We start from the raw sequence: 131286 nt of genomic DNA on the forward strand, positions 1-131286 counted from the left end.
TAAAATATTTCAACACTTCAATGTGATGACTTAAAGCATGTGGAAAGATAATCATTGTGTATAGTGTAATTTATGCCTGAGGCATACAGTATTTCCCACAAAAGTATATAAAAAAAAACTACACTCTATGTGGAACGACTAAAAAAGGTGCCCTTTTAGCAGCGAAATCAGCATATGTGCAAATGTTTTTCATTTCACAAGTTTAACAGCTCAACAAGATAAATATATTAAATCTTGAAACCAGAGAGAGCCCTGATACTTTTATGAATACTGCATGCACATGGTGCTAAAAATCACTGTGTGAGCTGCAGAAAGAATACTTTTTGTTTTTTCTATAGGATTGCTTTGTTTCTGGAAAAAGCATCTTCATTATTTTAGAATCTATTTTGTCTGACAGGCATTAGTAAAGCGCGAACGGTGCACACAGTTCCATAGATTGACTGAGGGTCAAACCAAATGTGATAAAATGGCTGATACATGCTGTACTGTTTCATTATTAGACTTCCAGGAAAAGAGTTCCCAGTAAAACCACAAATAGCTGTTCTTACGCTTTGATGAGAAATTGCTCAACTCAATAAATAATCTAAAATGCGCTGTTTGGCCCATTTTATTCCATTGAGCAGTGCGTGATCTGCTTGTCGTTCCGTAGCTTGGTAATTACTGCGCAATTTAAATCACATCAGATTTGCGGAATGAATTAAAATGGACACCGCCGTGAACACGAAACGTGTTCGCCAAGGATTAGTACAGCAGGTAATCTCGACTCGCGCAGCCCAGATTTGCCTTCATATGAGGCTGCGTCGCCAGGGGTGGTCACACTTTGACCCCGACTCGTCTCTGCTGACAGGTTCCTCTGCTATGCGGCCCTGTCACTCAACCCTGTGCTCCGACAATGGCAGAAATTCCAGTATGTTTGTTTGGTTAAGGATGCCTCTCCGAAACCCCTGAACCTCTTCGGGATCCACAGCAGCCTCCGTCACCCAGTGTCAGTCCAAATCCAGACAGCGGGAGTAAAGTTCACCTTGTGTCTCAAGAACAAGCAAGCCATTTAGCATTCGGATCGCTTATGTTCCTCTACAATGGCGCAAACAGGCTAAATCCACCTTAAAACGCACTTAGTAGAACATGTCAACATGTCAGTCTCTGTTGGGTACTACGTTCCGTCTTAATCCGGCCCATTGAATGCTGACAGTTGCCTGTGAGTCAGACATTCACGAGGCCTTTGTCACTTCAGCTTTTCAGTCGGAGCAGCTCCAGTGAAGAGCGGAATCCTCAGACGCACGTACAAACACACATGCGGGGTATTAAGCTCCACGACGACGCAAAAGACGGACGGGGAGGAGAATGCGATACATACCTTATGTAAACATCACCAAAATGACGCAAAAAAGTAGAAAAGGCTCAACTGGATTATCCTTGAGCAATGAATAGGGGCCAATTATGGGTGCTCTGTCGTGCTGCCAGTATCTGGCTCTAGGCTTGTCACTCGGGGATCCCTTCAGGGCCCTGACGGGGTGTAGTGCACGAGAATGGGGTCCTTGGGCTGCTTGATAGAAATGGAGCTCTTAAGGAGTCCAATCTTCAAGAAAAGCATCTGAAAAAAAAAAAAAAAAAAAAACGAACTCTAATGGTGAGTTCACCAAAAAATGAAAGATAAAAAAACAAGCTCTGGTAACAAGTGTGTTGATCAGAATTCGCTGTCCACGGTCTCCTGAGTCCAAGGACACCTTTTTATTTTTTATATCAGGACTGTTACTCTCTGTACAACAGGGTACTCCCCTCCAAACCATTTGAAGGTTGTCTTGTTTGTGTTTCTCTGATCTCAGGGATGCATATTCGAATGTGCTACAATGGTTGCCTCGAGAAAGCTTCAGTCGACAAGTAACATCCCTTCGCCACTCTCCTTCCACCGCAAACGCTGGAGAAAAAAGGTCAGCTCTTGTCAGCACAAGGGTCCTGTTGGTAGCCTAGTGGAGGTGGTGGAGGCCTTGTGAAATGAGCTTATCTGTCCCCTGATAAGGACAGGATACCCTCAGGAATGGTCTAAATTCAATACACATGGCCGCCACTGTGGCTTTTATCAGAAGGGATGTGAGTGTTTGAAAAGGAGTTTGCTGTCGCACTGCGGTTGGATTCAAACGATTGAGAAGGGTCTAACACAACATGGTCTTATGCAGAACACAAACGCCTGTGGCCACTGGCCAACAACAAGGAAAGAGTTTGGGATGTCATACAGTGCGGGTTTGATTTTCAGACATCTCTGAACGAGTAATTATGCCGCCGGCCTCAAATAACCACTAAGGTGTTTTCCCACTAGGGGAGTTGTTTTATTATTTCCGAACACTGAGGGCCCTATTTTTGTTCCGGGCACAAGTCTAGCAGCAAGCACAGCCTAACTGTGCGCATGGGTGGAGCTTTTGGTATTTTGCTTGACTTTGCACCAGTAAAAATGGGTGTAATGGGCCGTTTGCACCTTTGTGCACCACTGTGGGATGGAACGTAGTGTTTTGCCGGCCATCCTCGCGGCATCCCTCATTCGCATCAAAACCGAGTACGCCATCCTTGAACATTGTGTAAACAGAAATTAGACTCGCTGGAGTTCGTAGCTACATGACATTAGCATGGAAACACTCATATTTCCCCTTTCGGATAATGCGTTTGTGACGTGCAATTGAATCGTGCGTATAGTTTTTTTTTAATTTTCAAATGCAATACATTTTTTGTTGAATCCGTTATATTAAGGTGAATTGTTAGTGTTCAAACCAAATAATGTTGCAGTATCTCACAGTACAATAATGAATACATTTTTTATTTCTTAATGAACACTTTTACGCATCTGCATTTTAAAGTCGGTCATATTGGCGGTACTTAGCGAGCTATGTATATTTTTCAGGTGGTATTTAGTGTAGAATGTTTGAGAAGCACTGCTTGAGGGATTTTGTTATCATGTGTCAAGCCTTTTTTTAATGACCAAGGCCTTATTCGAGAGCTAAGATTTGATGTCACTACAATGTTTTGAAATAAAAATCACACAAGCTGCACTAATACTATTGTGGAATTTATTGAACCACTCTCTGGATCCGCTGTCTAATTTTTTGTCGCGCAGAGGACAAAGATGTCAACATGAATCTTCATACAAGGGCGCAGTTTTGTATTTTTGTTGGGTGCCAGAAATTCTGGTATAGTATGGCAGGGTTTCTCATGGTAGCTTTCCATGGAATGCTTCAACAACTGTGTGATAGATGACATTATAGGAGCATGCATTGTTGGGGATCTCCTAACTTGTCATCCATCAATGTCATCAGTAGGGAGAACTATGCATGGCCCTTCCAGCCTCCTTAAGACGTATATGATACAGTACACTTATACTCAGTTGTGCTTCTTAATGAACAATTGAAGAGAAAATATTCACAGCATTTAGAGTACATGATTGGAAAAATGTATGGTAAGTAGAGACAACAACAGACGTCACTTGTGACTGATTCGTTAACTATTGAGGAAAATTCACAAAAACAGCAGAGGCTGATAAAAGATGATTGATTTTGATATAAAATCAATGACCATTCAGTTTCCCATGTTTTGGCACTGAACTTCATACTGGCTGCCAAACTTTGTAGGTTTGTGTGCTCAGGCCTGTTATGACGAGGGTTAAGTGCAAATTCTCCCTCAACTGTCTCGGAGAGGGATAATTATTACACTTACTGTTTTGGTTTCTATGAAAAGAATAAATGTCACGGGATTGATGCTCTCCAGTCGCACGTGCTAGCTATTGCTATTCCTGCTTGTGTGTTTGTCAACATGCACATTGTAGAATGCATACACGGGCTTAGCTGCAGAGTGGCGTTGTTATGTAATGCAGTCGATCGACTGCACGGAAGATTTGCCCCCTGGCTGCTGTCGATGCCTCCGTGATTGATTCCGCCTCCCCTGTTTAGGCAATACAATCTATGTGGTGGGACAAGTGGCTTGTAAATAAATCACACTCACACACTCTGCAGTGAGGATCGATGTCTGCGGCTCACAGCTAGGCGTGCCTGTGTTTGTCACTTCTTTGTTGAGAGACCGCTTGCGTGGTATTTGTTGTGATTGTGTGTGCGAGACATGGCATGAGAGTGTGAAAGTGGAGCATACACAGAATCTGGCAGATTTTGCCCATTCTCCCTTTTAGACTAGAGTCAGCCTGATGGAAATGTACCAGAACAAGCTGCTAAATATGATCAAATATTCTTTTTTTTTCTTTCTTTTTTTTAATGTGAGCAAACAGTTAAATACATATACATATATATACTATACTTACTGGTATGTACTTCTTCCTACTCTTTTTCGACCATGTAATGCATGTCTGTCATTTTTATGCACTTTAAATTACAATTGTTTTTGGGTTTTTTTGTTATTTATTATTTTGTTACATGTTTGAAATAAAGCAAGAGAAATGTTTAGTACAAGTGAGTTATCAGGTCGTGTTCAGAAGGACCTGCTGTATATACTGCATTCTATGCATCTGTTCTGTGCAACTTCTTTCTTGCTAGATATAAATGATGAAGCAACACTTGGGGCTTTAGTGAACGTTTGCACGTGCAAAAACATGTAAAAACTTGATTGCTTACGCAAGCAGAGGTGGGAGCTGATCTGCTAACTGGCCATCTCCAAGGTTGCATCTGCCAAATGGGCAAAATTGCACCCAACTTCAGACCGACACTGCTGTACTTATGATTACATTACTTTGGTGACACGGAGAACAGATCTTTTATTCTCATATAAACATTGAATTGCAATTAGAAGATTTTAAAATGTAGTAGTTTTTCTGTCCGGGCCGCCACACACTGATTCGTGCGGCGGAACGCCAATCAACAGTCAGGCAGAGCGTGGGGCTCTGACACAAGATTTCACCACTGTCTGGTTTTGCGGCGATTCAAAATTTGAATCGCATTTGCACTATCTGGCAATGTCGCAAATTATAGCCAATCAAAATGCACAAAAGGATGGAGGCTAAAAATCAATTTCTCAGCGAGCAAGACACTGACGCTCACCATGCACCGCAAAGCAATACTAATTCAGTATATGCAGTACATTTCTGGTGTTTTACAGCAATACTTAAAGTGGAAGTATACCCAAAATATTTTTTTCAAGAATATGTTCCATACAGGCTCACTGGTTGAAAGAAGGTATTCTGATTAATATTGCTTTTGTGGAATATAAGTTAAGCAGCAATATATCAGGGGGTGGCCACTTTGCCACTTTCTGTCGACTGAAAATGACATCATAGTTGCTCGGGTAACAACCAGTCTTGGCCCAGCTTCAGAATACAGGTGAGCTGTGTTAGGTTGTTCCCTGAGCCATGAACAACAGTGGCTGTGATGTCATTTTCAGCCGACAAAACGGCCGGAGATGGCCAAAAACGGGTGAATTTTTCTTCTTAACTCATATTCCACAAACGCAATATTAATCAAAATGCAGTGTTTAGACTAGTGGGGGCGCATACAACATATTGTCAAGAAATGTTTGGGGTTGACGCCCTCTTATCTCATATTGCAATAGTAATCAAAATGCTGTGTTTAAACTAGTGGGGCTGCATAGAACATTTTCTTATGAAGGACTTTTTGGGGTCGACTTCCCTTTAAACATATTTATAATTTTGTCTGTGCCTGTCCATGAAATAGCAAAGCTATTGGTAAAAAAATAAGCAAGCGGCCTAGTACCGTGCTGCTTTTGCTCAAATGAATGGGAGTGAGCCTCAGCTTTCAATATATCCCGATTTTTCATCTTTATTCTCGCCCACATCCTCTTTCTGTAGCAATCTGCATCTTTCTTGTCCGACATGCCATCTTTTTATGGATTGAAAAAAGTGATACATTATGCAGCCACAGATTGCGATACAGGCTCGCACTGTTTACATAAGCAAGGAGCCTTATGCTATATTGCCCAATGTGACGGCATGAGTGGCCAACTGTCACTTGTTTGTGAAGCATCATACCATACCATGTCTTGTCATGCCATAACATGCCTTTTTTTATACATAACACATTTAAACAATTAAGTTGACCCAAAGTGCCGTACAAGTCAAAAGACAACAAATAAAACATAAAAACTAAATCAAACTTCGTGTCACGTTAGCAGTCACTCGGGCTATGTTTCAAAAGCTAAGGAATGTGTCTTTAGGCATGATTTAAACACCCGCAGAGTGGGGTCTTGCCTAATATTCAGAGGCAGCTCATTCGACAGGTTTGGAGCTGCCACTTTAAAAGCCTTGTCTCCCATGAGCTTCAACCTGGATTTTGGGATGGCGAGCAGCAGCTGATCGGAGGACCCGATAGACCTTCAAGGAACAGAGGGTTCCAACAGGTCGGAGAGGTAGCCAGGTGCCAAGCCATTCGAGCAACATTTTCAAATGAATCCTAAAAAGCACAGGAAGCCAGTGGAGGGAGGCCATCACAGGGGTGATGTGCTCATGCAAATTAGCAAATGAGCAGCGGTGTTCTGGACTAACTGTAAGCGGGGGATGGAGGCCCGACTAATGCCGACATACATGGCATTACAATAGTGAAGGCGGGATGTCAAACGCATGCATGAACTGTTTCAAAAACGGAACGCAATAAAAAAAAAAAAAGTTTCACCTTGGACGGCCTTTTAAGATGAAGAAAGCTCTTTTCCACCTCAGCACAGCAATTATAATGAAAATGTCCTTAGTTTTCATCTTTGTGAGTTAATATCATTCATGGACTCTCGTGGTTCATCATGTATTTCTGTCAGAGCTGAACACTTGACCCTTTTTTGCCCGTCCGGCCGCAACCCTCCACCCTTGACCTGGGTACCCCCCGCCCTTATTCAGAAACATTATCCACCCCCAAACTATTATAACTCTGCTCCAGCCCTCCCTGGGAAAAAAAGGATGGACTCACTGCATGCGATGTGGACAAAACTTTGACTCTTTTGTAGAGCAGCTGGGCAGCCCATGTAAAGCGTACCTACCCGAGAGCACCCCACCCACCCACGCAACCCCCTGAGAGACATGATTGAATGCTTTCTCCAAGTCCAAATCCCAGATGTCCACGCAATATAGCAGAGGCCTGTCAACCAAGACAGTTCCACAACATCCAACGCCTCAAGGAACTCCAGGCGTACCTTGTCCACCCCTGGAGCAAATGTCACCGAGGACCTTTTTCACCACCTGTGCGACCTCAACTCCAGAGATAGAAAAGCCCACCTCAGGTGCTCGCGTTTTGCATCCCATCCCAGGCCTCCAAAAGAGGATGGGATGTTTTTTCTTTGACCAACCAATTGGTTGAAATGTTGTACTCCAATTGACATCAATTGCTCTGCACCGCATCTACTGGTGTGGAATTTCATAAAACATATTGGATCATGCAATGTGGAGCAAAATGTATAATGACAGAAAACACTGTCCTCATTGCTGAGAAATGCTCAGAGCAGTCTAAGGCAATTTCACAGGAATAGCATCAAATCATCTGACCATGAAAAAATGCTTCATCTTCAGAGGGGAGGGTTGAAAAAAAAAAAAAAGATGATAAGAATATTAACTTAAGTCTCTAGGTTGCCTCCCTCATTAGAATTCCAAGGGAGGATGGTTGAATCTAGCTGATAGTGAGGCATATAAACCGTCTCCTTAGTTCATTGCATGATGTGTATTTATTAAAGTTGTGTGATTATCTCCTCCTCCTCAATGCGATGGGCAGGCCAGTCACTCCTCACTCTTCTCAGTCTCTTCATTCACACCTGAAAAGTTCCCCAAGGAAAACAGGAAAGGGAGTGTTTGAAAATCATGAGATGATACAATGCTCATCCAACACACACTCCAACGCACGCTTTCCTCTCTCCCTGTTCCGATAGCACAACGCGGTGTTTTTCTGCTCACGCGTGACGTACAGTACTCCAAATGATTTACAGAAGGAGGCGAGAGGAAGGTCTATACAATGTATTTGAGCGTGTTTATCCGTGTCATTTAAAGTTCCCATTACTAAGATAAATGTGACCTCACGTTACTTTCTCATTCATTTGTTCTCACGAGATTTCCATTCATAGGAAAAGTCAAGCCCTATTATCTTTACCCCTTGGAGAAATTCGCCTGCACAAGTCCTGTGCATGTGAGCAAACAATGAGTGAAATGCACCGTAATACTCACCACAAAAATATTCAATTTTCATCGGTTCTTTTCGACTCAGAACAAATGAGTCAAGCCGTGCTCCTGGAAAGCTGCTCATTACTCTGGTGTGTCACTTATGGGTAAGCAGAGGAAAACATGTAACCATTTCACATTGCAGTCAATAGGTTTTCAATTTCGGGATTGTGCATTTTTTAAAATTTATTTTATATATTGTTTTTAAGAGGAATAACCAAGATTATGCACATTTGTTTTCTACCACTCTTAGGGCAAGTTATTGTCAAGAACATCTCAAGCACACCTGAAAACGACATGAACACATCAAAATTGCTTTAATATTTGTTTCCCAAAACATCCATGACAGGTTCATTAAAGACTCTAAATTGTCTGTAGGTGAAACTGGGAGTGTAAATGCTTGTTTATATGTCACCTGTGATTGGCTGGCAACCAGTCAACGGTGACCCCCACTCATGCCCAAAATCAGATGGGATATAGACTACCTGGGACAAGCGGTATATGAAATGGATGGATGGATAACTACTGTACAAAAAACAAATAATACGTCGACACTGCTGATTTACAAAACGCGTATGACCTATTTATAAGCAATGTAGGAAGGATTATTGAAAAATTGCACGCAATAGAGTATTTAATTTTAATTTCAATCGATCTAATTACCAAAGAATTGTCCTAACCCTCATCTGCCTCACATCCACCATCTAAAACCCCCCAAAAAAGAAAAATCCCCAATTAGAAGATGTCTGAAATCGACAAGCACGGTCTGGTATTCTTCCTTGGACTTGTTACCCCACTGGCGTTTCATGCTTTCATGCCAAATTGCCAATGCCAGTGGTTGAAATGTCGCTTGGCCATCTACTGGTATCTCACAGCGGCCCGGCTGTTACTCAACCTTCTAATTCGGTGATGAGCTGTAAAGTGACCTGCGTGTCAGACTGTGTGACTTTGTGAGGGAGAGTGCCATTCCAGGGATTTCCTTACACACATTCCCTTGGGTGACTATTTATACACACCCCAATCCCTAAACCTCAACGTCACTGGCTCCTCAAGGCCTTTAAGGGGGGCTCTGTCTCTCAAACGCACTCCGACATTGTCCCAAGTATCATCTTTGGCCTCGAGTAAACTGAGATGCCAGAAATAATTGATGATGATCTCGGCTAGGCTATCTGTCCTCATGCCGAGGTTGCGACACTTCCTCCGACCTCCTGCTAAGGAGTTATGGTCTTGATAACTCCATTTGCACTAATTGACTCGTGCTCCAAATCAGCATCTCAATTTATGTGGCGTGTTGTGTTGCATACATTACGCTGGCAACCATTGAATCCCCAAATACTCAACGTCTTGGAAATTATGAACCTGGTGTTCAATATTTTAGGCTGTTATGATGGACCAAATTATGCCCCATTTAATTGCTTGTTAATGCTTCTTGGCATAATACCTTCAGGTTTCAAGCTGTCCATGCCTTGCATCATCTCCCACTGATCCACCCCTAGCCTTTATTGTTTCATTTTGGAGTACAGAGACTGACTGACTCTAATCCATGGCCACAGAGGAGGTTTAAAACACTCTGGTTTCATCTAATCTTCCAGCTAAAACCAATCCAAGCTTGAAACCCTCCTTTCACTGTAATTGGAATGGACAAATAAAGGTCTCTCCCAGAACCTTTGTGAAAGGGGTCTGTGTGCTCTGTGGATTAGGGCTGTGCGTGTTTTCTCTGTCTCTCTTTCTCAATTAGACTGAAAAGAATGCAAAATGACTCACCTGTTCATGGAGTGTGACTCTTACCACTCAGCTCATTTAAAGAGCTTCTGTAGTATTAACGAATGTCTGGTTATATTGCACCAAAATGGTCTTATGAGGCAGCGGTCATGTAATGAGACAATGAAAAACTGGCAATAAACAGAAAATGCAAGTCAGGCTGATATTAAACATTTGATGCTTATATTTCAATCCATCTTCTATCCAGCTTATATTCGCAGGTCTGCTGGAGCCTAGCTAGTTTCGGCATGCAGAGAAGTGGGTGATTGCAGGTCACCAGCCAAGCACACAAATTCACACTTCCCATTGACACAATTAAGATTTAATATATTTCACATGAATCAATCAGTCAATCAACACGATTTATACATCACATTTCAAATATGACAATGCAACTCAAAATGCTCCACATATGCTCCATGTTGTGGTTTCACTCTCCCTCTCCCTCTCCCTCTCCCTCTCCCTCTCCCTCTCTCTCTCTCTCTCTCTCTCTCTCTCTCTCTCTCTCTCTAACAAATACTGTATACACAAATATACACGCACGCTTGCGCGCGCACGCACACAGTGAAGCGCGCGAGAGATTTTGTACAGGCATCGCGAGGACAGCTCACGTGATGTAAACAAGGGTCCTTTGAAAACCGGCGCATGTTTTGTATCAGAGCCTAGCTGCGCTAACCCGGTCCCGACAACAGCATTGCCGTCCAAAAATGGTAGTGTGCTAAGTTTCTTTGCTACCGTCATATATTTATTTCATGTAAAGGCTGTGCCTTGCCATCTGGTCGTTGTTATTGTTTGCTTGTTCTGTTGTCTTGCAAGCTCTTTCGGTGTTTTCTATGTACAGAATAATATGTGACGTCTATGGCTCACTTTTTAACATAACTTCTATTCTGCTAACAGAGTGTGAGTAATATGGAACAGTAAAACCCGAAAATTAATAGCTTGAAAACGCACACGTTTGCTATCAAGTTTTACACTTCCAAATACACTCATCGAATCTTGTCTTTGCTTTTGACTTTACCAATGCTTATATACATTATACAGTCTGTATTTTATTTGCTTTTCTTAGTCACTTGTGAATATGATGCGCTGTAAAAAAAAAACTTCAGCATGGGTACATATAAATACAGTACAATACTCTAATTTAAGTATTCTGCTGCTGTTCATTTGCGTGCACACACGCAGGATGCAACATGAGAGCGTAAGGTGCGCACAAACAGTGCTAACCTCCAACTGCACCTCGATCGTAGCCAAGAAGCAGACGAGCATCTCTCAACAACTAGTTAAATTGATTCAGTAATAAGATTCAGTATGTTTGTAACATGCACGATAAAATCACAACGGTAGCAGTGAGCAATGAAATTCTTACTCAGCTTGTCCCTCTCCACTTACAGTATGTAGAGAATTTAAAAGATGAAAAAAAGCTATTTTAAGTAATGAAAATTACTGTACGTACTCGGGCGAGGGGAGGTATAGCAAATGTACATAAGACCAAACAAAAAAAAAAAAATTTTTTTAGTTAGGCAGTAGTAATAGTACAGTAATAGTACAAAATCACAAATCTGTATACAATTGCAAAGATGCAGTCATTTGATTATCCAAGAATTGCACCTTTGCAGAAGTACCAAATTTCTTGGTGTAAATATTCACATGATAATTCAATATCAATATGTATAGCGATTGACACGTGATTGATCAATAGATAATGCCTGATAAAACGTTAGATAGAAAAAAATTAGAAAACAAAGCCGATCACGGCATGGTGCGTGATGTAGGCAGCGCACATCTGCCTCCAAACATGAAAAAGTTAAAGCAACAAAGAAGAAGAAGTTAAACCAACAAAAAAGAAACCACTAAACCAATGAAGAAGAAGAAGCTAACTCAACGGAGCATGCGTGCGGGTCCGAGCATATGAGATGCCGCGACGATTGGCCGGTAAAACACTACGTTCCATCTCACAAAGGCGCAAACCCAAATTAAACCCAATTAAAAACCTAATTCGTTAAACCCAATTCTACCAGTGCTAAGTCTAAGAAAATACCAAAAGAAAGAAAACTCCACACATATGCACAGTTCGACTGCGCTTTGCACTAGACCTGCGCCCGGATCAACAGACTCGCTACCAGCCACCACCTCTTTCTGCCAAGTGCCCACGTGTAAACAATCAAGTGATTGGCGAAGAATGGATTTAAAGCAACATTGGTGTGCCAATATAAAATACACTAGTCAAATAGTTGACTACTTGGTTCAACCCGTCTAGCGCAATGGATGGCTTTTTTTTACACGCACATCCCTGCTGATCTTCAGGCCATCACACTGAAATAAGTGTTGATGTATGACACCTATTGACCCTCTTGTGTTCCTCTACCCCATAGTGTCCAGGTAAATGACTTTATGGAGGAAATGGGTGATACTGCAAACAGATAAGCACTCTGGTACCTGTTGACCACAGACGGGACCTGCTAAATCAGGACCCTATGACATGGTGCTCCATCAATGCTTGCCTCAATGACACCCACAAGGCATTGAGGCCTTATCTGCTATGGCCCCTGCTTAGCATTCACGCTATTCACGCAAACAATGCCACCTCTTCCCGTTCAGTGCATCTGTGACTGACACTGGGTGTTGGTGCACTTGTGTCTGACTTCAGCATCTATCTGACGCTGGGCTGTTTATCCAGTCCAGATCTCCCCACCAAGACACAATAATGGGTGTGTGGCTTCCTAACCACTTCCCATGTTGTTTGTCTAACTGGACTTAATAATGGACCTGCCTCTCCTTTCTGCAAGTTGGTTTCCTCTTCAGAACTATCTATGGTGGAGGTCAGGGCAGAAAAGCTGTCCAACAACAGAACAACCAATGCAGAAGTTCACCCTGCTCGAGACAATCTGAGCATTTACTTGCACGGAAAAAAAAACGTTCAATCAGACTTTTAAAATGTATGTATGTAAACATCCGAATCTGACAGCGTTCAACTTTTTAATAGTTGTATTAACAACACACACAAACATAAACCACATTCCTCTCATGTTTACACCGGATGGAAGAAAACATGTTAAAAACATTTTCTACTGTAAAAATATGTGCATTACAATTTAAAAAAAAATTAAACCGGTAAACACAATATGTTGAACTGTGCCCCTCATTACCCAAATGAAAAGTAGCATTAATAATATTCTAAGTGAGCATTGTCCAATGTCCACAACATTTACAATACTGTATTTCCTGAATCAAATGACTACACTGGGGGGGAAAATCCTTTGATTCCATTGAATTTACTTAATACGGACATGCACATCGGTTGTGCATGTTTAAAATGTGTTAAAATAACATTGAATATTTTTGAAGAGTAGAAAATTACATCGGTTGACCGCAGTCGAATCATTTGCAACCAAAAGTCCCTGTAAGAATGTGCATGCGCAGCAATTAGACAATGTTATGGACATCGTAACCAATGACACATTTCAAGTAATGGCCTGTTTGTTTTCAAACACTAAATGGAAGCAAACAATAAGAACACATATCTTCAGTGTTTGTTGATTGGCATCCAGTAATTACGAGGACCTCTGTCGCATTGTTGAAAAGTTGACACACTCCTGGAATATTGGGCTTTTTTTCCCCCTTTGCTTTCTAGTGTTATCGGAACCAAAATAGCCCATGTAGATCTTTGCGCAAAAAGAAAACAATCGCACACATGTAGTACTTGTACAGTATAGAGCTGTAAAGTTATACCTTAAACCACTTGACTTGTACCAGTTAGCAAGTAAGCAATACGCCACTCTCACTCATTGAAGTCTTTGTGGCTAAATGGGCGAAGATCTCACTGCACCCAGTGTATGTATTGTAAACGAGGACATTTCAGAGTTGTGTGAAAATGTGAATAGAATGAACTATTTCAGTATCCCAATTAATATGTGTGTCAACATACACGTTGAGGAGCAGGAAAATGACATGACACAAGTCACATAAGACCGCTGATTAATTAAAGAACGACTACTGTATTTGTATGTGATACGACACCGAACTGTCAATTGCTCCTGCGTTGGGTTCAGTGTGTGAATAAGCTTTGATTTCCTTTCTCGTACTGTATATTCCATTCAGCATTATCCGAATGATTCAATGAAGGTACATTGTAAAGTACTAAACGTGAAAAAGGTGAAAGCACACTAGACAGCTGCGGCTCACTTATGAGTTAGGAGCAATGGATGAATTAAGTGATATTAGGTGATTTTCCTTTTTTTTTCCCTGTATTTCAATTCAAAGGCCTATAATGCGTTTTTTCAATTTATGTACAATCCCCTTTCATTTGTTCATCATGTAGCTCAGATCTATGAGATTGAACTGATATCAGAGTAGAAGATCTAGGAATCCAATGCCTTCATAATGGTGCCTGTTGAAGCAGGGCCATAATGAAGCTTCTCTCTTAAGCCTCTGTGATCAGCATACCCCTCCTGCCTGCAGTTATTTATGAATGGCAGATTTGGACGAGGCAGCAGCTCAGGTGGGGAGCTGCTGATTATGGCGATACCAGTACCAGAGTCAATGTGAGGAATGTGGTCAGGACTCCCCCATCACTTATGCCTCCAAAACCCCAAAACAGGAGTGCCTGGCATCATAACGCTAGCTCCTTATGTGGTGAAGAGAAGAAAGGGTGGGGCAGGCGCACAGATAGTGGCAATGTTTGATCTGAAGGTCGCCAGCCCCTTACTGGCGATGAGAGATTCTTGGCAGATGAGGCAGGCTCTTATTTAATAACATGAAGGGGAAGCAGACCTTTTTCTCATAATTAGGCCTAATTACACAGTAGGTGTGGACAGACAGCCCAAGAAGAGACAAACTGCCTTTATCCACCGACTTAGACTCAGATTACCCAGAGCTGTCTTATCTGTTAGAGGCAGCAGAAGCTTCAAACCTCCTCAACTGGCTTTTGCCCTTCTCTGACATGTTAATATTTGGCCATCTTTAATGAGATTAGTAGACAGACACTATGACTTACACATTTATTATATTAGTAAATTACTAGTCAGCTGCAAAAAATGGGTATCAATAAAGTAATTACTCAGCCTCTGCTTACATTTCTAGCTGCAAAGTTGCTTCATTATGTATATATATATATATAAAAGAAAAATCTGGCTGAGGTCTTGCAAATAGATGTGAGTGGCATCCTGTTGCCTTTTTGTTTACCTTTGTTCAGCTCCCTGCCAGAGCTGTTTGTATTTGGGTTTGTGGGTGACTGGAGCTGGCACCACAAGAGGCTCATTGTTCAGCGATGCTCAGCAAATGGAAATGCTGACGCCTGGTTAAACAGAAGGAGCAGTCCACCGGGAAGTCATGGCCGGGGAAAGTGGCCATTGTACTCATCTTATGAACATAGTTTAGTTTGGCAGCTCACGGCCCCTGAACAGTGACACCTCCATCGCTGTCCCCTGCTGTTGTGTTTATGGAAAGGGAGCAGGAATTGCCAGTGGAAAGTTGAACAGTAACACCCACCCACCCAATGTCTTTAGACAGTGAAAACAAGCTACTCTGTCCGTCCATGAGTCACAGTTACACACGGCCGTTCTGCAAGGGGGACAATGAATAAAGGCTAATCCACCTGTTATCAGAATGAGCCTCCCCCTGTCACACAGTCACACAGACACAAGACTCTGGCTCGGAATGCAGATTTAACCACCCAATGGCTTAGGCGATAGACCCTCACAAAAACACTGTTGTTGGGTTTTGCCATTTTCTTCATACCACAGTAAAACAGGTTTGTACAGTTGTTGACCGAATCGTTTCGTGTCAGGTTTGCTCAGAAGATTTAGTCAGTGTCCACTCATTTCTGCATTGGAGGAAAAACTATATCTGTAATATATTTCTTTGCATCTGTTTGCCACACCTTAGCTGCTCTATGTGCTGACTGAAGACTTCACGTCACCTTTCGTGGCTTTCAGAATTGGATTGTGGTGAAAAGTTATTTGGAGTAAAACACACTTTATTAAGAAATACTTAATGTTAGAAATCTCATGTTTTATTACTAGTAATTGTTGGCATTTGATAAATTCAGTGAGTTTTGACGTAGTGCTGAGATGTCTCACACTGAGCAGACATTGAACGCTTTTCGAGCGCTAAGCGTTGATAGTGAGTGACTTTTTTTTTCCTCTTTCCTCCTTCGACACAGCTCGTAGTTTGTTCGTGCCAGCAAACTCAGTAGTTGCAGATTGCCCATGTTTCACCACGTTTGTTGTTGTGTGTAAATGTTAAAAAGTGAGTTTAATAATTTAAGTTCGTGTCAGGTAACTGCTGTACATAATAGCCTAGATATGTTCTTGTGAGTGATGTCACGTTGATGAACACTAGTTAGTTATTTTGGCTCGTATGCTAACTATTCTAGTGATGAAACGTGTGAATGTTTATTGTATGTATTGGTTGGCTGATTAATTTCTTAATACAGTGAATTCTAATGTTTAGGAATATTGTTAACAAATGGATATGCATTGGATGATGTTGCTAGGTTATTCTTTGTGTTGTTGCAGACCACAATAAATAGACGTGTCAAGTGGAATATAGGCCTGTGTTTTCTGACAGGATCACCCACATTCATACCTTGCCACTCTAAAATAGGGTCAGCTGGAGACATCATACCAATCATATGATTCTCTCCGTTTTACTTCACATTATGTACAGTTCATACAATCTTGCAGCCCGAGTCAACCAGAAAATTTCTTCCAGTTTGGCAGGAGAAACACAAACGGAAGTGACGTACGAGCTACCTCGCAAAAGTAGCAGTAATGTACTTTATTTGATTTTTTATTCAGTAACTCTGAAGATAAAAACACAACAGCCAGGGGGGTGACAAACATAGACGCAAAGAAATATATTACACATATATCAAGCGTGACATCATCAGCAGGCACAAAGGACCCAATCCAATCTGGACCTTTTAAAAAATTTCAATGAACATTTTATCAGTCCGGCCCTCGGCTTGTCGCACATTTTTTTATTTGGCCCTCCGTCCATTTGACTTTGACACCCCTGACTTAAAGGGACACTTGGATGAGCTTAACATTGGCACTTATATAATAGGTTTGCATGTAAAAATGACATCAGTACTATGATGTACCATACAGTACTATACAGTAAATGCCCACCTCAAAAGACTCTGTAGTGATTTAAGGGCTTTTTTTGTGATTAGGTTTACGACAAATTTCCCCGCCCCTTTTTGGGTCGCGGCTTATGTTTTCGGTCTTAGCTGTCCACGTCACGGGAGGGAGCCAAGTGTGGTAATATTGTTCGCTTTGTCAGTTCTGTTGTCTAAAACGGCGACCGATCGCCACCAAAATGCAAATGCACATTACTACTCTTGTCTACTTCTACTTGTGAAAGTATAAATGTATTCTGCACAATAGTTTGGATTTTATTGATATAAAGCGTAATCTCATCGTGATCATCTCCACAAAATCAAAAATGCTGTGGCGATCACTTCTCCACTTACATAGGCTGAAGCGGACAAGAGCATGAATGCGCACACGAACCCCGACTGGTTTATATTTTGGAAATTTAGCGACCCTAAATTCGTGTCAACTCCCAGGAGGGAGACGGCGGCTTGCAGCGAGCAGCAGGGCATGCAGATTGGAGCAATACACCCCCACCCTCTTCCCTCCCCAGTTAAAGGTAGGGTAACGGGACTTTTAATAGCAACAACTAGCTTCAGGTCGTTAAAACAAAAGGCGTTAGCACAACAACATTAGCTCCTTACTGTCCGTGCAGCGTGTGGAGGTGATCATGAGCCTGTGTCTTCATGTCGCGGGGTTGCCTCCCAAGCAGTCGCGTGCGATGTCCGACACTGCTTGCAGCCGCCAGCAAGCGTCAATGTTCAGCAAACAAAAAGTTCCAGCGAGGAGGCTGACTGCACAGCCAAGTGTGGCCGCATTGGAACGTACCGTTTCGGCTGTTACGTTCCACGGCGTGTTGTCGGTCAAAAAACTGAGGCCATTTCTCATCCAAATAAATGTGCACGTCCACTCATTCGCACTTCAGTCTCTGTAAATATCCTGACTGGTGTTAAATGCCTCGCTCGTCCTAACCGTGATCAGCAAAGAAGCAGTAATTTATTTATTTATTTATTTATTTATTTATTTATTTATTTTTTAAGCAAAGAAGCAGTGTGCGCTCGTCCCAGCATAAATCTATGTATCTCATGCTCTCTTCCACATTTCCTCATTCTCATAAATCAGCCACGGAGAGGTTAATCCTTTTGATATGTTGAAGTGGTCATTAGTAAGGATGTCCACATAAATTTAGGTGCCAATTGATCACCGTTTGTGGACGTTATAAGCAATGAAAGTACATTGATTTCCAATGGAGAGTTTGGAATCGTTCCCTCCAGTGACTCTGACCGAACAAGGATAGAACGGTAGGGGGCGCGGCAATTCTCCTCATTAACGAGGCGCTATTCATGGAGTCACTCATTTCCTAATTTCTCCCAAATTTATTGATAAAATAGAAAAAGACAACTCTTTCCATTTTCCTGATCAAAAAATATCCAAAATGAACTTGTTCGTGAAAACATAGTCATCCCGGCCCCACTATCCCTTTAATGCCTGGATAAAGTGCTTGTGTTGAGGAAAAAAAGCCATTTAAAACTTTGACTAATATGTATATATTTATGATTTGAAGCTTTCTGAATATTGCCAACTCAAATCGTGTCTCAAAATCACATTCCCATGGTATCACTTTGTCCAGTTTATGACTCTCAAAGTGAAATACTGTGTAGGCACTTCTAAATCTTAGTTGCGGAATTTCCATGTTTTTGTCTCTGGTGGGTTGGTCCCCTAGGGTGTGGTTACATGGGGCTTGTTGTTGTTGACAGGTGTGAGTGGTGAATTACTGTCGTGCGTTAACAACCGGTCATTTACTGTGTTGCTAACAACTGACTTGTTTGTGGGCACCTTAAACAGGGACAATCCTTTGGGGAGAGATGTTGGGATGTTTTTGTAAGTAGATGGCAGGTGATGGCACTAACCTCCTCCTCTGTTTTGAGAAGGCCTTTTTTGTTTGACATCGGTGGCTTCCGTCACTCCTCTCTCAAACCATCGGGCCTCCCTGTCCATGATTTTAACATTGTTTTGTGGTGGAGACACACCCACTAGATAGATTGTTACCCTCCCTATTGAGTTGTTTTGTTGTGATTGTTAATATTTATACAGTTTTTATATAGCTATTGTTCAACATATGTCAATATGGCAACTCTACACCAGAAATATAGTTAATTTTTATTCAAGTGTGTCATGTTCACATAAATCTTTTCTTTGACAAAAATGTGAAATTTTAAATGTTTCTGTCAAATATTTACATTTAATTATTAAAAAATAATTACAAAGCCTCTAATTAATAAGATCAGTTTTACTATAGTCCCACCTCTCTTAAATATATCACTGTCATATTAGTCATTTTTAAGTATGGTGTTTTTTGGACTGTAAGTCACTTTTTACATAGTTTGGCTGGTCCTGCGATTTATAATCAGGTGCGACTTCTATATACTGTATTTTCCGGACTATACGTCCCTCCGGAGTACAAGTCGCACCAGCCATAAAATGCATAATAAAGAAGAAAAAAACATACATACAGACGATATCGATGGCTTTGTAACGGAATAGAGGATGGTCATTACCGCTCTATTTTTTTTAATTTTAATTAAAAATAGTGCTTCTCTTCCACTGACACTTTATTTGTACATTTTTGATTGAAACCGTATATAATAATAAACTCGGGCTTGTGTGAAAACCACATGTCTAAACTCTCAAATTTTGGGGAAATTATGTTTCTATCTGCTACAGGGCCTGAGAAACTTCAGGTTTTAGAGTGTGATTCCAGAGACGATCTTAGGCTTTAAAAATATGTTTAGCCAGGCGCTTAAGGCCTTAATGGGTTAACCCTAACTGTTTCTGTGAGCAGCTCATTGTGATTGTTGTGTTGTTGTTTTTTTCAATTTGTAAATGACCCCCAAAACCAACATAAAACTCAATGTCTGCTCAACGGCAGCAGATAAAAAGCTGATGTTTATGTGGCTGGAAGTTCCACTTACACACACGCTTCTTCCAATCACAATTCTAACTGCAGCCGCCTAGATTTCTGATAAACGTGGGAAAAAATATGACAGTATGTACAGTATTTATTGTACTGTTGCACTTACTGGAGCATCTCTTAAATAGAAAAGAAAAAAATGAACAGGAAGAAGCGGAGGTTTTGTCCAACTGGAACTTGTTTGCTGCCATCATAATTTCCAACGTTTAGAAAAACGTCCCAACACAACTAACACACTCTGAGAGTCCATTAATTTTTCTCACACAGCCTGTTACAAAGAGACCCGTGCAGCTTATGCTTGAACTGTTTACATCTGTAATGTCTGATGCACTGGGCTACGGCACTCTTTTTCTTGGTGCACTCTGAATAACACTCGAAAACTGCTACCAGGGCTAATGTCATTTCATAGGACCGTCATTCAGTTTTGTGCACTTTTCTGTGCAAGATGTTCATAAGGCCTTGAAAAAATCTAGATCCTAGAAAATCTACAGGGACAGACTTGCCAGATCCTTACTTCTTAAAGCTAGCTGCTAATTTTATAGCAGAGCCATTTGCATATTTTTAACATTACAGTACTCACTAAAGAAATTCCCCAAATTTGGAAGTCTGCTTTTGTTCTGCCATTACTAAAAGGGGGTCACCCTAGTATTTTAAACAATTATAGACCAATATTGAATTAGGCAAAACCGGCTAAAATCCTTGAATCTCTTGTAAGTGTTGACATTTTTATACACCAATGATATTTTATCATCTCGGCAATCAGGTTTCAGAAAAGGGCATAGCACTGTCACAGCTGTGCTGAAAGTGGTAAGTGATCTTTCTGCAGCACTTGACAAGAAACAACATTGTGCTGCTCTTTTTATTGATTTGTCCAAAGCCTTTGATACAGTCGATCCTGTTGTTTTAACACATAGACTTCTCTGCTATGGGCTCTCAGAAGAAGCTGCCGCTTGGTTTTCAAATTATCTTAGCAGTCGGTCGCAATGCATTAGATATGATGGCGTATGCTCTTGACATTATCTCTTTTCGCAAGGGTGTGCCGCAGGGTTCAGAGCTAGGTCCACTTTTATTTACTATTTATGTGAACAATCGTGATAAATATGTGGCAAATGCAGAACTCCACCTTTATGCGGTTGACACCATTGTGTACTGCTGTGCTACATTACATCTTTTGCACAAGTGGTTAAATATCTGCTAAATATTTTTTTGGTCATCACTGCATCAGCTGAAACTTGTTTTAATGTAGATAAGACCAAACGTATGTTTTTTTTTAAGTAGATCTAGGACCTGGCCACATTTTCATGTTTTCACGACTCTTAAAGGAAAGGAGTTTGAGGTTGTACACTGTTACAAAAATCTACATATCCCTGAGGTTCATTACAAATTGTAAAGCTCTGACTCACCATTGCGAGTTGTACTCTCGGGCTGGCTTTGGCAACCCGCAGGCTCATTCACTGGCGCACCTTAATATATAAGGCAATTCTGCAACCCCCTCCTCCCTATCTTTGTGTTTTTATCAGGAAGAAAAGTACACGGCAGTATTCATTGCCTTCTCAGGGCCTCTTTTTGCTCTCTGTCCCAAATGCCCGAACAGAAATTGGGAGAAAGGCCTTACGGTACTCTGCACCTGCAACTTGGAATCTCCGAGAGAAAGACTTGAAACTCAAGAAACTGGTGTCCTTAAATGTTTTTTTTTTTATATTTAAATAGAAAAACCTGAAAACAGCTTCCATGGACTGTCACTGTTTTAGCTTGGCTGTTAAAACAATTTATTGATGGCTTACTCAAAAATGTTGTGCTCTGTGAATTGTACGTTTTCTCTCTTTTTACGTCTGTAACTTTGTGTATTTTGCTGCTGCCTGTCTTTTCCAGGTCTCTCCTGAAAAAGAGGTTCTTAACCTCAGTGGGACCAGCCTGGTTAAATACATTTCAAATGAAAGAAAAATAACTAACTAACTAACTGAACGGCACATTTGAACAATGCTCTGAGTTTCCGAATCATCCGAGTGAAGCAGTGCATGCTCAGAGAGTATTTCTGAATGCACCCTCGTTTAGGGAACGGGGATTTTGATTGCAAGTCTGAGCTCCTCTGTGCTTGTCTCAGGTTTTGTACAATAAAATAAATGTCCCACAAAAAATGTGATTTATACTCCGAGCGACATATTCATTTTTTCTTCTTCATGATGCATTCTTTTGACTGGTACGACTTACAGTATACTCCAGACTGAAAAATACGGTCAATTTTGTGGCGTCTTATGTGCATGATTTGTAGATTCTCTTTAATTGTTGCTATTAATGTTTTCCAATGTCAACAAGTGCATAAAGTTGTTCATTTTATATTTTTTCTTGTTTGAATGAACTGTATTGTACTGATTTCGGTACAGGCATTTATTTTAGTAATATGGAGATAATACTTGATCCTTCATTTATTTGCATTCTTGTATTTCAGTTTCTGCCACTAGTTAAGCCAAGGCCACAAAAAATACAAAAAAATCATGTTCCCTCCCGTCTGATGAAGTCCCGTATTTTCAGGACTATAAGCCGCTCCGAGTACAAGTCGCACCAGCCATAAAATGCATAATAAAGAAGAAAAAAACATATAAGTCACACTCGAGTATAAGTCGCATTTCTGGAGGAAATTAATTGTGCGCTCAGTACACATAATTCCCACCGAGCTACGATGGTAACATTAAGCTAACATTCACACATGTAGCATACAAGAAAGTTACGGTAAGATAACTTTAAACTCACCAAAACTGTTGTAGATCGATTAAATAAGTCTTTTATTTATCCCCCGTGTAGAATGTTTCCAAGTCTCCAAAAGTATTTATGTATTTGGTCGTAGTTATCTCTTTGTTCTCTTCCCCGCTCTCTGCTCCGTACGTGTGGCTAATGCAAGACCCCAGCCAGTGTCTTAAAGCAACAGTACACTATTTTGTATAGATGTATATTGACAGTCAAATTGTCTTTATCATACTATTTTAATTACTTATTTATCAAAATGTTAGATTTTAACTGTTTAAATTATTCATGAATTTTAATAGCTTTTAGGATTTACTTTATGTTTTTTTATGTGAGTTACAATAAGATGTGAAATGATATACACTATACATGTTTTCTGCCCGTTGTAAAGTCAAGATGTAATGCAGGTTTATATGCAGCCTAAGAATGCTCTCCTGTGTTTGTTTGGTGTATTGTTTGCTGACGTTGAAAAGGAAAGCGATGCAATATAATGTGTTAATAATTTCACACATAAATCCAGAGTATAAGTCGCACCCCCGGCCAAACTATGAAAAAAAACTGTGATTTATAGTCCGGAAATTACGGTAGTGTAATAAGACAGGCTAGTCAATGATCTTTATTTGCTTGACAGACTGGCATGGGAAATTTTAAACTCCACTCTTTTTTTTTCCCCCCTATTTTTCAATGCTGCTCATCTCCTCCCACTTCTTATTGTACCGTAACAACAGGGAGTTCCATTGTAACATTGACAAATCCATATTGTCGAGCTGCAACCTACTTTACATCAAAAACCAGCAGCAAAAGGGAACGCCCTCCCTCATTTTCTGTGGCTTAGCAACAAGCGGCATATAAGGCTTGTGCCGGGCCTCCGCATGGCGGGGCCGCAAAAAACAAGTGTCAGTGTGTAAACACTTTTAGGCCCCAAAGGGTATTTCTAATAAAAATCAATTGTAAACAGAACATTCCTGTCCACTTCTTACATGACAGGGTCACAGTGCTTAAAGGTACTCACGGAGATGCAATGACACATACTTGTACGTGAGACAGTGACTATCTGTTTTTGTATTGACACTGTACCATTAGAGATTCATTTATTGCATTTGAAAATTATGTTTTAATCACATGCCGTTACAATGAATATTAGCGCTCGTTCCTAATTATTGATGTGATTTCACAGCAACGTATAGTTTTCGGGCAGTTTATCTGTGGTGTGATGGATTTCCTCAGATGCCCATCTGACAGAGGACATAAAAGCCTCAGCTCTTACATGTGCCTCTAGGACCGAGAAGCCAGAATCTGTTTACTGTAATTAAACTGTCACAAGTTGTGATTTATGGCGTATTGAGTAAAAGAGGTGTTATCCTATAGACTGGAAGGAGGAAGTCAACAAGATCGAGAGCCTCTGCAGCAAATAGCTGTAGGGTTTGTAACCACTCAAAATAGGGAAAATACAGACTGTGCATGAAAATGTCTGGTGTGACAAATAGTTGTTAAAATGTTGTTTGTAGCACTCGTTTCTGAAAATGCTAGCGAGTGACCTGTTTCCACCTAGTTGTACAGGTAGCTTCAGTTTGGTACTGTATCATACCAAATGTTTTGAATGCTACTAACATAACTGATCCAACATATTCCGCACACCTTTGTATGGATACTCCTTTCACTGGTAGAGTACCTCACGTGTGCGGCTTGATTGGCTGCACACATCTGATTAGCAGAGTTGTTAGTCAAGAGATAAAGCACCTATCCCACTGAGCGGTGAACATTTCTGACTGTTGCCAAAGGTAGAAAAATACATGTTCACATCAGTATTGTTTTTGGCAGGCATTTTACATTTAGCCTTAGTCTTAGTCTTTTGGGCTAAAATGCTTATTAGTAGGGATGTTCCGATCAGGTTTTATGACACCGATACCGATCTTGCATGAGTGAGATCGGCCGATACCGATTCCGATCACATGGAATATCTGTATATTTTTCCATTTATTTATGGTGACAGCAATTTTATTGCCGTAATTTTGACAAAAATGTATATATATTTTCAAAAGCATGAAGAAATACAAAACCGTTGCTGGCACAATACAACAATTACTCAGTCACAAAGACACCTGAAAAACTTACATTTACCAGCTTTTAGTAACACAGTTTTTAACAAATCAAAATAATCAGCAAAAGACTTAATTATGCAAAAAGTCGAATAAATAACATGCCACCTAAACATTGCATAGTTCAGAATATAATCAAAGTACAAAAAATAGTCACATGCAGGCTTCACTTGAATAAACTATTCAATGAGTTCCTAAATTGAAACGACTCAGGAACTTTATTGTCTTGTGCATAGGCAAACTATCTTGTGCATTTGTCAACGAGAAAAAAGTCACTGTTAATCTTTTTGTGAATTATAAAATGATATACAGTAGTGGGTCTGTTGCCCACAAGTGACCTACAATGCGTCTCCCTGCATGTGGCAATAATGCCACTTATACTGCGCTGTGACCACCTTGACTTTATTCAATGCAGTGAGCCTCGTAAACTCACCGTAGTCTCCCAATTGCTTGTTCTTCAAATGTCAGATTAAGTTGCTTGTGTTGAAAATTTTGGCCATGCTCCACTCCGCGTGGTGCCTTTTCATGCCATGTACAGTATTACAAGACGCAAACTGCACACAGCAGACAATGCTACGTTCACACCAACTCCGGTGGGAGCGTTTCTGGCGGCGCGTTTCAATTGGAGTCGACGTAGCTCGGCGCGCGCGGTTGCTGCGGCGCAGCATGAATGATGTTTTTGCCGCGGTGGGACGTCGTCGCGTATTAAACAAATCAACTTTTCTGCCATTTCGTCTCGGCAGCCAATCAGCATCGGGCATCTACGTCACACACAGCCAAATGTTCACTCTGCGGCTTTTTTTTCTTTTTTTTTTCAAACAGTTTTTTACAGTGGCTCTGTTTGGCTGTATGTGACACAACGCAGTGTACGGTGGAACTTCGAGCTCTGGCTCTGTTTGGCTGTGTGCGAGACGTATGCCCGATGCTGGTTGGCTACCACGAGACGGAATGGCAAAAAAGTTGACTTGTTTAATGCGCGACGAATGAGGCGAATGGACAGCTTTTCGGCGCTTCACTCCGCCCCCCACAGCTGCAAACGCATCATTCGCACCGCCCCGCACGCAACCGCGCCCGCCTGCGGGAACTACATTGACTCCAATTGAAACGCACCGCCAGAAATGCTCCCTCCGCAGTTGGTGCGAACGTAGCAGCCTCGCCTCCTCAGCGAGCAGAGGGGGAGGGACGCAACACGGCAGTAGGCTGTGAAGAATGAGCTGCGGGTGATCGGATGTTTTGATTAGCAATAAAAGGCTTTGATCGAATATTCCGATCACATATTTTTTCACGAAAATTGGCCGATCATGATCGGTGCCCAATCGATCGGAGCATCCCTACTTATTAGTTTTAGTCACATTTTAGTCATTCCTATTCGTGATGCTGAAGTTTTAGTCTTGTTTTAGTCGACGAAAACTCCAAAAAAAGGATTTAGTCTAATTTTAGTCGACAAATACTCAAAAAAGGTTTTAGGCTAGTTTTTGTCCTTTTTAGTTAAAAATAGACATACAAGGTTTCCATCCATTAGCAAAGAATTTCTGATCTACTAAGGATTATGCATTACACACAGATAAAGTGGTAAAACAGTGGAATCAATGCTGATTACTCCAAAATAAGCAGAGAACCAAAACATTTTCTTTGGCAATTGTTGTGGCTATATTTCTTTTAACCAACCTGCTCAAGTGCAATGACCATACACATGCTCAAAATATGAGCAGTCGATGAGGAACACTTAAAAGTATGAAACAAACATGACACTTAAGCAAGATAAATAAACAAAATAAAAACAACATTGACTCGACGGGACTCCTATCCCTAGTGCAGTATCACAAGTACAAACTCTGTCACAGTAACATATTTGTATTGTCTACTAAGTAACAGCTTGCTGTTAGCAGAAGTAGCCTACCGAGCTTGATTCAGTCTCTCTGAAATGACTCTTGCCCTATTTCGACAGCCACGACTGAGATCACCCGTAACGCTAAAGACTCAGAAAAAAGCGTGTCAGTGTGTGTGACTAATGACCGCAGACGTGTTTTGTTGTGCCGGTGTGTGCGTGCGGCGTACGTGCCGGCCAGGTGGTGGGCGTGACCAAACAAGGATAGGTTGCAGCAGCATTGCTGATATTTTTTGACAGGCAGATTACATGCACAATAGGAAGGGATGTCATGCATTTTGAACATCTGACAGCTTACACGCTAACAATTTCATCCAGTCTCAACTCATGGTCACGTCATATTTTAGTCATTAAAGAGCCACATTTAGCTCGTCATCGTCATCGTTGACAAAAACTACAGTCGTTCACACCAGGGTTCGTCCAAGATGCAAATGTTCGCCAGTCGCCGGACATTCGGCAGGTGTTTGCCTGTACTTTTCTTGTTACAAGAGAATTATGAACATGTTCAAAATTTTCTTGCCACAAAAAAAATCACTCAAACTGTTGGCAAACATCTGGCGAAGGTTTTGCCAACATTTGCGACATAGACAACCCTGACAAACTGATGTGAAGGCAACATTCGCTGCCTTCGAAAACACTCGCAGTTGTTTGCTGCTAGTGGGATAGGGGCTTTAGTATGAGATGGAAAGGCAAGAAATATGGATTTTCTCCAGAGGCCTGGCAAATGGCTTCCACACCCAGTTCTCCATTTGAGTGTTATTTATTAAGATTACAAATTGCTAAATCTCATTTCACTCACACTAACAAATTGGCAAACGGTGTATGTAAAAGTAATATAGATGGCTGTATTTAAAAGAAGTGGTTTTGTTTGTTTTTGTTTTTTTCCAAACATTTTAGGTAGCGCTGACTATTTTCACCATGCAAAATTTGGGAGAGCACCGCAAGTGCAAAATGAAGTTTGAAGTGATGGAAATGAAAGTGTTAGCGGAAGAAAAACAAAGTTACAGAAAATAAATCTACGGCTCCAATCATTTTCAGAATGCCAGACACCAAAATCCATGTTTTGTTTGATTTAACTCGCCTCAAGTTTGTGTGCATTGTACATACTGTATCTGCCCATCCTACGTAACATTGTATTCAAAACTTAGAACAGTATACCTATACCATACTGAACGCAACTGTTCAGGGAGAGGCCAGAACCAATTGTCACAGTGTGCTGAAATGACCCAAAGAAGTAATGCTGGGTTGAAAAGACTTTTATCATAAGACTCGACAAAATGTCACAATTTTTGTTTGTGGCGGTGGAGAAATGTTTACGAGCGGAAAAGTCTTACCTGTTATTTTGCCTGTGCCTCGTGGACACTCCTGCAGCATGCCAATTTGCACATACCTTGACGTGGTATTTAAAGAATTCAGATTTGATGAATCACATTGCGCATGCTAAATCTCCCAAAATACTCAAAATGAGCCATCAAGTTGGAATGGGAAGTAAACCTTAAGTCATTCAGGCCCATTGTCGTTCTGTTCAAACAGCTTCACAACAATATTACAGTAATATTACTTTCAATTTAGTTTTGGGCTTTTTCTTTTTCAGTGAGAATCAGGATATGGCTTTTTTGCGACTTCATGAACTGTGATGATGTCTCGGCCAGCCCCGTCCCCAATCTTCACCCTGAGGGGTGCCAGTGGAGCCTTCAACACCCTCCACTTCAGTTGCCATGGAGGACACACTCCTTTCCTCTTCTCTGGGTAACACATTCAACTCATTTCGTCCCCCACAAAAAAGTAGTATTTTGTTTTGTATTACCTATGTTTCACTTAGCCTCAACAACCAGCTATCGTGGTATATCCAGTACAATATTGCTTTTTAAACTATTGATAAGCAAGACCGGGCTATGATGTTTAACGCCTGAAGCTAACATCTCACCTGCCGCTATGCTGAAAGCCATTGTTGCTATCCAGCGACTATTGCATATGTCACCACAACAATGGATGTGAAATAAAACCATCAAAAAGTTACTGAAATGTAGACTTTCGGTTTTAACTTTAATTTAAGAGGTGTCACAAAAATATAGTGTAACGCATTCCAGTAACTGGCGTGAGGCGCAAGGTCGTAGTTGAACAAGGGTGTTTATTCTCGTCTCACCAACTTGCGAGAATTGAGTTCAAATTAAAAATAGAATAATACAGATTCAGTTGACAAAATACATGTATGTATGTACCCAAAAGAATATGACATATGGCTTATTTAACAAGTGTTAAAGTACAGCTAATCACATACTGTAACAAGGTGAAATGAAAACCTTAAGTCATTGGCTGCATGATACTAAAGAGGTGTTAAATATTTTCCTTACCTTTTCTTTTGTGTTTTTTTCTAAACCTAAACCTTTTTTCATCCATTAGCTTAGCCACAGAGGTTGACTTTGCTGTGATTTCTCTGTATCAGGTATTGTAATGTGTCACTACACTTGGTCAGCAAATATTAGTTAGACCCCAATAAATAACACAGGTAGGAATCAAAATGTGTGGAAGATAACTGAAAACTAACTGAAAATGTGTATGGCTGTTACATGAATGGTTATTCTTTTTTTTCTAACTCTTTTCTTTCATTTTTGCAGGTCAGGTAAGGGTGCCATCCATATATGGAATTTGAACAACAGGAGGGCAGAGAAAATTATAGAAGGTCATTCTGGGAATTCAGTCATCTGGGTCAGTACACTTCACTCAGCAGATACACTCATTAGGTCAGTATGCTGTTGTTGATTATATGTTCCTGGTTCCCTTCCATCCATTGATGACACTTCTGTCCCTCTTACTTTTCTCTGGATGGATAAGTCAGGGACGGGACATGAGGGTCTGTCTATGGAATCTGGGTCAAGGTCGCAGTGAGCTGGTGGACTCTGTGAGTATAGGAAGTGTTGGATTCTGTCAGTGCTCCTTGCTGGAGAGAGGACAGAAGACCTGCCTGCTCGCCGTTGCAGGACAGCAAACTGAAGAGGTGAGACCTCATGATGTTGAACCCCGTGATCACCACTTCAACCTATCAAAGTTGATTGCTCTAGAACACAGGTGTCAAACTCAAGGCCCGGGGGCCAGATCCAGCCCGTAACATCATTTTATGTGGCCCGCGAAGGCAAATCATGTGTTGATTTGGTATGTTTCTTTGAAATTGTCTTCAAGGTTAACACAACATATGAAATATTGCAAACATTTGTTACCAATTCCTCCTTTAAAATACATTTAAAATGAGTTGAACAAACCTTTCCTGGCTTCTAATTTCAATACTAGTTATCCATCCATTTGTTGTGTCTACATGATAAGGCGAGCACGCATTTATATGGGTTCACAATCGTAATGGCCCTCAGAGGGACTCTATAACTATGATGTGGCCCGCGACAAAAATGAGTATTTCATTGGCTACATTATATACACAACTTAGAAAATAGCATTATTTGTAATTTAATTAAAAAAAGAAAATGTGTGAGCAAAAGCAATGGAACAGATACTTAAAATAGATCCAAGTAACTTAAAGACGTATTTTGCACTTTTTTTTACCCCACTGTTTCAATAGTTCCACAGTAGGGCTGAACCATTTAGCGTTTTGGGACCCAAATCGCGATTTCGAGATCGTTAAAGCTGCATTTTTTTAGGGCTCTTCTTCCCAATGCTCACCAATCAGCAGCATTCTGCCGTGGATATGGACAGGTCACACTAACAAGCGCCAAACAGGTTAAAAAAAAAAAAACGTCCCATTTACACATTCTCCCAGAAGTCTTTTCTTTTGCTATCCACAAAGCTAGCTTGCTCCGCAGCAGCACAGACTTTATTTATATCTTATGGGAGACCTGTGCAGTAGCAGTAAAGGGCTGCATGACGCAGAGCCTCTCCCCGCGGTGACAAATAAACTGCCCTACTAACAAGTATCGCTTTCACCGAGGAGGCGAACGTGGAGTCGCTAAGCATGCTAACAGCAGAGTTGGGAAAGACACAAAATAAGTGCTTAGGTGTGCAGTGGACCTCACGGGTGTCTGGCTAGAACCGCATTAGGGCGGCAAGCCAGCAGCTAGGAACAGAAAATTTGTATTACAGTCAATGCGTATCTAGACATAAAATAAGACGACGGCTACTTTAGCAATTTAGCATACGCTCGCATAACGGAAGACGCTAACGGGTGACGTCAGCCATGACGAAGAGATCGATATCAAAAGTATATAGAATAGAATATCAGCAATGGAGCTCGGAAGAGGGACCACAGAACACCAAATCTGACCTCCCTTCACTGGCTCTCAGTGCATTTCAGAATTCATTGTAAGATGCTGATTTGTCTTCAAATCTTTGAATGGCCTCGCCCCAGCGTACCACTCTGAGCTTCTCCACCCTTACGCACCTGCCCAGTGCCTCAGGTCTGCGGACCAGGCGCTACTGGAGGTGCCGAGGACTAAGCGGAGCCTCAGAGGGTATCGAGCCTTTTCTGTTGCCGCTCCTTCTCTCTGGAATGACCTTCCATTAAATGTTAAGCAAGCCCCCTCTCATATGCATGCATACGTATACATGACGGCAAGTAATAAAGTAGGTCTTGCCTTACTTGAATTTTGCATTTTAAAAACCTTGAAAAAGTACTCCCTCCCTCACAAAGTGATGTTGACTAACTGATTCTTACAAATTCCAGCTCATTTTATCTGTGTCACAAATCTCGATTCAATGATATCCTCTATTTTGATGTAGGTGTTTTTTTTATTTTTTCATTTTTTTCTAACATACCTACATTGTGTACATATGATGTCAGGTTTTTGACAGGTGTGATACTGGATTGGCCACCGTATGCATGTCTAATGTGTGTATAATCACTGTGGTCCAAGGAATGCTCAGGGACATTTCATTTGTGTGAATGCTCATACTCATGGTAAATTAGAGAGATCATTGACACCAGGGATCAAGAATTGCAGCACACGTTACAAACATTTGCCATTTTGAGGAGTCGGTCCTGACTTCCCTGGGAGGTGGTTATTTGTTGAACCACAAATTTTGTTTTTTTATAACCTATCTTGCATTGAATTGTTTTGTACCGTAAATGTTTCTGTGCTTGTTTTACTTGAGCTACACGTTTGATATCTATTATATAATGCACTAGTGGTTATTCTCTTCATCAGGAGATTTGAAATGGTTGTATTGGCTATGGTCAATGTTTGTGCAATGGCTCTGATTAGTGCTTCTCAACTTCACAATTGCTCATTTTTTTACCCATATGCAGGTCCCTGCATTTCATGTTCGCTATGACCAATAACTACCGGCATATAAATGTGGTCTTCACAGACAAAAGCTAAATTTGTAGACGTAGATCATCATTAATTTTGAATCAATGTAAAAGCACTTACCGGTAATTGGGAAACAGAACACACCTGTCAGTTGCATTTTCCAAAACTTTACTCACATGAGAATGGGTGGATTCAAACAAAAGTTCTACTGTATGTCCTGTATACAGTAAACCTGGAAATAAAAGCTGAAATGTTGACCTCTTGTACGATATTTATCTTTTGACCAAGCAATAAATAAGAATTGCAGTTTGGCCTCACTGTTCCAATACTTTTGGAGGGGAGTTTATGAAAGCGGTGTGAGGATTTGTTGTTAACAGACTTGTGAGAATTGACATTCGCTGGCGTAATGAGATTGAGTGCTTGATGAAATCATTGTCTCTGCTCATTTGTTTGGTCATGTGTCATGCTGAACACCCACTGGCCTGTAATGTCTGGTGCTGGGCCAGTGTCAAAGTGGGTACAGGGCAGCCTTCTATTCAGGCATCTTTTATTGCCTTCAGATTCATGTTACTTTTTCTGCTGTGGAGGAGCCACACTTGAAAGGGACAGAATAGTCACCTGATCCAACCAAATGTGCCTCTGCTAACCCCCATTTAGTGGCCCAGGCACCAGGGCGCCTTTGACTCCCCAGCACCTCAATAATACCATTGTCCCAATAGACACGGACCGAAACACACACACACACACACACACACACACACACACATGCAACATCCCAGCCCAAGAAGGAGGCCCCTGTCGATTTTGCCATTTTGTCTCTCCACTCAATTACACAGGCATAACTGGTACAGACAGATGCTTATCATGCTCAAATATGAAACCCATCATTAGAAGCAATGACACGTACACACTTGCCAGTATGCAGCAGCGTTGGATGGATACAATGTATGAAGCTGAAAACAAGACGATTAAATAACTTATTAGCTATTACTCCTAATGACTTTGGTTTCTTGCCTGCTGATTGTGGCAGAGAAATTAATTGATAGCACGGGTGTTTTATTTATGGCCCAGGTGATGAAACCCATGAACAGCAGACATCCTGGGGCAATGACATGTCCTTTAAGGCCCGCTTTATGTGGTATGTATGTAAACATGCCGGGGAGAAAAACAGATTGATTGCCGAAAGGGCTATCGACTGGGAGGCCCAATGAGAATGAATACGCAAATCTTCAACACAGATAAAGTAGGAAGAAGGTCTTGTAGCGCTCTGGCTATGCCTGAATTGCCACAAGCTTCACTCGAGTTATTTAGAATCAGCACCAGTATGTGCAGGAAAAGACCATTCGTGGCATGTCATATGTCAGCTACAGCTGGATTTATTGTAGACACTGTGGTGGCTGCTCTGTGATGATGGATGGTGCTGCACTGCTTGCTGCAGAAACTCTTGATCTGCGGAGGTCCTGAAACCACAGTGACAGCTTCACGTTGCAGGCTTGCTTTTTTTTTTTTTGGGGGGGGGGGGGTTCCACTCGGTCAAATTAAGCAGTTTACAAGATCTTTGATGTACATACACACAGCTGTGTATAAATTATAAATTACTCTGAATTATGAAAACTTACTGTACACTGCAAAGGTATGAGGTTTGTGACTCACCGACGAGAGTAAAATTGTTGTCTCGAGGTGAAAGGAAAAAGCATGTTCACATTTTTTCACCCATACCTAAAAAAAAATCGTTCTCAGCAGTTATATGTGGTTGCCTGAAGACTTGAACAGAAAGAACTGCGAGTCTGACTCTTCATTAATGTTCGCATTTGTAAAGCGTTTACAAAACAAATGTTGCTTAAATGTTACAAATTTCAAAGTAGTTCTTATAGGTGAGAACTAGTTACTATGCCTTCGAATTCCACCAGCAACTCTTAAAGCATGGTGAACTCACAAAGCTGTTCTTCTGAGTTACCTCAGTTTTTGTTTTGTTTTTTTGTTTTTTTTGTTAAGTACCCCTCAATAATTGTCATGTTTCAATTTTCTCCTGTTTTCTGCAGCTCAAGATTGTCGAGCTATCCAGTAAGGCTCTGGTGTGCAGCCTGATCCCAGACTCAAAATTGGGGATGGTCATGTGTGTCAAGCTGTGGCAGGTAAGCACCAAGATGTCCTCATGTAAAGTTTCAGTACACTATTAAGCAGAGATGGGCACTTTATCCTATTTTGCCGGTCCGTACTCCGTCCGCGACCTGGGCACCCTTCCGTCCTTGTTCCTCCGTCCTTATTCATATAAAGAATCGTCTCTGTACTTACATTTCGTCAGTCCGTCCCACAAAAAAAAAAAAAAAATGTCCGTGCATGACGCCGTGGGAGAGATTCTTACAGCAGAGGTTAAATAATTCATAAACGTTATTTCAAGCTCATTAGCCGGCCTATTTCCTATGCACACCCATTTACAAGCTGGGAGTATCGTGAGTGAATTGAATTGTTTTAAACTGTTTAAGTGTCAACCAAGATAGCATTTAGCTGTCAACACAACCACCGTCAGTCACCAGACTACTGAGCCCGCCAGGGGACCTCACGAGAATATTTAAGATAGCTTTATAACGTAATACTATTGTGTTTTATTGCAAAACCTTTGCGTTGTAACACAATGCATTTTCAGTTTTTATTGCATTATTTTGCAAAAATTATTTTTATTGCAAAATAACGCAATGTTATTCTAGGAGTACAACAAAAGACTTCCACTTCCAGGTTGTAGCTTTAAAGGGGAAGTCAACCCAAATATATATATATATATCACAGCTGATCTGTTTTCTGAAACTGAGCCACAATTGGTCATAATCTGAGCTTTGAGCATCTGTGATGTAATTTTCAGTCGACAAAAGTGACAAAATGGCCGCCCCCTGAGATGGCCAAAAACCGGTGGAGATTGCTGCTTAACTCATATTACACAAACGCAATATTGATTAGAATGCCGTGTTTCAACTAGTGGGTCTGCATAGAACATATTCTTGAAAAAAATAGGTTTGGGTTGACTTCCCCCTTCAAGTGTACGGCGGTGCTAACGTGAGCACGAATGACGGTTGACTTCCCCCTTTAAGTGTACGGCGGTGCTAGCGTGAGCACGAATGACGGTTGACTTCCCCCTTTAAGTGTGAGCACGAATGACGGTTCGGGGAGATTTTTACGCTCTAGAGATGTCCCAGACAAAGACTTACTTCACATGCAAAGGGATAAGGTATGCACTAAATGTTAACAGTTAGTCAACAAAACCAAATTGCATCCGCCTTTTTCCTCGTCAGTGAAATGGGCGTCCTGTGGCGTAATCCATGGTATTACATGTGTTGAACCACTAGAAGGCCGACGTCGTATCGCGGAAGAGATCAGTGGTCTTTCTTTTTAAAAGAAGTCAACACAACACAGTCACAGTCTGGTTAGGGACGAATAGAGGGATGGATGAAAACTCACCTCCGTCCTTGCTTAGTCCGTCCTTTTAAAAAAAAACTCTCACCCTCCGTCCACAAAATGGGCGTCCGTCCGTCCGTTCCGCCCTGGGACGGAATGTCATCTCTGCTATTCAGGATAAATTAAGTGTATTAGTGCGTACGGTAAATGTGTTTGTCTTATTTTACTGGTATCAGGTTACAGTATTTTGTTCTTTTACTGATCTGAATGTCACCAGAACTGTGATGTTCATCCAAGGTACATACCGAACCATGACTTTGGTTCCAATTCGATAGTTAGAAAAAACACATTTATGCCAAGATACCATTTCATCTCTAAGTGCAAATTGGATTCAGGGGCCTCACCCTGTCAACCTTTTTGAGGTGCAGTAGATTCTACCTTTTTTTCTATTTCCTTGCTACACCTTTTTAAGCTTACTGTAATCTTCACTCTGATTGGTTAGCAAGCGACACTAACAGGAAAGTCAACAAAAATGCACGCGCAAGACGTGGCACATAATTTAAAGCCCGACAGCTCATTCTGGGCCATTTTTCCAAGCGTTTCTTCTCAACTTGCAGAGTCCCAACACTGTAATTAGAGTGTTTGGAATGGCTGGGGGTTCTCAGTCATATATCAGCCTGCAGCTGTACATCCAATCTGATCCCAGCACAAGTTTGCTTTCTGTTTTGTAAATTAATGGCTCCCTGTAATTATTTTCCTGGTTAATAATTGATGTGCTTAATTTTTCGCTTTTTGGGGGGGTGTTTTGAACATTGTGTTTGAATAAACATAACGGATTGATTCATGCTTTTGATTGTTTTTTGTTTTTGTTTTTTTTTTATTCAGCAAAGACATCATTTGTATAATTTATCTAATTTGACTGCTTTCCTATGATTCCAATACATTCGTCATTTGATTTTTGAATATGAACTACGGTACCAGTTGGTTCAATGCTGAATGTCAGGAAGCCTTATGATCAATTATATCAGAATAAATTATATGATGACATAATCATTAAGGCCATGCCACCATCTAACTTCAAAGCCTACAGACTATTGTGATTCTAAATCATTTCAGGCTGTTGCTTTCTAAAGATGTGGGATATTTCTACTTTCTGCTGCCTCAGACAAAACCAGTGGAAGGCAGCACTGTGTTCTCATTTGCAAGACTTCATCTTAATTTTTGTTACGGCCCTTCCAACTCTGGACACATAAGTTGGAAATGTCTGTTAACTGACGCCGTACAAAAAAATAAAATAAAAGCTCATCATTAGTCTCTGTTGCTCTCTCTCGTTCTTTATCGCTCTTTTTCTCTTTCTCTTTCTTTGTCTTTCTTTTCACAAATACACATATGTGAATCAGTTCTGTCCTTAATGAACTTACCACTATATTCTACATCAGGGGTGCCCATACTTTTTCAGCATGCGAGCGACTTATAAAATGACCTACCCCAAATGAGCTACCAAATGTATTCATTCATTCATTTAAAATATACTTTATATGTACGATATATCGTCGCTGTCCTGTGAAAAACACTTATCTCCATTTTTTTCATTTTTCCTATTTTTCCATGAATGCTGCTCCCGCGTGACAGACATCGCATTAATGCGAAAATTTTAAAAGATATTCCAAAATTGGACATACGTGTTTGTCCCAGGACAGTGACGATGTATTGATGTACCTTGCATAACTGTATGAACCCACATATACCATATACTAGGTGGGACGGGCACATGACTGGGTGCCTTGTATGTCAATCAAGTGACAAATTGCCCAATGGATGATAGGTGAGTCTTTTTTTACCTTATTCATTGCCTTTTACAGGCAGATATATCAATAGTAGAAAACTGTGAGGGCTAGCAGTGATTGAGCTAATGCCATGAGAGCTACCAACACTACCTTTGTGAGCTATTGGTTGATGGGCACCCCTGTCCTATATGGTTACAAGGTTCAGCAAGATTTGTTTTCTCTTACAGCCGACAACATTCACATGGTCTGGCACATACAACTGAAATCACTGTAATATGCATAGAGAGAATAATTGCTTGAAAAGATAAAAGCAACAGTAAAGGGGGGGTAAACTCCCTCTTTGTGAAGTGTAATTTTAAGATGACAAGAAATGCGATTTAGTGATTGAAAATGACACTGTCAGGTGAGCAAACCTCAATAGAACCTTAATAATTTGAATACTCATGATACTCATAACTCATATTTGCACTCATACTACACACTGCTCATTGGCACAGATGGTCTGGTTCACCGACAGTATATTATAGACCTCTGCAGTAATTCATTCAAGAAGCTGTGGCAATGACTGGCTTACGTTTGACTATTTTCAGGTAGCATAGTAATAGCACATTGATCTGACTTCTGTGTCCCTTCAAAAATGACCCTCCCAGCCTTAATGTGAAACTCTCCGGCCTCATCCTGAAGCTGACAGAACTTACTCTTTATCTCTGATTTGCTGTGAAAGCAAGAGCTTTGAAAAGTGTGGGAAGAAAGTGCCTCCATATGTGGCTCTGACTTCACTTGTGATGTAGGGCTCGGCTCGGCCTGGGGAACAGTAGTGATGTATGATCTGCAAGGCTTTTGTTGTGAACGGGCGCTGGCGAGGAAAAGGAAATGTTCCTATACAGATATCCATCACTCTCAGCTCATCACCTTGATGCCTCGTAACCAGGACAACGTAGTGGATAACAAACCCCCGAGAAATTGATTAGTTCCTGATGTTGGAACAATGCCGCGCTGGGCCTCTGTTGGCCACAATAGTAGTAAACAGGCTGCTGGTCGCTTGGCTGTTGATGATTCCTGACAGAACCTGCAGCAGCAGGACACAGTGATGTAGGGGTGTTACCTGACTCAAGTGTAAATGTCATGTATCAAACATTCATTTGTACTTACTGTGCAATTGAGACCGGGATGCATGCATAGTTTGGAGATATCAATGAATTTCATCATCTTGTGCAAACGGTAGACCACAAAAATACAGGTCATATCGAAAACACGATGGAAGAATTATGGGGGGGAAAAAACGTAAACAGGAAATGGTATTGAGTTATCATTATGGATGAGCATAATAACACTTGATCAACAATTAATGATTATGTCGATTGTAGATAACCGATTGTTGACAAATCACATCTTGGCAAGGGGAGAGCACTATTCGGCAATAATCGCACGCTCTTCATTTAGTCTCACTTAGTTTGTATCAAACAGCATCATGATGTCAGCTACACAAAGTTGAGCTACAGCTACACAGACATCCACCACAGCACAACTTCTGTGGGCAATATTATCCTGCTCAATGCAAAATCCATCAAAATGGGGTCGCAGAACTTTCAGAGAGTTAAGCACCTTCATCTGACTGTGTTTGACTTTTTAAAAATTGGCACACCCAGGCTTTTCAATCGGGAACCAAATTCTTCCTAGCATATCTTGGACATTGATCAAATACCGCAGGTCTTTTTGGCAGATCATAACATTTAATTGACATGATGACACAGCGGGCCGCAGGTGGGAGGTGTGCTTAAAACAGCTGTTTAGAAAGTGGCGTCACATTTATGAAACGTTGCGTTGTAGACTTTGCCTTGATGACTGAGCAAATTTGCATATCCGTGTACACTTGCCACGGTTCCCACGCCCAGGAAAACCTGGAAAATGATTGACCAATTTTCCAGACATGGAAAACACATGGAAAATGAGAAATAACTGTCAAATGTCCTGGAAAAGCTCGAGTTGTCCTCCGCCTTGTGAGTGCGCGCAAACGGCTGCCTTCAATGGGCAGCACCGAGCTGTAGTGCTTTTCTGCATCATCTCTGCTTCTAGCCGGCACAGCGCCCCATGTGATGCTACCAACCAATCAAATTGCATATTCCTTTAGAACGGTTCTGCTGCCCAATGTTTCTATATGACTTTGTTGCCAGATTTACCAACTTTTCAGACTCACGTAAGGATTTATTTGTCCAAAGAAGCAGCAAAACTGGCGACGTTCAGTTGAAGGGGTTGCTGTAGCACTGTATATCGACTGTGAACTTTTTCTCCCTCTCTCTGTCTTCACTCTTGAGCGACAGAGAGCTGCAATGGATCACTTTTGGCTGTGCGCTCTGAGATGAACAACATCTCTGTTTTCAGTAGAGACGTGGCCACCTTGACGACAGCTTCGAGATAGCAACGTGTAACAGGTTGTCTTACTGGGCCACGTTTCACTCCGTAGTCCATACTTGCTCCACTGTCCGACAGCAGAAACAACAAATATGTGAATGAGCAAAACATTAGGAATTCAGCTCCATTAAAATACCATGTATGTGTACAAAGAGCAGAACTCCGACTTTTCATGCGTTTTTTAGCTAGCGTTACGCGCCTGGGCTTGTCAACGTGGCTGTGGCGGTGCTAGCATGGCGTTTGGCCTCGCTCCGACGCATCGGCAGCTCATTAATCAATCAGCTGTATTCCATCAGCTTGATTTGCTGAGCAATGATGTTGACATCCAAGTGAGAGCTTATATTAGTGTGAACGGTGTTGAACGGCTCTTTTGAAATGAACGATGAGAATCGATTCGCACTCTGAGAGGACCCTTCGTTTTTTGAGCCACTTTGGTAACTTTGAAGTAATCTGTTTAAACCAGTCCTATACCTGCCCTATTAGGTACAATTGTAGAAAATAACACTTCTCCAAAGCTTGGGGGTGGAATTTATTTGTGTTTGTTGTGATAACTCGTAAAGTAGCGGTCGAAAAAATCTTTGATGTGGTCGTGTTATTAATCTAAACTTGGCAGCTCTAGTGTCAAGTAATTTTCGCAATGTGCGTATGTAGTTTGTTTACAGTAGAGACACGAGAGAGTGGCTATGTTTAACATGCCGTTGCGAACCGATTCTTTTTATTTTTTTACATCGATGCATATTTGTAGATTTTCAATCGATTTTAAATAGATTTTCGATGAATCGTTACATCCCTACTACTTTCTGTTTCCAAATTGTCGGATGAGTCAAGGGAGAGGCAACTTCGTCTGCCCGAAAGCCCAGAGAGTCCGCAACACGGTCCCAAACACGCTAGACCTGCGCTGGCACGAAAATGAATTAACTGCCGTTTTTACGCCATTCGCTCGAGCACCAGTCTACCAAAATAGGGCCCTACAAAGCAGTCAGAATTTCCGTTTATTATTACATAGTGTACACACCCGCACCGAGTTGCTGCATTGGACTGCACTTTTGAGCTTGGCCTTTGACTTTCACCATAACTGCAAAAGCCAGAGCAGATTTCCTTTGTCCAATAAGATATATTACCACAGAAACACTGCTGTAAAGTTGTCATTTGACAATGTCGTTAACCAAATCAATGTGTGAGGATAAAGCTAAATCATAGTTGTACTAATACGGTGTAAAGCCTTTACTCTGTAATTATTTACAGTGGAACCTCCAATGTCCAGGAAGACAAACTCGGAGTTCAAAACCATCATGTGCACATGTATAAAATCACTTTCTTCAGTCATAAAATGAAGTAGTACTAATACAGTGGTGGTAATTCAAGTTCCATTGTAACATGCATCCATCCAACCATCCATCCATTCTTTCACCCACAGAGATTTTGTGGGTGAAAGGGCACTGTTGGCACTTTGAAGACAATGTTGATTGACCATTTAATGCTTTTCCATTTTTCAAGGTTCTGATACAGTGAAGCCATTACTGTAAAAATATGATATATTTTCCTAGTTTTAATTAGCAGCATTTTGGACTAGTTTGTAAAAAAAAAAAAATCTAAAAGTCTTGCTGGAGCAGCATGTTAAGCTTAGGTCACAAAAACATCGACTAGTTTTTCAGCATGAGCTAGTGGCAAGGATTTATTTTTCACCTTACGCAAGTTTTTGAAAAAATAATGTTCTTGGCATTGGTTTGGGTGTGGGAGTTGAAGGATAGATTCTGATCAAATGTAAGGCCAAGCTTCCTTCATGGAGCCAAAGACAATAATCACTGGTTTCAATTTTATTTGTAAAAAGTCATCCATTTTTTCTTCTCTGGGAGTTCCACTGTATATAGTTAATGTTTGGCAGCATAATTCTTATATATTTCAATATATAAAATATCCATCCATCCATCCATCCATTCTACGTGCCGCTTGTCCTCACCAGAATTGTGAGTGTGCTGATTTTGGGCAAGATGCGGAGTTCACACTGAACTGGTTGCCAGCCAATCACAGTGTATAAAATATGTCAATGGATAATAGAACTAGTATGAACCACTTAACAAAAATTCTTTTCTATGCTATAACCATTTTTTATCTCCTGGTTTGCTTTTAGCTTGAAAGGGGGCATGTATTCCCCAGGTGTCTTAATAACATGCTGTATGTGGCATGTTTTCGTCAAAATATCCCATGGATCATGGATTATATCACACTTTTAGTACCCCATTTCCTTGCTTGTTATAATTATGTAATTTTAGGGGCTGGTCATCTCATGCAAGTGGGCCAGCCCTCATCCCGCCCCACACAATGCTGAGCCAATGACGAGTGCATTTTTTTTTTTTCTGGGCAACCAGTAGGCTTAATCTCATTCGACACTTCAGCCTCCCTTAGCAGCGAGTGTTTGTGGCGGCCGACTGCTTTTCAAACTTTTACTAGTGGAAGGGAAGCAGAGCACAGTGTGGGAAAAAGCGAGTGCCCTAAGCTTAAAGTCAGTGAAAACATTGTAATTTGTATAAGCCCGAATCTCACTGAGCGGCGAGTGCGCAGGCCCGAATGTTGATTTTTCAGGGTTCGTTCAAGGTCGCAAGCGGTCGTGAAGACGTTCCAGAGTATATCTTTTTTCTTTTTCATTAAAAACAAAAACAAAAAAAACACAATTCAACTTTAATTTAGTTTTAATTCTCTTTACTACATAGAGAGAAAGGTGAACTGGTGAACTGAATGAACTAAACAAGCACAGCAGACTCTTATTTAAAGGGGCATAATTTAGGTTGTCCAATTGAAGTTGCCATAGCGTGACGCAATCAGCCAAAGCAGGCCTTCTAACCAGAGGCGGACAGATTTGCATTTGCTAACTAACAGCCAATCACAATTTTGAATGTTGAATGTTTTGCTTTTTATTTTCATGAAACCATGACTGTGAATAGTCTCACAATTATTTATCTGCCATATTTTGTGCATACTATGGTGTGAAAGTAATTAATGCGTTCTGAAGAGAAATTCTTCAGGATACTGTACATATTCAACTTTGATGACTGATTGCTTTGGACAAGTAAGAAAGTCTGCTTGCTTTGATTGTTTCAGTTAACAATCTGTATTGTAAATGGTTTAATAGACTGCTTACTCTTAATCTTTTTTTTTTAACGTTTAAATTTGTCTTGTGATCCTGACTGAAATGCGTTACTAACTGTAATATTACAAAAATACAGTAATTCATATTACTTTATCACCTGAATGTAATGTATTTACTGTAACTTAACAATTGAATGAAACTTTTTTTTGTAAAATGTTATTCCCAGTCCCCTTGTAATCATATGATGTTGTGCACCACCACATCCAGCACAATGTTCCGTGTGTCGTATCTGTGGTGCTTCACAGGTGTTTACCATTTGGCTTTGACATGATCGTGCTGAGGCAGCCATGTAAAAGATTCTCTTTTGATCTTGTCATAGACTGAGAAACTCTGTGGGTGTGGTTATTAGGGATAGACCGATTATCAGCCCGGATGATTATCAGCGCCGATATTCAATCGGTATCGGCCTTTTTAAAAAAATCTGCTGGCCGATAATAAATCAATTTAAAACTGTGTTAACTTCAAGGAACAATTTATTTAATTTTCAGTAAACTTTATAAGAGCTTCTACGGACCTTGGGAACACGGCACCTTTTTGTTTTTGTTTGAAATCAAAACAAAGAAAAGTATAATTTTTACATTTCTCTCATTTTGAAATGTTGGAGATTATTAAATGGTGAAAACGATATGGAGCTGCTATTTACATTTTCATTTGACTTTTAAAGACATGCTGTTGACCCTGGGAATTTGTGTGAGAATTTTACAAGAAATATGTTTAATGGCAAACATTTATAATAATTAAAATAAATCAACATGCAAATCAGAAAAGACGATTAAACAAAGTTGTTTTTTTGTTTTTTTTTATCTATTTTCACGCCAATATTTTCCTTTTTACTGAAAATGAAAATCAGCTCCAAATATTGGTTATCAGCCCCCTTGACTAACGATAATCGGTGTGAGCCCTGAAAAAAAACATATCGGTCTATCTCTAGTGGTTATTATGTTAATTAGCCTTGCTGTTGGGAAAGAACGGAGCAGAAGTGCAGAATGGCTCCGTCTCGATCAAGTTTTTTTTTTTTTTTCAAACACACACTTTTCTTTAAAGCAATGACACTTCAGTACATGCCGTGTTGGAGAAGTCCAATGTAACGTGGTTTTGCGTCCCCCACCAGTCGCCATCCATCCATCTTTCCAGCTGTTGTGCAGTGATGAATCTTCTCTCATAGCTTCAGCCCCATTCCAGCAGAGAGCCTTCATGTACAAAAGTCTGTGTAGGATATAATGAATTAGGTGTCTACCCAGGGTTCCCTGACCTCTGACCCATAACATCGTCAATCAAGGAGGTCCTACATTTAAGTGAAATGGTGGGCCCCAAGCCTGGAACGCTTAGCACAGACTCTGGTGGCAAGCAGGGGCCACTGATTTTCACTTGTTTTTATTTGTTTTCTTAATCCCTTCGTGTTCATCCTGGATGATGTGTTTGGAGGGAATACATGACTCTGTCTATAATTTGTTTAAAAGTTGATGAAGAGAAATATATTGTGTTAAGTGAGAGGAGGGCTTCAAGATGGATGAAAATATCTTTCCCTTCTGGCACATATGGAAAAAATTTGCTTCTCTCGTGTTCGCTGGTAATATAAAGGCTCACGTTTGTGTTGTGAAGTAGTCGTACAGTATCCCTAATATGTAGTCATGTAAAAATGTGTTCTTCGTCAACTGATTTTTTTTTTTTTTTTTTTGGTCGTTCGAGAAAACAGGTTCATCGTAAAACGCCCCAAGTTGTACCTTCCACCTTCTCTATCATCAATAATTCTTCGTACTTCCACTCCCTCATGTCTACCCCTCCCCCCACCGCCGCTCCCAATAAGACAGATATGAAGCTAAGCTTTTTATCAGCTCACCTGTATATTCTCTTTCACTGAAGTAATTTACAATCTCTGTGAATTGGCAACTTTGCACCGTCCCCCGTGCTTGTCTGGTGCTGCACACACAATTATAAGAAGGGAGGAGGCACCGAGAGGTTATCACTGACTGCCCACTACATAGGGACAGCACTTCATCATCCTTTCAAACTTTGCCTAAGATGTATCTCGTTTGCATTTCGGCTCATTCCGTACTACTTGTTTCCTTCCAAATGTTGTGGTCGACATTAATTTAGAATTTGTGAATAATACCTGCGGTCTATCTGTAGGGAAATGATTGAAAAATGACCATCACATTGTTTTTTTTTTATAGTCTGATCAAATTTAGCAGCCATTTTAAATGAAGAGCATGTCAAGGAATATCAACTGATATTTTAAGAGCAACACATGAGACACTACCACAGAGTATTTCCAAATGAATTTGTAGTGATAACATATTGGTAATTAAAATGAACAAATTGAAAATATTTGACCAATAAACAAAATGCTTGAGGGCGGAAAAAGGCTTCAGGGGAAAAAACAACAACAGTACTTTTGAGAAAAAATGGACTTTTGTTAGTCAGTACCACGCTCTATGTCTCTGTAATATTTACGAGGAGTAAAGTGAGTAGTGGTGTAATGGAGTGATGTTAAGAGAGAGCAGCAGGTTGATGAATGGAGCCCAGGGCGACTCTGCGGGTGTCAGCAGAAGCTTCCAGAAAGATAACCTTTGCCCTACTCAGCTTCCAGGATCGCATCGCGGTTGAGGCCATTTTGGCAAAAAAGGTTCTTTAAAGGCTGAATTCTCACTGGCTTTCTCTCGCTCTGTTATCATCCTCTCTCACCTTTAGCCACAATCAGGTCCTGGACCCCTCCTGCTGGCCGGGTATGAGGACGGGTCAATGTTGCTATGGGACATAACCCAGCGGTCCATATTGAGTCAGACCAAAGCCCACCGCGAGCCTGTCATGTGCCTGACCTTCGACCCAGAAAGTCTGAGGGGCATATCGGCTTCTTCGGATAATAAACTCTCCTCATGGATCTTGGATGGACGGAATAACCTGCAGGTAAGTGGAGGTCAAGATAATAAACCGGTTACAGTTGTCAGTAGTAATATTTTGTTTAGTTATCGTTCCCACTATGTAGATTGGTTCCAAAAGGCATTATGTGGGTAATGTAATGGAAGTTGAAGAGCATTGTCAAATGTTAGTGGTTGGAGAACTCATCGATTCCCAAATGCATCACAGTGCTAATGTCAACTATTCTTAATCCATCCATCTTTTATTCCGATTATCCTCATTCGGGTCACGGGTGAGGTGGAGCCTCTCCCAGCTGACATCAGGCGGGAGGGATGGTAGACACTGGACTGGTCGACAACCAGTCACAGATGATTCTTAATCCATTATTACATTTTAATGATTGATTATTGAATAGAATAATGCGAAAAAAAAATGGAACTTAGAATGCTTAGGAGGGCCTTCGCTAAAAATCAGCTACTGGTTATGCAGTTTGTGTGAGGCCAGGGGCCAAGTGCGGGTGGGGTGGGGGGGTGGGGGCACTACGGCTGTCATTCAGGACTACAGCCACCCACAAAAACTCACATAGTCGCTCATTAGGCATGGATAATATTATTAGAGTTCCACCCTATGTAAAAACGATATGATTAAAAAAATATCGATTTGCAATACTAAAAAATGCATTTTTGCCTACAGCAGTGGTTCTCAATTGGGGGTACATGAAGGCACTTCAGGGGATACGTAGAGATTTTAAAATGTATTTAAAAAGTAGCTCGATCCCAGCATCTGCCTCCCTGCCACCAAGTATGACAAAGATCCTCAGTCAAGCACAAGCATGTCTCACTAAATGCAAGAACACATAGTTTAGTGCAACAATGCAATGTTCAGTGTTGGCAATGTTGGCAGTCTTCTTTTTAATTATTCAATAGATATTTTAAGATTTTTTTTTTTTTTGCAGCTTCCGCTTTTATTTGAAATCAAGTAAATGACTTCTTTTTGAGAACGGATCGGTGCTACGATCCCAAAGAGGACAAAACACTAACATAACATACTACATAAGGAGTTCTAAACTTTCAGACTCAAACTCAGACACTTATAGGGCTCAGCACTCTGTGTTTAGTGGGGGTTTTTTTTCCATCCAAAAATACTTTGCGCTGGTTAGGGGGTACCTGGTTCAAAACCTATTTCCCAGGGGATACATCATTGAAAAAAGGTTGAGAACCACTGGCCTACAGTATCCCATTTAGCAGTTCAACTCAAAGAGATACTGTCCCTTTTTTCATGGTGACTTCTTACTTTGCAGTGACAAGCTCATATTTTTCTTGTAATGAATTAGAAAATGTGATCAATTTTCATGCATATTTAGGCCTCGAGAGAGAGGTCCTCCTTTGGATGAGGAAGATGCTGTGCCGCATGACACAAAATAAGACTGCAGCCGCTACAACCATTTTTCATACTATGCATTAACGGCAGCGAGGGGTCAACTCCAAAAGAAAAGTCTAAAAAAAATAATACATGGACATCAATGCAACTGTTAGGCTTTTTTTGGCTTTTATTTCGAAGTTGGCGTTAGCGGCGCATTGGCGGTGTGTTATCGTAATGCATAATATGAACAGTAGTTGTGGCAGCTGGCTTGACTTGACTTGAAATTGCTCAGTTAAATAAATAAATCAATACGGTCCGTGCAGCGTAATTGTGAATGTTGCCTTCCCATGCCTGTACATTTGTCTTCATTTTGGTCTCCCTTCTTATGGAATTTGCATTCGCTCTTGTAAACAATCGCCAGGAATAAGTTCCCTTGTGTGTAACATGACTACACACACCAACTTGCATATCCTTGCCTGGAGGTCTGCGTCAATGTCCTTTTCATGGTGGACAACACCTGTGTGCATGCCAATAGTTGTTTTTGCCCAGAACACAGCAAAATGTTGCAATACAGTCTGGAATTGTTTGCTTTTGAGTCCTTTTCGCAATGTCGCTTCTGTGAGGGCAATATGGACTCTCAATCAAAAATATAGCCATAAAAGTGTGTTAAATTATAGAGGTGTAGTTTCCCAGTTCAGCTAATGAATTACTACCAGTCAAACGGCAGCATAGCATAATTTGGCCAGCGTCCCTTTAAATAAAATCTCATGGCAAAAAATCCACTTTTACAGTACATGCATATACTTTCACACAACCGCACAGACTTTTCAGTAATGCAAGACCAAGGCAAACGCAAAAAGATCACTTGAGCTCATGATTCATTTTACGTAACAGTCAACACCTCAGAGACCTTGCGGCTCATAAGAAGCCATATATTCTCTCGATTTCACCAGCAAAAGGGAATGCTTCCATTCTAGAGCCAGCCCCCATGAATCAGAGCCGGCGGGGAACCTGGAGCCGATCGAATACCTTCCGATTGATTGAAGGGTGTTTTTCTTTCCAGGGCTTTTCACAAATGAATGCTTGAATTAGAAATATTTGCAAACGCTCCTTTTTTTTTTTTTTTTTTTTTTTTTCCACCCTTAAAATATGTCTGTAAATATTCTATTGTGGATTTTATTTGCTATACAAAAGCAGAAAGAATGATCATTTTGTTTATTTTGCTTGAGCAACAAAATATTGATTCAGTATGTACTCCAGGATGAAGATGACAGGAAAAAAGCACACGGAGAGCATAAGCATCCACCAGGGGCTTTTAAATAACCTCTAAGTGCAGCTCAGTGTGAAGTCCAGACAGCAATGCTCAGTTCCTCCCACAGAAGTATTTTTGTGTGGCAGTAGTTGGAGGGCGGGCAGCTCGGGAACTGCCGGGTGGCGCAGCCCGGGCCTCAGGTCCTGACGGACGACCCCTGAGAGGTAATAAAAATATCAAAACCTCGGAGGCCCCTTAACCAAACAAAAAACACATCTGCAGTAAAGGGAACAGTAGACTCAGTGGGAAGCTGCAATAAAGCTTGACGAGGCTGTAAGTGCCACGGCATCTCACTCCCCGTGAATTACTGCTTCAACATGGCCTCTATTGTGGAGTTGGCTGGCAGGGCAGATAGATGTTCCTAGTTGTGAAATGAAGGGAAAACTTAATGAGACAAAACACAGCACGGTTGTGATTTAGTGACGCTGAATGGTTTTTTTTCAAGTAACCTTATCAAGCCCAGATAAAGACAGATATCTTCAGGAATTGAGGTTAATGTGATACACGTGGCTCTCAACTGCCTTTATCGGCTGTACGACCTGGCCGCTCGATGCTTGTAGTCACGAAGCATCTTCTTCAGCTTTTGATTTTTCACCCAGGTTTCCTGTGAGCTTTCGTTTGTTGGACTACACTGTACAGGTGTGGATTTTAGGATTTACAAGCTGTTAAGGTGGATAGACATATATTTAGGCGCTCACTCAAATGCACCGACGGAGCAGCGAGAGGTTCCTCCAGGAGAGTGAAATGGAAAAACGTTGCCAGCTGGACGCAGTCAGCGGGAATCAAACGGGGGAAGATTAGCGAGGATAAATCAAGTATGACTGACAGCAAGCCTTCTCTCAGGCACTTCTCTACAGGTGGAAGGAAGCCCACGCCCTCATTGTCACTTTTTTTCTATATTGTCGTGTTTTCCACACTTTATTGACCAAGGGGATATATTTTCCATTAGAAAATCACATGGCACTATACCAAACAAGAATGGCACAAAAGGTACTGGATATAAACTGAAATAAAAATGGCATTGTCTCATTCCACTCACAAGTTTGCTGATTTACTCAATCCGGGCCTGTTTGATTGAACACAAAGACACACACGGACATCCTCTATAGTCACTAGATTATTTTCCCACGGCACACCTGCTGTGAACTCGTGCAGCATGTTGATACATCTCTTGTAGTTGGGAATCAGGACTAGTGTCTTGTGTGAAATTGAAGTTCATTTAGCTGACAATGGATTGGGGGTGGAGGGAGGGAGGGTCGTCATAGAAATTACAGGTCGGAACCCTTCTGTCTTTTTGTGAATGGAGCCGCTCACCTGTTTGACACGTCCATCTCATGTCAGCCGCAGCCAGGCTCTGACAGGCAAGGTGACAAAAGGCTGTAATCTCCTCCTTCGTGAGTGTGATTCAGGGCCAGGGTGTGTCAGAAATGCCTGTGAAAAGCCGTCCAGTCGAGAGACTCGAGCGAGCGAGCGAGCGAGCGATGATGGCATGTTTCAGTGGATCAGCATGAACGGCAAGAGTGAAAACAAAGGTGAGGGAGGGAAGTGGAGCAAGGTTGGAGCCACGGTTGCCAACTGGACGCTGCTGAATGTTTCGAATGTCGACGAGATGCTACGAAGACATCGTTAAGTGCGAGTTTATGTTGGATGTGTTCGTGCTTAAGGAATGTCTCTGAGCCTATCCGCGGAGCAGAACTGGTAGCCCCGAGACAAGCGAGGAGGCCAACGTTTCAACTGCGTGCCGAAATGCAGTCAAGAAGGGAGTGTTTATAACAATCATAACGTCCAAAGTTTCTGTCAGCCATGACACTGGGATACAATGAAAAGAAAACTTGGACTCAAGCAGAAAGATGATTTCAGACCTTTTTTTATTCAATTAAAACATGCCACCTTGATATATTAAGTATAATAGTAAACAATACAAGTGGGCAGATTTTGCATTTGTGCCTGGATCTAATGTGCTTTCTTAAAATAGAAATCGTTGAGGTCTCGTTATGTTTTTATAAGCAGCGTGGTGAACAGAACAAATGCCACTTTCTATCTTAACAACGATATGCCATTTAACGAAATTATACTTGATGATTACATGTTGTCTCAAATTGCATTTGTGAATCTTCAAAAAGTCATCGGCATTTTGTAACTCTTCTGTCAGCTAAACAGTAAGCTCAGATGATTCGGGATGACTCATCACTGCCAAATACGCAAGATAGTGTTAGTTTCCACCACTACATCGTAGTCTTACATTTGTTATGCTGTTCAATAGGTCAGAAGAAAAGAACTATAAAGAACAACAACAAAAAAGTCCACTGAAGCCAGTTGTAATTTACAATGTCCTGCATTCGCGCTGAAAATGAAAATATTGACTCAACTATCCATTATGGCATCATTAGTACTTACTGCTTACAATTGACCCATTAATAAAACAAATGCGCTTTTCCTGATGCAAATTTTGGGGTGGAAAACAAACACAAACAGACACTTTAACCCATCATTATCAGGCCTCTAATTCAAACCAGATGGAGAGAGGTCGTGGCATACCAACTTCTTGAGGTAATAACAAAGCTCTAAACAATCTGTCACCCCCAAGTTTTCTCTGCGTCAGTGTGCCTTGGCTTGTTTGGTCTAAGCAGCCACACACCGACACTGTTGGTACCAGTGATGATGGCTTGATTAATATCATCCACCTCCCCCCACCCTGCCCCAAAAAAATGAAATCACACTTGTGAGCAGCGCTTGCTTTTTCTGATCAATGACATTCCTCTCTGCTCTCTTTCACTTGCATTCCTCTTTATCCACTTGGGCAGTGAGTACCTGGCTTATATCTTCCACATGCAGCTTGTGTGTAGTTCCAGCCCGGAACAGGAGCAGATAAATTCGGCAACATATCTTTCTATGCAAGGCCATTAGTCTCCTCAGACACAAGCCATGAAGTCAATTTTACGCTGTCCAGTTGGATTTCAGCCCCCCCAAACCCCCCCAAATCCAGATGTGCACGCTGCATGGAGCGATCCAGCTGAGATCCCCAGCTAGCGGGAAAAGCACGTTTCTCTTCCAAAGAATGCCCACCTCCAAAAGGTCCTTCAGATTGGGATCATTCATTATAGGATGTCATGGTGGTGCCCCTTAGCGAGACTTCTTGAAACACTGTAGCTCATTGGGGGGGGGGGGCTGTGGCTAATCTTTAGCAGGCAGACATTACAAAATGCGTATTAATCAGGTCTCTTCTTTTGCTGACCAGACCTTTCAGTGCAAATGTAATTCATCAGAGGCGCTTAAAGCAACAACTCGTCTGCAAACAAGCATTTCACCAAGGCGGCTTCTCTCTTGCTTGTTACAAGGGTAACTCAAACCCCGTCGCGCTTCCATTGTAGCCCCCCCTTAACTCCAAACCAAATAGAGCGACGCAGAGAGATTTGGTCATGGCCCTCCTGCCATAATGTTTTATGCTTGATGATTGAGACTCAAGCGTTTACGGGCCACGATCAGCAGAAATGTGGACCTCTGTCATCAGAACACCTGATCATTTCTCTGTCTTTGTTTGTGTTGGTTTATAGTTGTCTGAAAGGCAGTCGTGAATTTTTTACTTAACCATTACCTATTTAGTATATTGATGCTTTTAATTCAGTGTACTATTAATCCCTTTTTCCATGGCAAGACCAGCATGCCTTTATAGTAGTCTTGTCACAATCCCCGAATTTTGATTTCGATACTATACCTGCATAAAGTACCTCAGTATCGTTACTGAAACGATACCATGGCAAAAACTTAAAGCATCAGTAAAAAGTAGTTAAATAATCGCTCACATCTTAACAACTTCAAATTATTTTTAATAGTATCATTGGTATCACTAACACTAACCCAATTGCTATAAGGATACTACGGAACACTTTTGATCAAATAAAAAAATCTGTTTTTGAAGATTTTTTTCAACACTTTAGAGCAATTGAAGGACAAACCTGTAACACTTTTTTATGTATATTTCCACGACTGTACAAAGTCTTTGATTACACTATGTATATGTATTGTATTTTTATTAATATTAAAGGAAAATAAGTTCTGATTTAACAGTGGCCTGGGGCCACTGCGTGACTGTGTCAGACCGCCCAAAGTTCACTAATGCTTACAAATTTCTTAAATAAATATGATGAAATCAACACATTCTTGCTTTTTAATGTCTTTATGTTCATCACATTTTTATTCTTATCCACTTAAATTGATAAATCAGTTATCTTTTTACAGCACTGTGCACATTTTTTTGTCGCTCGTCAGGTTAAATCCTTCCATAAGAAATGGCTTGAACAAGCTATACAGCCCAGAAAATGTCAAATGTAAAATATTCAGTTTGATTTCATGCTGGGAAAAAAAACAACATTCAAAAAAAGTAACACAGAAGTAATATTTTTTTAAATAATACAATATACAGTGGACCCACACTGTTCACGGAGGATAGGAACCAGGCCAGCCCAAAAATCATGAAAATCCTCCATTAGAAATGCAGTTTTTATGACCCCCCGGCCCCCCAAAAAATACCTGGTAAAAAAAAAACACATGCTGATAAACACCAAATAAATGTTTACCACAAAAAACAGGGGATACCCCCCCCTCAAAAAAATACTATACAATAAAAAATTACAAATATTTTTTAAAATATTGTAGAAAAAGTCTGTGAATAGGTGAATCTGTGGATGCCAAACTGACCGCGAGTATGCAAGGGGTCCCCTGTACAGGGCCAGTGGCAGTTCTGGCAGGGCCACCACAACATGGCTCCTAGTGGCTCGATAGCACCACAACCCAAAAAGCCTTTGTGTAGGACCCTGCCTAACTATTAAGGCTTTTCAATGGGTAATAATTGCATACGACATGGATTTTCACAGAAGTCGGAAAACATCCACCCATTATCTTATCTACTTACAGTTTTTATTTTATCTGTTAATTTAATTTTTTTAAAAAAGAAGAAAGAGCTCATCCTGTCCTTTATGACAAAGCAGTCCAAATATTATATTTGTTTCAGACACAGGATAAAGTGATACAGATAACGGATGGATGGATAGATGAAGAGAAAAAATGAACACATTCTTAGCGTTCACAAAATAAAAACATATAGAAATAGTAGAATAGATGGTTTTCTCATATTGCTAAAATGATTTTTGGACTGAAACGCCTTGAGATTGATTGTTTTCCTTTCTATACTTTTTGTAGCTCCGAGACTGTGTGACTCTAACCAACCCTGGTGTTTCCCAGCTGAGTATTAGAGAAGATGGTAAACTGTTAGCATCAGCGGGCTGGGACCACCGGGTGCGTGTATTTGGCTGGAAGAAGCTGCGACCTCTTGCAGTGTTGCAGTACCACAGCGACATGGTGCTCAGCGTTGCATTCTCTGACCACAAGGACCCCACGCAAAGGCTCCTGGCTGCTGGATCCAAAGACCAACGCATCAGCCTCTGGTCAATATACAATGAGGGACCTGACACTGGATTTTGACTCTCTAAATATAATACTACCGTTCAATGGAAATGGTAAATATAAGAGAGGGGTCCGCAGGCAACACGTCGCCCCCAAGGATCAAATGAGTGGCCTATCCTAAAAACAGCTCACCAGTGATGGACATTGTGATTAGTGATCACTTCAAAATGGAAGCAATTATAGCAATAAAGTGTTGCATATTCATATGTATCTGTTTCCTACCTTATTAAATCATTGTTGATAACGATTGTCAGAAATCATTAACATACACAAATGGATATCATTAATTATTAATAACATATAGTTAAAAGTAATTCAAAGATCACTTTTTTCAGAAGTATGTATCAAAGTTGTAGCTCTTCACATTAAGCACTACCCAAGAAGTGGCTCTCAGTTTCAAAAAGTTTGGGGACCCTGATCCAGGCAATAAGCAATATGATGCCATGGGCGAGATTTTACATGGTGCCCCCTGCCATTGGCGAGTTACATGCGCTTACAAAATTTTCAACATTGATTTTAATTTAAAAGATAACATGCACTGCAATTTAAAATGTAAAATGCCACATTTTCTTCATTTCATTACCATTTCATTACTGTCAATTTGACAGCAGGCCGTCAACTTGGTCCTCTACAAACCAGATACATAAATATATATATATATATATATATATATATGTATATATATATATATATATATATATATATATATATATATATATATATATATATATATATACATACATGCACGCACGCACGCACGCACGCACACACACACACACACATTGTCACTGTCCTGCGAAAAACACTTTTATGAATCGTTTTTTTATTTTGGCAAAAAAAAATGTACTGTATATATATATATATATATATATATATATATATATATATATATATATTGTATAATTTGTATATATATATATACTGTATACATAGAGACAGAGGGAGACTAATTTGTTTCCCTCGACATTCGAGCTTGTTTTGCCTTGGTACAAAAATGTTCTTCTTCTCTGTCGGCTGCTGCTGCTTCTTCTCTTTGTCCGCTGCTGCAGCGTTGTAGAAGAAGAGGTATGGTTGTATTGTCCAGACTTGTGTTAATTAAACATATAATTCAAAAAATCAGATAGAAAGGCTCAATTTCTGTTCTTCAAATTTTCAAATAAAAAACGGGAGCTAGCACGGTCCTGTTCAATTGAGACAGCAACACTGCCTCCTAGTGGACGGAGGAGGGATGGTCTTTCAACGTCAATGTTGAGGGCCGTGCGTGGGAATATCTTGGAAACGGCGTGGCATTTGTGTCAAAAATAAATACACATGTCCGCTGATCCACAAATGCACATTAGACATTTTACACGCAGAGTCCTGATAAATACACATTAAAAAACATGTCAAAATCACAAATATATTTGTATATGAAAAACCTTGAAAATCACAAATTAATTTGTGGATCTGAAAAACACATGAAAATTGCGAATCAATTTGTGGATCTGAAAAACATGAAAATTACAAATCTATTTGTGGATCAGAAAAACACGTGAAAATCGCTTATGTATTTGTGTGAATAATTTTGGGACAAATCTCCCCCCATAAAAATCAAGTAAATAGGATGATATTCTAAGGTTCGATCTGATACTCCGTAGGAAAATTCTGATGCCCACAAGCACAATTCGAGTCACCACAGATTCTTGCACAGCGCTGGTGATCCCTAAAACTAAATATGTAACACATTATTAAATACATGAACCTGACTATGGAAAATTAGAGTGTGTGATGGAGGTGTGAAGACAGAAACAGACACCTCCTCACAACAAGCCGCCTCAACTCATTTCTTGAAGGATTACACAATCTGAGGTGAGGTTAGGCTTCTCACTGCTGCACTTTGCTTCTCGCATATGTATTTGAATATATACATTTGAGGAAATCAGTATAAAGCACAGACCAGAGAACTAAAATTTGAAAGGATTTGAAGTGGAAGCCAACGCAAACATTCTTTTGTCAAGAATATGTTCTATGCAAGCCCACTAGTTGAAACAGGGCATTCTGATAAATATTTCATTTGTGGAATAAGTGTTAATCCACTTGTTTTTAGCCATCTCCGGGGGCGGCCATTCTGTCTTCTGTCGACTGAAAATGACCTTTCAACTGCACGCAATGACCAATCACGGCCCAGATTCAGAAAACAGGTCTGCCGTGATTGGTCGTTGTGAGCAGTTTTGATGTCATTTTCCATCGACAGAAGACAAAATGGCCGCCCCCAGAGATGGCTAAAAAAAGAGTGCATTTTGCTGATGAATTTATATTCCACAAACGCAAAATTAATCAGAATGCCGTGTTTGGTTTGAAAACTGGTTTGAGTGTCCAGTTTGCCAAACCATAGAAATGTATGTGATTATGTTTAGTTACTAACGTGACAAGATTTGCAACAGTGGATTTGAATATGTGATGTACGGCGCACCTGTATTTCAACAGGTGGGCCTGCATAGAACAAATTTTGGGAAAAAAAATTGTGTTGACTTCCACTTTAACTAATATTCCACAAACGCAATATTCCCAATGCCATGTTTAGACTAGTGAAGGCACATAGAACATATTATTTCAGAGAATACTTTTGGGTTAACTTCCGCTTTAATATGATTTATTTAGACCATTTTGTGTGTGCACCATCTATTGCGATCATTTGTATCAGTCGCCCTAAAAGAGTTTTCTACAAAGTTAGAACTGTCAGAGGGATGTTTATAAACAAGTTATCATTTGACATAGTATAGTTTGCAGTGGTATAAAATGATAGATGTTTCTAATCTTTCCACCTTTTGTTCAGCAAAATAAGGTAACCAAACTTCTTTTGGATTTCATTACTTCAGCAAGTGTATATACTGTATTATATAGGATATATGTGAACTTCTCTCCCCCGCCTAACTCGCTCGGTTTCAGGACATGTTTTCCTTGTACCCCGCAGAGGTCCGTCTATGCCTTTTGTCCCTGACCTCTCTGCTGACATCTCCCATTCATAATAGCTTCCTAAGTCTCATGTTGGCTTTGAACAAACACCAGCGGCGGCGTGGGCCAGCTTCCGTCCTTCGTCGGATAAATCAAATGCCGGGTCCATTGGTGCAGATGTCTTGTGAATGGAACAGACAGCAACCTGCTGGTCGGTCGGATTGGTGGCTGGTGGACCTCATAAATCACTTCATAATGGATCTTTTAGGAAGTCAATAAATGGACAGGGACAACCCCCACTACAATAGACCCTGTGCTTCACTTATCACCCAACGTGTGTCTTCTTTGGCTTTGAGGGTCAAAGTTCAGCTAGACTCTGGGGTAGGATGTACTCATGTGGGAGATGGTGGCATTTATGTGGACCAAACACTCTTTTTATTTAGATGTCATAAATTTATTTTGTGTGTATTCATGTGCCTGTATCCATAGATAGATAGATAGATAGATAGATAGATAGATAGATAGATAGATAGAGATTGCACAAGGGTTTTCTAATATCCTTGAGCCTTCTGACGCAATGGGCAAACAGCTTGTACCTTTACAACACTGGCGTGATAGTTGCTGGAAATGGGCCTCTACACACTTATGTAGATATTGCAGCAAAAAAAACAGACATTTGCAGCTAGAATTTTCATTTATCACGCTAATAATGTATAGAGTGCATTCCTGATTAGTTTAAAGTTATCTTCATTGAACAAAAACTGCTTTTCTTAAAAAGATAAGGACATGACTTAGTGACCCCAAAGTTTTGAACCGTAGTGTTCATGTATATTCCTCTCAGGTGAAGGGGGGGATCAATGCGTTCACTCTGTTCTGCTGTCCCACAAAACAAATCAAAAAATGTTGCATTCCATTGTATTTTTAAACCATGTGCAATATGAGGAGGACTTACCTGACAGGTTTTTAAGTAACGGTCCCCATATATTGTGGTGCCTGATAGAGCAGCAGATGTTCCACATGCAGATAAGTGTGACATGATACTTCAGGTTGCATTGTCATCCATCATCAATTTCCTCATATTTCAATGGCACATCCGTGGCACCCTGTCACCAGGAACTCCAGATATCCCAGCTCTCTTTTGTAGTTCAGATTTCCCTGATTGATTAATATTATGTAATACTTTAAATAATAGAGCTATAATGTAGTTTATGTAAACTATTTCTTATACAATGTGCCTATAATTTGTGTGGGTGTGGGTGTGTGTGTGAAGTTGATCTGTTGTTTTCACTAAAAGTTAGGTTTTTAAGAAGGCACACTCTGTTCCACCTACTCTTTTTCATTATTTTATTTTTTTTCATATTTGATACTCAGTTTTTTCAAGGTTACGAACAGCGCAATGAGCTTAAATATTTTTCATTTTCTTGGTATATTATGTATAACTTATCGAAGTGTTTCTAATGCATCTATTGTTCTGTTATTATGATTTATAGATTTAATAGTCTGTGACGCCTATGCCTACGTTGCATTTTCTAAATGCTTTTTATATTGTTTTTAACGTTTTGGAAATACTTTTAGATGTCTTTAAAATATAGTAGTCCATTATTATTGCTAGTATTATTATTATTATTTCAGTATTTGATTATATTTGTATGATCTAGTGCAAAACTAAATTGCTCAGCTAATAATTCTTGACTGAATTTAAATTAAATTGCGACCTTGACTAACAATTGCCCCAATTTACGCTTTTTGCCGGGGAAGGGGTGTTGTGTGCGTGTGTGTGTGGGTGTGTGTATGTGTGTGTGTTGTTCCACGTCATGATGCACTTTGAAGCATTTGTTATTGTGAAGGACAACAGTCGAACAAAGTCTGTGTGTGTGTGTGTCTGTGTGTGTGTGTGTGCGTGGTTTGGGAGACTTTGGCCTAATTTCATCCAGATTATTTCTTTACATTCCCTTTTAGTATGTTTTTTTCTTCATTCAAAACATAAAAAGTGTGTTTTTTGGGGGGTGTAGAATTGATTAATAGCATTTCAGTTAGGAACATTGATTGATACATATCAAATAAATAAATACAAAATAAATTGCTGTTGTGGAGTGCGAATTAGAGTCAATTTTTCGGAAGTTTACTGGCATTTGAGTGTGGATCAATGGGCGTTTGTGTTTGGATCTGGAAGGCAGAAAATTGCCAAAAGTCACGTTACAGTGGTCAGATTGATAGTTTTTGAATTGCTTTTTTGTACGTGAAGAGTATTTTTTGTACTTGAGGGATTTTTTTTCTGTACTTCAGGGTTTTTAAGTTTTTGTAGTTGGAAGAAAGGATTTTTTCAGGGCGTGATTGAAGAAAGATCACTTTGTAAGTGCAAAATGTGCTGTATTTGTTTCTGAAACAGGATTTATTTGAATTGTTGGGTGTTAGTAAATCATGTTTTGTGTGTTTGTGAGACTTTGGCATGATTTTAACTCCATAGAAAATATTTTGACTAATGTCAAAGAAACCATCCGCGTGGGTCATTTAACTGCCAAGAGAGAAAGATCTTTACAGTGGATATCTAATTGTCATAGATTAGCACAACATACATTCGTAGTTTACTAGATAAATCCGTCTCTTGAAAGCCACCCTTATTGACCTTCTTGTTGCCAGCCCCATCCGGCCGCGCGAGCCTCAGCGTGAGCTGCACCGGCGACAGAGCTCACCAGGCGGTCAACACATCTGCAGTCCTCCGCTTCCTGACCAGACAAAACAGGCTACACAAGTTGCATTGAGCAGCGTGTGGCATCTGCATGGTAACGCTGACGACAATGATCAGTCCGAGTCATAAAATCGATTACTAAATGATATAACAGCCAACCAACAAATAAATAAATAAAAATAGATAAAATATCTTTTTTTTAATGTGGGAAAATGTTGTTTTGTTTTTTTAATAAATAAAAACTTTGAAATAATTGATGGTTGTATTAATTCAATTAAAGGAAAATAGCATGAAAGCCTTTAAAAGCAACCCCAAACAAAACAAAAAATGATACAATCAATTAGTCCCAGTTAAAATGAGTGGAAACATTATTTAACCTCCGACACCTTTACAAGCCATTAAACAGTCAGAGGTCAGACGCCCTCAGGCATCCTTTCCCCCAGCTTCCCCCTCATTGGCAGCTGGGCTGAAGGCAAACACAACAACAACTAATAATACAGTATTTAAAATGAAACATGTCCCTTGATGTGGGAAATGGCTTCATTGGAGGCAGTCCCAAATGGAAATATCACTAAATTGTCCAACTAGACGTGAGAAATGGTATCTTTTTATGCACATTGAATTTGCACGTGTGTATCTATCTATCTATCGATATATTGTTCAACGGAGGCTCCACACAAAAACATGGTCGGATTACTTTGAATTTAATGTTCACTTTACAGACACAGAACAGTCATTCTGCTTCATTTAATTACTTTGAATTGCTGCAAGTCAGTGCCATGGTACAAGCTTCTCAGAGTGGCTCAAAATGTTCATGTTTGATACCCAACCTTTCCTCCCTCCTCAGAAAAAAACATTTCAGTGTCTTTCCACAGCCTCTCCGATGAGCTCAGCATGCAAACATGTCGTCTACCTACAAGGTTGAGGGATTATATAATGTATGGCTTTTTTGAAAGCATTAGAAACAAGGCAAATCAAAAAGTGCATTCAACACAAAAAAAAAAAAGTCAATTCCAGTCTGTGATCAAACGTGTTCTCCTCAGCCTGTGGGCTCAGTGACTGAACTGCTCAGGTTGGCAATTGCCGTTGAGTTCACAGGTCACAGAAGACCTCTTTCAGGGCTTAACGCGGGCATCCGTGCTTCCTGCAGAAATTCTTTAAATAAATACAGCAGGGTTTATTTAGCAGAAAGGAGTTTCGGTCTGTGAAAACACCCTGCAGTTTGCATCCAAAGTTTCAAAGCTGGCTCCATTCCCACAATGCAGTGCACTGTTTTAGCAGTCATTATCTGGGCCCATAGTCATAGTTTGCGGGCCCACTGGTAGCCGAGTACATGTTAGCTGTGGCCGGGTTCATGTGGTGGTGGTATGTGTGTCCTCTGATGCTGGGTAAAGGGTATGGGGACGGCCGGGTCTTGGCCCCCAGGTAGTGTTCGTAGGTGGTGGGGTATTTGTAGGGATGGTGGTGCAATGTGTCCGGGGGTAGCGTGTGAGGGTCTGGCCGGAGGTCGTGCGGAGGGCTCGGGCGGCCGCCGGTGAGCGGGACGGCGTGGAGGCCTCCTGGGACGGGCAGGGCGGGACTGAGGACGCGGGACATCAGCTGGTGAGCCGGGTCAGCGTGTATGGGTGTGCCGCCGGGCTCTCGCTCGTATTCCCGCCTGCTGTCATCTGAAGAAGATCAACAGTTTGTCACGTGAGGCACAATCATGCACTATTTGCGTATCCATCCATCCATTATCTGTACCGCTTCTCCTCACAAGGGTCGCGGGGCGTGCTGGAGCCTATCCCAGCTATCTTTGGGCAATAGGCGGGGGACACCCTGAACTGGTTGCCAGCCAATCGCAGGGCACAGAGAGACAAACATCCGCACTCACAATCACACCTAGGGGCAATTTAGAGTATCCAATCAACTTACCACGCATGTTTTTTGGAATGTGGGAGGAAACCGGAGTGCCCGGAGAAAACCCACGCAGGCACGGGGAGAACATGCAAACTCCACACAGGGAGGCCGGAGCCGGGATCGAACCCACGACCTCTGAACTGTGAGGCGGACGTGCTAACCAGTCGACCACCGTGCCGCCCTATTTGCGTATTTGACGGACAATTGTTACTTAGTTCCTAAACAATGACTGTTGCCAGGTTGCATCATGCAACATATCAGAATAATTGTTGATGTTTTCATAATTTAAGATGAGCAATTTCTTTTGGGGGGGAGACAATTAATCAAATTTGGCCTTGGAATGTCCAGTTGAGACTAAAGCTAAAAATATTTTTTAAAAACTGAACCACAAAAAATTATTTGCAATAATATGTTCACTGCGCCTTCAATAGTCTAACCATGGCATTCTGATGAATATTGCGTTTGTGGAATATGAGTTAAGCAGCAAAATCCACCCTTTTTTGTACATCTCAAGCGGCGGCCATTTTGCCACTTGCTGTCGACTGAAAATGACATCACAGTGTCTCAGGGCTCAGATAACAACCAATCATGGCTCAGCCTCAGAAAACAGGTAAGATATGATTGGTCGTCACCTGAGCCATGAGCAACTGTGTTGTCATTTTCAGTCGACAGAAGTGGCAAAATGGCCGCCCCTTGAGATGTACACAAATGGGTGGATTTTACTGCTTAACTTATATTCCACAAACGCAATATTAATAAAGAATTCTGCGTTTTAACTATTGGGGTTGCATAGAAAATTTTCTTGTACAGAAAATGTTGTGGTTGACTTCCCATTTAATATAAAATAAGATTTATAAAAGTGTTGGAAATACTTATTAATGTGGCTGTTGTAAGCAAATAAGAGCGCTGTGGTTATGTGAAAGGTATATTAATAACTAATGTAAAGGACATTTTATTCATTTGTTGTCAGCACCTGGCTATTATTTGTTTATTTAAGGCCAGTGTTGGCGCTATCCTTCAAATGCATCCCTTTTTAAGACGGAAATTGGATAAAACGTGGCCCACATTGACAGAAAGCCTGCTGTCAGGAAGATAGAAGTCAACTTGGTTTGATGTTGGCCAGCAGACTGGCAGGCGAAGCTGAAGTTGGAACAAAGAGGGAGCCGCAGACCTTTCTCTGTGCCGTTCTGCTGAGGAGGAGATGACATCGGGTTTCTTGTTCTGGCAAAAGCACTCATTATTGGCAAGGAACCTGGCCTGTGATTCCTGGGCCTGCAGGAAGGAAGACAAGAGTCATTTAATGAACGCTGAGGCCACGATTTGTTTAACATGTATTCAGATAGCACAGCAATGCATGTTTTGAGTTCTTCTACAATGGCCGATCTTCCATTAAGATGGATAAAAGCAGAAAGTCAGTCAGTCAGACGGTCCTGTTCATTGATTAATAAGGCAAAACTTCAGAGTAATCTGTTTAGTTAAAGCTTGAAAGGGGAAAAATGAACAGCATTTGGAAGAAATTGAGTCACTTGTTTCCGTACCAGATGTGTGGACTTTTGTGTGTGGAGAAATTTTGCTCATCTATCAATGACTGAAAAGCAGCCGATAATCTTTGAAACAATATCCAGTGTTTTCCAAAGCTCACGGCCTTCACTGTGTACTTTTAACATGCAAGTTCCACCCATCTGGCACCTACGTAAGGTAAAACAAACTACTAAACTGTTTTCCTAATGCTTGCAAATGTGCCCTTTCTTTTGTTGCACCTCATATCATGTACAAACATGTCAAAAGGACTTTTTTGTATAAGTGTAAATAAAAACTCACCAATCCTCTGGGTCACAGTCTCTGAAGCCTTTTGCAAAAGGGTTACTGGCTATCTTCAGCTGGGTGATCTAAAGTCACAAGAAATTCAAAACAATCTGCTTAATTCCAGTGACCACATTCAGTTGGAATACCTTCAATTGTGGGGAGGATGTATGTCATTGTATGGAAACTAAACATAACAGCTAAAACTTTTGCATAATTGTGCACAGACCTGATTGATCCAGATTATACATTTGTATTAAGAACACACTCTTTCCATACATAGGCTAAACTTCCTTTGTTTTTCATGTTGCATCTGGATTGAATTACTTTATTAGAGCACAACCTAGGTACTTTAATCTAATGTAAAATATATTTTTGTAAAATAAATAAATAAATAAATAGATAGAAAAGTAGATGCATTACTGAGTGTCATTTTAAGGCACATTTTACACTTACTGGACACTTTATTAGGTACACTCAGCAGGCCTACCCATGGTCAGTTTTACATAATAGTCTCGAGCGAAATAACGCCAAACATTGGAGTAAAAAAAAAAGAACATTTCAAAATGTTTAGGAAATGATAATAACAATAATAAATATAAGGTAAACGAGGTCATAGAAGAGTCTAATTATGAGTTAAACCCTCTTATTTAGCAAGTATTTTATCATCATCATCATCATCATCATCATCATCATCTTCTTCTTCTTGATGTCTTACTATCAACAGATCTCACGAGTTAATAACGTTTATTGGATCGGAATAATCGATGACAGACGCGCGTTATTTGGCGTGCCTTTCTTACCCGATGGTTCTGGTACGCCGTGACCGCCGTGAAGCGAGTTTCCTCGAACACAAACGTTTTGTAATTCTCTTCTGCGTACTTCTCGCTGTCCTTGCGAGGATCCACGTAGACCACGTGGAACCTGGGCTGGTAGCGGTGCATTGAGTTGAGAATGATCTGGGGGTGGGTGCATGGGGAGAAGTCACATTAGCCATTTAACCTAGAATGGTACTGAATTACACAGAATCAATTTAAAACAATAAAAGATAATTGCTAAGTTGGTGTGCAAAACACGTTTTTTTTTGTTTTTTTTTTTTTACATATTAGGACTTTCCTAAAAGACTATTACTATTTCACAAAACCACACAAATCTATTGAAGCGCTGGCGCAAAGCATTGAGTTTAGTTCATTTCTAATATAACAAGCATGTTTTGTGGTAGCACGGCGGAGTGTCTCACAGCCGAGGGCTTTTGGGTTCGAATCGCGGTTCAATGAGGATACGCGGTAGGCCATAGTAAATAAATTGGTCAAATGTTAATATTTTGGTTTAGAATTATTTATGGTTGATTGAAAGTTTTTCAAAATTTCAAATGGTACTTTGTTTTTATTTCTCACACATGTGAGTCAGACTGAAGAATCACGAATCCATAAATTAAATAAACCATGGGCGAAACTGCATTTTTTAATGCTGCTAATCTATAACAAAAAAAACATATTTTGTAGCCTACATGGAATTCATTAATTGCACTCACGTGTCCGTTATCGTCCAGGAGATTGTTAGTGAGTTTGAGTTTGTCAAAAGAAACGATCTGCTTCATCCACTGGGCGCCCTTGGCCGGAGAGTCCGGGTGGTAGTGGACTCTTCCCGGGGTCGCCGGGTCAGCTTTGCCCGCCACAAGCCACGAGGAGCTGTGGAACGCATACCTGCGGGGAACACTGGGGTCATTTATACTCGATTTGCTTTATTATTGAAATTTCATCAGATTCAAGTCATGCAAGCGTGTGCGTGCGAAGCGCGCATGTGTGTTTGACATTATTGAGAAGCCACTTATTGTTTTGCATAAATATTAGTTAGATTTTCGGTCACATTACATCTTATGCAATTTGTGTGTGCCATTTTCCCCCCGAAACTATGGTGGATTGAAGTATATAGCTACCTGTAACGTTTGTCGTCCACTGGCAAGAAATCCATTAGAAGCATGTAGTCCGCCATTGGATCCATCCCGAATATTTTCACTTGGAATGTTGGAAACATTCGCCTGGAAAGAACCCAGAAAACGTACATTAAATTCTCACGTTGCTATATTCGCTTGCTTAAGTGTAAACACCCGGAGCACATTTGCGCAGAGATTTATTTATTCTTTTCAAGAAGTCAACAAATTTATCCAACATATATATTTTTTCGTGCTTGCAGAAATGCATTCAAAGAAGAAAAGTAGTGGGGGAAAGTCCAAAACTTCGAGCTGTAGTTGGAATGACGTAATCGTTTGTTGTCTTTTAATTTCCTCTACATGCGCATGAGCAACTTTTTTTTCTTTCTTTCTTTTTTTAAGTTTTGATATTTTCCAGACACATGTCGCCCTCGCAAAACAGGCCAACTTTTCACTTTCTTGCATTTAGATTTTGTCCTTTCCGCGCACGACCAAGTATGACCAGACGTTATAACATAACAATTGCACCTCAGAAGCAGCCTTAACAGCACATTACACCGCGCGTGCAACGAGTTGATTTTGAACTTGAAATGTAACTGTTCCCCTCTCCTCCTCGACGTCTCTGTGCTTGACCACTTGAATGAGCTGACTAATGTCCATGTCAGTGAAAGGGATGGCGAAATCAACGCTCAATTAACGTCAGTGTTTAGGCTTGCTGAGGCTGGAGGAGCCTCGAAAGTGCTACTTGTCACACTGCACCAGAGGAGCCTCACTTTCAAGATGATCTTTAACCAGGCGACGCTCCTCTCTTTACCATCCATTTACAATATACACACGTGCGTATTTTGTTTTCCTTTTTTTTGTATTAATAAGATGCGTGTAATTGATTCCACTTTCAACAACCTTTTTGATTCAGGCTAGAGCTATCGGTTTGAAACACACTTCCGAATTAACAAATATGCTCAAATTACCTTTATTCATATATTATTGTTATTATCAATAATGGATTATATTCATTTTGTGAAGACACGCTTATGATAATTAGGAAACAGATGAATATCAATGTGCAACACTTTATTTCTATATATCTCTGCAAGTGTTTACATTGTCACTTCAACAATATTCCTAGAGAAATCAAAAGGTCCCAATGCTATTAAGCTATTTTTTTCTATGGCTATGTGGTCCTTCAGTGTGCCCGCGGGCTCCACGTTGGTGACCACTGCTCTCGCATATTAATGTGAAAAGAAAAAAAAACTCAATGAACAAAATTGGATGCACTTCATTTGAAGTTACAGCCAAATAAAAACGGATATTGTGAGGCTAATCAAATAAAAAAAATCATTTTTAAATTGGACAAAGTTATATTTAAAAATAAACATATTATACAAATATATTACTTTGATATACTATACAAAAATGCAAACGTAACAACAATTTAATTGATGACAAGTTGTATTGAAGTAGTGCGCTACAACTGTGCGTAAAATTGAGAGTGATGGCATGCCAGTGTTATTGGAATAACAAGCGTTACAGTCACCGATTAGAGTGCGTTTTCTTCATCATCCTACGTGTACATAAACATCGCTCCTAAACACGAAGAAAGTTATTTAAATCAAGGAAAACCCGTTTTATTTATTTTTCTAAACCAAGAAAATCGTTTACACGTGAAACTTGGAATAATAAATTAATATAAGAAAGTAAACGAATATTTGTACTCGACCGGTTAAAATGCCACATTAAAATAAATAAAACTATGATGATACAAGAAACCGGATTTGACGCATGCAGGCAAATAATATCAAAACAAACGTCAGTCTTTTTTGATCTGATGTGAGCATCTTGCCCTCACCTTCCCGCCTTGGTGACGATCATCTCAGTGCCCAGCTGATTAAACTCGTCCCACAAGGCTTTCATCTCCAGTTGGACGTTAATGTTGGCCACTTTGGGGTTCTTCTTGATGATGTTCTTGCTGTTCGGTGTGGAGTTGGACGAGGACGACGAGCAAGGGGTGCCGGCGGGGTCGCTCGGCGGGGCCTGGCCCGAGTAGCTGAAGTTGGGTTGAGCTGCCGGGCAGGGCTCAAAGTGGGCCTCGTGCTGGGTGTAAGGGTCCCCGGGGGAGGGGGAGAGGTGGTATCCCCCCGGGGTGTTGAGGCTGCTCAGGCTGCTGGTCGTGAAGGCTGCAACATCGCAAAAATGGGACAGCTGCGTCAGCCACGGACTGGATATGGCTGAAATCATCCCAAAAAGACTGGATTTACTAATAGCTCTTGTAGTCGGTAACACAGACACAGAGAATAATAATAACAACAGAATAAATGAGTTCCGAATGAAAACGTGAGGCTCGTTTTAAAAGTTTCAGTCTCGGTTTGTCCTAAATCCCTGAGATAACATCCAAGTGTTGAAAAGCTAAAAACGCGTCCAAAATCGAGCGAATCCTGAGAGAATCCTGAAATGTTGTCTTCTTTCTGTCGATTGTGCGCTTTGGTGCTGTTGCATGCGCGCTGCTGCTGAGCGTGTGTGTGTGTGTGTGTGTGTGTACATGTGTGTGTTCGAGTGCAAGGCAGCCTGCTTCTCTTATCTGGCGCGGAGGGCCTCCCCTTTGCGATAAAACCGGTTCTTATTTCTATTTAGATAAGGAACTGCAGGTAATGTGGCTTTTCCTCGCCTTATGAAGAGACTGATTGACACAAAAGTGCGCCCCTTCTTTTTAATGGGCTTTCCGGCACCCAGTCCCGTGTTGGATGGGGGCCTCATCACCCCCGTTGACAAAAAAAACAATAGGAGGTGAGCAGTGTAAACAAGTGACTGGGTAAACATATGCTGATTTACATGAAAAAACAAATATGCACCGGCTGAATGATGCTTAGTGGGCAAATAATTTAAACGAGATAACACGTGTAGTTGAGGTTCATCATTACGCACAACGATTTTATTATGGAGTTTTAATTGTGCCGGGATTTAAATTGATAGCGAAAGTTTAGCTTAATTTCGGCGGGTTTTTAACACTGCCATTAGGCTTAAAATATTTTTTTTATTTGTTGAATCAATTTCCACAAAAGTTAATAAAATGCCGAGGTATGTCCCAATAAAAAAAAAGGCTGCACGTAAAATACCAGATGGTTTTATTTATTTTTTTGCGAAATTTGAACGGTTCACGCTATCTATTTTTTTTTTATTCTTATTAAAAACTAAAACAAAAAACAGCACGTTCGATGAGCATGACGATTTTCAAACCGTTTTCTGGTGCTACTAAATAGAATGCCCATTTAACAGTAGTCCGACAAAGGTGGTGTCATCAAAACAAGTTTGGGCTCAAAGCGCGGATCTGAATGTCACGTTCCGTCATGCGTGAGCAGATCATCAACAAACTCGTTTACCTTCCATTTCCCGGGTCACGGTGCTGTAATGCATTGTGCAGCAGCTGTGGTTGTTCCCGTCTGGTTTGTCCAGGCCGGTGCTCCGCTTGTCAAACGCCGCGTTTCCTGCTTGCTCTGCAGCACAAATCAGAGAGGCAATACTGAAAGCATTTGCCCTGGGAGAGAGGGGACCACCGTCGTCCATAGGCAGGGGGCTCAAGTTAGGGGAAAGTCGTGCCTACTCCTCCTCCACCGCCTCCCCCTTCTCCAGACAGCAGGAGAAGGCTGCGCGAAAAGGCGAAGAACATGCGCGAAAAAAAGCCTTCTCACATGCCCACACTGGCCAAAAGTCTGCTTGGAAAGTATTCCCGCTGCTAGGGTGAAGCCGCCCAAACTTCCCTGGTCGGTAGGTTCATTTAAAGAACCACAAGGGGGAAGCGGTCCCGCCGTTGTCAAACCATAGTCGATCCGCCAAGAGGAGGGCGAGCGAGCGCGCGTTCCGTGTTTGTGCTCGGTGTGTGCGGTGGCGGGTGTTGTCATGTGAAGGTTGCCTGCCCGCCTGCCTTCAGCAGAAACTGCTGCTGATACGAGAATGTCAAAGAAGAAGTCAGCCACATCCAGATCCACGCCTCCCCCTTGCGAGCTGCACGCACGGAAGACGCGCGCGCGCGCGCTTGCGTGCGTGCGCGCAGCTCGGCTTGTTTTATTTTAATAAGACTTTGTCACCTCATTTGGAAGGCGTCCACGTCACTGGAATTGTTGGACTTAACTACAGTACATTGTGCGCCACTTTCTAACAGTGGGGAAAAAACGGCTTTTTGAAACAGCGAAATCTTCTTGTTGGGGGTAAAACGCTCAGAAAATATTATTCATTTTTCATATATTTTAAATGAGATTTTGAGGGGGTTTTTTCCACGCCAAAAATGATACATGGCCCTTTTTGGGACTCTCATTGAATTACTAATAGCTCAACATTTTCTTCACAGAACTATACAATTTGTATTTATCAAATTATTTTTTTTAGTTCTGGTTGGGTATATTACGATGATAAAATTATAGTGAGGTGTGTGGCATGGATTTGTACGCGTAAAAAACGTAAAAAAAACATGTTTATTATTACTTGATTTTAATTTCCAATGTTATCCTCAGTGTTATCACTTAGACAATACAGGCATAAGTTGTTGTATAGTTGAAGACGTATGTTTCCATTGTATAAATTGATTTTTATTTCTTTTCTCAACTTTAACCGTGCTTCTTTTATTAATCATGAGTTTGAAATAACTGGATTGAATTTGCTAAAGCGCTACTTTGGCATTGTCTACACGTCTGAATTTTGTCATGAGGCTTTTTATACATTATTCACCAAAAATTGTATATCAACAGTCTGTTCAGCAAATTTATTATAATAAAGTAAAATCTTCTCTCAGTTCTCCACAAAGTTGCACTGAGATCAATAACGTTTTCTCTGGGTGACTCAAAATGAGTGTATAATTTAATTGAAGAAACAAAAATAACCAATCGCAATTCGACAAGTAATGGCACCAATGCACTGTTGGAAAGTGATGTTCAGACTCTTTATTCCTGTTTTTGCTAATGATGATAATTCTCTATCACTTCAGGGACGATTTATCCGAGATTTACGCGGCACTCTGTTCTACTCTAAGTAAAGCCACTGCGATGGAGCCGTATAACACGCGCGGCAGTCAGTAAACACCTTTTCCCCCTTTTTTGTACACGTGACACATTGGAGGGAGTTGGACTTGACCTCTTGCACCCCTCGCGTCGCCTTGTGGCTTCTCAGCTTGTCTGTGTTGGCTTCGGTGTCCAAACCGAAACGGGGTTTGTTGGACATTAACCGGATAGAGTCCAATTTACACATGAGGTCACCGAATGAAGAGGGGATGCAACAGCGGGGGTCTAATGGGATAAAGTAGTTAGAGGATTAGCTCTATTTATTTTGGATGTTTCTCCATAGGAGGCAGAGAGCATCAACAAACTACTACACTCGATAGATAGATAGATAGATAGATAGATAGCTAGATAGATAGATAGATAGATAGATAGATAGATAGATAGATAGATAGATAGATAGATAGATAGATAGATGCCAGCATGTTAAAAGAAGAGGCTTCTTTAAAATTTTGCTGAACATAGTTAATTGTTGTAATAATAATAATAATAATAATAATAATAATAGTAATGATAATAATAATAACAATAATAATAATGATAATAACAATAATAATCCTCGTCGTCATCATCACCATCATCATCATCATCATCATCATCATCATCATCATAATAACAATCATCATCACCATCGGTTACTATAAACACTGAATAATAAAGTTTACACGAACATTTTGGCCAAAGCAATAATGCATTTGTATGCGAGTTTTCCCAAATTTTTTTGAATCGAATCGTGAGCTTTTTATTTATCTATTTTACCCCCTATATTTTTAATATTTGTTTTTGCGCCTCCATCCCACCACCCTTGTGATGACGTTTTGGCTTTATCGTAGAAGTTAACACATTAAGGGGTTTGGTTAAAAATTCGGTTTGAAATAAAAGATTTTCGGTTTAGCTGCTTAACCCTCTGACGATGTTCGGGTCTGTGGGACTGTTTTTATCAAAAGAAAATGAAACATATCTGAAACTTTCTCCTCATGGTGACAACACACTGTTATGGGGTTTTCCTTTTTTTTTATTATTACATTTAATTTTTAAAAACGAGTAACACATTCATTCATGAATGTGATCTAACAAAGGGAAAATATTAACAATGTTCGCTGTTCACATGTCGACTTGCAATCGGGATGTAGTAAACATCTGTTGAGTATTTTAACGGAAAATTATTTGATTGTGTTGTTTTGAAAACCCAAAACTCCAGCGGGTCCACCAGACCCATCAACACGGGCTGAGTAACAAAAATATGAACACCAGGGTTAATCCACTGGTTGTTGGACACATTTTGTATTTCTGCAGTGGTCAAGCAAAAACAGATCTGCAACTGAACCATAAATATCCTAATCTGACAAAGCATTCATTTTAAACCTTTTAAATCACCCAAGATTCAATAAAAATAGGAGTTACAATGATAACTTATCGATCACACTTGCCAAGCACAGTATTGTTGGAAAACAACTTGATGGAGAACACGTTCCCCTTTTTCTGTATTGCGCAATTACGCACGATATAATGAATTGCGTGTATTTCAGTCAAATCTGCAACAACAACGGTTGCAATATTTTTCCAGTTCCTTTTTCTTTCTTTCTTTCTTTCTTTCTTTCTTTCTTTCTTTCTTTCTTTCTTTCTTTCTTTCTTTCGTTTTTTTGATTGTGGTAAGCTGTTGCATTTCCTTATGTTGTCTTTTGTAAGAGATGACGGTGCAGACAGGCAGGCTTGAGTCTTCGTGTTGTTGCGCTAACATGACAGATCCCATTCATGCCTCATTAAATGGCACGTATCTCGTAAACGTCAAGGCTCATTGGCTGCTCGTTTTTGCATTTCTTTTATATTGAACTAAAATATCTCATGAAAGATACCCACTGGGAGGGCCTTCTTCTGTCGGTCTATCACTTCTCTCTCTCTCACAATAAATAAAATAAAGTTTCTTAACTATAGAGCATGCATGCTTCATCTCTTAAATCTCTTTAATGTCTGTCCTTCTGGAACCTGTCAGATAATAAAAGGTCCAATTTTCACGTAGATGAAGCTCCACTAACATGAAGCTGAGCGACGTGCTCCACAGATATAACCCTACCCAATCCAAATATTAGTCCACATCCCAGAATTAGCAAGAGAGGAAGTGAACAGTTGACCGCTGACAGAAGAGGTCCTGCGGTGTCGCCTCTCTCGGCGGGGTTACTGCGTGGAAATATCGGGAAAAGAACTAAATGAGCGACAATCAATTCAAGTGACAAGCCAATTCGTTCCAACCGACTGAACGCAAACGTGCAAAAATGTGAATCTTCAAAGAAAACAATCTTAGTTCTCTATAAAGTTGAATCGTCGGCCTTTTCGTTCTTTTATCTTTTTTTCCTTTTTTTTTTCTTCTTTATCGCTTTATGTTTTTGTTGTTGTTGTTGCTTAATCTCAAATTAACTGTTTTGGGAACACTTTAATTCATCATCAAAGTGAAGTAAAAATAATTTTTAAAAAAGACAGTGGAGGGGGAGAGAAAAACATTTCCATAACGAAACAAGAACAGATCCAGAAAAATAACCACGTCGTGACTATGGTTTCACTGGTCATTAAGCCGGTTTATTTTTTCCTTATATGCAATTACTGTACTTTTGTCGCTTTTTTAAAAACGTATGTATCGATTTCCTTAATTGAGCTGTGCTCATTTGTGAATTATATCAATCTTTTAGGTAACACTCATGCACATGATTGTTTTTCATGTTAAAAAGTAAATGCATGAAGAGGACTGCAGGGATATCATGCTAATGATAATAAGAACAGCGAAATACTGTATCAATCAATTCAATATTTTCAATGCTAAAAATCACTGGGCATGTTGTAATTTGAGCGTTTGTGGGAAAACTGTAGGACACACCCATCCTGTTTGTAAGAACAATTTCTCGTCATTTCTGTGGAAAAAGAGGATAGAAATGAAACGGGAAAAATGGCCTGAAACCCATTTCCTTGTTGGCATATCAAGGTGGCTTTCCTGTTCAGCTCGTTCTCTTTGTATTTCTGGGGGTTCATCATAAAAGGACATGTGCATAAAAACACAATGGCAATGAACACAATGGCTGAGCAAAGGTGAAAATCATCATTCCCTAGTGCCCGTTCCACGCAAATCCCAGCCTATATTCCCACACATACTAGGCTCGAGAACAAAAAAACTTTTATTATGTTTTAATTAATATGTCAGTGCACTGATAGCTAATCGTTCATATAGTATTGATTAACAACACACTGAAAGGATAGCTTATTCCAACACAAGAAGTCGTCAATATTTTCCTACATCTTTTCGTAAGTACAACCTATATGAGTGAGTTTCACCCAGCAGTTTCCTCCATTTAGTCGCACAGCAAAATGAATAAAGAAAAGTGCAAAATGTTAACATGCCCCTTTGCAGATACCTGGCTCTGGGATTGTGTGTTTGTTTTTGGAGGGTGAGGGGCGGTTCTCTTTCCACATGTATGCGTGCCTGACAGCTGCCAACTGTGCCCTTCAACAGGCTTCAAGCCGGGCCCCTGCTGCCATTCTAGACTAACGCTCTGTGTATATCAATCCATAGCAGCAGGCTGAAGTTAGCAAAATGTATAAGAGTTATTTAAATGAAAGTATTTTCTTGAGTGTTTTTTTCCCCCATTAAGACAGAGAAATGCAGTTTTCATAAGAATACAGAACCCAATGTTTTGCAGCAGGCTGTGTGTGTGCGCGTGCGTGTGTGCTGGGACTAGGGTGTCTTGAGTGAGATCACTTTTCCAAATCAGCCCTTCTCTTCCCCTTTCCACTTTGTTTTAAAACTGGGAAGCTTTTAGCTTTTGAAAAAGTATCCTTTTCCTATCTGCTGCACAGCGGCCCCAGACGTCATCACCTCGCGTCTTTCCGCAGCCCGTTTGGAACGCCGGTAAATAGTTGGCATTCCTGCCACAAAGGACCGATGATGTGGGCCTGGGGCCTCCGTGATCTTCCCAAATTAATTAGGGCCTTTCTTCTGCCTAAGCAGGATGCGGAGGCCTTTGTCTCTCTAATACGTCTTAAGCCTGGTATTAAATACAAGTACAGAGTCTCTGCTCATTTATATAAATATGTCACTGACCGCTTTGCTCTTTCTTGCCCGTGCCTGTGATCCTAAATAGATGTCAGTGGAGGAAAAAAAGCAAACCTCTATTCTTGCTCTTGCCCCTTATACCTCCGCCTTATCTGCTCCCCACTGGCCTGGTATTTATTTGAATATGAGAAGGCCCGCTTGTTGTTTCTGGCCGAGGGGGCTTAGGGCTGAGAAACGTCCCATTCTCCACCTCCCCCTCATGTCTCTCAACCCCCGTCAAGTTCTTCCATCCCGGATCACTCGCTCCATCTATCCTAGCCGGGCCATCCTGGCTTGTTCACTCCTCACCAGCCTCTCCCTTTGTGAACTTGAACTACAGACCTCTGGTCAAACGCCAGGACAGGCTGGCGCAATGTGCATATGCAGGAGTACATGTCCTACAAAGTTTTAAGCGCTCTGCCTGCCTCCCTGGCTGACGTTAATAACCACCTTAGATGCAGCCAAGCCAGAAAGGTGGCTTGAGCTTGTGAGTTTCCTTCCAAATACTTCAGCCAGTGAGTGAATATTTCCTTTAAAATGACTCCAGCCTCTAAATGTGTCTTTCAAGAGCAAACCATATTTGCCTACTCACTGGATTCTTTTGGCCCATTTGAACGTCGGTAAATCTCCAGTTGGAAACACTGAAGGTGTTCTAACATGAGAATTTTCTTATTGACATCAAGTTTCTTCTGAGAAGGAGGAAGTGGCTAACATGTCCATTAGAGTGGGCCCCCAGGCCCAGACAGTGAAATTTGGGGATCAGTAGCGTGCAGAGATTTGACCTTGAGGAATGCCAACGCCACGGCCCCGGCTGGAAACAGCAGAGCAGAGGGGACAGGAAAGTGAGCTATAATGCAACTTTTAGTTTCGGCGTACAGAAGATTTCAGTTGCGAGGGGGTTGGGGTGGCAGTGTTGGTGCTTTTCGTGGCTCCTCTTCTTAGCAGGAAGTCCCAGAGGAGGCAAACAATGTGCAGGATGGAGTCAGTACCAAACTTTGGAATGTACACCCTCATAATCATACGGAGCTCGGCCCTTGATGATAACGTACAAGGACACCCTGCTTCCTTTGGAAGAAATGATACACTGCATTGTTTGATGGACGAAAGCATCACGGAGGTCTGAAAAGGTTTCGAAGCAGTGATTACATCTCCCCTTAGGCATGGACATGAGCATGTAGTTACAAATGCATATGATGAAAAAATAATAAACAACTACATGGACTGCCATGCTTGACGATGCTTTATAACACTGGGTCAGTCTGCTGTTTTTGTGCCTAAATCCAATTCTTCGAGGTGCTCCAACATTGGACTTTCTCAAGGTGAAATGCACGAAGGGGTTTTGCAATTCCAGCAGTTTTATTAACTCTCTGATCCCAAAGTCCACACAACGTTTGGTGGCTCCAATTTAAAATTTAATTTCCTTCCCCACACGACTGGAACACTCAAATAAAGAAACTCAATTCATACATCTCAATGTCATCATTTAGAAAGTTAGTGAAGGTCACTGCACTTGTTTTGAGCCTTTTTATGAAACTTTTACCGTATGATTTGATGTAAGGTATATAGAGGCCTATGTGATGTGATTTAATGTATTATGTAAATATGATATCTATGAAATTGTACAGTCTGTTGTATATATATTAGTATTTGCTTTTATTTGGTTAAGTGTTTTACTCTGCTGTCTGCAGAAAAAGAAAATCTGTTCTCAATTGCCTTACCTGAATAATTAAAGGTAAAAAAAGACATACACATTTACACATGCACACACTGTACATGTTTCCAAGTGTGTATTCACAGTAAGTTGCTGCGTGCAGATTGGTCTTGTTAGCCTGCGATCTTTAACGATAGATTGACAACTTTTCCATTTTAATTTGTCGTGTATAAAGTCGTATGACCCTAGAAAGTGTTTTGATTTGTTTTAGTTGTAAAAAAAACCCAAAGGCCTTTGTTTAAGTGAGATTGGCTCGTACAACTGCTTTAGCTCACGTAAGTGTTCCTTCTACAGTATGCGTATTGCCCTTGGAAATTTGGTAGCCTCAACCAATCAGAGTGCCTTCTGGGTGCCCGATGCTGATTACTGCGATTCATCATGTTAGTCACTCCCTGCCACCGCATGTTTGTTTTGATCTCTTCCTGTCCAGCTCGGTGACAGTGAAAGATGAGGGAGCATGTGGCCAAGAAGGCACTCTGCCATGGAGACCCACACTCCGAGGAGCCTTTGGTAGCCCCAGCATGGATGTAAGCACACTGGATCCGGCCCGGCTCACGGCTCTATGTCAGATGCTAAGAAAGAGCCTGCTCAAGAGGGCGTGGGGGAGACTTGGCTTTGCTAATTGCAGACCCAAAAGTGTAACTCTAGGTGATGCGGGGATTAAGGCATGTTGACTTGTGTTCACTCGGGGACTCAACTGACACTCAGTTCCCCCAGAGCGGACAGTTCCTGAAACCTCCTGGAGTTGGCTGGGGGGTCTGGGTCACATTCGGGGGCCAGGCCACATGACCAACTACTCTAAAACAAGCACTGCTGTGTCCGCAATGTCAAACACTTCCTCCATCGGCATCCATTAGCCTGCTCTCGAGGTGGCGAGGAACATTTGAGAAAAACCAAGGAAAACAAAGGCTCCGGACATCATGTGGCCTTTGCATAATGAAAACATTCTCTTGACTCCTAAAAATACTCAAGGAATCCATTAGGATGTATTGATGATGTCATATTGTTCATTTTAAGCATAATATTTCAAATTGTAAGAAAAATAGATTGCAATACTTAAATTACATATATGCTTTTTTTTTTTTTAAATCATTTGTTGTAATTGTGCACGGTATTTGAGATTCTGGATATTTTTAATTTATGCATATTTTTTCCATTCAAATATTGAATTAACTAAAAAGGCCGGTAATAATTTTGTAATGTATGTAATGGATAAAAAAAGACTGTGGTTTAACCCTTGTATGGTGTTAGAGGCTGTGGGACTTGTTTTCAGTTTTTATCAAAAGTGACACAAGGCATATCTGAACCTTTCTCCTCATGCTGATAACACACTGTTATGGGATTTTCTTTTTTTTTTAAATTCCATTTTATCAAAAAAAAGTAGCACAATTCATAAATGCGATCTAGTAAAGGTAAAGGGCAAATATTACAGCAACATTTTTTTACTATTGCTAAATTATTAGATTTCATTTTTAAAAATGAGTAACACATTCGTTCATAAATGTGATCTAACAAAGGGCAAATATTAACAATGTTTGCTGTTCATATGACTTGCAATTGGGATGTAGCAAACATCTGTTGAGTATTTAAATAGAAAATCATTTGATTGTGTTGTTTTGAAAACTCAAAACTCCAGCGGGTCCACCAGACCCATCAACACTGGCAGAGTAACAAAAATACAAACACCACACAAGGGTTAAGCATTTGAAGCAATCAAAGGCCAGATATTTCAACTATTTCTAAAAACTCTTTATTACTAAATGTGTATTATTTACACGGACAGAGCATTTATTGCAAGAAAACCAAAATTTGTAATGGAAAATGAAACGACTGAAATAAAAGTTATATTACGGTCCTACTTCTTTTCCAAAACAGACACAGTATTTCATATATCTTGCCTATGAATAACACTTCCAATAAAATATTTGAACCACTTGATCTTGTCTATGTGCAATTTCAAGCAAAGAACTCACGATGCAGTATTTCTTCAAATAGTGTTGGACAGAAACCCCCTATATCAAAATTAATTTTTACAGATGAATGACCAATATACAGTAACATGATGAAAATGGCTTGCTTTCATTGGCGATGCAAAGTTAATGGCTCAACGAACATGCAGTTTTTTTTCTCCTTGAAAATTGATGGTTTATGGAGTTGCAAGGTTTCTGCCCGACATCAGTGACATACTTACAAGTATTTTCTCCTCTTCAGTCATTTTTCATAAATGTAGTCCGCAGGTTCTAACATTTCTGTCGATTCTCTGAGAAATGAAACAAGCAATGCAGACAAGCAGAACTCTCACTCTCATATCTGCAGCAATCTCATCTGTGGCTTAAACCGAGAGGAGGGAAATTCAAGTAAAACTTGTATTTGTGTGTCGTAGTGCTCTTTTTTCAACATGGTCCAACCTAATAACACTGGTCAACACCAGCATATTTTTTGTCAGAGATGGCTTCATTTGTCCCGAAATATATTTTGTTTTTAAAAAACAATCCTTTATTCTATTTTATAGCACATTAGGTTTTTGAGATATTTCCATTTTTTTTGTTTGACCAATGAAAGCTTACGCAATACGTATTTTTACCATGCTTTTTAATTCATATGAGGTTTCAGAAAAAAATCCACTTTTTGCTAACCTTGTTGAACCTTACCCTTATTTAATAAATGTTACGAATCACATATATATTGTTATTATATTATCATCATTATTCTTCTTCTTATTATTATCATTATTATGAAAACTTGATGTGCTCCAGAAAAACGAGGGCAGATTCAGAATCAGCACAAGATAAGCTCGAAAAGTTTGCTTGGATCTCTCATTAAAAAATCTAGTAAAAATGTGTTGACAAGTGTTATTTTTTACTAGGATACTGTACTGTATGTCCTCAGTTATTGAATTCTCTCTGACTGCATCATTGTGCCAGAATACATGTTTATGAAAACAGAAACAGGGGTTTGAATTGCATTCGTAATCGTTTAAACCTGGATGTATCTAAGAATGCCATATGATTACCTACCTGGTAAAATAACATTGCGCATAATGAATTTAAAAACAAGCTGAATCTACTTATAGGGCGTGCCAATCCAGATAAAATAAAGAGAACAAATGGGGCACCAAATATGCATGATCAGACTACATTTCAATAAATGCCAACATTTAGAGTGATCGAAGGGAATGTGTGTCTGAAAATAGTGTGTGTTGGGGTGTGTGTGTGTGTGCCTGTCTAATGCAGGTCTTGCAAAAAGCTGTAGCTCCACTGTGTGGTGTGCTGGTGTAAAAGCAGGGGGGAGAGGTGGGCATGAGGGCACAAAAACACACCCGTTGGCCCATTAATAGGAAAGACTAACTTCTCAAACTGCTGCTACCGCCTGAATTACAGAATACTTGAAGCGCATGCAGGACTCTTCCCCGCCTTCCCTCACTTATGTATATGTATGTACAGAACAATGAGAGAGTAGAACATGAGACTCACCTAAACAGGGAAACATTTGGCTGTCAGCTCTTTGGTGCGAGCTTGTGTTTTGGGTGTACTGTGATGGTGCGTCGCTTCAGAGGCAGCCTAATGCAGGATCAGGTGTCTGCATCCATGACAAATGCTTGGTTGGAGTGCATGGAGAGCTGCGGATGGCATGTGCCCCCCTCTGGACACTTTATCGCCCCTCTCCCTTGAAATATTTAACTGACGTTTCTCTGTGGGCGGTAGCACATTTAAAGAAACATGAACAAAAGCAATCACATTGATGCATTCATAGCATACCGGCTACAATATTGGGCACACTTTCCCTAATGAGATTCACGGCAAGAAGTGTAGCAGAAGTGTACCTTAAATGATGAAAGAAAATACTGCTCAGTCAGTTAACACTGATAATGAGAACTCGTTATCAGAGAGTGATTCATTTAAGAGTACGTTTTGTTAGATTTTGCCATTATTAAACCATTGGGCAAATTAAGGTGATGATTAATACTGTATATGACTGAAATTACAATAAACAATATATGAAGTAATGTCTGATTTGAAATGGCAAAGGTTTAGGCATGATTAAGAAGCATTTCGTCACATACGCATGCAAGCATTTGCCAAGCAGGGATTTTTGGTGTTGACACTTTGAAGCTGTCACTGCTTGTTTACAGATACAAATTAGTGGTAGGCAACCTTCAAAGGAGCAGAGAGCGGAGCAGTCTAGCAGCCGGGGTCTCAAATGGTCTCCCTCCCTCCTCACTTCTGTGCTTTCAGGTACATGAAGGAATGCTTGCAGTCAAACTCACCATTCGGTATTTTATTAGTAGCAGAGATGGGCACTTGACCCTTTTTTGCTGGTCCGTCCTCCGTTGTCAACCTGGGCACGATTGCATGCTTGTCCCTCCGTCCTCATTCTTAAAAATAATCATCCTCAGACCCCGTCCGTCCTCATGCTTTTAAAGCACTTCCGTCCTTACATTCCATCAGTCTGTCCTCCCCGACGCCCCCCAAGAAATAAAAACGCCTGTGCGTGCAGGGGGAGGGATGCTAACGGTCACCAGCTGGGAGTATTATGAGTGAATTGAATTGTTTACAACTGTTTAACCAAGATAGCATTTAGCTGCCTACAAAACCATGTCAGTGACTAGACCGGAGACATCACGAGAATATTTAAGATTGCTTTATAACGCCATACTATTACGTTTTATTGCAAAACCTTCATGTTATAATGCAGTAAGTTTTCAGTTTTTATTGCATTATTTTGCAATAATAAATATTGCATGTATAATAAATATTGCAAAAATAACGCAAGGTTATTTTGGGAGGAAACGAGAGACTTCCATTTCCGCGTTGTATGACGGCGCTGGCTTTCACGCTCAAGAGATGTTACAGTCTCAGACAAGGACATAATTCGCGTGCAAAGGGATAAGGTATGTATGTTAATATTTAGTTAACAAAACAAAATAACTATCCACCCTTTTCCTACGCCCAATACATACTATATCTCTGATTACACACGCAAGACTGGCAAGGGAGTGTTTGTGTCAGTTATCCATGGTATTACATTTGTTGAACCACTAGAGGGCAGACTATGCCTGTGCAATGTTACTGGAGGGAACACACAAAAGTGAAAAGTGGAAATAAAGGCGGCTCCGTGGAATCGCAGAAGAGAACAGTGGTCTTGCTTTTTAAAAGAACCCAACACAACCCGTCAGTCGGTACTTGACCCGGTCAGGGACGATAGGCAGGGGTGTCAAACTCCAGTCCTCGGGGGCCGCCGTCCTGCATGTCTTAGAGGTTTCCTCGTCCAACACACCTGATTCAAACGATCGGGATCAGGATCAGGCTCCTGCAGAACTTGCTGATGAGCTGATCATTTGAAACAGGTGTGTTGCAGCAGGGAGAGATGGAAAACAGGCAGGACAGCGGCCCTCGAGGACCGGAGTTCGACACCCCTGGATTAGAGGCACGGTGAAAACCCACTTCTGTCTTTGCTTAGTCCATCCTTTTTAAAAGACATCTCATCCTCCGTCCGTCCGTCCACAAAAATGCTTCCATTCCTGGGACGGAATGCCCATCTCTGATTAGTAGTCCATGTCTGCAGCAGCTGAAAAACACATGAATCTTGATGCATGTATTTATGACCACAAGTTATATCATTTTCATTGGTACACCTTTCACAATTGAATAAGATTCAGTACAATACATGCTTCCAAAATTCTGCCAATATTTAGCAGAATCGCAAAGTAGGATGCAGCCTTTCACCAAGGATGAATCTCGCAGATCACAGGCATAACACAAAAGTAGTTATTTCAAATGGCAACTTTCTGGCTTTAAGAAACAGTAAAAGACATCAAGAAAAATCAAATGCGTTAGCCAATAACAGAAAAAATATGGAATGACTAAATTCTGAGGAAAAATCACAGAATCAGCCTGTAAATTTTCTCAAAACTAACACCTGCATTAGATTAGATCTGCTCGTTTTTCTGCAGTTAAACAGGAGTGATCACACCTTGGAGAACTGTTGCACCAAGTGGACTGACGTGAATCATGGCACCAAAACAAAGATGACAATTGACACAGGAGAGGATTATCAAACTTCTTAAGAAGGTAAATCATCACGCAATGTTGCAAAAGATGTTGGTTGTTCACAGTCAGCTATGTCTAAAATCTGGACCAAGTACGAACAGCACGGGAAGGTTGTTAAAGGAAAAGCATACTGGTAGACCAAGGAAAGACATCAAAGCGTCATGAAAGAAAACTCAAAGCTATGTCTAAATCAAACCGAAAATGCAGAGAAATACAAATGAGGAACTAATGGGAGGAAACTGGAGTCACCATCTGTGACAGAACTGTAAGAAACTGTCTAAAGGAAATGCTAAGCTAAACGAAAGCCATCATTAACACCTAAACACAAAAAAACAAGGTTACAATAGGCTAAAGAATAGCAATCCCGTAGCCTACTGTGGATGACTGGATGAAAGTCAAGTTGGCCTTGACATTTGGACAACGGATGTTTGGGGATGATGACATCATTTTTCAAGATGACAATGCATCTAGCCATAGAGCAAAAACTGTGAAAACATTCCTTGAAGAAAGGGTCAATGTCATGGCCTGCAAATAGTCTGGATCTCCATCCAAATGATAATTTTTGGAAGTTGAAGAAAATGGACCATGACAAGGCTCCAACCTGCAAAGCCAATCTACCAAAAGCAAAGGAACAAACCGGATGAAATTCATTTTCCAGCATTTGATTAGTCATTGTCATCTTCCAAACCGCTTATCCTATACAGGGTCGCGGGTAATTGCTGGAGCCTATCCCAGCCGTCAATGGGCGAAGGCAGACTACACCCCGAACTGGTCGCCAGCCAGTCGCAGGGCACACATAGACACTGTCACTGAGCGGGAATCGATCCCACGCTGCCCGCACACAACTCAGGCGTGTGTACCACTACACTATCAGTGGACTTTGATTAGTCATTGTGTAAAAGGAATCTAAGTGATTAGTGTAAACAGCCCTAATGGACATTTTAGATCGCTTCACGTAATCCCTGTGACGTCCCGCGTGCGGTACACTAGACTGTTCATTTTGGACTTGTGAACCGGTCTATTGTGCTATAAAAATGCCGCATGGCGTCGTCAAGTATTAACATAATTTAGATATCACTCCTACCGTCAGGTTTCATGTTCTTCCGAGGAGAAAGGAGGGGCGGGGGAAAAGACATTAACAGTTCAATAGTTTACAATGCAGTCAGGCTGCAGTCTCCAATGCAACTTCTATCACAATTGTACATCCGTAAAACATAACCGATTATCACCGACATTTATGTGCGCAAGTGTACACCTGTGATAATCATTCTCTGAAAATATTAGAACGATTGCATGATAGTCACATAGCGACAGTAAATCGATAAAGAAAAGGACATTTATCGAGCCAAATACGCAACCAATTTCTTCTAAACTTTGTTGGGTGAGTTGCGTATCGACCAAGGAAGAACATTACATTACATTTTTCAAAAATTCAAAAAAGGAATTTATTACACTACCACGGAAGAAGAGACATTCAACCGCTGAATCATAATTTCACCTTTAGTCTGATTGTAGCCTCCAGACTAACAAATGAACGGACAAATGAACAAATCGTTCACCATTGTTTTTAACTTCTGTAAACAGTTTGATCTCAGTGAAATTCTGTGCAGTACAAAGGAAATTAGAGTTATTGATGCAATGATCATTATAACATTGCTAAACTAAAAATTGGACTGTGAATACTTTTGCACAATCAATTGTTTAGGGCACGTTTTGGTTGACTACTAAATATTTCTATCTGTCATTCATTTTCTTCTTCTTTCTTATAGTGTTGGGGGAGGGGGTGGCAGCAGGTTAAACAGGTAAGACCAGACCCCCCCCTCCCCGGCCACTTTGTCCAGGTTCATCCAGAAGGATCCTGAGGTCTTTCAAGGCCACCAGTGAGACATTATTTCTCGAGTTTGTCCTGGGTCATCCCCAGCGTCTCCTCTCAGAGGGACATGCAAGGGACACATCACCTGGGAGGCACCATGGGGCATCCCAACCAGATACCCGAGCCACTTCATCTGGTGATTGAGCAGCAGCCTTACTCTGAGTCCCTTCTGGCTGACCGAGCTTCTCATCCCATCTCTAAGGGAGCCCGGAGACCCTGCAAAGAATACTCATTTCATCAGCTTGTATCCGTTACCTTGTTCTTTTGGTCACAATTTTGACGATAACGGAGGGTGGGAACAGATCGACTAGAAAACTGAGAGCTTTATATTTCGGCTCAGCTTCCTTTTTACCACAACAGATTGGTAAAATACACACCTTCACTTAGGTATAGGATCTCATCCTCAAATCCGGAGAGGGCCACCCCACCCACTTTTCCGACTGATGACCATGGTCTCAAATTTGAAGGATCTGATTCTTGTCCCAAAACACTTGACCATGAACTGCTACAGTGAGAGTTGTGGATTGCATCTTGATGAAGTCAACTGAACTAATCTGTAAAAAGCAGTGACGTTATACTGACGCCACCAAACTGGACCTCCTCAATGTCTCGGCTACACCTGCAAATTCTGTCCAATATGGTTATTGACAGATGCCGACACATGGCAGTCAAGGCTGATTTCAAATTTTACTGGAAACAAAATCTGATTTACTGTCGACACCGGTCGTACAGAGATGGAGCAACGCATGTTAGGGGGTTTTCAGGCTTGGCCCGGCTGGGCTCCATGGGTGAAGGCCAGGCCAGCAGGCACTCACTATTGAGTCCCATCTTTAGGCTTGCCTCCAAAGGGGGGCCCTGTGACCCTCGTTTGGGGCGAAGAAAAACGGGGTCCAGTGTTTTTATTCATCATAGGGGATTTCTGAGCCGTGCTTTGTCTGGTCCCTCACCCAAGAGCTATTTGCACTTGGTGACCCTAGCAGGAGCATAAAACCCCAGACAACTTAGCTCCTAGGATCATTGGGACACACAAACCCCTCCACCGGGATAAGATAACAACTAAGGGAGAAGCGACTGTATACAGTATTGAAAATTCACATTCAAATCTCCACTGCCAGCTTGTATGAAACAATGTGATTAGCAAAGCTATTTGATTATATTTTCCAAAAGAACAAATTGAACATACGTACCATGGTTAGGTGACACCAATTAACACAGCCATGGAAGAAGAGCCCTTTACATTTAAAGGAGATGCCTGTGAGTGAGGCTTCTACACGCCAATTTTTCTCTTACTGACAAATAAAAATAGCCTGCCACATTCAGTTGTGTGAGACAAATGTACACTGCACTGAATTCCTGCATCGTTGCTGCCACGCAAGGTGGTTGGAGCTTGTCGGGAGCACCTCAGGGTTCAGTGCATGTTTGTTATGTGGTAGCAAGCTGCTGTGGTTAGCAAGCACATCTGCACAACATTGTGAATTGACATTCCGCTCCAACAAAAGTATTGTTCATTGTGGTAAGCAGTTGGATGTGACGTGAGTATGTGAACTAAGAATGTAAAATGACATTAACAATAATAATTACCTTTTTGTGGATACATACCGGTACTTAACTTGAGCAAGTACAGTACTTCCTTAACTTGTGTGGAAATTGCCTGAACAGTTTATGGGATGTTGAACAAATATAGGTAGATTTTTATCTTTTTTTTTTTTTTTTTACTCTTGCAAAACCTTTGTAAGATTTCAGTTTCTCTGACCAGACTGTAAACAAAAACAAATGACATTGGGAAAGTTGGGTAAAAAGAGTTTCTCATTGATATTTCGACTAAACTGTAAAGACATTGAATCAGCGCATGTCCGTAAAATAACAACAAATAAGTGAAATTTAAATATGAAAGGACAATTTTGTCAAAATATGTCCTGTAAGTTGGTAGTCCTGGTAGTGATTTTTTTTTTCCCCGCCTTTGACTGTTATTCCATAGGCTCCAGCACCTCCCCGCGACCCTGTATAGGATAAGCGGTTTGGAAGATGACATGACATGGTTGTGGGTTCGATCCCGGCTCCGGCCTTCCTGTGTGGAGTTTGCATGTTCTCCCCCAGCCTGCGTGGGTTTTCTCCGGGTACTCCGGTTTCCTCCCACATTCCAAAAACATGCATGGTAAGTTGATTGCACTCTCTAAATTGCCCCTAGGTGTGATTGTGAGTGCGGATGTTTATTCGTCTCTGTGTGCCCTGCGATTGACTGGCAACCAATTCAGGGTGTCCCCCACCTACTGCCCGAAGACAGCTGGGATAGGCTCCAGCATGCCCAGCGACCCTTGTGAGGATAAGCGGTATTGATAATGGATGGATGGACTGTTATTCCATTTTCAGACATTTTTCGCACCCTTTTTCACCCGATTGGGATTAGGTAGGTACCAATAACTGTACTGACAAGTGCAGTTTTGAGGTCTTTATATTTTAAGCCAATCATTGTAAAACTATTACGCACCCCCATGGGTGAATGCGCTACATCGTTGTGTCTGTTTACATTTTCAATTATTTTTACCTTAGGGGGTCTGTAGTAATCCTTCTCGGTACCAAGAAGGGTATAAAAATGTAAACTCTTTGGTAGTGGTAAAAATGTGTAGAGCTTCCCTAAAGCCAGCTGATACCATTATATTTAAAGTTTAAATAATGTGTGGCCAACGTATTAGAGAGTTTACCTTTAAGCTTTGAAAGCAGCTCATTACTGCATAACTGTGGACATGGATTATTTGTGATTACCACACCAAAGTTACCCACCCTCACAGGACACTGTATACCCCCATTTCCTTCTAACAGCCGTGAGTGTCACTCACTGAGAAAAGTGTGTGCGTGCGTGTGTGGGGGACGTGGGGGTGTGCTTGTGTGTGTGCACGGCTGCACGCATTTGTGACTGTTTGCATTAGGGCAAGTAAACAGAGTTCAGGTTACCTCTGAAGGCTTATCCATGATATTCATTTCAATTTAAAAGTGGAAAAAAAATACCATTTGGATGACAAATACTTGGCAGCAAAAGAATAGTTAGTTTTCATTTACAGTGAGGGGTTAGCTCATCTTTTCTTATTCGATAATGCTCAGAATGATCCATAAGCATTTCATGTGTACAGTCTTTTATCAGGTAAGGAGGTAAGGTGAATGTTTTACCCAACACAAATTCTTTCAGCCTGCAAAAGCAAAACGTGAGTAAATTAAATGTCATGAAATATATGATTTTTCCAAATTAACCAAATCAAACAATTTGTCATTTTGTATTCCATAATCTTAGAGAAGTTTTATTTGGGTGGAATAACTATTTTTATACTGTACTTGTTATGCTTTCATAAATATTTGCACATTTATATTGACAGTTAGATAGGTTTCAATAACTGTCTCTTGAACCGGTGAAATTGACTCAAAAAATTGCTTTATGTTGAAATGAGATTCTACTAAACCCTCACCCCCCCACCGGTATTTGCATATCACTGCAGTCGACATGTATGATAATCAGTAAATTAGTACCTTTCGATCTTTAGCCTCCTTTTAAAGCATTTTTGATGCAGTTATGGATAGATGAGGGACTGCTGTGTCAATAGTCAGGATAGTCAGGCTACTCATAATTTAATTGTATTTTCGAAAAAGAATGCTCAACCCATGGCATTTCTTTTTCCTTCTCCTCCACTTAGTTGATTTATCCCATGTTCTGTTTTCCCTGGCCCACTCGGCTCGGCAGTTTGCCCTAGTTGCAGTCACCCAGAGCTGATGTCATACAGATCCAGCTAAAAGAGGCTCTGCACATTCACTCCAATAATAAGCCAGAAGGCGGGAATGTGTGTTAAATCATCATTCGGGCAAGGGCAGTGAAAATCCATGCAAACCTTAAGATGTGGACAACTGGGGCTAGTGTGAGAACGTGTGACTCCTGAGTGGAAGAACAAGGTTGAGCACACGTGTGTCTGTGTGAAGGGTGTCGGGAGTGGGGGTGGAGCTGTCATAGGGAAGGATGCAGAGGAGTTGGATTCCAGGCTGCTGTCTTTCTCTCTACCTGGAACGAGACCTTGGGGACATTTTAGGTCAGCCCACCCAGAGGCAGAGACACCAATCAGGCTTCTGTCAGAATCAGCTAAATCATGTCTAGTGTGTTGCATGCATGTCTATATCACTTCATACAATTGTCAAAGAGAGGATTTGGATTTGTCCAAGTTGGTAGTTGGAAACACTAACGGAAGCCTGTTTAAAATGATAGGCGGACTGGCCTATTGGCCATTACTATTTGACAGGCAAAATGGCGGATAGACGGACGGCGGAAGGGTGCCCCGGCTGTAGGCGGAAGGCGATAAACGGACCACAGATTTTTAGTAAAATGCCCAGCTCTGGTCATTGCTTTTACAAACATTATAGTCCTCAGTTAATCCTTTTTTAATGGCAGTTCTCATCAGGGTTGTGGGCAGCTGTGAATGTGGCAAGTGACTGAAAAGATCTTTCACATAGTTCTCATCCTAACTGCAATGAATTGAAAACATTGAGAGAATTAAAGAAATACTTTTGGTACACCAAACCATCAAGGGGTGCTTTATGTTGGTTTGGTGTTCAGTGCTGTTTATGCACGAGAGACCTGGGAAAAAAAAGTATGTGATATTTTTTGATTGTTCATGGCCTTTGTTGTTGAAGGCTGGATCATTTATGCATGCATTGTGAAATGTATGATGAAAAATAAAATATATTACAGTTTCTCTCCATTGGTTTTGATAATTTCTTGAAACAGAGATGACATTCTCACAATCTTAACAATCTTAACAATCTTAACAATCCAAACAATCTTACATTTCTCCACACCAAACAGCTCATTAACAAAAGCTCATATCTCTCACAAAACCGTTCACACATGCCTCAAACTTGACCCCTTTCTTATTGAAGGAGTCAGTACCAGCGAAATTACTAAGCTCCTTTCTCAATTGCCTCCCAGATAGCAAAATTGGTGTGGCCCAGTGATGGGCCACACAACCCACCTCAATGAATGACGGTCCTTTAGTGGTCCACAATGTGGGCTACACAAGGCCCATACTGTAGCTCAGCCAAATCATATAACCATGGCTGGCCCTACTATGGGCCAGAACGGTTTCCTGATATCAGCTTTAATTCAACCTTAAAGCGGAAGTCAACCTCAAACATATTTTTTTCAAGAATATGTTCCCAGCAGGCCCACTAGTTGAAACACTAGGGCATTCTGATGAATATTTAGTTTGTGGAATAAGTATTAATCCACTCGTTTTTAGCCATCCCTGGGGGTGGCCATTTTGTCTTCTGTCGACTAAAAATGACGTCACAACTTTTCACAAGGACCAATCACGGCTGACCTGTTTTCTGAATCTGAGCCGTGATTGGTCGTTGTGAGCAGTTGTGATGTCATTTTCAGTCGACAGAAGACAAAATGGCCGCCCCCAGAGATGGCTGAACATGAGTGGATTAACACTTGTTCCACAAACTCAGTTTCAAGTAGTGGGCTTTCATAGAACATATTCTTGAAAAAAAAATGTTACATTGACTTCTCTTTAAGCCACTTCATTTATGAGCAAAGCATTTTAAATAAATAATTCATAAATAAATGCCTTTTTTAAAAATAAATACCTGTACAGCTACCTAGGTAACAGACTGAGGCCAGCTATGGTTATATGATTTGGCTGAGATATGGGCTTTATGTGGCCAGCTTGTTGTAAACAGATGTGGACCACAAACGGACCATTAATTCATTGAGCTCTGTGGGCCAAGTACAGGTGGGTTTTGCTATTTATTTTGCTATCTGGGCTTCTTCCATGAATGTCAGTCGACCTTTGGCGTAAGTGATTGTGGAAATATCCGAAATGCCTGGATGTTTGGAATTGCCAATTGCCTTTGAAAAATACCCTTTTGCCTTTTTGAAATGACAACAGTCAGTCTTATTCATTCTCATACCCTTGGTCTGTTCGGTTACTAATTGGTCTATTTATCTACTAATTGTAGCATAATGCCTCGACAGGAGGGACTGAAAAAGGAACGACAAAAGGAGCATTCAACGTGTGTGTGTTATGTTTATTCATTATTTTTTTAAATGTACCCTTCTCTAAGGTATTCCATATGCGCAAAAGTGCCTTTTTTGTTCTCGGAGCACTTGTCCCCCAAAATGTCTGTGCAGGCCACTGCTCTCCACCTCCAAATGGGTTAAAGAAATCCTGTGGTAGTTGCTCCATTCCATGAACATTTATCAAATGTTCCAAGAAATTAACATATGGTGTCCATAGTATCATGCTCTTGACTAAGTTTGACAATTGAACAGACTATTGTGCATATGATGACTTAACTACTATGAGAACTACCATTAAACTGAAAATCATGTAGCTACAGGCCCTGTAGAGAGTGAGCTCCGTGAACTGGTGTAGCGACAAAGTGACTGATAGAAAGTTAAATAAGTGGCAGGATATTATGAAAGTATGAAGACTTTTAAGATACTAAAATTACGGCCACGGCGCTGCACCGAATCGCCTCTGGTTCAGTCAACTCATGCCAAGAAGTAGTGATTGATAGGAAAATCAACAAATTGGGATTTCATTTTATTTTATTTTTTCCCCCAATTCTGATCGGCCCTTGACGATTGTTGGCCCTGGGAGCCCAGGGAAGTTGGTCAAGGTGGGCCTGCCCACACTGGCTAGGTAGGTATTGTTTAGAAAAGGAACAAGATGGAATTCCCACAGACACAGAGGTTCCAAAGCAATGTTGTGACTGTGTAAAGCAGGAAAATGTTGGACTCCCCCCTCTATCCTAATCCCATTCCCTCAAACCTGTCCATTTTCAGAGCCGAGTGACTGGACCAGTGTGTGATACTAGTGACCCGAAGCCCATTAACTGCCTTAAATCGCTGCCCCCGTCTGCCATGTCTTACCTCCATTCCTCCACCTCACTGCCTCGCCACATCACCAAAACTCACGTTGGTTACTGGTTGAAAGGATGACAAATCACCTGCTGTTCTGTGATCGGGGACCAAGTTCCCACGTGGCCATAGTCCCCTCCCTTTAACCTGTCCTGGAAATTTAGAGAAGGCCTTTCTCATTTTGGAATGATGCAGTGGACCCACTCAGCGTCATCTGTTAACATCCCATACTGCTCTAACCCCCTCAACCTATGAGAGCCATGTCTTATATCCAGGAGTTTATCAAATCTGCATGGCGAACATAAACAGTGTTTGAGTGTTATGGTAACAGTGACAGAAATATGACCATTGGACATAATGGGTATATAATTGTGAATTTGTAACTAGGAGACTGGATCTTGTTTCTGTGTGTGTTATGTCACAGTCCTGCTGCATCAAATAGTTCATCTGAACATGTGTGCTTGCATATATGTAACTGTAAAGCTTGTGTTCGCATACCTGAAGCATGAATCGGTCTATTTGTGTGTCTGCCCTCACTACAGAACTGTCCCCGCTTGCCTGTGAGGCAGTAAATCTATCATTCATACTGCGTTTACCTACCACTTCACAGAGCTGTATGTCCAGGGTAAACAACGTTTATCACTGCATGCAAATGAGGCTGTATGCCACAACCTCGACAAAGAGCTCATTCACTACGTGGATGGCCTTTCACCAGCACACTGAATTTGATACCTTAGATTACAGGCTTATTCCCAGGCATTTTGTGCCACTTGACCATGCCACACACACATATCAGCTCATTCACAGCCTCATCCTGCGGGATTTTCGGAAGCCATTAGCGAATTTTTTTCCTAATCCAAGTCTAAAAGTTTCTTATCTTTACTTTGTGTGTTGTGTGCATCTACTCTTGTCGCACTCCTTTATGTTTCTATGTGATACTGCATGCACAATCATTATCAATAGACTTGAGGCATTTTTAGAGAACATGATCTACTATGCAGATTTACCATAGAAATGGCAAAGCCACTCGTCAGCAGTCTTGATTTCAAGACAACAAACTCAACAGGACTATACCGGAATGAAGAACAATTTTCAACACTTTCAAAATCATTTGCTTAATGTCTTACTGTGAAGTTCAGACTACAAGTCTGTCAGGTTCACACCAAGTGAGACATTGGTAAACAATGCACACAATGACGAGAGAAGACACTCGACAACAATATTGTCTTTTTACTTGCAAGGAGAGTGCAGGGAAGTGTACGATTACAGTTCCTAAAATCCTCTGCCCGGCTGCCGCGCCTCCTCTCTTTTTATTTTCTTCGGAGTCCCTGATTACAAAGGTGTTCCAGCTCTAAGGGAAAGGGGAGCGAAAGCAGCTGGAACACTATGAACTTGTTTTGTCTATGTGTGTGTGTGTGTGTTTGTGTGTGTGTGAGCCATTAGCATACATATGTGGAAGCAAAGCACATCAAGCAAGTTGGGCGTAGATTTGGAAAAAGCTAAAGCTAAACCCACAAGCTAATAAAGCTAACAGGCCTTGTCCACAAGAATCCAACACATGAATAATAAAATACATTATTATTCTTACAAAGTCATTTTTTTTCCCCCTTCAACTTTAATTAAACCCTGCGGCTCAAACAATAATGCGGCTTATTTGAGGATTTTCCCTATCCAAGGAGTGTCAAATTCACATCTATTTTTCGCTCTTCTTTAACTTACAAAAATGTGTTTACTGTTAACAAATAGTTTAATGAGCTCAAATGTTTGTTAACTGTTCACATTTTTATGTCAAATCTGCGCACACTACTAGGATTGGTATTCTGCTATGCACAAGTGCTCACCTTCATCATGCCGAAAACTTGACAGAATGCCTATGATGCAGACTTTAAGATGAAGGCAATAGACCTGGTAGTTGAAGTGTATATATATATATGTATATATATCATATTGATATGATATATATAGAAACGTTTTACGCTGGGCATCATCTATCCGGCTATAACTTCTGGGTATTACCTGGTATTACCGGCTGACCCATATATGATCCCAGTCCATCCCTCGTCTGCGACAGCCAATCGGCGTCGAGAATATAATTTTCACATCACGTGCAGGCGCCGCACAAGCAGACAAATAAAAAAAAACAATAGACCAACCCATAGTGTGGTGATTGGTGAAATAAAAACAAAATGGGGCACATGTCATTGCATCTGTGTGACCGAAAGGCATATCACTGTTTTATTTTATACATCAAAATAGCAACATCTAGACCTCTGCGAAAAACTACGCTAGTAACATGTTTGTGGACTACAGATCTGCCTTCGACTCCAACCTACCAGCATCGATGTTGTTGCTAGCCCTCTTCTACATATTGCAATGTCTCGACTTTCCGGGAAACTACGCCAGGATCATGTTTGTGAACTTCAACTCTGCCTTCAACTCCATCCTCTCCCGCTCTACTCTATGACGTGCTTCACTGCTCCACATGTCTGACTCTCTCTGCAAGTGGATCACAGATTACTTGATGGCAGATTCAGCTCCCTCATCAAAAGGGCCTAGCAGAGGATGTACTTCCGGCGGCACCAGAGGAAAATGAAGCTGCCAACCAAGCTGTTGATGCAGTTCTACATGGTCATCATCGAGTCCATCCTCACCTCCTCCATCATAGCGTAGTATGGTGCCACTGCCAGGGACAGACAAAGACTGCAACAACTAGGCATGCTGTTAAGAAGCTCCCATCCATTCAGGACCTCTACGTTTCCGGGACGCCCGTGGGCCATGTAGATCAGAAAAGCGGTTCCTACTGATCGTGGACACAGCCTGTTTGACCCTCTCCCCTCAGGCAGGAGGCTACAGTCCATTCGGACCAGGACCTCCAGCTACATGAACAGCTTCTTCCCTCGGCTATCAGACTCATGAACACAAAATAAAGTGGTATCACAAAATTTCAAAATTTTACACCTACACCGGATGTCTATTGTGTTTAGGTTATTGCACATTATTTTCTTTGTTCTCATTTATTAATTCTATTATTACCATTTATGTTTCATGTCGCACCATCGGACCAGGCCAGTTCTTTCTGTCATGAACAGCATTAGAGCTAGGACCTGAATGCAAGGCTTAAAGGCAAACAAGAATTAAAAAAACAAACAAAAAAAACACTGTTTAGTATCAGGTTTGTTTTGAAGATAGCCAATCAGAGAAGCCAGTGGTATCAAAATTGTAATGGAAAAAGACAAGGTCAAAAAAGGGTTAGGGTCAAGGCTTACAAGAGTGAGTGGTATGAAGAAAAGGGTTGGAACGTGAGATACAAAAAAACAGCGACAAGAAAGAATGATACAAATACATGAGATAATCAGGGATAACGATACACTGGTCAAGGAAGACAAAAGTAGGAGTAGGTGAACATAAGACAGTGGGGAGGGGCAGCACACAGACAAACATGCACACACACGCACACACACACACCAACGCCCCCCCGCCCCCCCCACACACACACAAATATGACACTATGGCCCCAATTGCTCATGCATGAAAACCAAAACTGGATTTGTTAGAGTGGTGATGTTGTTCTTGCTTTCACTTGAAATGAAAGAAACACATTTTTTGGCATTTCCCAAGAGTATGAACTGGCCAAAAAAATCTGGGTTCCATTCACCGAGTCAGGAACATTTTCTGGACAGAAGAACCTAGTGGGGAAGTTGCTGCTGAAATAATGTGTCCTTCTGAGAGCTTAGTCTGTGCTTCCTGTCAGCAACACTTTTGGTTTTACATTTCTGGTCATTTTAGCTGTCTCTTACAGAGCCACATTTGCATTAAAGTGGAAATAGTATTAAAAAAAAACCAACCTTTCGAGCAAAATGTTCTATGTGCCCCAACTTGTCTAAAAACCTCACTTTTCTTGCGTTTGTGGAATAAGTATTAAATGGATTTATTCATGAAAGACTAAAGTCTGAAAGATGGCATTGCCCAGCGGTACGTGAAGTATAGCTTGGCTGAACTGTACCAATTTACAGAGAACTCAATGGCAGCTATTTCATCTATTTTGAAAAAAATGTCTCGGCAGGCTGCAGCTCTGAAGAATGGAGCGATACACAGCACAGAGCATGGAAGCCTCACCGCGGCCGGAATAAAAGTGTCCCCTTATAGGACCTTTTTGGACCTGTGAGGACCTTGGCCACGGCCAACGGGAAAGGGAAGCCTCACCATGGACATTGAAGTCTCACCGTGAAAATAATTGATGGATGATTACATAGATGGAAAAAAATGGGCTTCCGACTATGCTTAGTCCGACTATTTTTTTAAGTTTCCCGTCTATCGTTTATCGCCTACAAAATGGGCGCCGTTATAGGCAGATAGGCAGACCGGTCTGTCACATAGGCGGAATGCCCAACGCTGTTATACTCTATATGTTATACATACGGGCAGATAGATATCACATTCTAGCAACTTCAAACGTAAATATGAATGCCCCCGTAGAAGAGTAGATGCGGTGTTTTAAACATATTTGTAGAATAAATACTTTGTAGGGTTAGTTAGGCAGCATTGAATAAAGAAGTTATGCACATCTTGGGTTGAGTTCCCATTTAAGTCAAAAGAAGAACTAATACTGCGACTGACTGCTGCTTGTAAAGGCAAATCCAAGACTATATTTACTTTTATTTGTTGCCTGTGTGTGTCCCTGTCTGGTAGTGTGTGTTCACCTGCAACTTAGGCTATTCATTAAGTTGAGGTGAGCTCATGAGGGTGAGTCTGACAGGGATTCATGAATGTATGGGCTTTTAGTCCATTTAAAATCCAAGTTAAATCCCTTGAATGTTGGAAATATTCACCTTACGTGACACATCCACTTTCACATTTGAGTCATGGAAATTTTACAAGGCTGTAGGTGAGATCAAGCATGAAGTATCTTACAAAAAATGCATTCACATCTCTTGCCCAAACTCCGTCCGTGCTGAGGAACAGCTGCAAGTCTTTGTTGTGTTGTCTTTTTTGCACATATCGAGGATAATGGGAAAATAGCCGCACCAGTCGTAAAAATAGAGAAGGCCGCCTTTCCTTTTTACACAGAATGTAGCAACTGCTCCCTCTTTTGTGCAATCTGATGTGTGGGGTGAGCTTCCCACCCCTGCCTCACTTTTCTGGATTTTCCTTATACACAGGAGTTTCTGTTATGACACAAACGATGTTTCTGAAGGCAGAATATCAGTGGGATGACTTTGTTCCCCTATTCCATGTAGCACAGTAACCCAGAAAAAAGGTGGAGGGATGCCATCTTCAGCAGTAAAACAGCCTACATTTAGTTGTGTCCTTCAATGTGAGCTTTCCCTGACTGGTACAGCTGACAGAGCCATAAGTGATCAACAGCAGCATGTCGCTACTGCAACACTTGTTTCTGGTTTCAGATTAGTCGTCACACACATAAATTGTAGAAAAACTATTGGGGCATCCAGCTCACTGTTCGTGAGTTAATGGTCTTGGCTGGTGTGGCAACAGAAAACATTAGCGGTTGCCCTCATTAAATCGCAGAATAAGATGGTGATAACTGCTGGCGGATTAAAAATGTCCATCAGATATGGGCATCGTCCCTCTGTCCCAAAGTTTCCGTCCTGCATATTTAATCAACCCACGATGTATACGTCTATGCTTTAGTCCGTCTATGAGTTCCCGTCTATATTTCAGACCCGTACGGTTGGTCGCAGTCAGAAAAAAAAGAAAATAAAAGAGTGTTGTGTACCTTGCGGTCCCACAGACGCAATGACATGTGCCCCATATTCTTTTTATTTCACTGATCACCACGCTGTGTGTGTTTGTGTGTCAGTTGTTTTTGTTTGATATTTTTTCTTCATTTGGCGGCGTGTCTGCTCGTGCGGTGCCTGCGTGTGATGTGAAAATTACGTTCTCAACGCCAATTGACTGTCGCCGACGAGGCATGGGTCGGGACCACGTGGGTCGATTAAATATGCAGGACTGAAACTCTTGGTCGGAGGGACGATGACCAGCTCTGATGTCCATTGACGTCATGTATCTATCCTCCACTCCTGATTGTTCATGTGCCACTCCAGAGCTGCCTGCTGGCTAGTTGGATGATTTGAAACTATAATAATAATGATACAAATATCCATCCATCCATCCATTGTCTTCCGCTTATCCGAGGTTGGGTTGCGAAGGCAGCAGTTTAAGCAGGGAAGCCCATACTTCCCTCTCCCCAGGCACATCGTCCAGCTCCTCCTCTGGGATCCTGAGACGTTCCCAAGCCAGCTGGGAGACATAATCTCTCCAGCGTGTCCTGGGTTGTCCTCGGGGCCTCCTCCCAGTGGGATATGCCCGGAACACGTCACCAGGGAGGCGTCCAGGTGGCATCCTGACAAGATGCCTGAGCAACCTCATCTGGACCCTTTCAATGCAGAGGAGCAGCGGCTCGACTCTGAGCCCCTCCCTGATGACTGAGCTTCTCAGTTTATCTGTAAGGGAGAGCAGTTTATATCTGGGCTCTTATTCTCTTATTCTTCGGAGGTGGTGGGGATACTACCATGCACAGGGGCGTGCTCTAGTATAGCATCTCTCCAGCACCAGCAACATTTTTTGGACTAAAAAGGCATGGAGAAGTGGAGGCATTGTGTTACAGAGGAAGTAGTTTCTGTAGCAGAGTGCCTCAGCTTCTCCATGCCTTTTTATTAACATTTTTTTGCCCACTAAAGTTGAAGAGCACCTGTTATTTGTAAGTTTTTCTACGACTAATGGTGTATTCAGCTCACTGTCATCCTTCTTTTTTTGAAGTAACAATTTTTAAACTTTAAAAAAAAAAAAATCTTTTTTATCTGCTATAGGTCTCAAACACATGTTATTCGACCACAAAGCCCAAGTTCTTATAGACATAGCTACTGAGCTACTGCCACCCCAAAGCTTGTAAAGGTTAACCAACCCATCCTCACCTACTACCTCTAATTCGACAGTAGGCCCAACCATAAAGTTCACAGGGTTGTGCAGCTCACATCCAAACAATGTTGCTGCTGGGGTGGACTCTGGTGCCTCAGAGTGGACGTGTGCTCCATCCATCCATCCATCCATCCATCCATCCATCCATCCATCCATCCATCCATCCATCCATCCATCCATCCATCCATCCATCCATCCATTTTCCATTAGCTTATTATGTTCAGGGTGTGAGGAACACCACCGCCACTGAGTGTGAACTGAAGCTGCCACTGCACCTTAAGTGACATTAATGTACAACACAATGCATGCAAGGTAGATCAGCCCTCACTCCCAAGCACACTGCATTAGGATTGATCCTTATTTTATTCTTTTGTAAGAATTCCAATCAGCTAATCAAGGAATTTTGAACCCCAAATGATCATCAGCAACATTTGACAGCGCTTGATCAAGGTAACAAACACTTCAGACACACATGCTTATCGCTGATTTAATTAGCCTTTGATAAAGAGTGCTGTAAACATGTGTCTCTCAGAAACACAGGCAATAATGATGTAATTATTGGCTTCATACACAAAGTAAAACAAACATCCATCCTTGCTAAATATGCCAGAGTCATGCCAAAATACTTCAATTGATATGACAAGGCTGAAACTTCGATGTTGATGTTGTTTTATGTATTTCCAAAAAACCCTACAAAGCAATCTGTGTTCGTATCTAGAGGGATAAGACGGTGAATGAAGTATGAAAATGTGTTATAAACTTAATTCCCCATTCACTGTAAGCATTATGCCAAAATATCTTAATTTGTTTTGCAAAGGTTTAGTTTAGTCATTGTCTGAATATAACCGCCACTGCCTTCTTTTTTTCCCAATATCGCAAACAATCATGCCATTCTATCTGCTAGTGATGCATGGGAGATCATAATTCATATGTTTGTTACGTTTCATCTTAACTATTGTAATGCGTTGTTTTCAGAGATGGGCATTATTAAAAAAAAAAAGAAAAGACCACTGTTCTCTTCTGTGACACCATGAAGCCTTCTTTAACTGCCTTCTATTTCACATGCATTTCCTGCAGGAACATTATAATCACAGGCATAGTGTACCCTCTAGTGGTTCAATACATGTAAGACCATCAATTACGCCACAGAATGCCAATTTCACTGACGATTGACAGAAACACGCCCAGCCTGTCTGTGTGTAATCCAGGATAGGGTGTGTATGGGGCTTAGGAAAAAGGTGGGTAGCAATTTTGTTTTGTTAACTAACTGTTAAAGTTTAGTACATACCTTATTGACGGAATGTAAGGACGGAAGCACTTTAAAAAGATGAGGATGGACAGGGATTATTATTTTTAGGAATAATAATGGCGGGACGATGATGGAAGGGTGCCCAGGTCGCGGACAGAGGACAGGCCGGCAAAATTGCCCATTTCTGGTTGTGTTTTGGTTTTCCCATGTCAATTACTAAAAGTCTGCAATTTGTACACAATGCTACAGCAAGACTCCTGATAAAGACAAGAAGGTTTGATCATATTACCCCAATACCAGCCAACTTGCACTGGCTCCTCAGCGAAGATTGAAGGTGCCGGTAAATCAATGCGGTTGTGGTACGTGGGGGTGACAGAATTATTTGACCATTTTATTGTGATGGAAATCTTAATATGTTCCAAGAAGAGATTTTTCTATCCTCTCCTAAATGAGGTTGGTAACTTTCCAGTCTAGCAAAAGGAAGTTTCGTCTCATAATGCTATTTACATGCATCAATGGTTAGATCAGCAGACTCTCGATCAGGAGTCACCAACACTGATGTTCGAGGGCCCCTACTCTAATCTAAAACATGCAGGATAGGGGCCCTCAAGGACCGGAGTTGTGACCTCTGTTTTAGATGCTTGGATTGGTCAGCATGATGTTGTGGCGTGGCCTCCCAGATCTCCAGAGCTCATAGAACTTGATTTTTATTTTTTGGTGCGTTTAAAGGCAATGGTGTACCGGGGTCCATGAAAAGATAAAGGACTATATCATCAACATAATTGCTGTTCAATCATAATTCTAGCTTTGTGCTGGTACAGGTTTTTGAGCAGTGGAGGATATACATTGAATTATGTCTCTGAAACAATGGTAGTCATTTTGATACATGTTATATGACAAAAGACAAAAGATTTTCATAAAAACATAGTGGATATACAAGTATATTTCTCCCATGTACGAAAATTAATAAGACACCATATGTAAGTTTTATGTTAATTAAAATTTGACTACCGGTAAGCATTTTGAGGAAGATGTTTCAAACGTCTAATAAATAACACCATTGCCAAAATGAATTGTGATAGAAATCTTCAGTTCCTCAGGCAAGAGAAAGTTAAATGTTTATCAGCCATCCGTGAAGAAACATGTCATGACTTTAGAAGTCAACCCAAACATATATGTGTCAAGAATTTGTTCTATGCAGGCCCACTCGTTGAAACAAGGCATTCTGATTAATATTGCATTTCTGGAATAAGAGTTAATCCACCCATTTTTAGCCATCACTGGGGGCGGCCATTTTGTCACTTCAGTCAACTGAAAATGACATCACAGTTGCTCAGGGCTCAGGTAACGACCAATCACAGCTTACCTGTTTTCTGAAGTTGAGCCATGATTGGTCGTTATCTGAACACTGAGCATCTGTTATGTCATTTTCAGGCTACAGAAGTTACAAAATGGCCACCCCCTGAGATGAGAACTCATAGTCCTGATAATACTTGCTGCTACTGAGTGTAATGACTTTGACATACACTGAGTGGCATTAATAATGCTGATTTTACCATTGACACGCATCACTTGATGATGCGCCAACAATGACTGAAAAACAAGCCGTGCAGCATTTTTGGTGTGTTGCACTACCTTATACGGTAGCCGCTGATTCATTCATTCGTTCAGGTTTGTTGCCACGGTTTCATGCCATGGCGCCAGTCGAGATGCGTTGACAAATTATTGTGTTCCTGTGACATTTCACTTTGCATTTCCAAATACTATACACATTAACCGTCTTCTCAAGACGATCATTGGCCCGTCCCATCCTGTTGACTCTGGCCCTCTGGCTCCTTATCCTTATCCTACAGTCTCAAACTTGGGTCTTAAACTGGACAGTGATTTTTTGGCAATTTGGCAATTTGGGGCTGTTGTTAAATCCATCTTTTTTCATCTTAGGCAGCTGGCTAAGGTAAAGTATCTATTTTCTCAGCAGCACTTTCAAACAGTAATTCATGCCTTTGTAGCATCTCAGCAGGATTAATGTAAGGTACTTTTTTTGGGAGTGAGAATTATGTACAGTGTGATTATTATTATTAATAATAATTATGATAATTACTTGTATTGCTATTATCATTGTATCCATTTTCTTTATCATTAGGATTGTGGGTGAGCTGGAGCCTCTCCCATCTTACTTTTGGGCAAGAGGCAGGGTACAACAGCAAAATGCAGGCCACATACGGTATGTATAAAATAAAAAACACTCACACTCAAATTCACACCTACGCACAGTTTGGAGCCTTCAAATACCGACATACTAAAACACCAGAGCAGAGAATCAAACCCAAATCATGATATGTGGATGGGAAAGGAGATCTTCAGTGCTTTCTGGTTTTAAAAAAAAGCATCCAGTTTTCCTGCAATGGAATCTTCTTGAGTATCTGCATTTGAGATTTACTGGCCCACTGGGTCTCATCTGGCTTCCTGTAGTTTAAACTGGTGTCCTGTACAACCCCAGAGGGTTCAGGGGAAGCCTGTTGGCAGGAGCTCCCTCTATGTGTTCTACTTCCAACTCCCCCTCCATCTGGCCCTCAACACATCTCAGGAGGTCCGTCCAGGCCTAGCAGTCCGTCAAAGACGCCCTTCTTCTGCCTCATATCCCTCGGGAAGAAGGCCCCCCATTTATGCAAAGTCAAGTCCTAATTGTAGGATCAGCTTACAGGATAAATTCTACTTGAGCCCATTAACAACTGCAGTTAATTGTAAGTCAAGCCGAGGTGAGTGTGATACAGGAACCCGGTGGGATTGCGAGGATTGAAGTGTCACTTTGGCAGCTTACGTCACAGAAAAATGCACACACATTCATTTATAAGCACCTCTCACACAACAGTCAATCTCCTCTTTTGTGGGCTTTGTGTCAGGGAATATTTTTTTAATAGAGCAGAAGATCACTTGTGAAGATCACTTCGCATTATCTGTCAATTTTCAAAAGCAAAGTGTGTCAGTTATGGAATTCTGAATTTGCATTTGAACAGCGCATGTTGACTAAAAACTGATAAGAAAGCAAGCTGTCAGATGGCAAACACATGCAGCGGAGTCACTGGATGAACACTAGCTGCATGTTAGGGTGGCTTTTGTATCTGCAGGATGAAATATTCACATGATGTTCATTAAATAAGAAGGGATGAAAAGTGAAGTGGGGCGGCTGAACAGAAACTGCGTCGGGCCTCGTGGCTCTAAGCTTGCTTTATTGAATTCCCTGTTTACTTTAGGAGGCTCAGGCTAAGATGGGGCAAACAGGTGCTAGTCTGAAGTGAGTTGATCATTAGGACTTTCCCTTTGACCTGGGAGGAAGCTTGGACAGCTGCAATGTCTTTGAGTGGATGAGGACTCACTGGATGCACAGAGTTCATCTGGTCACTAACAGGTTGGTAGAAGCACGACAACAACTAGATAAGAGGATTGATCATAAAGACCATCTTGGAGACCTACAAAACTCAGTGGAAAATAGTTTTATTGACATAAGAGGGACAAGAAAAGTAATGCTGCCAATGAAAACGCTTATTGTGCATCACCAATAACGTGTAGCTTAGCCTGGACCAGTGCTTCTCAAATAGTGGGGCGGGACCCCCTGTGGGGGGCGCGGTGCGATGCTGAGGGGGGCGCGTGTGACCCTGGGGAACATGCTTTTTTTCCGCCGCCTACAACAAATCGAAATTCTAAATTCTTAATAAGGTTATTCTTGTAAGTTGAACTGTATCTCTTTATTCTTGTTTTCTTTATGTTAACAAGGATACGATGTTATGCAGAGGTGTACCTATAACTATTTTATAGACAAATGCTATTATTTACAGTTGTGGCGGAGAGTGGGTGGTGGGGGGCGCGAAATGGGGCGTCACAGAAAATAATTGAGAAGCACTGGCATGGACAGACAGTCACTCTGGAACGACAGCAAAGTTTTTCTGTACCAGTGCCGAGTTTTAATACTTAGTCATATGTTATCACGCTCTAAAGTGCAAACTAAAACAACTGTAATACGATAACTGAAAAAGGGGAATCTTTGTTTAGATTCAGCTCTTGTTTTAGTGGAGTGTTTGTATGATGTGGTTGAAGAGTTTATATTGTCTAAAAACCTCTGAACAGAAGGTCTTACTCATTTTTGCTTCTGCATGTTCTATGACGTGTGACATATGCCTCCTATTGACAAATTGTTCATGTTTCTCTTTCAGTGATGTCACCTAAAATTCAGACTCAACAAGATCCTGCAGATTATGTATATTGCGCTCCATGATCTCATGCTTTGAAACATCTCTACGCTGACAAGAAGTGATAGGATCATGTTTCTGCTCTAGAGAATTTTCTGCATTGGCTCCCTGTAAAATGTAGTGTGTGTTACACTGGTCAACAGCAAATTTTAGATTGCTTTATGTGTCCAGAAATGTATTTTTGACACTGGTTTTAAAAAAAATTATTGCGCGGATACGGATTTTCCCATGCATTGTAATTTATAGCTATGACAGAGAAGTTCTTGTGAGTTAAGTTTTACATTTCTATTTTTAGTTTTGGAAAGAGTGGGGTTAGGGGGTTGTGAAAGGGTATTTTGCAAGCCCACACTCCATTTCAGAAGGTGGCAGTAATGCACCAAAAGTTGTTTTCCAACCGCTAAAAGACAGAAGAAGAAGAAAAAGAAAAGGAAAATCGGAGAAAAAAACCCACTATTTTATTGCAATGGGTACTTTAGTTCAGTTTGCACAAAGACGAGGAAGCATTTTAATCCACCAGGATTGTACTTTGGCAACGCGTGACACAGGATTCTGGTTAAAGTAAGCAAAACTTTCAAGTAAATCTTTTAAAAGTTAAAGGGGCAGCAGGCTCACACATAGCAGTTCAATAACTAGGCAAATAAGAGTAGGCTATGTGAAATGTCAATGTATGTGAGTGTAGAGCAGTTTGGGCAGCAAGCCGACACATTATGATGTAAATAGTGCACTCTATTTACCATTTTAATCAAATTGGTTCAGATAATGGATGTATGGATGGATTTTTTTTCTGTTGGACCTTTTTTTTCCCGGATTGACGATTGGCGGATTGGCGGACTTTTGATATTTACTGCGGGAAGCGTGGTTAAAATAACATGACGGACTAATGGGCAGACGATTACAGTTTGGTTTGGCTTGAAAAATAGGCGATTGACGGATGACAGACGGGTACCCAGGCTGCTGACGAATGACGAATGATGGACCGGCAAACTTTAGACCTATGCGTACTATTGTGAAGCACATTTTTGACTTAACTTCCCTTTTAAAATAAAAATGACAACCAGTTTTGCCAATACTCAATTGGAAGTGCATTTATAACATGACATTTAAAAATATAATTTCTTTTCAGATGAAAAATAAAATAAAGTCAGCCTTAATTAAATGAGTATTTCTGGATTTCACTTAACATACCGGTAAATGCATTGAAAAAAAAAGGTTAAATAAGAAAGTCTTTTTTGACCTTACATATTTAACTGGTAATATTGTAATGACAAATCTTAATATTTATAATGTACATTGTTTGTTAATATAACGGAGACCTCATGCAGTCACATAGCCTGACGGGACTTTCTCTTTCAGCTTGAAAGTATACTGTGGTGCAGTCCATGATTTTTTATTTAAATTTGACAAAGTTTTTGAAGCTGGATAACACTTTTGTCAAAAACACAAAATGTACCTTAAAATATTCATCTTTATCTGACACAAACTCAAAATAGACGCTATATTTCCCACTTGAAAGCATGAATCTTTCCTTCCTCTCTAGTGGTCTGAAAACGTGACATGGCATGTATGTCACGTCACTCCCCCGGATGCGATGTGAAGTTGTGAAGTCCCCCAATACCTCACTTGAAGCTGCAAACACATACGTGTTCCATAATGCTTTCATAGTTTGCGTTCCACAATTTTTGTTTTTTAGTTAGTAATAGGGTGTTGTGTATCGTGTGTCCTGTCCTGTGTTTTATTATTCATTAACGATTAATTTTGTTTCATGTACTCACGTGAGTGATCACTGTGATTGAAACATGTGTTTTATTCAAATGTTGTCAAATGCTACTCACTACTGCAACCCACAGGCAATTGAATGCAATTATCTTTGCTGGTGTACGTCCATTTTCAGCCAAATTAATATGTCACGTTCTTGTCAATATGATTGAAGGCTATAAAGTATACTTTTGCGACTTTAATGAGTAACTGTAATCTTAGTTACTTGACTGGGAAGAATAATGCAGTAGATTACTTGAGTCACTATTATATTGGCATCACTCACTGTAATGTATTTATCGTCCCTCTTGCAAAAAAACATTGCTTGTATGAGTGCATAATGTATTGTTAATGCATTAGAAATAAGTGTTGAACAACTAAAATGTCATGTTACCGTAACACACTAAGAGCATCCGATCTTAACAGAACTCATAAAACAAAAAGGGAATGAACCAACCTCATGAGCATGCAACAAACCACATTTTTTTTCTTTTCATTTTGTGTAACATGTTTCCTCCTCAGTAGACAAATGAAATAAAAATAGCAGTGGTGTTATATTTCAATACGGTAATTCATGCCTCAATCTTTCCATCTTTCTCCTGAGCCTAAGGTGTGTTGTGGCATGTACGGTGAGAAAAATCACACCTTGGCCATCTTCCAAGACACTCAAAGAATTGACGCACTGCCCTCTGGGCTTTTCCTGCTTGTCTTTACACCGACGAGCATAAGAAGCAGCAGAGCCAAGAATGATTACATGTCTTTTTGAACAGACACCATCCTCTGGAACTGAGAGTTTAATGGTTGATGGGATAGGCCACTTTGTAAGCAACACAAACACGGTGCAAAAAGTCATTCACTGTTTACGGACTGAGCTGTTTTGAAACGATGATTCAGATGTAGAAGGTTTTATAGGGATGGAAATTTCAGGTATCTAAAGGTGGATTTGGATGAGTGTTTCAAAGCTATTTGCCAAGTTGCAGAGAGGGAGCCAGATCTTTGATTGACGGCTACACCTGACCGTGCACAATCTTTGAGATCAGCCGCCGTTCCCAACAGCCACAGCTGTCTAACAATGAAAACGGGTGGATATGTAATGTATGATATCCCACCCTGATAACCAGCTATCCGGTGGTGACGACTCTTTATAAAGCGTATCCATGCATTTTTATCCTTCCTATAAGCCTCTGTAATAAGATGATGAAGGATGTGGTATCTCACAGCAGGATGGCCACACACACAAAAGACTATTTAAGGCTTAGACTGTTACAACCATATTATGCGGTCATCCCAACCTTTAGCGTACTGCCGTGTTGTCTGTTTTCTTACTGTCTGCATCTAAGTCTGGCTCATTTTGCTTTCCATGTGTTGTGGAATTTCTGTAATAGATATATATATATAATATATATATATATATATAATATAACTTGTTGAACTCAATGATTGTGTGATGCTTTATTTTTTTTTTTTTCAAGGAGCAAAGTGCAGTTATTAGTTATAACCACGCCACAATAACACCTAGCCGGTGTGGTAACCCCGTTCCAGTTTCTCAGGATATAATGTATACAGACATTTGCGTTGTCTATGGGTGTGACGTCATGGGTGCAGTCTATGCATGACCAAACAATAGACCAAATAGTCTTTCAGGACACCTGGGTGTGTGAACCTACGAGACTTGAATGTGGAATACAGGGCAGTTACTAATCTATATGAATGAACCTTGATGGTGGAACAATGTAAAAGGATTAATAAACGTAAGGAATACAATAATGAAAATACCGTGGTAACACAGTGGAATCCTTCAATGAATTTAATGTAATTGAATCAGTTTCACCATTGAAATGAATGGAAATGCAATTGATCCATTCCGGGCACAGAATAAAGTTATATCGACCTTTTATTCATGTGTGGTTATAAATAACTGTGAAATATGAACAAAAAAAGTGAAAAAGCACTTTATTATGAAGAAGTGTGTTTGCTAGCAAATCAATGTCCAACGGCTTAGCCGTTTCACAAGAAGTGCTGTATGCAGCCATTTTGGGCTAGTGGTATCCATGGTGAACATAACACAAGGTACACATGCAGTGAAAGACAGATTGTTGAAATGCAAGTAAGGGAAGAGGATTTACTGGGAAACATTAGACCGCAAAGCCTTGCTAACACTACCACCAGCGAGCTCTCGGACCGTGGCCCAGGTGCAGACTTTCACAACTCTGGGCCTAGTTTTGTAGACGCCCGTGTGTTCGACATAAAAATGGGCGTAACTTTATTTTCATGCCGTCGCAAGTCTAGTCGAGACGGTTTGGTGCCGTATTGCGCCTCTCTGGGTTTATTCTGGTGCATGTAGTTGCCTTGCCCCCAAGTTATTCGACAATTTAGTAAAAGAAAGTAGTCTGCGCTCGGCGTAAAAACGGGCGCATTGTTCATTTCGCGCATGGACAAAGGTCTAGTTCGGTGTGTTTGTGAATTTGGTAGACACCCTACGCCTCACTGGGTGTTACTTCTCACAATTTTGGTGATGAAAAAGTAGACAAAATTTTAGACTAGCTAAAAGGTCTGGTGTGCGGTGCAGGTGGTGTAACACGATTTTGTTGTATGTGATCGAGTCCCAGGCAGACAAATTCGGTGCTCCGCGGCGTGCGTGGCGGATGTCACTGGTTTTCATTTATAATCTATAAATAATCTATAATCTATCAAATTTATAAATTAAAATAATATTACAATCAAGACGAATCATTGTAGAAATCAATCAAAAATCAATTAAATTTGAACAAATTATAATCACTATCATCGTAAAAATATTTTTATAGCCCCCCCGTCACTATTGGGGCAGCGAGGGGCTCAGACACGGGCATCGTGCGGTGCAAGGCTGTCTCAAATTGCCCACGTCACCTGCACAGCCGACTACATCCTCCACAACTTGCAGTTTACCGGCCTATGTCATGCACAGACTCCAACGAGTCTATTTCTGTTCCTGTAATGTCAAGCATGGTGTACTCTGATGTACTACATTCCGACTGCCCTGATTTTAATGCAAATGAGGGACGCTGTCACAATTGGCCGGGAAAAGGCTCATTTTATCCCGGCGCACAATGACACAAACGAGCCGATGTGACCAACTTTACCTGTGCAAAGTCTCGCAAAATACCAAAACAAACAAAACTCCACCCACACGCACAGTTAGACTGCGCTTTGCGCCAGACTTAGGGCCCCACGTTCTTTTTTTTCACCCTCCTCTCAGCCTTATTTTCTTCCCTGGCTTTAGCAGGATTACGCCCAAGATGGATGTGCTTCAAAGCGGCCTCACCAGCGGAAGAAAACCCATCAGTGCATTGGTTCTCAACAGGTTTATTTTCAGATGTGGGCATACCGCCTATGTGACAGACCGGTCCGCTTATCCGCCTATGACGGACACCCATTTTGTAGGCGATAAACGATAAACGGGAAATAAAAAAATAAAAAAATCCTATGTAATCGTCTTTTTTCGCACAATACAATTTCCTCCCATGAGATCCTTTTAAAAAAAATATCACTTTCAGCCCCACAACTACAATGCCACAAATTGAAAATATTTTCTAGACCAGGTGTCACCAAGTCCGGTCCTCAAGGGCACCTATCCTGCATGTTTTCCATCGCTCCCTGCTGCAAATACCTTTCTATTTACTGTCGCTAATGAACTCCGAATTTATGTTTTGTATCATACTTTCTGATGGCAAAAGAGCATATGGTGAAGAGTGTAAGTGCTTTTGATTCCCTCTTTCACAGTGGCACTTGCACACCCACTCACATGCACACCCACACACACACGCAGACACACACATCACCACAGCACCAAAAAATCCTACATTTTGCGGTATTTTACATCTGAGTGTTGTTTTAAGTCCGGCTATGTCAAATGTATTAACCAGAGATGTCTAACTCTGACCTGAAAGGCAATTGCCTCTTCCCCGTGCAATGGCCCAACTAGACCACCCATAGTGAAGTGAGTGTGCATTTTAATAAAGCGTGTCATTATCTCCCCGTGTGTGATGTGCTACTGCAGCACACGAAGACAAATGTTGTAATAACTTCCAAGATTTCTGTAGATGTCTGATGTTTGTTTCTAACATTGATATATATATATACTGTAACCTTATAAGTTTGTTTGTTTGTTTTTAATTTGTAAGATGTCTTTCTACTTCACTTAAAACAATTCCTTACTCAATTTGATCATGAACGTCGGTTTGCTTATTTTCGAGGAAAAGCGGGTAAAATTGCATCAGTTTGTCATGTTTTTATCATGCAATCAACTTCTCAGTGTAGGATATATTTAGACAAGAGTGTTTTATGGGTCTGGCCATGCAGGTTTTGCCGGCATGGGGAAGACTTGGGGGAAATGCATGACTGGAGGTAGGCGTGCTCGAGGAAAAGATTTTCCCCATTCTCTGGCCAAATTCTGCTTGGCCCCACGTTCGTCCCCTGTGCCAAGTCTTGCTGAGAGGGGTCTGAGTTAAACCAACAACTGGGCTACTTGATGAAAGGGTCGAGCAGCAGGGGGGTGGACATGAAACCAGAGTCACAAAATCCTGATGACTCTATATCCCAGTTATCCCTTTCACTGGTGTAGCATACTTCTCGAAAATATACGTTTTATAAACTTTACAAAAGGGACCTTCAATTATTACTGAGCTAAATAGCAGAACTGTCATGAGCTGGTCAGTGACACACAATATGGAAAATCCAGCCAATGATATTAAAAAAAGGCTTTTATTGTGTGAGCCAAAAGCGTGCACGCATGCTTCGCGGCTCGCAGGGCTGCAAGTCGCCTGAGTACCTCTTTATGTGGAAATCTCGTTTGTCTCATTTTTCATCTGTGATGTGTGTCAAAAGGCAAGATGGATGTCCCCCCGCAGCTTGAGTGACCTGGAACTTGACAGTCAACTGTGAAAATGTGGGTGGGGCTTGGTCTCCGTCTTGCAGATGCAGTATGACATGAATGTGTTTCATCCATGGAAGGAGAGGGAGGCAGAAGGACAGATATTACAGCTACAGTCCAACTTATAAAAAAAAAAACCCCTCAAATATTGACTATGATCACTGTCGGTATAATACATAGACTGCTACAAAAAGTGACCACCCAGTGTTAGAACAACAACACCTGTGACCAAGAGAGAGTTTGACTTCTGACTTATCCCAGCAGCAAGCTCGCGGACGTCCTAAAGATAAGATCAAGTATTCCTACGATCTACCGTGAAATAAATAAACAACTGGAAAAAAAGCTCAGATTTTTAGCTGCTTCAATGCTCACTTTTGCTCATGCGATTTCCATTAAAGCAGCAGCCACAAAACTGTATTCAAACATAGTATTTGTTTTCCTTCATGCAGACCACCACATTGTACTACGCCACACTAAGTGAGGCATGACATTCATATGATTTTATTGCTCTGATCAGAGGTTCTTTTTTTCCCCCCTTCGCTTGATTGTATTTTTGCACATGGACCTCATCAAAGCAGAATGACATGTTAATGCAAAAATTCCTCAGCTGGAACGTTGGTTTCAAGTACTGGGCCAGTGAAGAAGAATATTGTAACAAAACACTTTCCAGTGGGGCGCCACAAAGAACTCTCAAAAGTTTTTGCCTGTTGAGCAGAGTGCCGTAAAGCCTTGATGAGCAGGTCTGCATCCGTGTCGCTCGGATAAGGTTAAGATAAGGATCAGAGGTATGATTGTACTTGGAGTCGTGTACTATTAGCATGTGAACGAAGGGCAGGCTTGTCATGGTTTGCTCGCAGCCATGTATAACACTGCGCACTCCCAAAGGGTTGCATCGTGGTGGTCTACATTTAGCATCTAGATCCAGATCTGGCCCACCATCACATCATTTTATGTGGCCCGTAATAGCAAATTATGTGCATCGACATCATGTTTCTCTCTAAAAATACCACAATTGCAAATTGACTTCGTTTAAAAACGCTGAGAGAAGCGTTTTCTGTTACCAAGCTCCCTTTTAAAATAAGTGCAACGATATTTGACCAAATTGTTTTTTCTGGAATCGAATTTCTGGAATCGAATTTCAAAGCTTTCAAAGTCATTCACCAATTTGTTGTGTACAGTGGTCCCTCGTTTATGGTGGGCATTACATTCTTAAAATTACCCACAATAGACGAAATCCGTGAGGTAGAGGTTGACTTTATTTTCTATTAAGACATTATGAACATATCTCACATTTCCCACCCTTCTGGAAAATAAAGAATAAATAGGGAGCTGCTGATTGTAGGCTGCATTCATAAACAAATGCGAAACGTTTTTCTTTTTAATCCTAAAATGGTTTATCTTAACCAGAATCCCGCGTCGCATTGTAGCCAAAGGTACATTCCTGGTGGATTGATGAAACTAAAATACCACTCTGAAAGTTGCTGTTTCATCAGACAGCACAATGCCATAGATGTTGCACGATTTGAGGGAGCGTGCCATTGGCATCCTGACAGCAGGAATGTCAACCAGAGCTATTGTTAGTGTTTTGAATGATCATTTCTCGACCATAAGCCGTCTCCAAAGTCACACGCTGGTAGACAGCGCTAAAGATCAAGAGATTTTAATGTGCTGTAGTAGTAATACTAAATTAAATAAATAGTTTGAAAAGCCACTTCGTGTCCATCAGAGAGCATGAAGTAAACAAAGTGTACATATTGACTGATTTGACATTTTAAAATATTTGGAAAACTGTTAAATAAATTCAACATTAACCACAGCAAGCCTGGTTCTTTGCTTGCAAAGATTATCCTCTAGAATTGTCATATTACTATTGGTCCAAAATCTCATCCAAGCAGATCGGAGGAAATCGTACTCATTTCCCGCATGGTTTCTGCCTCAATCACATAATTTGTTATGTAAAGCTATAGTAAATATTAAATATTCAAATTTTAAATCTAAAAACAATGCTGGAGAAAAGTTTGAGTATTTATGGTCAGCTTGTCTTCCATTTGCTGGAAAGGATATGCTGGGCTCTGATTGGCTTTGGCTACACAGCTGTCAAGTGATTTTGTCACATTGGTCTTATTTTATCCAACTTGCGTGACAGAGGCAGACAAGCACGTCCCATCCCAGTCCGGCGCATTGTAGCACCAATTCCCGGGTTTGCACGGCTGACCTGTTTTCTGAAGCTGAGCCGTGATTGGTCGTTACCTGACCCCTGAGCAGTTATGATGTCATTTTCAGTGGACAGGAGTGACAAAATGGACGGCTCCTGTGATGGCTAAAAAGGGGTGGATTAACTCTTATTCCACAAAGGCAAATATTAATCAGAATGCCTGGTATCAACTAGTGGGACTGCTGGGAACATATTCTTGAAAAAATGCATTTGGGTTGATTTTCCCTTTAAATACGCATTTAGCATTAGGAGCAGAGGGTTGAATAAGGCCCTGAGTCATCTTGATTGTCTTGGAAATGACAGCGGTCCTATTCCACTTACTACAAACTAGAGTACCGTTCACTGGATGTTGAAGCAGTTAGTTTTCCTCAATGTTTGTATTTGTTTGTTTAGGCAGGCGTGTTAGGGCTGAGCAAAACATACAAATGTGAAAATGAGGAGAAGGACAAAAGAGAGGATGGATTCCTTCACTGCATACTCTTGGTGCATAGCCAATTGTTCCTGTTGGGCACGGTCACAAGCACTGACTTATGCACTTACACAAGCCAACACACACATACACACATTCTGTTCACACACAGGCATGTACACCCACACGGTGGATGTTTATTGTAGTAATGTGTTCATTTCGGACCAACTCAACGTCATCTGCAAGACAGGCAGAAGGAAGAAAAGGGGGAGTATTTAGTTTATGATCATTGAAATGTGCCTCCAGGAATCTCTTGGTCAGATGTGTATTATGCCAGTCTAAACACATTACTGTGCCTCTGCTGCAAGCATACTTCCCCTGAGATCCCCTCCAGGTTTATGCAAATTCTGCACAGAACAACAGCGGCGTAACTTTGTTTTGTCTCGAAGGATATGCAGTCATTTAATAAACTAATGCAAGCAACTGCTTCTTTTCTTCGGGACAATTTTGGACATGTCTTTGCCTGAGGGCAACAAAATGACTTTCTGGTTTCATTCCATGTCTTTGTCTAAATGCTTATTGGAATAGTTGGTAGTTGACTCATGACATTGTTCTCATTCATACCCATTGAAAACATGATAGTGATTGTGTGGACCTCACCTGACTAGGTGAGTGACAGCTCCTACTGGCAAGAGCGTAATTAATCTCAACAAAGCCATGCTATTCTTCTGACAGCATTGATGGATTGCGGAAGTTGCTCAAGACGAAGTCATGACTGTCGTTCGGAATGCAGGTGACAGTGCACTGTATGTGTGATTGATAACACAGGTGGTAATGGCTATTTGTCGTCTTTTCTGGAATGTGTTGGCCTGCAGCGCAATGGTTATCCACACCAATGAAATTGTCTGGTGTGAAGAGAAGGGGAGATGTTTCCTTCCCTTTGCTTTTTCATTATGCCGCACACTATCAGCCACACCACTTTCACATATCCAATACAAAAGCTGTATCAAATATTATGCATTAAAAATGCTCAATTTTGACTGACACGGTGAGAGATGCATTAGTATCCTTTACTGTGGTTATAATTTTCCGTGTTGTAGGATTTGACTGATTTATTATGACGTCTGCATGTAATATTTCAATCCCTTTGCATTGTGCAAGTGGTCATAAAGTTTTGGATATACAATGATAAACTTCAGCAATAGTAGTTATGCAATTGCAAACACAACCATCTTTCCGTTGTACTCCAGATATCTTTGGCACGAAGGATAGGGAGACTCACGCTACGTTTACCTGCAGAGAAAATATCAGGATCCTGCAGTCTAAAAATAACCACCGCTCATACTATTGTCCATGCGGATAAACTTTTTTTTCTGCAATTTATGACTATGTTTTTATGATACGCCTCTGGTGGTGTTGGATGGTAGAAGGAACATGGATGGACGGGTGGGATGGGTTCCAGCAAGAGACTTTGCTCCTTGCCAAAGTTAACAAGGAGCTGAGTTATCGCACCATCTGCTGTCTGTGAGTTGTGACTCATGAGTTTTGGATGGCCGCCAGCAGCTAACCTGTTGGCTTGTGTGCCTGTTTGATTCCTTCTCAACACCTTACAAAAGAAAATATATTTTTTACATAGTCACATGATTGTCGAAGCAAAAGAAGAGGTATTAAGAGGCTGTGCTATAGGCTGCTTGCAAAGAGGGCAATCGTGCTCATTTCACCTCACAGTGTTTGCTTTCGATGTTTAATCAGAAATCACATTTACTAAGGATATTTGTTTGCTCAGCTGCTTCGGATGACTGCATGCATATATGCTGGTGGATTTGCAGTGAGAGAAAAAAAGAAGAACAAACGCGGATAAAATGACAGGCCTGTGTGTAAGATGTGACCCAGATGAATGATTTCAGAACTTTCTGAACTCAAACAGAAAATAAGTACACACTGCCCACATTTAAATCGAGTCGCGATTTCCATTAGTGACTTTACAATGGACAATCAGAAGTTGACCACAATAGATTTATTTTCCGAAAACGTATTTGGCTTTTAGAACTGATTTTTTTTTTATTTTTTTTTTTTAGTGAATAACAAAAATTTATAAATAACTTTAATTTAAACATTTTAAAGGGAAGAAAACACGACCATTTCTTTTGCAAGAATATGTTCTATTCAGGCCCACTAGTTAAAACATGGCATTCTGTTTAATGTTGCGTTTGTGGAATGTAAGTTAAGCAGTAAAAGCAACCTATTTTTAGCTATCTCAGGGGGTGGCCATTTTGTCACTTCTGTCTGTCTGACTGAAAATGACACCACAGGTACTCAGGGCTCAGATAACGACCAATCATGGCTCAGCTTCAGAAACCAGGTGAGCGCAATAAGTAATTATTTTGCTAAGGATCGAACATGACCCATACACAGTAAATTCTTATTTCAAGTTATGATGTCATCATTTTTTTTTTTTTTTTCTCGTTTCTCGTCTTTCGTTTATCGCCTACATAGCGTCTGTCATAGGCAGATAGACGGACCGGTCCGTCACGTAAGCGGAATGCCCAGCTGTGCGCGTTCACATTAAGACGTGATTAGGACGCATTGACTGTAATAGCAGTAGAGAAAGTTGAAAACCCTCATGGATCACGTAAATCGCTAGCGTTTTGCAAACATACTCAACACACCACCTCCGCAAAGGCCTGGAGAGCGGGAACCAAGATTCAGCAGAAAATTATTAATCCCCTGAGGGGAAAGTCAAGTATTATGTTCAAAAGATGGAATGTGACTTTTCTATTTATATTGTACTCTATTCTTGTATAAATCTCCAATGCGCTATTTACTGTAATTGAGTTATTTACCACAACAGAACAAAGGACATGGCATCATCCTACCTTCATTTGGCAACAAGGGGATTGCCGTGGTTGAAAGACTTCACAGTGAATGGTTTTATTTTTGTATGTGATCTGCTTATGTCAATAAGGAAGTGAACACTCCAATTGCCTTTTTTTTTCAATTTTGACCAATCAACAAGAACACAAAGAACAAGACCAACATATTACATATGAGCATGAATAGGCTTTAACTGTTGTTAAACATGTTTAGTCAGGTTTCTACAGTCCACCCATAAAACCTGAGCTTGATTTACTGCAATTGAAGCTTTGGGGGAAATTGCACACACTTTAATGCCATGTAGCACTGTCATACTGCAACATTCAAGTTGTAGTTTTCAGTTATTCTTCATAATTTCTTAAACAATACATCAACTAACGATTGAGTCTATTCATATAGAATTAAATATACCAACTGACAATTAAACAGTAATAGGCCACCGTAATGGAAGGTGAACTGTCAGAATGTTTTGATGATGAGGAAGAATGTGCCCCCAGATTGAGGGAAGTCAGGGTATTCCAAAATAAAGCATTTCTTCACAAAATACAAAATAGGCAAGGGGAATTATCATACTAAATTAACAAAGTCCAAATAAATGAATTGTCAAAACAACAAAAAAATATAGGGACTAAACTCACCACAACAGGGAATATGACATGACGAGGTTTGTGCGAAGCATGACAACAACTAAGAACAGAGACAGACCGAACCTTACACTAAGAAAGCAGGGAATTAAACGTATTGTGGTGTCAATGTTTTCATACCTGGACGAAACGAGAACAAGTGGCAACGAAAACCAAGCGAGCAGACAAGACATGAAGAAGGCACATGGCCATAGATAATAATATGAAACAAAACTACATCTATTCAAAATAATGCAAAAGTCCCCTCCTCCACTCAACCCCTGTGTAGTTACACGGCGATAAAAAGGAAACTAGAAACGTGGCGCTACTCTATGTGTCAACCAGTCTGAACCTAGCATTATAGGTAAGCATTCCGTCAGTCCGATGGACCGGTCAGTCCATCACTGACGCGCATTTTGCTGACGATTGACGAATGACGGGACATCTTTTAAATCGGCAGACTGATGAATGACGGAAGTGAGTTTTCATCCGTCAGTGTAACCATTAGTCCGTCACTGGCGGGCGCCTGTTTTTCAGATGTTTTTTGGGGGATTGACTGACAGACCAACGGACCTCTGCTGGACTTAAACAACGGACTGACTGACGGGATTACAATTACAATTGAGTTTGTCACAAAAAATACCAGACTGACGAATGGCAGATGGGTACCCTGGATGCTGACTGCTAAATCTATCAAATGAACAAAGAGTAAAATAAGAATAAACTATTTTCCATAAAAAGCTTCACAAAAATAATGTGCCTTATAACCCGGAGTGCCTTATATGTGAAAAAGTTTTAAAGTGGACTCGTTCATTGAACTTGCGACTAATAATACGGTGTGCCCAGTGTTCTGAAAAATAAAGTAATTCAGACAATCATTTTACTCACAGATGACTGACAGAAACATGCCCTGCCTGTTTTGTGCGTGTAATCTGGGATAAGGTATTTATTGGGAGTATGAAAAAGGTGGATAGCAATTTTGTTTTGTCCACTAACTGTTAACATTTAGTACATACCGTATCCCTTTCCATGCGATGTATGTCCTTTTGTGGAACATCTGTAGAGCGTAAAAATCTCTGCAAGCGCCGCTGTACGACCCGAAAGTGGAAGTCTTTCGTTTCCTCCTAAAATAAACTTGCATTATTTTGCAGTAATTATTTTATTGTAAAATAACACAATATAAAGTGAAAACTTACTGCATTACAACACAAACGTTTAGCGACAAAACGCAATAGTATTGCTTAATTTGCTATTTCAAATATTCAAGTGTCAGTAATCTCCCAACCCCCCCAACCCTTTTTGTCTCATCTACCGACAATTGTGTCAATTGTAAGATGAATATATTATATATGTGGTATCAAAATTTTACTCTTTAGTCATCTCCCTACAGGTGATCGGAGAGAGTGTTGCTATAATTTGTCTTTCCTAAAAGTTTTTCTCAACTGCTACAACACTAAACCCTATTGTCTGAACCAAAATGCTCCACTGCCTGAATCCACTCATTTTATCAGTCACTCTTTTAGCAAAACCATGAGCATCAGTTCAGACTAGAGGCTGACATTTTTTCGGGAATCTCGCGGGTCGATGCGAGTCAACTTTACCTTTAATCACGGGACTGGGACAGTACGGGTTAAAAAATTCACGGGAGCAGACGGGAATGGGATTATCCGGTAATCTCGGAGAGTCCATGGGGAAGAGGGCACGACTCACTGTCTTTTTAAAAAAAATAAAATTTATGTAGCTGAACTCCAAAATAGGAGCAGTACGAGAGTGGGAGCCACTTTGAACGGGAGCAGGACGGGATGGGAGTCATTTTCACTGGGACGGACAGGATTTTTCTTTCTAGGGTTAGGGTTACTATTTTTTCTGTAGGAGTGAGATGGGACAGGAATGAAAATTCACTCTCGTGTCAGCCTCTAGTTCAGACACAGCTTGCCAACACATTTTCATTGTGATGCACCTGTGTTGCATAACTGTGAGCACAGGTGGTCAAACACAACTAAAACACAAGTGTCACAGTACTTTAGTGTCTTTTTTGCTATGTACAAGTGCTCAATGCACAGGTATTTTTTTTTGCAACATGCATTTAACCTAGAGTGAAGAATAAACGTATTGTAAAATGTAAATGTAAATGTATTTCTACAGCTTGTCCTGAGCATTGTGTTTTCTATTTTTGTACGTAGTGTTTAGTGACTGCTCAGTAGTGTTTTTAATTTTGATTGACTGGCACGGATTGACAACCTAATTCAGTTTTGGGCACAGATTAAACTGTTTTGGGATGAAAGTTTTATTTTGCAAGAGCCTGGAGTTTTTTTTTTTTAATGTAGCTTGAAAATTTGGTTTTGTGTTCACAGTTTAGAGAAAATGAGATTAAGTGTCTTGATAAAAGCTGTAATACATGGGTGCAGTATCTGCTTTAACTGGTTCATTTATTGGTTTACAGTATGTCATAAATCTTCTGTAATGACATTGTTTAAGAGACAGGAACCTGACTGTCAGGGAGTCAAGCACTAGAAAAGGAATTAAGCTGACACCGCAGATATGATGAAATCGCTTGCAGGAGACTCTGTACACACATATAGGGACACAAATCACCTAAGTATGTAAATTAGACCAATTCTTGTTAACCTTGTTAAATGTTTAAATATCTAATAGATAGCTTCAGTGAAATAAAAAGGTAAAATTAAGACAATAAAGTAAAAAAAATGCAACAAAAATCTGCTATGTGATTTCTTCATATTCTAAACTTAGAAACATTTTAAAATGTAGACTTGTGTCCATATTATACAAATGTCATTCATCAAAGATGTACTTCTGTGCTTGTCAGAGGCCCAAAACATTCACTGAGCTTCAGTAAATGACCTTTTCATGCTGTCGATGTTAATCGCTGACGGGGGTGGGGGTGCGTCCATCATGGCGCTTCGGGAAAATCCATACATTTTCATGTAATTCCTGATTGTAACTATATAGAAAGCAACATTCTCTTTCAGTAAAAGTGGTTGATGGGTCGGTTTAAACTAGTGTACAATAATAACAATTAAAAAACAATGACTGCGATGATTAATGCTCTAAGTGTAATCTGTGCTTCTTGTGTATTGCATGAGAAACAACTTTTGTCTTCAGTGTCTTACACAAGGATACCTCAATAGATTATGAACCAGCAATCTTCCATAAACTGACTTTATATTCTTGCTTATGCTTTTGTATTGGACGGCAATAATATACCGTACTCAATCGGGTGTGTGGTGTTAATTTTACAAATATAGGAAAATGGTTGTATCACTATGATTCTCAAAGAGTGTGTTACCTTCATTGTCCTCCTTCCAGCGTTCAAAAACAAACCTTAACCCAAAATGCACCTACAAGAAATCACTCAGAACCTACGTAGGGTGGTACAGGAAGCTGGGCATCCTGTACATGGTCTTGCACTTTGCCTGGTGAGTGTGTGTCTCACACGAACAATGTTTTCTACTGTGATTTTTGTTGGTGGTCTGACTAGCTGAACATACTGTATGCACGTAAACAACGAGAACACAGGAAGAGAGCCTTTCATGTTAGTACTACCTTGCACTGTAAGTGTACGTTGTCGACAAGGTTTACTTATAGGTTTCACATTATAGCCCTACAATGCACAGCAGCTGAGAAAAAATAACAGGTTTCGGGATGATTTGATGGATTGCTCAGAGGAGCTTGTGCCATTTCAGTCCAAACAGCTCTAAATCAAACTTGTCAAAAATTTCAGAATTTAACAAGCATCCTGAAGTCAGAGGAAAGACAGACAAAAATCCACTATGAGCCGGTTTTCCTTCAAGTCATTTGTCAAATGTATGATTGGGATTAGAAAAAAGTTTTAGCAGTCCAAATCACTGAAATGTGAATTGTGTAGTCATGAGAAGTGTGAGGAGGAAATATGAAATAAGGAAAACTTCAAATTGTTATCGAATTTAACTTGAAGTTTGTACAAATTAATCCAGGCGTGAAATGTTTCTGCAATGCAGCTGATTCCTTCCTAGAAGAGCAACGCATAAGGATGACTTGACTGCTGAGAAATGACCAATGTGTTTTTGGCCTCAGGTTCACAAGGGTCAAGTCAGAGCTCCTCCAGTGGTTTTATAAACCATGCAAAGCTTGTGGGTTGACTCAAGACATCAGATCCTGTCTTTATTTTCACTACAGCGTGTGTTTGCTGAAGTTGGTAGTCGGAAACGCAAATGGAAGCCCGTTTAAAATGATAGTTGGACCGGCCTATAGGCGATTACTATTTGGTCCGGCCGGACAAAATGGCGGATAGACGGCGTAGGGGTACCCTGGCTGTAGGCGGAAGGTGATAAACGGACAGCAAATTTTTAGTAGGATGCCCAGCTCTGGTATTTATACAGGAAATCAAATAACGATATGCATGACTGTAAATGTACGCAAATACATCTATAGAGAGGACAGGGGACTAATATGATTTAACATTCCGAGTGGGCCGTAAACTGAAGGTCCTCTCCAGTCCACCTGGAGCCCATCACGGCCGGCCACTGCAGACCCGGCAGCTGCACTGCACTCTGGGATACTGGACACCCTGAGCTGACGACTCTGATGAATCTGTCTGCTGCCTGCCCTGTGGCCCCCATCAGATCCATCCTTCTGGGAAACAAGTGTGTCTGACTGACTTAAAGCAAACACAGTCACTTCTACACGTGCACACACATGCACGCTCACGCACTCACCCACACACATACACACTTCCTGTGGCCTCAAGTGCATGTCACACCATTAATACCAATTGGCCTTTCTATATGACGACAAATATTAAACACATGCCCCCGGCCTCCTCAAAAATCATCTTGAATAAGAGTGGCCACAACAAAAACTTACAATTTCTTGTACTTGGGAGTGCCAAACCACAGGATACTCCAACAGAGTTATTTGTTAATGATTTGAAAACATTTGTGACCACAAAAAAGGCCGACTGCTACATAGTCCTTTATTGTGTGGGATGAGATAGGTTAGTATTTCCTTTGCAATGTTTGATGGTGCCTCTATTGTGTCTACAACACTGGTAGCATGCTTGTCTGTTTGAACACAAGTCAGTCACATACACTCTAAAAACCTTTCGGGTCAAAAATAACTATTTCTGGGTTAAATTTGACCCAACTGTTGTGTTAAAAAAGGACCGACCCAGACGCGGGTCAATTCGAAAATTGGGTTATTCAGTTTTGACCCAACTTTTAGAGTTAAACTAACACAACAAATTGGGTTACGCCATTTTACCCCAAAACAAAGGGCTTAATTAAGCAAGGGCAGAAGTGGATTTTAGTAAGGTAACTAATCAGCTCTCGTGCATATGCCGTGGTCACAAGGCAGTCAATTTTCATATCAACCTACTTAGTGATATCTCTATGTTAACATGGCAGGAAGGTCATTGTTTGTTGTGCGGTCCTCAGTCATGGTTTCATAAAGTAGAATGCATACATGTCCAGAATTTTGTTCAGCATATTCATGGTGGAAGGGAGAACAAATCTAAATTAAAAAGTAGTGTTTAGAATTGTACTTTTAGAATTAGATTTTTAGACATTTTTAACCCAACTGTTTTTAGAGTGCAGGTTTTTTCAAGTACGGGTAAATATCACTCCCCATTTTTACAGAGAGAAAACATACAGTATGAGAGCACAAGTTTGTGTGGCACTAAAATGGAGAGAAATCTGAGGAGTTTCTGTGAGAGGTGGCTGAAGTGGTTGAGGAGGTCAAGGTGTTGTTGTGGAAGAGTGTCCTCTGTGGAAGTGAATGAAAAAGTGAAAACGAAAGACCGCTGTGTTTTATATAAAATAGACAAGTGTGTTGCTACTGATCTGAGAGTGTATTCATATGATGCAAGTGTGTATCATTTTGTCATTAGAATGACATTTTGTCGAGGGGTTGTTGGGTTTTGAGCCCCTGTGAAACATTTAGGTGTCCAACTTGAGTCTCCTCTTTCCCACTATAGATGAACTGACCACATTTGTTGACATCATTGACCCGCGGAACTTGGGCCATTTCCGCCAATAGAGTAGAGTTAGCTCGCTAGCTATGCCTACACTCTGGAAAATAAATTACCTTGGATAATACAATTTACATAATGGCTCAGTGTCCTAAGTGTTTCCCACCGTTATGCATTTTGTGCTATTTAGCTTGGCTACTGTAATATATTGTAACTTAAAGCATTGTGGGCATATAACTAGCGGGAAGCATATGCTTAAATGTCTTTTATGAAGTGTGAGCTACAGGCGGAATAATTTGTGACTCCCTGTTTACATACTCTGGTATGTTTCTGTTATGCAGGTCAATACATTGATATAAAAGCAAGAGAGGTGATGTAACGTGTTGGACGAGCCTGCTGCCCGTCCATCAAGTCTGGAAGCCTGTTAGCCCTTTAGCCCCTGAGATAGCTGGTGTCTAGCGCCTCTTATCACAGCGTAGAAAAATTACCATTACCACTCTGTGGGATATACCTGTATTTTAGTGTCACATTTATAGGACATTTTCACTTAAGTGGGTCTTGGAACTCTCAAGGCACCAATGTATTTGTGAGCAGCAGCATGGTTTCATCCAGGTTACGAGTGCCACAGATGCATTCCAATATTTGTCTGCCCTTGAGTGTGTTGATGAAAAAGTATAAAGAGGCTCAAAAAGAGCTGCAATGTGATTTTGTAGATCTACAAAAAGCCAATGACATGGTAACTTGAGTGGGCATGGTACGGTAGTGTATGTGGAAGTCTGGAGTGGCAAAGAATTACAATAGTATAAGAGTGAGGCTACAAGGGGGAGGGACTGGAGGTGATTAAGTGATTAAGAGTTTAAGATCTCAGTTGAACCATGATCTGCCACTCCACTCCACTACAAGTCTAATTTTGATAATATGTTTGGAAATAAATGAAGCAGGCTCAAAACACTTCCACACACAATATGCAAATCAGTAGATTTTGACTATATCTCAGCAGTGGACCACAAGGGAGAGCCATTTTTGGAAAAGCTTCTCCCCAGAAAGGAGGACATTTTGACTTGTTGTCAATCATTGCGGTGTACAAGAGCCTAAATTGCTATTGTCATTCACGCAATTATAACTAGTCACCTCTTGTATCTATTTTCTTTGTTTGACGGCAACAACATTTAATTTTATAGCCAGGCACAAACTCATTCCCCCAACTGACACACAGTTACGTGCACACGCAAACACGTGCCGACACACACACACACTCCTGAACTTCCCAGACAAGCTGGTTTGTCAGTGAGTGGCAAGCCCTGATACCTGAGTGCTGTTTACTTTTCACTCAGCGCCTTAGATACTCACTCTACTCTACCCTGATGCTGGTATCAGGTGGGCATGTGTACTTACACGTGGGTGTACGTGTGTGGGTGTTTTGTCTGCCTGTGCAAATGTCAGTGGTGCCTATCTGAGCTGGTGGGCCATTTCCCATGCCACAGCATATCATGCAATGCCATGCTATTCTTGAATCTCCATTTTTCATCCTCTATTCTTTGCATCCAACTAGCATGACTGTGCCTCAGTGCACAAAGCATTGCCCATAAAGACATGGTTGAATGAATTTGGTGAGGGAGAACTTGAAAACCCTGACCTCAACTCCGTCTAACACCTTTGGGATAAATTAGAACAAATGTTTCTTCCATATCATGGTGTTAGGTCATAGTTCCACAGTTACTTGTGTCGATATTGTTAGCAGAGCTGGGCAGTCCGTCCCGGGGGCGGAACGGTCGTCCCGGACGGATGCCCATTTTTGGGACAGAGGACGGGGGGTGACAAGTTTTTAAAAAGAAGGGACGGACTAAGAAGGGCGCCGCTTTAAAAGGATGAGGACGGACAGGTGTGAGGACGATGATTGTTATGAATAAGGACAGAGGGACAGGGCCGGAAGTGTACCCAGGTCGCGGACGGAGGACGGACTGGCAAAAAAGGGTCAAGTGCCCAGCACTGATTGTTAGTATACTGCCTTGAAGTGGAAAGCACCCCAAAAAATCCTTTGCGACCAATCACGGCTCACCGGTTTTCTGAAGATGAGCCATGATTGGCCGTTAGCTGAGCCCTGAGCAACAGTGATGTCATCTTCAGTCGACAGCAAGTGGCAAATTGACATGGCTAAAAATGTGTGGATTTTACTGCTTAACTCATATTCCACAAACACAATATTAATCAGAATGCCGTGTTTCGGCTAGTGGGGCTGCATGGAACATATTCTTGTAAAGAAAATATTCGAGTTGAATTGCTCTTTAAAATCCATTGGTAGTCATGAATAATAGCCATCCACCCCATTTGCTACACCGCTTATCCTGCTCAGAATTGTGGAGGGCTCGAGACTATCCCAGCTGACATCGGGCAAATTATAGACCACATCCTGGACTGGTGGCCAGTAAATCACATATAGAGACAGAACCATTCTCTCAGAACCATTTATCACTCAGAACCATGCATTCTGTATCTGAGTGGGAACCAAAACCATGTTGCCTGCACAGAATTCATGTGAGGGAACCACAAACTATTAAATAACATCGTACAGTATAGCATATATTGTAAAAAATATAAACAAAAAAAAAATAACATGATTATTTCAAAACACTTTCAAATGCTCACAAACGTCATCATTGATGCATGCTTAAAGTGGAAGTCAAAAAACAAACCCAAATATTTTTTTCAAGAATATGTTCCATGCAGGCCCACTAGTTGAAACACAGCATTCTGATTAATATTGTGTTTGTGAAATATGAGTTAAGCAGCAAAATCCACCCGTTTTTAGCCATCTCAGGGGGCGGCAATTTTGTCACTTGTGTTGACTGAAAATGACATCACAGTTGCTCAGGGCTCAGGTAACGACCAACCACAACTCACCTGTTTTCTGAAGCTAAGCCATGATTGGTCGTTATCTAAGCGTTGAGCAACTGTGATGTCATTGTCAGTCTACAGAAGTGACAAAATGGCCGCCTCCAGAGATGGCTAAAAACGGGTAGATTAACCCTTATTCTACAAACGCAATATTTATCAGAATGCCTTGTTTCAACTAGTGGGCCTGCATAGAACACATTCTTGAAAAAATGTGTTTTGGGTTGACTTACACTTTAAAAACTTAGGAACAGAACCTATGTGACGGACCAATCGGTCTATCCGCCTATGACGGGCACCCATTTTGCTGACGGTTGATGAATGACAGGAAAAAATGTTAAATAGAGGGACTAAGCATAGTCGGAAGCCCATGTATTTAATCCGTCTTTTGTCTGCAGGCTATTTTTCGAGGTGAGGCTTCGATGACCGCGGCGAGCAACAGCAGTGAGTTATTGTTGAGCTGTTGTTGCTTGAGGGACAGATTTGAGTGAGGGACCAGGCTGTGAATGGGCTTCGGTCCAATCCCAATACCCACACTTGCACCCTTGTGCCCCTCATTTGCACGTTCCCGCCGAGGGTACAGAGTGTGTAGGGTGTCCCAATTCTGCGAAGTGCTCTGTCCCCCTGCCACCTTTGCGCCCTTGTTCCGCACTTCGGCTGAGCCCGCATCCATGGCCCCTAAGCCGAAACATATTACCTACAATTCATTGCGGATTTAACCAAAATGGCGGGAAACTGACGACATTCGGTGGAATTCCTGTACCTGTGCCTAAAAAAATGTCTTTTCAAGTGCAAATATCCGATTATTACAAATTTGATCATATCTATATGTGGAATTTCAATCGATGTTTTAAAGTCACCGTTTACCCATTACCGTTTACCTAGGTATTTTGCCCTAATTTAGCTGCCGTACTTAGCAACCTTCTGCACATGCGCCGCATATCATGCAGAAGCTGCAAACAGTCTAAATAATGGAGCCATATCTCCCATCGACTGGAAGACTGAGCCCGAGTTTGACTTTACTACTATTATTTCACTGAAGTTTTAATATAATTTTAAACAGCAAAATTGCTAAAACAACAAGCCGTGCCACCATGCTCGCCGACGGAGTCGGAATCGCTGACGGAAGCCTGTTTAAAATCAGAGGAGACCGGCCTATAGGGTACAATACACCCCCTCCCCTCCAGAAATAAAGCGAATGATGGACGACGGAAGGTACCCAGCTGCAGATGGATGCCGAATAACAGACGTTCAATTTTAAAAATGCCCAGCTCTGCTTAAAAATAGTAAAATGCCATATAGTAAACAGCTTACAGCCTAGCACGCTGATACATTATGTACAGTACCTATACGTACACTTCAACAGTTTTTAGTATGATGATGATGATAATGATGATGAAGAATTACTGTTGTGGTGCAGTCCGGTGTAAAACTATGAAAATTGCGAATCAACAATTTCTTCCGTGAATAACGGAATATACGTACTTAAGGTTCCAAAAAGATGTCAGTGAAAATGCCGTGGTCCACTGTGCTTGAATGTATTTAGTACAAGCAAACAGCTCATCCAACAAGAGTAAAACAAAGCAATTCTTCTAACTTCAGATGTAATATTGTATGGGGATCTCTACTGGGGTTGCAAAGCTGGAGATGAAGGCTATGTCCAGACCAAGCAAGTGGTCATGAAATGTGGTCAGGGGATGAGATGGGTCGGAGGGCAAACAGGGTGATCTGGGAGATTTTTTTTTCCTCCTGTAATGACAGGGTGCTGGGCAGCTGGATCCTGTTTACTGATGCGACCAGGGACCATAGCAAGCCATGGACGGCTCAGTCTGTGGGCTCTGTGTTCATTAGTGGAGCAGCAACGCAGCTCTGGGGGTGATTCACAAGCATATCATGTTAAAAAGGAATGCCTGGCCACAGAGGGATTTTCCTGCTGTGCCTGTATGTGGGGGAAGAGGTGAAGATGTGGATCAAGGGGAAGGAATTAGTAAACTTCAGTCGCAAAACTTTCCCCTCAATTGAAGAGACCCTTCAAACTCATTCGCAGTCCACTACAGACACACACCTCGTCTGTGAGTTGAGCTTGATTTTGAACTTGGAAAGCGGCAAAATTCTGCCAAATGTCTGTAGCATCTGTGCCCAATTGCTGCATAGGCGTTTGTGAGCATAGGCCTGGTTGCCAGTTGTTCCGGTTTCACTCCTGTCTTCTTTGCATTCACTTGCAGAGACTGCAAAAAACCTAAACCATAACCACTAATTTTATTTTAGTAATTTATGCCCCCTGATATAGCTCGGCTTTGTTAGCATTCTTGTGATTATTCAATGTTATTTAGTGGCTAAAACGCCACCCACAGTAGAGATTAAGCTTCAGTGTACCAATGAAACTGGATCTATCCCTATGTGTACTGCTTCAAGCCTCAGCAGCCCATTTATCTTTAGTGAGACCACAAGGTGCCTATTGGGTGGTCGCTTGGCACTTGAGCCCAGGCCACCTTCCGCTGATTGTTTAAATGTGGACATATCTGGATTGAATTGGTGACCTGCTCCCTCGCTCGCCCTCCGTTTCCTTTGTTTCATGTGGTTTGTAACTGCAGCGATCCACATGTGGCTCATATGGCTCTGCTCACTAGTTGACCTCCATCACACTCGTTATCGGAATTCAAATTGTTTGAATTGCAAATGAAACTACAAGGAAAGGCATGTTTAGCATAGCACTAGGGGTGTGACAATTCATTTGAACAGCAATTGGATTCTTTCCTACAATTTGACTGATACGATTCAAGGACGATATTAGTTCATTTAGAATGATATGATCCAAAACAATTCTTTGGGTGAAACACATCTGTGATCACTTCATTGATTTCTGACAGCTTTGTGCTTGAGCCTGCATCTTCTTCATTTCCCATTGCTTGCATCTGTGGAAATAAAAATGTATTAACTGTTAAAAAATGTACTCTGTAAGACTCCACAGACATTTTGAGGGAAAAAATGAGCAGATGAGAGAGGACAAATGAAAGGGAAGTAGAGTTACCTGGTAGGACACGTTTGCCTCAAGAACCAGTTTTGCATAGAATTGTTGTTTGTCTGCTTTTTCCAGGTAGAACAGTTCTTAAAGTGCAGATCTAATGCTGATGTTTAATCAAAGTGGAAGTCAACCCCCAAAATTTCTTTTACAATAATATGTTTTATGCAGCCCCACTAGTTGAAACATGGCGTTCCGGTTAATATTGCATTTGCGGAGTATGAGTTAAGCAGTAAAACCCACCCATTTATGTATATCACAGGGAGCGGCCATTTTGCTACTTGCTGTCGCCTGAAAATGACATCACAGTTGCTCAGGGCTAAGGTAACAACCAATCATGGCTCAGCTTCAGAAAACAGGTGAGCCGTGATTTTGTTTTTCCCATAGGATATGCAATCAGGCTGCGGTGAAAATATCCAACAATCTTTTGCACTTTTCCCAACAACCTGGAAGCAACAGTCCCTTGTGCAATGCAATGTTGAGTGTATTTGCAAAACACCGTGTGTGGACTTAACTGGGCTTTTGCACCAGCCAGTCATGTTCCTGACATGATCTGTCACAATCGCAGGATTCTTGTAAGAATTTTGTCACTCGGTACAAACTTCCCACAATAGTGCTCAATATTTTTACCAGAATGGATTTCATTTAATACTGCCCTGCAAAGCGAAGGTCTTTATTGTCCACTCCAGATCAATGATGATGAGTGACGATGACGTGTAAACCGTGCAAACGGTAGTCTTTCATGCACAAAGCTATTTTGTCGAAAGAGGTTTGGGTTGCCCCCCGTGGGCGATGGGGCCCGACACGCACTGCGCCATCTGCGATATGGAAGCAGCGGCCCTGCTTGTGCTTCTTCTTTTGCAGTAAAGCTGCAACAGGTCTTGGTACACTTGGCATTGTGGGAAAGTATATGATGCTGCAGTAGGTGCTTGGAGACATCTGTTGTGTGGCCGTGATATTTTACATGACTTTTGCATATCCTAAAACAGCAAGCGACTTGTTTATATCCCCCGTCTTTGCAAAAGCCAAAGTGATTCCCCACACTGGACCGCAATGGTGGCTTGACAATTTGACCTTCGGTGTCTTTTCCTCTGCTATCCACCTTAATTCCAATATGCGCAGATGAGAAGCAACCAAATTCAAATACTTCATTACTTTACTTGAGGATCTTTTTTCAGTACTTTGTATTTTATTGAGCATTATTTATTGGACTATTTTCTTCTTTTATGTCTTACATTTTACACCATTACACCAGTATCGTTACTTTTTACTTAATACATTTTAAAAAGAGGGTTGTTATTTTTGTTTTTAATGCATGACAATAATTAAAATAATAGATTAGACTTGGAAGAAAAAGCTGTTTCCTTTCTCCGCCAACCATATGAGGCATTATTCTCGGCCCCATACATCCCAGCCTGTGATTGGCTCTATGACAATGTCATGACATGACGCAGCACAGTTGGCCTTGTAGTTTAATCTTAGTGATTATGATTCAGCATGATGAAGAGCTTTAGTTTTCAAAAAGAAGGCATTGGTTATTTTGTAACATGCACCATTTAATTCATGTCATCCCCCCACCCGTTTTCATCAAAAATGAATTTAAATTAATTAATTAATTTTAATTAATCAAACTTTGGCACAAACGTGAATAAAAGTGAGTTCTCTTTGTCCTGGATCTTACTATTGTGTGTTAACGTACTGTACATGTGTTATGTTTTGCACATGCAATGACTGTTCTTGGAAAAGTGTTAGTAGTGGCTGTGGTGTCATTGGCCTTTCAATTGACAACTTTCAGAAAGGAGATTTTGGCTGGATAAGTACAGTATGTCTTTTGACACAAAAAAAGTCTCAGGTTACACTCAGTCATGTGAAAAGCAACACCGTTTGCTATGACGAGATGAATTGGGTTTTTTTTCTGTGCAAAAGATTTCTATCTCACTACTTTATCTTTTCTAACAATGCCACCATGGCTCCCTAGTGACACATTCACTCAAAACATCATGAGGTTTTCACAATACCGAGCTGAAAATATGCACATGTTCAACAATCCCCCGTCGAAACGTTCATACATTAATAAACTGAAAATAGAAACTATAGCGGTCAGACCAGTTGTTCTCTACGAGATCCAACACAAAGAGTGTGTCGTATGAAACCGGAATACGTGAAAACAGACATCCGACAATGTCATGAAGTTGCCTTATTTAACAGCATGTAAGCTATGACTGTGTTTTTTGAGGGCAACAATCCATATAAAAACTGTATTATTGTAGTTGAACCTGACATGTAGACTAATTCACGAATGTGCATCGGGTAAGAATTGGATGTTAAATATTAATATATCATATTGGCTATTGTCTAAGACAAATAGATAATGATCCTCATTAATGCATTTTTGGGGTGCTTATTTAAAGGCCTTATTTACTTGACCTTCTCTGTTAGAAACTTTCCTCTTCCGTGCAAAAAAGCCTCATAAATCACTTTCCTGTAAACAGTAGTGACACACAGCCTGATGTGTATTTCGATATATATTTAGGAGACCACAAGGCTTGAAATCTGAGCCTGGCTGTGTTTCAGTAACTCACGTGTGTTTTGGGTGCAGCCTCATTTCTCTGCATGTGTGCGTCTGTGGGAGTGTCTCCGTCTGCTCACAGAGAATTCAGTTTGTTGTACACAGATGCCATCAAGCCAATTTGCTTTTATTGTTACGAAATGTCGGTTGTCACGCTTAAACGTAATAATGCTACCAGTAACAATAACACAGATTGAGGCCGGGTATCAGACAAAGCAGCTGCATGACGTCACGGCCGCCCTGGCTGGCTGTTCCAAATTACTGAGTTGTAAGGCTCGATGATGTAAACAAACTCTCCGTAGCACATATGGTGTGGTAGAAAACAATCCTACTGGAGCGCCAATTAAATAATTCGCCTTGTAGCGCATACATGGCTAAATTCCACAATGCAGCAGACGCAGTTAATATTTACTGTAGATGTGGTTTTAGGAAAAGATGAAATAGGTATTACAGTGTAATGCAAGGCACATTAAACACTACCAAAGATATAGTGTAACCATGAGAAGCATTTTATATTGACTTTGTTTAGTTTAGTTCAGTATACATTGCTGTCCCAAAGGGACACGTGTATTGCAAACAGGGTAAAACGATAGTTAAAACAGTTTAAATACACATTTATAGAAGACTCAAGAAATTATGTTTTAATCGTGTACACTTCACACAAAATGTTTTGCAAAGTCTACAGCTCTCATGACTGATCACTTGTTGATAAAAGTCATAAACAAAGTTTGGATATAAGACATTCAGATTTATTGTTGTATATAGTCATTTGAGTACATCCAAGTCAAGTCAGTCAATCTGCAGAAGGCTGTTTAGTGCACTGAGCAGTTCCCGTCAGCCGATGCTGACACACACGGATGTTTTCGGAGATCAAAGTTATGAATATTTAATGAGAAAAATCATTCCTTATGGTGCTCATACACATTTTGTCTTTATTTTGTGTGTTTTACTTTACTGTGAATAGATGTAGACCAGATTAATTAATTAAACTCACATCAAGAATCATCTTAGTCTATTAGGTGATC

At 40.8% G+C, this 131286-nt stretch overlaps 2 protein-coding genes across 3 annotated transcripts; one reads left to right on the plus strand and one right to left on the minus strand.

Annotated features, from left to right (window-relative positions):
- Nucleotides 1–10492: 10492 nt before the first annotated feature.
- Nucleotides 10493–53924, plus strand: gnb1l (guanine nucleotide binding protein (G protein), beta polypeptide 1-like). Its single transcript, XM_086031080.1, has 7 exons — nt 10493–10605; nt 28284–28438; nt 29308–29433; nt 29525–29687; nt 33987–34079; nt 45373–45588; nt 53414–53924. Exons 2-7 carry the CDS (start codon nt 28326–28328, stop codon nt 53693–53695), a joined length of 993 nt encoding a protein of 330 aa, XP_085887206.1. The 5' UTR covers nt 10493–10605; nt 28284–28325; the 3' UTR covers nt 53696–53924.
- A 6059-nt stretch (nt 53925–59983) lies between these two features.
- Nucleotides 59984–68866, minus strand: tbx1 (T-box transcription factor 1). 2 transcript variants are annotated; one of them, XM_086032117.1, is made up of 8 exons: nt 68313–68866; nt 66785–67112; nt 64942–65043; nt 64537–64708; nt 63806–63961; nt 63021–63088; nt 62371–62471; nt 59984–60967 (listed from the first exon to the last, which is right to left on the minus strand). In XM_086032117.1, exons 1-8 carry the CDS (start codon nt 68494–68496, stop codon nt 60585–60587), a joined length of 1494 nt encoding a protein of 497 aa, XP_085888243.1. In that variant the 5' UTR covers nt 68497–68866; the 3' UTR covers nt 59984–60584. The 2 variants fall into 2 exon arrangements, with proteins under 2 accessions (XP_085888243.1, XP_085888242.1); XM_086032116.1 differs by having other exon boundaries at nt 66785–67163.
- Nucleotides 68867–131286: the final 62420 nt, after the last annotated feature.

This window comes from Filicampus tigris, chromosome 5, assembly GCF_054856515.1.
Source record: "Filicampus tigris isolate MCC_2025a chromosome 5, RoL_Ftig_1.0, whole genome shotgun sequence".
Classification (NCBI taxonomy): domain Eukaryota; kingdom Metazoa; phylum Chordata; class Actinopteri; order Syngnathiformes; family Syngnathidae; genus Filicampus; species Filicampus tigris.

Bases quoted from the DNA above. Each gene is read 5' to 3' on its own strand.
- tbx1 (XM_086032116.1), bottom strand. From the start codon at position 68,496: ATGGACGACGGTGGTCCCCTCTCTCCCAGGGCAAATGCTTTCAGTATT. The intron at 64,709-64,941 runs GTAGCTATATAC...TGTTCCCCGCAG, and splicing joins GTGGACGACAAACGTTACAG to GTATGCGTTCCACAGCTCCT. The intron at 63,962-64,536 runs GTGAGTGCAATT...ACCCACCCCCAG, and splicing joins TCCTGGACGATAACGGACAC to ATCATTCTCAACTCAATGCA.
- gnb1l (XM_086031080.1), top strand. From the start codon at position 28,326: ATGATGTCTCGGCCAGCCCCGTCCCCAATCTTCACCCTGAGGGGTGCC. The intron at 28,439-29,307 runs GTAACACATTCA...TCATTTTTGCAG, and splicing joins ACTCCTTTCCTCTTCTCTGG to GTCAGGTAAGGGTGCCATCC. The intron at 45,589-53,413 runs GTAAGTGGAGGT...TACTTTTTGTAG, and splicing joins ATGGACGGAATAACCTGCAG to CTCCGAGACTGTGTGACTCT.